At 55.0% G+C, this 141,354-nt stretch overlaps 2 protein-coding genes across 4 annotated transcripts; one reads left to right on the top strand and one right to left on the bottom strand.

Annotated features, from left to right (window-relative positions):
• The first annotated feature begins 26,868 nt into the window (after positions 1–26,868).
• Positions 26,869–35,289, top strand: LOC135884987 (COMM domain-containing protein 4-like). Of its 3 annotated transcripts, none has more exons than XM_065412606.1 (8): positions 26,869–26,953; positions 28,499–28,570; positions 29,249–29,314; positions 30,299–30,338; positions 32,244–32,363; positions 32,918–32,998; positions 33,800–33,976; positions 34,253–35,289. In XM_065412606.1, the coding sequence occupies exons 1-8, from the start codon at positions 26,951–26,953 to the stop codon at positions 34,291–34,293; spliced, it is 600 nt and encodes a 199-aa protein (XP_065268678.1). In that variant the 5' UTR covers positions 26,869–26,950; the 3' UTR covers positions 34,294–35,289. The 3 variants fall into 3 exon arrangements, with proteins under 3 accessions (XP_065268678.1, XP_065268679.1, XP_065268676.1); XM_065412607.1 differs by lacking the exon at positions 34,253–35,289 and adding an exon at positions 31,413–31,449 and having other exon boundaries at positions 33,800–33,961; XM_065412604.1 differs by lacking the exons at positions 26,869–26,953; positions 28,499–28,570; positions 29,249–29,314; positions 30,299–30,338 and having other exon boundaries at positions 32,012–32,363.
• A 38,173-nt stretch (positions 35,290–73,462) lies between these two features.
• Positions 73,463–131,638, bottom strand: SHF (Src homology 2 domain containing F). Its single transcript, XM_065412603.1, has 7 exons — positions 131,237–131,638; positions 104,174–104,303; positions 96,250–96,468; positions 92,571–92,708; positions 84,586–84,739; positions 83,318–83,437; positions 73,463–73,649 (listed from the first exon to the last, which is right to left on the bottom strand). Exons 1-7 carry the CDS (start codon positions 131,636–131,638, stop codon positions 73,463–73,465), a joined length of 1,350 nt encoding a protein of 449 aa, XP_065268675.1.
• Between the last annotated feature and the right edge of the window lie 9,716 nt (positions 131,639–141,354).

Below are 141,354 nucleotides of genomic sequence, written 5' to 3'. Positions count from 1 at the left end.
TGGAGTGTCTAACCTAGCAAGACAGGAGGGGAGGGGTGCCTGTTCTGGCAGGAGGGTGTTCTCTGTGATATCCCAGCTCATCAAGTGATGGTCTCAAGGGAAGACAAATAAAAACTGATGTACAATTTGCCTTGGAAAAGGCTGACCTGGAAAAAGAAAAGGCTGCCCACCAGCCTGGACTTAAGAGACAAAGCAAGTAAGATCCAGAAGCATGACCTGGCTGTAATGGAGTGGAAGAGGTGCACAGAGACATGTATCCTGGAGCTGGAAGTTGGGGTCCTGGTGACTGCTGCGGTGGGAACAAACCCCAAGGACTCTAGCTGGAAGCAAACCCAACCTGAGTGAAAGGGGGGGGGATTTTGCTGGCCAGCGAAAGGTCCCTCATAGCTGGTAGCTGTGAGCCTACAGCCGGATCAGGGTCTCTTTCCCTTTTGGGGGACACAGGAGTGTCTGCCCCATAGGGGAGCCCAAAACCGAATTTTAGGTATACTGCCTCCGCCATGGTCAGTGTCCAAGTCTCTGGCAGTAAGTTCAGGAGGAGGGTGTGACGTTGTGCAGTCTATATGGTTTTATAAAAACTTGATAATAAGTCAATATAATGTAACTGGGATAGTTTTAGAGAAAATACGGTAATAAGTGAATGTAACGTAACTGGGATATGCTTCATGCAAAAGGTCTCTTGTAAGGTATCATTACAAAGCTTATAATCTACTGAGTATGATCATCTGATATGTATAAATGTATCACTCTTGTATCTAAAACTAGAACTATAAAATGTAACTCTAAGGGCCTATTGTAATTATGTAAAGTGTGGGCCATTAATGATGGTTTGAAATCTTGATGACTCCCATTGTCTGCAGATGGCTGTTTACCTGTGAGTCTCCCTGTATATGTGTGTGCTGGCAAGTGAGTAATGAAGTCTTGCAGTGACATGTGATCATGTCACCTGAACTGGAATCCATCTTTAACCTGGTGCTTTTCCAGTGAGGGGGGGGGGTGGAAACCCAGAGGGACAAAGGGTTCCCGCCTTATGCAAAAGATATATAAAGGGGTGGAACAGAAGAGAGGGGAGAGAAGCCATCATGAAGAATCCCCTAGCTATCATCTGAGCTGGAACAAGAGCTGTACCAGGGGAAAGAATTGTGCCCAGGCCTGGAAGGTGTCCAGTCTGAGAAAAAGCTTACTGAAGCATCTCTGAGGGTGAGATTATCTGTATTCAGTTTGATTAGGCATAGATTTGCGCATTTTATTTTATTTTGCTTGTGACTTACTTTGTTCTGTCTGTTACTACTTTGAACCACTTAAATCCTACTGTCTGTATTTAATAAAATCACTTTTTATTTAGTAATTTACTCAGAGTATGTATTAATACCTGGGGGAGCAAACAGCTGTGCATATCTCTCTATCAGTGTTATAGAGGGCGAACAATTTATGAGTTTGCCCTGCATAAGCTTTATGCAGGGTAAAACGGATTTATCTGGGTTTAGACCCCATTGGGAGTTGGGCATCTGAGTGCTAAAGACAAGCACACTTCTATGAGCTGTTTTCAGGTAAACTTGCAGCTTTGGGGCAAGTAATTCAGACCCTGGGTCTGTGTTGGAGCCAGACTGGAGTGTCTCGCTCAGCAAGACAGGGTGCTGGAGTCCTGAGCTGGCAGGGAAAACAGAAGCAGGGGTAGTCTTTGCACATCGGGTGGCAGCTCCCAAGGGGGTTTCTGTGATCCAACCCGTCACAGCACCCTCTGTTCTCCCCCCCCTCCCCTGGCAGCAGAGATGTCTGGACAGCTCTGCAGCCACCCCATGGGGGATGGAGAGGGGATTCGTCCCCCCTGCCCGGCTTCCCACTGCCTGGGCCAGCTACTCAGACTGGGCCCTGGGCTGAGGATTTGTCTATTAATGCACCATATTGACCAAGAACCTATATGGAGGGCCCTGTTGCTACTGAAGAACTGTGCTGGGCTAAGCAAGGATCGCTGAGGAGGGCCTTAGCACGGCCATGCCATAATGGTGGCCAGGTGTCTGGCACTTTAAATGCCATGAACTCGACCACCTTCATGCCTGTGCATCCCTATAGCCCCACTGGAGCCCCACACAATCAGCTGGGATGGGGGAGTGAGTGGGGTCTGGGATGGGGGGGTGATGGTGGGGTCTGCCCCCTTCTAGCCGTGTGGCTTGGCCCATCCCTGGTTTTGTCCCCAGCCAGAGGTGTCCGCCTTGCCCACCAGAAGGAGCAGGGGGATCCGATGATTTGGCACCTCCCAGGTAGGAGCCACTTCTGGCTTTAGCCCTTGATTGCGATGTTTGGGCTGGAGCTTCGGGAGCTGGGCATGGCGGGGTGGGGAGGGGTGAGAATGGGGCAGTCTCTGTAGCAGGGACTGGGGATGAGGCGGGTGGGAGCTGGGAATTGGGTGAACCCATCACCAGGGAATGGGGGCCCCATGATGTGTGTCTTAGTGGCCATGGGGGGCCCTGGCTGGGACGTGCCAGAGCTGACCTCTGGGTTTTCCCTTCTGGTGTCTGTGCCCAGGCCCCATTAGCACGTGCCATGGAGAGCTCTCAGCAGACACTGGTCTGGGGGCCCATCCCCCAGGCGTCAGGGCTGGGTCTTTTCTCTCTAGCCAGGGGCCAGGTCTGAGAACTCTTCAGCCAACACTGGAAGCTGCTTCCGGGGCCCGAATGTCTCAGGTAGGAGCCTTGCTTGACTGCCGCTGTGTCTCCGGGGCTGCATGGGCGGGGGTTGGCTCAGTGGGTGCAGGCTTGGAAGGGGGGTGTTTCCCATGCACTGTCTTGGAAGCCCAGAAAATATTCTGTTCAGGGTTGAGCCCTGGGAATGTTTGGGCAGGTTCCTAAGGGAGGGACAAATATTCCAGCTGGTCCTCGGGGGATGGGGGATGCGGTGTGTCCCTTCCTTCTCCCACCCCTTCGGGACCTCCTCTCCCCCCTGCCCAGAGGGAGGCTCCTGGGTCTTCACATCAGCATGAGCAGGCTGGATCTGATGCCCCCCAAAAGGCTGTAGCTGGGGGAGCATCTCCCTTCTCCTTGGAACCAGAGTGTGGGTGAGGCTGGGCGCCCCCTCACCTGCAATCCCACCCCACTACCCAGGCTGTCTGGGGGAAGGGAGTTTTGCACCAAATAGCTTGGCTAGCCCAGTTGCCCCCGGGGCGACCCTTATCTCTTGTTCCCTGCAGAAGCCCCAGGGGAGCGGCCAAACCCCCAGCTCTCAGGCCAGCAGCAGAGGAAGGAGCTACTCACTCCTCAGCAATCGCGCTCTGCTTTTCCAGCGGCTGGGGGCAGGAATGGGGGAGGTCCCATAGCATTAAGGAGGAGGGGTTACACTGGTCAAGTGCGTTGGCAGGGTGGGTTGGCTCTGACCCTGGGAAAACACAAAGGAATTTGGGATTGGGGGTTTGCGTATTCCAGCCCAGTATCTCCCCGTGGTCATAGGCGCTGACTACGTGGGTGCTCCGAGGCTGGAGCACCCACGGGGAAAAGTTGGTGGGTGCTCTGCACTCACTGGCAGCCAAGCTCCCCTCACCCCCCGCCCCACCTCCTCCCCCTCCCCCTCCCCCTCGTGCGTCACGTCCCCGCTTCTCCGCCTACCTCCCAGCGCTTCCTGACGCCAAACAGCTGTTTGGTGGTGTGTAGGACTTTCCAGGAGGGAGGGGGAAGGAGGGGGGATGGGGCATGCTCAGGGGAGGAGGCGGAGAAGAGGTGGGGCAGGGGTGGGGACTTGGAGGAAGGGGATGGGAAGGGGGCGGGGACTTTGGGGAAGGGGTGGAATGGGGGCAGGATGAGGGCAGTGCAGGGGCAGGGGGGGTGTCGAGCACCCACCTGGAACAGTGGAAATCGGTGCCTATGCCCGTGGTCACTCTATTTGGGCTGGTTCTGAGCTCCGCTACCTTGGGTTACTCACTGACTTCAGTGGGGTCTCTCCTAATAGACACTGGGGGCAGAATCTGACCCAACTGATAGTGAACGCTGGGCAGTCTCCCCCCATCCACCTCTCCCCAAACGAGAAGGATGGGAGGCATTGGAGTGGTGTCACCAAGGCAGTGCGGGGCCGGGGATGCTTGGCTGGCGGTGCGGGGCCGGGGGCTGGGGCCGGGCCGGGGCCGGGGCCGGCGGTGCTCGGCCGGGTGCCGGGGGCCGGGCCGGGGGCCAGGGCCGGGGGTACGGGGGCGGGGCCAGCGGTGCTTGGCCAGGGGCCGGGGCCAGGGGTGCTCGGCCGGGGGCCGGGGCCAGGCCGGGGCCAGCGGTGCTCGGCCAGGGGCCGGGGCCAGCGGTGTGGGGCCGGGGGTGCTGGGCCGGCGGTGCGGGGTCGGGGGCCGGGGGTCAGGGCCGGCAGTGCTCGGCCGGGGGCCGGGGCCGGGGCCGGATGGGGCCGGCAGTGCTCGGCCGAGGGCTGGGGTGCCGGGGCCAGCGGTGCTCGGCCAGGGGCCAGGGCCGGGCCGGGGCTGGCGGTGCTCGGCTGGGGGCCGGGGGTGATGGGCCGGGGGCCGGGGTCGGCGGTGCTCGGCCAGGGGCCGGGGGTGATCGGCCGGGGGCCGGGGCCGGGCCGGGGTCAGCGGTGCGGGGCCGGGGCCGGCGTTGCGGGGCCGGAGGTGCTCGGCCGGAGCCGGCGGTGCGGGGCCGGCAGCCGGGGGCCGGAGCCGTGCCGGGATCGGCGGTGCTCGGGCGGGGGCCGGGCGCCGTGCCGGGGCTGCTGGTGCTTGGCCGGGGGCCGGGGCTGGGCCGGAGCCGGCGGTGCTCGGCCGGGGGCCGGGGCCGGCAGTACGGGGGCGGGGCCAGCGGTGCTCTGCCGGGGGGCGGGGCTGCTCGGCCGGGGGCTGGGGCCGGGCCGGGGCCGGGGCCAGCGGTGCTCGGCCGGGGGCCGGGGCCGGGATCGGGCCGGGGCCGGCGGTGCTCGGCCGGGTGCCGGGTGCCGGGCCGGGGCCGGCGGTGCGGGGCCGGGGGCCGGGGCTGGCGGTACGGGGACGGGGCCGGCGGTGCTCGGCCGGGGGCCGGGGCTGCTTGGCCGGGGGCCGGGGCAGGCCGGGGCTGGCGGTGCTCAGCCGGGGGCCGGGGGCCGGGGCCGGGGTTGGCGGTGCGGAGCTGGGGCCGGCGGTGCTCGGCCGGGGGCCGGGGCCGGGGATGCTTGGCCGGCGGTGCGGGGCCGGCGATGCGGGGCCGGGGGCCGGCGGTGCTCAGCCGGGGCCATGGGCCGGGGCCGTGGGCCGGGGCCGGCGGTGCGGGGCCGAGGGCCGGCGGTGCGGGGCCGGCGGTGCAGGGCCGGCGGTGTGGGACCAGGGGCCAGTGGTGCGGGGCCGGGACCGGCGGTGCAGGGACGGCGGTGCTCGGCCGGGGGCCAGGGCCGGGCCGGGGACGGCGGTGCTCGGCTGGGGGTGATCGGCGGGGGTCGGTGGTGCGGGGCCGGGGCCGGCGGTGCGGGGCCGGGGGCCATGGCCGGTGGTGCTCGGGCGGGGGCCGGGGGCCGGGGCTGGAGCCAGGCCGGGGCCGGCGATGCTCGGCCGGGGGCCGGAGGCCGGGACCGGCGGTGCTCGGCCAGGGGCCAGGGCCGGGCCGGGGCCGGCGGTGCTTGGCCGGGAGTGATCGGCCGGGGTCGGCGGTGCGGGGCTGGGGCCAGCGGTGCTCTGCCGGGGGCCGGGGCTGCTCGGCCAGGGGCCGGGGCCAGGCCAGGGCTGGCGGTGCTCGGCCGAGGTCCGGGGGCTGGGGCCGGCAGTGCTCGGCCGGGGACCAGGGGCCGGGGCTGGCGGTGCTCGGCCAGGGGCAGGGGGCCGGGGCCGGGCCGGGGCCGTCGGTGCTCGGCCGGGGGCCGGGGGCCGGGCTGGGGACAGCGGTGCTCGGCCGGGGGCTGGGGGCCGCTGGGGCCGGCGGTGCGGTGCGGGGCTGGGGGCCGGGGCCGGCGGTGCTCGGACGGGGGCTGGGGCCTGGGACTGGGGCCAGGCCGGGGCCGGCGGTGCTCGGACAGGGGCCAGGGCCGGCGGTGCTCGGCCGGGGGCCGGGGCCAGCGGTGCGGGGCCAGGGGCCGGGGGCCAGGGCCAGCAGTGCGGGGTGGGGGCCGGCGGTGCGGGGCCAGAGGTGCTCGGCCAGGGCCGGCGGTGCGGGGCCGGGGAGCTCGGCCGGGGCCAGCGGTGCGGGGCTGGGGGCCGGTGGTGCGGGGCCGGGGCCGGTGGTGCTCACCCGGGGGCCGGTGCGGGGCCGGGGGCCGGGGCCAGAGATGCTCGGCCTGGGCCGGCGGTGCGGGGCCGGGGCCGGTGGTGCTCGGCCGGGAGTGATCGGCCGGGGTCGGCGGTGCGGGGCTGGGGGCCGGGGCCGGCGGTGCTCGGACGGGGGCTGGGGCCTGGGACTGGGGCCAGGCCGGGGCCGGCGGTGCTCGGACAGGGGCCAGGGCCGGCGGTGCTCGGCCGGGGGCCGGGGCCAGCGGTGCGGGGCCAGGGGCCGGGGGCCAGGGCCAGCAGTGCGGGGTGGGGGCCGGCGGTGCGGGGCCAGAGGTGCTCGGCCAGGGCCGGCGGTGCGGGGCCGGGGAGCTCGGCCGGGGCCAGCGGTGCAGGGCTGGGGACCGGTGGTGCGGGGCCGGGGCCGGTGGTGCTCACCCGGGGGCCGGTGCGGGGCCGGGGGCCGGGGCCAGAGGTGCTCGGCCTGGGCCGGCGGTGAGGCCGGGGCCGGTGGTGCTCGGCCGGGAGTGATCGGCCGGGGTCGGCGGTGCGGGGCCGGGGGCCGGGGCAGGGCCGGGGTCGGCGGTGCTGGGTCGGGGCCGGCGTTGCAGGGCCGGGGGTGCTCGGCCGGGGCCGGCGGTGCGGAGCCAGCGGCCGGGGGCTGGGGCCGTGCCGGGATCAGCGGTGCTCGGCCGGGGGCCGGGGGCTGGGCCGGGACCGGTGGTGCGGGGCCGGGGGCCGGGGCTGGCGGTACGGGGGCAGGGCCAGCGGTGCTCTGCCGGGGGCCGGGGCTGCTCGGCCGGGGTCGGGCCAGGCCGGGTGTGACAATGCGGTTCTGGCGGAACCCAACTGAGAGTGCCAACTCAGGACAAATTGCTCAAACAGGGCAGTTACAGCCCAAGCCTGGGGTTTTTTCCACCTCTAAGGCAAACCAAACCAGCCAGACTAAGAGGACTTTGGTCTCACCCCACTGGCTAACCGCAAGTCTCACAAGCAATCTCCTTAGACACTCCAGTTTCCCAGTATTACCACCAGTGCCACTCGTTATGGGGACAAATGGTTATGAAAACCAATACCCCAGTAAAAGAAAAAGGTTCTCCTGATCCCAAAGGTCCAAGCCCCAGACCCAGGTCAATATACAAATCAGATCTTACCCACAAATCACGCTGTTGCCAATCCCTTAGAATCTAAAATCTAAAGATTTATTGATAAAAGAAAAAAGATAGCGAAGAGAGTTAGAATTGGTTAAATGGAATCAATGACATCCAGTAATGGCAAAGTTCTTGGTTCAGGCTTGCAGCAGCGATAGAATAAACTGCAGGTTCAAATTAAGTCTCTGTAATACATCCCCCGCTGGGATGGGTCCTCAGTCCTTTGTTCAAAGCTTCATCTTGTAGCAAAGTCCTTCCAGAGGTATGAAGCGGGATTGAAGACAAAATGGAGATGAGGCATCAGCCTTATATAGTCTTTTCCAGGTGTAAGAACACCTCTTTGTTCTTACTGTGGAAAATTACAGCAAAATGGAGTCTGGAGTCACATGGGCCAGTTCCTGCATACTTTGCTGAGTCAGAAGGCATATTTGCCTTCTCTCAATGGGTCCATTGTATAGCTGATGGTCCTTAATGGGCCATCAAGCAGGCTAGGCAGAGCTAATCCCAGCTTGTCTGGGATGTCACCCAGAAGCATAGCATAAATTTGCCATACAGACAATATAGAGCCAATATTCATAACTTCAACTACAAAACTGATACACACATATAGACAGCATAATCATAACCAGTAAACCATAACCCTGTCTTAGACACCCCATTTGACCCCCTTTATACAAGATTTGGGTGCCACTACAGGACCTTGGTTGCAACAATGATCTTTATGGTCCCAGTTTATGTCAATAACGTCACAGGGGGCCGGGCCGGGGCCGGCTGCGCTTGGCCAGGGGCCGGGGCCGGCGGTGCTCGGCCGGGGGCCGGGCCGGGGCCAGCGGTGCTCGGCCGGGGGCTGGGGCTGGGGCCGGGCTGAGGCCGGCGGTGCTCGGCTGGGGGCCGGGGGCCGGCGCCCCAGGGCCCGAGCCGATCCGGGCGGGAGACGCCGGGGCCAGAGCCTCTTGGCCTGGGCCGGCCGGCCGCCGGAGGGAGCCGCTCGGCCGGGGGGGGGGCCGGACTGGGCCGCGCCGTGCCCAGCCCCAGCCCCAGCTTACCTGCTGCCTCCCTGTTTCAGGAAGCAGGGGAGGGGGAGGAGCAGGGGGCGGAGCGTTCAGGGGAGGGGGCAGAGTTGGGGCGGGGACTTTGGGGAAGGGGCGGGGAAGGGGCAGAGTTGGGGCGGGGCTGGGGGCAGGGAAGGGGCAGAGTTGGGGCGGGGCCGGGGCCCCGTGGAGTGTCCTCCTTTTTTAAAATTAAAATATGGTAACTCTACCATTGTGGATCTTACATAGTCCTTCACTCTCTTGAGTTCAGAGACGTGCCTCTCATTTGATGCTGTAGGAACTGGAAGGCTCAACACAATATCTACGATAGACAGCAAAGACTGGGAACCCCTTGGTAAGTCATGGAGAACATTGCAGAATTCGGAAATTGAAGTCATTTTTTGGGTGGAATGTGTTTCTTGGCAACTTTGACTTCTGCATCCAGATGGCCAAAATCAGTGCCTGTTGACCCATAATGATCTGCAATTATTTTCACATTCTCATCATCAAGAAAATGTTCCCTCTTTGGGTCACAAGCAGTTAGTGCAGTAAGCTAAAGAAGATGTACAGTTCTTGAGCAAATGCAAAGACTTCCTGACACTGGGCAATGCTGGAACATGTGTCTGGAATGACAAGATTAAGCCTGGCAGTGCACATAAATGGCATGTGTTATCCGTTCCTGAATTTGAGTTTGTACTCCTGTTAAATGCCCATCAGCACAGAAGCTCCATCATAACCCTGGGCAACAATGTAATTAACAGCAAGCTTCAAATGCTGTAGTTCTTCAATCATCAGTTTTGAAACAGATTCAGCATTTAGATTTGGAGCTCTTTCCTGAATGATTCCTTTTGGATAGTAGCGTAAAAGAAGACACAGCTGTTCTTTTTTTGATGCATCTTTAGTTTCATCAGCAAGGACAGAAAATATTTGGCTTGCCTGACCTCTTCAACAATGCTTTCTCTCAGGGCTTCTGCAGCAGAATGGATTAAATCATTCTGGTGCTGGTCCATATCTGCTTTTTTGTCGATTCAAAAGACTGGGCTGAGTGAAAGCAACCATCTCAAGGATTTCAATAAAATGGCCTTGATTGCTAGAGTTATGCATTTCATCATGCCCCTGAAAACCAATACCCTGTCTTGCACACAGCATGGAGACCTAAGAGTCTTTCAATATACTGTCACTTTTCAGCTATGACAGCCTGATGACTGGAAACAAGTTGATCTGCAACACTTTTTGAACTGCTGACCCTAATTTTCAAGAAGTCTTGCCCTGAAATGAAAGCTGACTTATGCCAGCAACTGAGTTTTAACATATGATGAAAATCTTTTCATTTCTTAAAGCCATGCTCAGTGAATGTTCTGTTGTTGAATTGTTCTCCTGCTCCGATTGTGCTTTGACTAGCAAAGTGATGGCGTGGAAAGCTAAAAACAGAATCCTCTACAATTGAGCTTTCAGTGAAGGGGTACAAAGAAATCCAACCACACTTGAAACGCCGACCATTTGCAGAAGGATATGAATCCATCTTAGGCTGTACTGGTTGTTCCTCTTTGTGCAGTGAAATATCTATGGCTGTGGAGATGTTGTTTTTCCTGTCATGAATAGGTAAAACTCTGTTTAACACAACCTTCTACCCCTGCTGGTGAGGTCAGAGCACACAGGACATTCTTAGAGGTGTAGTTGGTGGCCACTGATGTACTGGCACAAGGATCATTATCATGAGTGGCGCATGAACCCCCCCATTCAGGGAGGCTAGCTCCCTGCCCCGCCTCTTCTGCCCGAGGCTCTGTCCCCCAGCTCTTGCCTGCTGGGACTGGAGGAGCCCTGAGCCCCCCACTGCGGCCAGAAGAGCCTCGAGCCCAGGCTGCCCGGAGGAGCACTGAGCCTTGCCTCCCCAAGCCTCCATTACGTGCCACCCATGATCATTATCCAGTCTGTTTTGTTGTGTTGACCGCAGGACAATGTTACTTAAGGAAGCATTTACACAGTTCATTTTCAAGGATGGTTCTTCATTGTCACAATTTTCATTGTCAGGGGCCTTTCTTTTTAAAAAATATTCCTCTGCTGCAGTGGTACACTGGAAAAAATAAAAATCAACTTTTAAGCATAAAAACAATATAATATAACAATAGTGTAGATTTGATTTGATTACTATATTTGTATTAAATATTTTTCAAAGGCAGCACTGAAATGCCTTTTAATGATGCAGTGAATGCTTGTGCAATTAATGAAGCAAAAAAAGTATGAAACACTATGAAGCAAAAATAAGTGTTTTTTTTAAAACCCCCTCTTTTTTATGTAGTTCAAATAAACTAGGTATTATGTTATAAAATGAAGCAGACTCTGCCTGAAGCCTGTCTGTGAGCTTCAGCCAATATTGAAGTGATGGAATAAAGAACCAGTGGAATGTGACATAAGCAACTTAAATGGGCAATTTTTAAAATTGAAGTAAAATAAAAGGCCAAAGACACACATACAGTTTTTAAAAATACTTACCAGAGAGGACGGAAAACCACATCTGAAAAGCGGAATTCTTCCAACCTCCAGCAGTGTGTGTGTACATACATTTCTGGGGGAAGTCCAGGACTGGGAGTGTGTTGGGGTCCCCCTGCAGTAGAACCAGGCTGGTGAGAGCCAAGGTGTGACTGGCAGGCTGCAGTTACACAAAAACATCTGGTGGTGACTTGCATGCTAGTGGCTGGTTGCAGGGCAAGGGCTGACACAGCTTCCCACTGCTCTGGATTGCACCCCGGTATGTTGGCTGGTTCTGGCTTTAGGCAGCCGTTCCCCACTCGGTGGCCCAGGTAAGATACTTCGGCCATCCCCACCTTGCACTTCTCAGCTTTTGTGGTCAGCCCAGCCTCCTGGAGTCGGTCCAGCACTTGTTTAACCTGGGATGATCCTCCCAGGTCTGGCTAAAGACGCAGATGTCATCAATGTACGCCATGGCAAAACTCTCCATCCCCCTCAGCAGCTGATCCACCAGGCGCTGGAAGGTAGCCGGTGCCCCCTTGAGGCCGAAAGGCAGGGTCAGGAACTCATAGAGCCCCAGAGGGGTGATAAAGGCCGATTTCAGCCTGGCATCTGCATCCAGTGGCACTTGCCAGTAGCCCTTTGTAAGATCCATAGTGGTAAGGTAGCGAGCTCCCCCCAGCTTGTCTATGAGCTCATCAGGCCTGGGCATGGGGTAAGCATCAGCTACAGTGATGGCATTAAGCTTCCGATAGTCCACACAGAACCGGATCGACCCATCCTTTTTGGGGATCAGCACCACCGGCGAGGCCCAAGGGCTGGAAGACGGCTGGATCACCCCCAAAGCCAGCATGTCATTGACCTCTCTTTCCAAGTCTTGACCAGTTTTCCCTGTGACTCGGAAGGGGGAGCATCTTATAGGCGGGTGCAATCCCGTCTGCACCCGGTGGACAGTCAGATTAGTGGGTCCTGGCTGGTTGGAAAACAGCTGTCGGTACAGATGCAGCACCCCTCTGATCTCAGCTTGCTGGGCCGGGGTTAACCGATCAGAGAGGGGAATTGTTTCCAGGGAGGAGCCAGTTCCTGTCTCAGGGAATAGATCTACTAATGGGTCATCTCCCTGCTCCTCCCAATGTCCACACACGTCTAACACCACATTCCCCCTATCATAATGGTACACCCAGTGGCAGTGTGCCCGGTTAGACAGTTCCACCACATAATTTACCTCGTTTAGTTGCTTGACAACCTTGAAAGGGCCTTCCCATGCAGCCGGTAGTTTGTTTTTTCTCACGGGGATGAGGACCATCACCTGATCCCCGGTGGCGTAGGCGCGGGCCCGCACTGTGCGATCATACCAAACCTTCTGTTTCCTCTGGGCTCTGGCCAGATTCTCCTTGGCCAGGCCCATGAGCTCAACAAGCGTTTCTCGGAAGGCCAAGACATACTCCACCACTGATTCTCCATCGGGAGTGGCCTTCCCCTCCCATTCGTCTCTCATCAGGTCCAGGGGCCCCCTTACCCTTCTTCCATATAACAGTTCAAAAGGCGAAAACCTGGTAGACTCCTGGGGCACCTCCCTGTATGCGAACAGCAACTGAGGTAAATATTTGTCCCAATCCTGCGGGTGCTGGTCCATAAAGGTTTTCAGCATCATCTTTAGAGTTCCATTGAACCTCTCCACCAGCCCATTGGACTGGGGGTGATATGCTGAGGCTCAGGTGTGCCGGACCCCACATTTCTCCCACAAGCACCAGAGCAGGGCTGACATGAAGTTGGATCCTTGGTCTGTCAAGACTTCCTTGGGGAACCCCACTCGGCTGAAAATGGTCAGCAGTGCATCTGCCACGGTGTCTGCTTCGATAGAAGACAAGGCCACTGCATCTCTCCCAGGGTCGAGCCGCAGACTCCTCCCCCCTGTAATCACTCACCAGGGGGACCCCATTCCTGCAATAGTCCTTCTCTCTCCCAGGGTCAAGCCGCAGACTCCTCCGCCCCTGGAACTGCTCGCCGCAGTCCCCAGGGGGACCCCATTACTGCAACAGTCCTTCTCGCTGGTCACACACTCCCAGGGGTTAAGTGTAGCTCCTTTGGCCCCCCGAAACCGCTCCTCTCTGAGCCTTCAGCACGCCAGGTCCTCATCAATCCCCCTCCGTTTTACTGCCATCCACGGGTGCAGTAGATCCCACCTCTGCCACCAGTTGTCACGGAGTGTGGGGGGAGTCAGGGCCCTGCATCCCCCACTTCCTGCGATTCACTGTGACTTTCAGCCAGCCAGTAAAACAGAAGGTTTATTAGATGACAGGAACACAGTCCAACACAGAGCTTGTGGGTACAGACAACAGGACCCCCTCAGTCAGGTCCATCTTGGGAGGGGGGCAGGGAGCTTAGACCCCAGCCCTGGGGCTCCCTCTGTTTCCCCAGCCAGCTCCAAACTGAAACCCCCTCCAGCAGTCTCACCCAGCCTCCCCCCGGCTCCTCCTCCAGCCTTTGTCCAGTTTCCAGGGCAGAAGGTGTCACCTGACCCCATCCCCCTCCTGGGCTCAGGTATCATCCCTCAAGTGAAGTCACACCCTGATATCCCATCACTCCTCCAGCCTTTGTTCAGTTTTCCGGGCAGAAGTTGTCACCTGGCCCCATCCCCCTCCTGGGCTCAGGTTACATGCTCAGGTATCATATCTCAAGTGAAGTCACACCCTGATATCCCATCACCATGCAGACAGTACCAGCAAAACTCCCGCACAATATCCCCAGGTCAATCCTCCCAACTCCCTACTCTGTCACAGCAAGCCCCAGATTCCTTGAACAAGGCTTGTTCCTTCAACAAAGCAGGTGACGTGAGTAGCTGGAGTAGGACCTGTGACGTTATGAGTGTAATATAATATCCCATTGAAAGGTGACAGGGCCAGAAAGAGTTAATTACCTCACAGACTGACTTGACCCATGGCCCAACTTTAAAGACTGGTTAGGAAGATATGTAAATAAATAGAGCTTTGAAATGCAAGCCTGCATTGTTAGAGATAGAAGGGTAGATGTTTGCTCAGGTCTTGTGATGTAAGCAAACAATCTTGTCTATTGCTATAGTTTTGATTCAAAGATCAAAAAAGGAGTATTAATATTTAGGAAGACACTTGAGTGAAATAGTATTATTGTCTATATGTCTCTTTGAAGGTTGTGGTAACCTGTATCTGAACTGTTTAATGGATAAATTATCCTGTGATAATTGCCATGATGTTTGGGAGAAGGGAAGGTAAGCCTATTGTTTTCTCAGGCCAAAAGGCTGCAGGAGATGTATAAAAACCCTGGGACACGATCATTCTTCATCTCAGATCTGCTTTGGGTTTCAAGAGGGGGAAACCTTAAACCACAAGGACTGAGATCCCCAGTCACTGACTGGAGTCACCCTGAATATGGACATTGGACTATAAACTATGGACTATTTCTAAAAGGACTTTTGACAACTACAAACTCATCTCTACTATGTACCTGAACCTCAAGAATTGAATTCAAGTCTGTATGTATATTGATCTTTTAACCAACACTCTATCTCTTTTCTTTTAAAATAAATTTTAGTTTAGTTAACAAGAATTGACTATAGCATGTATTTTGGGTAAGATCTAAGTTAAAATTGGACCTGGGTGTGTGGCTGATCCTTTGGGATTGGAAGAACCTTTTCTTTTATATGATGAAATAAGATTTTCAGTAATCATCATCATATCTGACATGTGTGTCTGGATGGAGGCCTGAGGCTGGGTACTTTAAGGGAACTGCATTGTTTGGACTTCTGAGTAACCAGTGAAGTAATACAGAGGCTTTTTGGGGCTGACTTGGTAAATCTAAGTATTGGAATATCTACCAGCTTTTGGGGTTTGTCTGGCCTGTTCTGTTTGCAGTTCACCCTAATTGAGTGACCTCAGATGGCTCCCACAGGCAGCATCGTCACAGGACCCCATGGAGGTGATGGTTTGTGGGCAGGTGGGGTTGGTGGGATGGGCAGCCTGGAGAGGACAAGTCTTACTCTAAGTGACTCTGCTCCTTCTCCTGGCCTAGCTGGTCTCCAGTGGAAGGCACCAGAGACATCTACAGCTGCGGTGAGACTGGGAACTGTGGATTGCTTGGAGCAGTGGTTCTCAGCCAGAGGTTCGGGGCCCCCTGGGGGCCTGCACATAGGCGCCAACTTTCTCAGCGCCGGTGGTTGCCTGCGCCCACCCCTGGCCCCGCCCCGCCTCCACCCTGGCCCCGCCCCCATTCCAACCCCATCCCCAAAGTCCCCGCCCTAAGCACTGAAAAGATTATGGTGCCCCCCCATATGTAATTCAAAATAAAAACAATACTATACCGTAAAATAAAATTTTATTTTTCGAAATGATACAAAACTTACATGTATGCAGAAATTAAAATAGCTTCTTTCTAGATTTTCTGATTGCAAAATTCTGGATAAGTTCATCAAAGTTGACTCGACAAAGCATGTCCGCTTCCATACACAATAGGGAAAGTGAATCAAGTCTGTTCTGACACATTGTTGTTCTCTGAGGGTTTTTTATTCTTTTTAGCTGAGAAAAAGAGCGTTCTGCGGAGCAGTTAGTAATCATCAATGTTAGAAAAATACGTAATGCGATCGCTACATTTGGAAATACACATTGTATTCCGTCTTTCAATATTGTGTCATGAAGATCAATGTGACTGAATTTCATTTTTCCTGTTTCATTAAACTTTGCGCGCATATAACAGTGGAACTGCCGTACTTCTCCACAGAGATTCATGTTCAAGTCAACAGGGTATGAGTCAACTAGCTTTTGGGAATCTTGTGAATATTGTTCGTCAGATAAGTCCATATCGTTTAGAAAAGAAAATCTACTTGATACTTCTTTGTACACTTCACCTCTCCTCTTCATATGAGCTTCAAGTGTATCAATTATAGCGTAGTAAGTCAATACGTGAAATTTGTCTCTAGGATTCAATGCTGTTTCTGTTGCACTGCTATCATTTGCTTGTTTTTTCCTGATTCGCTTGCGGGACTGGGCTTCTTTGTAGTTAGTATCAGGCAAGATATCTTTTGATATGTCTTCACATCTTTCAAAATCATTCCTCAACGTGTGTAAGTGGTCTGCTAATGATTGACAGAGGTCTGCACATGTTTTCAAATCCAATTCTTTTTCTTGGAAAGCTTGACTTGTGTGGTAAAAGTGTTGTAAAATGTCATTCCACATGGTCAACATGAATACAAACGCTAGTTCTTGCATCTTGTTTGCAATGTTTTCTGCCTCTCGTATAGTTTCTCCCTTTTGTGATTGGTCTTCAGCTATACTTTCTAATGCATCCACAATCTTTGAGTAGGACTCCAGAATTGCACTTGTTGCCACTGCATGTGCCTCCCAGCGAGTATTAGAAAGAGATTTCAACACACGATCATTGCCCAAATATGTTTTAAGAACTGCCCAGCGGTGAGTTGAGGCAGAGAAAAATGTATAAAGTAACTGGACTGTTGAGAAAAACCTTACTGCCATTGGACAACAATCAACAGCACTGCGGCCAACAAGATTGAGAGAGTGTGCAGCACATGGTATGAATATGGCTTATTTGTTCTGTTCTAAAAGCTTCTTCTGCATTCCTTGATAATGCCCTGACGTTGGCAGCATTGTCATAAGATTGACCTCTGCACTTTGAGAAATGTGTTTTGCAAACTTGGCACAGATAATGCAGTACTTGATTTGCCATTTCTTCACCAGTATGGCTTTTCAAATTGAGGAATGTTATAAATCATTCAACTGTTTTTCCATCTGTGGGAGACACATATCTTAGTACAATACTTAATTGATCAATATGTGAAAGATCAGGTGTAGAGTCGACAGATAAACTGAAGTACCCAGCAGTACTTATTTCATCTACAATAGCTGAACGAACTTTGTCACTCATTAGACCAATGAGTTCATCACATATTGTCTTGGATAAGTATGATGGGTTACCTTTGCCAGCATTCCCATATTTTGAGATATGGCCTGCTAAAAATGGGTCAAACTGAGCCACAAGCTCCAACAATCCCAAGAAATTTCCATTCTGCAATGATCCAAATGTGTCATTTGATCCCCGGAAAGGCAGACCACATTCAGCTAATGTTTGAATAACAGCTATAACACGCTGCAAGACATGTTGCCAGTATTCACGCTCCCCTTTAATTTGTTCTTCCAATTTTTGTGTCAATCCAAATCCCTGTCTTCGATTTAAATATGTCAACATTGAATCTCTGTGAGTAGTGCTATTTTCATGTTGTTCAACTAAAACAGTATTCTGCCAGTCACTAAATCCATCTGCAGCAAACCGGGATGTTGAAGGTTTATATACAAAAAGTTTGCAAACAAAACAGTACACAGACCCTGTTGATGGTGAATACAGTAGCCATTCTTGAGTGTATTTCTCACCATTTGCTTTCATGCCGAAATTTTGTGTGTGTGGACAATATCTTGTTTGTTTGCCATTGGTAAAAGTCCGACATGATTTCTCAAATGGCCCAGTGTGGTGTTGACAGTCATTTGGTCCACTATCTATCCAGTAAGCTACATCATCGGTACTGAAATCAACCCACATACCAGGATCTTTTCTCCTATTATTTACGGCATGAGCAGGTTCAATCTCTGACACATCCACACCTTCCAGAATAATGTCTGTTTTACCACCAGGAGTAGGATGATCAGTTACAGTCTCTGACACATCCACATATTCTGGAATGGTGTTTGTTTCACCAGTAGAAGAAGGGTCAGTCTCTGAAACACCTACAGGTTTTGGAACGATGTCTGTGCTACTGAGAGAAGATGTTGCTTCTGATGGATTCGCTTTGAAAAATGATGTCAGCTTTGGAAGATTTTGGAAAATTTCACTAGTTTTTTGTTTCTTTTCTTCCGCCAGTTTACGTTTCTGTGCTCCACTCAGTTGGTTACGTTTCATCCTGCCCCTTATCTCAGTTATCTGAACTTAAAATAAAAAACAAATTACACAACGTACACTATTTTTATGTATATATATAATATATATATAAGAAAAAAAAACGAATCAAGTACGTATAACTCAGAAGAATATATCAATAATAAAACATAAATTTATTGCAATACATGACAGCATCTGATTTCCTCGCATTTTGATCTATGTTAGTAGGACACCCCCCTGGTTTAGGTGGGGATAAGTAATAAAAAGAGAACAGAAAAATGGGGGAAGAGTGTGTAGTGGAGTGTAAGGAAGTCTCACAAAGTTCTGATTTTTCCCATGATGACTACTTCGATGCTTTTTTTGAAATATCAAATATCAAATTAAAAAAAAAAATCTCATTTTTTTTGGTGCCCCCTGCTTTGCTGGTGCCCTAAGCACGTGCTTTGTCTGCCTATTGGGTAATCCCGCCCTGCGCCTCCCTGCCCCTGTTGGATCCCTTCCCCAAATCCCCGCCCTGGCCCCGCCTCTTCCCCCAGCGCACCACGTTCCCCCTCCTCCCCCTCCCTCCCTGCCCCATGAATCAACTGTGTCACGGCAGAAGCGCTGGGAGGGAGGAGAAGCAGGAAGCGGCGGTGGGCTCGTGGAGGAGGCGGAGGCGGCAGTGAGCTGGAGCAGGGGGGCGGGGCCACGGGGAGTTGCTGGTGGGTGCTGAGCACCCACCAATTTTTTTCCGTGGGTGCTCCAGCCCCGGAGCACCCACGGAGTTGGTGCCTATGGGCCTGCAAGCAGGTTTCGGGGGTCCACCAAGCAGGGCTGGCATTAGACATGCTGGGGCCCAGGGCAGAAAGCCAAAGCCTCACCACATGGGGCTGAAGCCTGGGGCCCTGAGCCCTACCACCTGCAGCTGAAGCCTGAGAAACTTAGCTTCATGGGGTCCCCTGTGGTGTGGGGTCCCAGGCAATTGCCCTGCTTGCTACCCCCTCATGCTGACCCTGGCTTTTATATGCAGAAAACAGTTGTTGTGGCACAGATGGGCCATGGAGTTTTTATAGCATGGCGAGGGGCAGGGGGGGGAGGGGGAATCAAAGAAAAAGGTTGAGAACCCCTGGCTTGGAGGAGAGTCCAGGAGAGGCAGCCCTCTGGACAGTGGGCCAGGGAGATGCTTCCAGAGAGATGTGGCCCCCAGGTTCTGTGATCCCCACCCAACTTATGTAGGAGGGCAGGATATAACCTTTGACCTGAAGAACAGAGGCTGGCTTGGTCAAACTGACCCCCCATTTTAAGGGGTCTTCATCCCAAAGTGAGTGGGGGAGGATGTATCTAATGAAATATTAATGGGCTTTTGGTAACACTCTTGTATCCCAACACAGGTGACTCCTCAGTGAGGGTAGCAGAGGCTTGTGTTGTGGTAGGACCCCTATTCATCCTTGATGCCTAGCAAGGGTCCAAGGATCTCCTAGAAGACCAACAGGAAGCAATGCAGGCAGCATCACATGATATCTAGTGACTGACCTGCATGCACCTTGGAGAGCTTTCTGCATTGTGTTATGAATCTACTTCTCTGTTGGTGGAGGACTGGGAGCTTCCACCCACCTGGGAAAAATCCTGAAGTCTCATCCTGGGGCAGGGTGGGGGGAATTATTCATAACAGTGGGGGTTGAAGAGGGAAGTGGCACAACCAGAGTCAGGGGTTTTTCCACTGAATATCTGCCCCAGCCCATCACAGCTAGGCTGTGAAGAGCCTTGGCAGCTAGGCTGATGCGCCAAGTGGTGGTCTATGATCAACAGTTCTATAGGCGGAGTTATAAAGCAATTGCTGCCCATCTTACTAGGCAGCACCACCCCAGGGCCCTCCGTGCTGCACAAACACAACTCCCACTGCTCCAGCTGCAGCATCTGCTAATGCACGAAGCAGAGTGACCTCCCTATTGTGGGATGCGTAAGTGCCAGGGATGCGGCAGAAGTTCTCAGTTCCAGTTCGAACCCTGGCTTTCCTCTTCCAGCAGCCGTAGAGCCTGCGGTGCTGGGGGGGTTAAGCGCGGCAGCTTCTACCCCAGCTTTGGCCTGTCTTACTCTGGGACCTTTTCTTGTAGGCACAAACTGCAGCCAGTCCCTGCCCGAGCTGCCAAGTGACTCTGCCATCAGTGCAGAGTAAATGAAGAGCACTGAGCAGCCTTGAGGCGGCTGCTGCCTTCCTGAGGGGGATGTTCCCGCTAGTGAATGGGCGAGGAAGGAGGTGACCTCTTTAGCTGTATCTCAGACTCTCCCACGAGGTAGGCCGGAGGTCAGACCCGTGGGCTCTTTGGAAAACATCTTTATTCCCCTTCAGGAGCCTCCCTGGGAGAGGCAGGGTGCGCAGCAGGGAGCTGCATTTCAGAGTGGGGCTTTGTTTCCCAGGAGCACAATGTTACTACTGTTGGCGGGGGGGGGGGGGGGAGGTAGGGGGGGTGAGGAACCTTGTGTGGCGCTGCTACAGAGCTAGCTGCCTTATGATAAAGGTGAGGTCAGCAGCACCCCATGTGTTCCTGTTCCGCCCTGGAGCTGCGGCTAGGTGCTGTGCCTTTGCCCTCTTACTCAGCCCTGCTGCTGTCTGTTCCTTGTCGCTGGGGGAAGGTAGGAGTCCCCCAAACCCACTGGCCTTCATGGATTTGCGATCTGAAGGTGTCAGCTTAAATCTGCCTCTAGCTCTCCATTGAAATTACCCTGAGAGCCTCCAGCTAGGAGACACTCCAGCGCCTCTCCCCACGTAGGGTGACCAGACAGCAAATGTGAAAAATTGGGACAGGGGATGGGGGGTAATAGGAAACTATATAAGAAAAAGACCCCAAAATTGAGAATGTCCCTATAAAATCGGGACATCTGGTCACCTTAATTAGTGCTCACGAATACCATGGAGACCACAGCCCCTGCTTACCTGGGATAACTGTCCGGCTCTGTTCCTGCCCCATTGCCCATCAGAGCCCCACCACTCGGGGTGGGAGGCTCAGGGGGTGGGAGCAGGGACTCCCCAGGCCCCAGGCTCAGTCCCCTCCCCAGGCCCCTGGTCCTGGCTAAGTGGATTTGGAGAGGAGTTAGCGGGGGAGGGTCCCTCCTTTCCCACCCTGATTCTAGTAACCGACATTCCATGCTAAGCCATTTCCAGGAGCCAGGCACAAGTTAATGCTCTCGGGCTGGCATGGCAAGGTCCTGTGCATGGCTCTGCTGCTTGGGGGGCTTGGGTGTGGCATGGCTGAGCCCACCTGCTCGGAACAGTTGGTGTCCAGCTGGTGTCGTCTGAGGTCAAAAGGCCAACTCCAGCCTCCCCTGGTGAGAGTTTGGGCTGGATTTTGGTGCAGCTGGGTGTCCTTTGTCCCAGGTGGTCCTGGACCCCCAGGCTCAGCCCCAGGGCTTTTTCCTCTAGCACAGGGTGCAGGGAGAGAAGAACAGGCCCCTCCCTTCAACCATCCTTCCAGTGCTGCTCTGTGCCCAGTGGCCATTGGCTAATTACAATAGTGAACAGGTGTGGCCAAACTTTCAAGAGCTCAGAACCCAGGTGGGTTCCAGGACTGTAAGAATGGCCCCGGGGGCGGGGCACAGGGTGGGGACTCGGGTGCCAGGACTGTAAGAATGGCCCCGGGGGTAAGGCACGGGGTGGGGACGCGGGTGTCAGCGCTGTAAGCATGACCCCGGGGACAGGGCACGGGGTGGGGACTCGGGAGGCTGGGCTCAATTCCCCTCTTGGCCCCAGGCTTTCTGTGGGACCTTGGGCAAGTCATTTCCCTGATCCTGGGCCTCCATTCCCCACCCCCCACATGGGGATAGCATGTCCCTGCCTGGAGGCATGTGGGGAGGGGAGTATCCATTAGTGACTGTGAGGCACTGGGTTCCTATGGTGACAAAAGTCAGATAAGTAGGGCTGGACTTTCAGTACAGCTCAGCATCCACCTGCTCTGCTCCTAACCCAGTGAGCTGAGCTCTTCTCAGCCGCGTCCAGAGTGGGGCTGGGGAGTTCTCCAGGGAAAGGTGGCCCATGGAATGGTTTTTCTGCTGCCTCTTGTTCCATGCCCAGCTCGCTGCCTCGGGACAGCCCTGGCAGACACTGGCTTCCAGAGCAGATGTGCCCTTCCTCCAAGGGGCTCTGCTGTTGGGAGTGGGGGCCCCCGTCCCATCCCTGCCCTGCCCTGCCCTGTCCCAGGCAAGTCACTTAGTCCCAGATCCTCAAAGATATTTAGACTCCCTACTTCCATTGAATTTAAATCAAGGGAAGGCAGGAGTCAAAGTAGCTTTCAGGATCTGGACCTCAGGGCTGGTCTACACAATGTCATTAGATCAACATTCCCCACATTAGGTCGAATTTATAATGTTCTTGTCTACACTACAGAGCCCTTCCTGCCGACCAAAGGGCTTTTAAAATCGACACCTGTATTCCACCTCAATGAGAGGAGTAGCGCTAGATTCGACCTTCCCGGGTCGAATGAGGGGTAGTGTAGACACAGAACTGTGTATTTTGACTTGTTTGGCCCCCGGGAGGTGTCCCAGAGTGCTCCAATGTGTCCGCTCTGGACAGCACTTTCAACTCCACTGCACTTCAGCCAGGTAAACAGGAAAAGCCCCGGGAACTTTTGAATTTCATTTCCTGTTTGAGTAGCATGGAGAGCTCACCACCACAGCTGACCATGGCTACCCAGCATGGAGCATACAGGAGACACTGGATCTGATTGTTCTGTGGGGAGAAGAGTCTGTGCAAGCAGAGCTCCGAACCAGCAGAAGAAATGCTGACATCTATGCCAAAATCGCACAGGGCATGGGGGGAAAAGGCTACACCAGGGACACACAGCAGTGCTGTGTAAAAATAAGATAGCTCAGGCAAGCCTACCAGAAGACAAGGGAAGCGAACAGTCACTCTGGTGCTGAGGCACAGACATGCCGCTTCTATGAGCATCTGCATGCGATTCTAGGCAGGGACCCCACCAGTATCCCAACACTCTCTGTGGATACCTCCCAGGGACCCCAAGCAACCAACAACGAGGAGAACATTGTTGATGAGGAAGAAGAAGAGGAGGAGAATGCGCAGCAGGCAAGCGGAGGATCCGTTTTCCACAACAGCCAGGACCTTTTCCTAATTCTGGAGCCAATCCCCTCCCAGGACCCACTGGTGCGGGACTGTGTTGGCGAGGAAGGCACCTCTGGTGAGTGCACACTTGTAATCACATTATAGGGGTTAAATGCAATTGTGGTTGATGTTTAATATGAGGTAAACAATTGGGATACAGTGGCGGCCAGTCAGGGCCGGCTCTAGGCACCAGCAAAACAAGCTGGTGCTTGGGGCGGCACAGTTTTAGGGGCGGCATGGCCGGCGCCAGAATGCCGCCCCTAAAAATGTGCCCCGGCCGCCCTAGCTCACCTCCGCTGCCGCTCGCGCGCCGCTACTCGCCCTCCCTCCCAGGCTTGAGAGCCTGGGAGGGAGGGGGAGCAGCGGCGCCCGCGCCACGGCCACTCGGAGTCTCCCCCTCCCTCCCAGGCTCTCAAACCTGGGAGGGAGGGGGAGATCCCGAGCGGCCGCGGCGCGCGAAACAGTCGTTTCACACGCCGCTGCTCCCCCTCCTAGGCTTGAGAGCCTGGGGGGAGGAGGCAGGGCTGGGGATTTGGGGAAGGGGCAGAGTTGAGGCGGGGCCGGGGGTGGGGTAATTAAAAAACGGGGTGGGGGGGCGGCCAAAATTGTTTTTGCTTTGGGCGGCAAAAATCCTAGAGCCAGCCCTGCGGCCAGTGCAGCCATGCAAAGGGTGCTCCCCAGAAAAGCCTGTTTATGTGTCAAGAGTTTCCACACTAAAAATGTCCCCGAATGTGCCCTGACACTGCCTACCCTTTCTTGTGTGCTCACCATGCCTGCCTGCAAACCGAAATCTGCTGCCCAGCGCTCTGCCATGTGTTGTACCTTACTGGCAGGCTCTTCTTTTATAACACAAAATTTGGCCGAGTACCTCAGGGAATGTAAAAAGAACAGGAGTACTTGTGGCACCTTAGAGACTAACAAATTTATTAGAGCATAAGCTTTCGTGGGCTACAACCCACTTGAAAACCCACGAAAGCTTATGCTCTAATAAATTTGTTAGTCTCTAAGGTGCCACAAGTACTCCTGTTCTTTTTGCGGATACAGACTAACACGGCTGCTACTCTGAAATCAGGGAATGTATTTACTGCTGTGAATTGTTTCATTCATTGCAACAGTTAACCTTTTGTTTTCAACAATATATGCTTTTCCTTGCAGCTGCAACATGTTCTCTGGGTGCTTCCTCCACTCCAGCACAAAGGCTGTCCCAGATTAAAAGGTGAAAAAAGCAGACAAGGGAAGACGTTCTGTGATTTGATGCGTTCCTCCGAGACTGACAGGGCCCAGCTGAATGCATGGAGGCTTACTCTGTCGGAAAGCATGTGCACCGACCAAGAGGGCAGGAAAGCATGCAGGGAACAAGAGCGTAACATGCCAGAGGAGATGTTGCGGCTTATGGGGGAGCAAACAGACATGTTGAGGCGTTTGGTTGAGGTGCAGGAAAGGCAGCTAGACCTTAGAGTCCCGCTGCACCCAGTGATGAACTAGCTGCCCTCCTCACCAAGTTCTATATCCTCCTCTCCCAGACGTCCTAGAATGCGGGGAGGAGGGGAGGGAGAAGCTCCATTATCCCTTGAACTCAGCTCCAGGGGATGGTTCATGGAGCAGGAGGCTCTCATTCCCACAGCTTTGATTGCTAGACAGTGCAATATAAGCTATGTGTCCTTGCCCCTCCCTCCCTGTGTTATCAGGCCCTGGTTATCATTGCTATTCATTGCTGTCTCTGTTCAGTGTTTGTTAGCATAATAAAAATGCATAAATGGAGGACAAGAGGCTCTTTATTCACTGTGCACACTGTGGTTGGTGGGGGTTTAGTTTACAAGGCAGTAGATGCAAAAAAGGGGGCAGGTTGGTAAGGAACAACACACAGAACTGTCACATCAGTGTTGGATCATTCATGAAACTGGTTTTCAAAGCCTCTCAGAGACGCAGTGCGCCTCGATGGGCTCTTCTTATTGCCCTGGTGTCTGGCTGCTCATAATTGCAGCCAGGTGATCTGCCTCAACCCCCCACCCCGCCAGAAACCTTTCCCCCTTACTTTCACAGATATTATGGAGTACACAGCAAGCAGCAACAACAATAGGAATATTGCTTTCGCTGAGATCTAACCTAAAAGTAAAAGAGTCAGCACCCCTTTAAACATCCAAAGGCACATTCTACCACCATTCTGCACTTGCTCAGCCTATGGTTGAACTGCTCCTTACTGCTGTCCAGGCTGCCTGTGTACGGCTTCATGAGCTACGGGAGCAAGGAGTAGGCTGGGTCTCCAAGGATAACTGTTGGCATTTCAACATCACCAACGGTAATTTTCTGGTCTGGGAAGGAAGTTCCTTCTTGCAGCTTTCTGAAGAGACTGGAGTTCCTAAAGATGCGTGTCATGTTCCTTTCCCAACCATCCCACGTTGATGTCGGTGAAACAGCCCCTGTGATCCACTAGGACTCGCAACACCATTTAGAAGTAGCCCTTCCGGTTTATGTACTCTTTGGCAAGGTGGTCTGGTGCCAAGATAGGGATGTGTGTTCCGTCTATCGTCCCACCACAGTTAGTGGATGGCTTTGCCGCAATGGGGTTCCCTATGTCCTGCACGTTTCCCAGAGTCACTACCCTTCTTAGCAGAAGTGAATTGATTGCTCTGGCTACTTGGATCACAGCAGCCCGCATGGTAGATTTACCCACTCCAAACTGATTCCCGACTGACCAGTAGCAATCTAGTGTTGCAAGCTTCCACAGGGCTATCGCCACTTGCTTCTCAACTGTCAGAGCAGGTCTCATTTTGGTATTTCTGTGCTTCAGGGTTGGGGAAAGCAATTCACAAAGTTCCATGAAAGTGGCCTTATGCATTCGAAAGTTATGCAGCCACTGCTCCTCATCCCATACCTGCATCACAATGCAGTCCCATCAGTCTGTGCTTGTTTCCCTGGCCCAGAAGCGGCATTCCACTGTGTCAACAAGCCTGGCTGCCATTGCAAGTATGTGCGAATTGCTCCCTTCCATGGCTTCCAACACAACTATTTGCCTGGCATCACATTCTTCCGTGTGGCTGCTCCTGGCTAGACTCTGCAAATACTGCAGGACGATGTGTGAGGTGTTTGTGATGCTCACAACAACAGCGTACAGATGAGTGAGGTCCATGCTTGCTATGCTATGGCATCTGTGGCCTGAAAATGATTGTTTGCCGTTGCTTTCAAGGAGGGAGGAAGGTAGGAACCAAGTGCATCATGGGAGGCTGACGATATGTACCCAAAACACCTCATGAAAATGTTTTTGTCCCATCAGGCATTGGGAGCCTAACCCAGAATCCCAGTTGGCAGCAGGAACTGTAGGATAGCTGCCCACATTGCTCCGTGAGTCGATGCTACCCATGGTAGTGGGGATGCGCTCCGCAGATGGAATGTGCATAGTGGGGACATACACCATCGATTTTGTAAAATCGGAGGCTACAGGTCAACTTGAATAAACTCGACCTATTTTCATAGTGTAGCCAAGCCCTTAGTCTCTCTGCCTCAGTTCCTCTTCTGTGCTATGTACTTCCCTCCCTCTGAGCAGGGGTGCTTGAACAATTTGTATAGTGGGGGTGCTGAGAGCCATTGAACCAAACTGTAAACCCTGTATATATGGCAACCACTTCAAGCCAGGGTGTGTGGCTGCACCCCCAGCACCAGCATCTATGGGGCTGAGGAATATTGTGAGGACAAATACATTACGAGCATGAGATGCTCACATCCTGTGCAGCAGGGGGCCGCAGCTACCCTCGCTAGCAGGGTTAACACGCCAATGGGCATACAGTTGCTCAGTCACTGATCTCCCTTTCAGGGTAGCCCTGGGGTCAGAGGCAACCTACGGTGTTTGCTGCGCAGCGGGGAACAGAACTCCCGAGAACCAGATCTGAAGGCCTTTGCCGCCCCCTGCTGGAAGCAGAGAAGAGCTGCCGCCGGCTGAGCCTCAGTCTGTGCAATAAGCCATGGCTGAAGCGTCACTAAATCTGCGGTCAGCTGACTCGGCTCAGCGCGCGGCTGACAGGCTGCAGCGTAGGGAAGTCTGTGGTCAGCTGACTGCGCTCCGAGATCAGCTGATGGCTTCCAGCTCTGCCGTGGTTGAGGGGTCGCCTGCCAGGCGTTGCAGAGACAGCAGGAAACCATGGTGAGCGCAGGCGCTGTGCATGGCTGGGGGGTGTTAGTGCTTTGCTGGGATTTGGGGGCCTGGGGCGATGCAGAGCTGTGTCCCCGGGGCAGCAGGGACTCTGGGTAACAGCTGGAGCCATGCCTGAGGACTCCCCGTTGCTAGCCCAGTGTCACCAGCTGCCTAACACGTGCATCGGGGGGAGGGGGTGTTTGGGTTAAATATTGTGAAGAGTCTGGCTTAAAAACTGCTCCCTCCCTCCCTCGACCTGAGATCAGTGGTAGCCCGGGAAGGAGCTGGAGCAAATAGAAAGAGCTGCCCCTTTGCACAGTAGGTAATTGGCCCGGGGAACCCACAGTGGCAGCCCTTTGAGTTCTAATACCTCTCCTAGTTAAGTGTGCTCAGGATAAATGAATCTCATGCTTCAGGGTGCAGGCCAGTAGCCTGCAGGGGTCAGGAAGGAAACGCTGCCTTCCCTGCCTCACCCCCACCCCCCAAAGTACTGCATTGCAGGATGGGGCAAGTGAAAACGCCTTGTAATGCATCTTTCCTCTGAAGCAGCCAGGGCTGGGGGCAGGATGCTGGACGTGATGGGCTGTTGCTGTAGCAGCACCTGTGTTTCTAAAGCAGGGAGTAATACAGGCTTCAGCACTGGATGTGCAGGGGAACAAGTGGGCATGGAAAGGATAATTTCAGAGCCATGATAATGTTAAACACGGGGGGGGGGAATCAGCTGTCCTGCTCCCCTTGACCCAGATGTCTGCCCCCTGCTCCAAGAGGCTTATGCCTGGTTCTGTAGCCTGTGGACCTGCATACATGAGACACCAGAGACTTGTCCCCTTGCTCTCGCTGTGTAACTGCAGCGGGTATTAAAAAGCTGCTCCTGGATGCAGGCTCATGGTCTGTACCAGCGTTTGCTGGGTTAAACTGCTGAAGCTGCAGCCTAACTGGTAGCTATTAGGAACAGGAAGGGGCCATCTGCCCTGCCCCACCTTCACCCCACCCCTTCATCAGACTGATCCCTCTGGGCACACCCCAGCCCCGTCCATCTCTTTCCTTCTCCCGGGATGAGTGTCTCTCTCTCAGACTCTGGGCCCAGTTCAGCCTGGGGCCATTGAATTCAGGGCACTTGCATCCCCTCGTGCCAGGGCTGAGCTTGGCCAGCTGTGTCCAGTCGTTCTCCCCAGGAGCTTGCTCCAAAGGCTGATGACCTCCGTGCAAGGAGCCGCTGTGCCTGAGTTTGCAGGGGCGTTATACAGTGGGGACCCAGGGCCTGAGGAGGAGAGTTATTTGTACAGCTCCGGATCGACCCAGCTGCCGTCCGACTCTGCAGCAGGCTCAGCCAGAGCAGAGACCGGAGATGAGGGCAGCCAAGTACCCAGAGAGGAGAGAAATCTAGGGACGGCTCTTCTGGTGCAGTGGGGGCAGGGCAGCAATAACGGGGGGAAATGAGGGTTCCCCTGCTCTGGCAAGAAGAGCTGGGCTGCCCTGCAAAGGACACTCTGCCGCTGACGTCCCCTGGCCCAAAGGCCGCCTGCATCCTAATTGCCCCCGATCTCCTTCCAGAGGTTCCGGTTCTGTGGAGACTTGGACTGTCCCGACTGGGTCCTGGCCGAAATCAGCACCTTGGCCAAAATAGTTAAGTGGAAGCTTTCTCTTTCTCTGTTTTCTTCTGGATCTTACCCAGTGCCCGGCACCCTGGGGTCTGAGCAATTTTTGCTCTTAACCCCCCTCCCGTCCCCCCCGAGATGGTATCGGGTGCTGTGAAACCAGACGATCAGCACGAAGCCTTGGCCGTCGAGAGGGGTATCTACGGCCTGGGGGAGCAATGGGAATATCTGTGTGATGCATCCCGAGCTGAGCTCTGGGACTCGGGGTATCTGGTGAAGGGGGAGAGCTCAGGTCCCTGAGCGACCAGCATGAACTCTGTGCCTGTCTCTGGCTGACTGGGCTTCCCTAAGAGAGCGGGGAGAGGCTCGGGAGGTACGTAGAACAGGCTTTGATTGAGGGCTCGAGCAATACACTCAATGCTGCACAAGAGCTGGCTGGGGCTTTAGCCTGACCGTTGCATCCAAAACTCAGGGAGTCTCTTTGTGGAATCCAAACCATGGTGTTCCCCAAAGTGGCAGAGAAGCGAGTGGTTTAAAAACAACCCAAACCAGTGGCTGTTTGGCTGGGGCAGGGCAAGGTTGAAATGGGTCCCCCTGATGTGGCAGAGAGCGTGTGTTTTGAGGGAAGCTCAGACTCCTGCCAGGCAGTGCCCGCCGGGCCCAGCGCTGCCGGGGGTTTTTATTTTCTTGCGCTCTCTTTTTCCAGTCCTCGGTGAAGCTGAAGCTCATCTGTGGCCAGGTGCTCAAGGACCTGCAGGGAGAGGGGATTGATGTAAGTGAAGGGCGTTCTTCTCCCACGTTCAGCCCCACTGAGCAGGGATCCAGCAATCAATCGCAGAGACTCAAGTCTCCCCTTCCCCTGGCTGAGTGGTGTGGGCCATGTCGAGCTGGCCAGCCTCAGGGCAGGCAGTGCGGTGGTGGTGGTGGTGGTGGGGGAGAGGTGTATCAGAGTGGGAGTCAGGACACCTGGGTTTTATTCCCAGCTCTGCCACTGATCTTGGGCAGGGTGCCTAAAGCCTGTGTCCCTATCTGTAAAATAAGGCCAGTGACACTCCCCCATCGGGGAGATCTGCTGGTGGAAAGGGCCGTACGGCTGCTAAGTACTTACTAGTAAGTATTAGTGTCTGTTTCTCTAAGGGTCTTGTGTGGTCTGCTTCACCTCATCCACCCCTTGGCCCTGCCATCGCTAGGGGAATGGCCGGTGGTTGACAACACGGATTCCCTTGAGGTCTCCCAGCAAGGGGGTTTGGCCGCTTGGGGACATGGGGCTGAGCCATTTGTAACACCCATCGCAGACAGCAGCTGACCCGCTGTTTGGATCGTGGAGGTTCCCTGTAGGACATGCCTGGAGCACTAGTGGCCAGTGGGAACGGCCCATCCTGTACCCCCCCATTGTGAAGCAGCTTGGGCTAGTGGGAGCCAGGAACCCAGGAGTCCTAGTCCCCGATCACCCATGTGTCATGTGGCCTTGGGCAAGTTACTTAGGCTAAATCCAGCAGCTTCTAATAATTTGGGTCCCCCCTTGAGACACCTCGGCCCCGTTACTCAGAAGTGCTGAGCCCCCACCGCTCCTATTGACTCCAAGTGCACCCGAAACCAGGCGCCGCTTGTGGAAGTGTTGGCCTTACCCTGGCTATGCTTGCCCTGTGGGGGATCTGCTCAGCGAGGGCTCAGTGATCATTCTGCACCGTGCCGTGTGCTCCGGGAGCAGGCTCCCCTGGGGCTGATGGACCTGGGTGTTGCTCTTCTCTTGCAGTATGAAAAGATCCTGAAGCTAACGTCGGATGCCAAGTTTGGTGAGTGTTGTTCCTTTCCAGAGCCGTTGGGTGTCTGTAGCCTGGGCTCCTCTAGTGCTGTCCGTGAGGCCATCACGGTGGATTTGGCTCTTTGCCTCATCCACCTTCCAAGGAGCTTTGCTGGCTTCATTACTAGAACTGACATTCCTCTGTCTGTGCTTACGGCAGGGAGGCTGTGGCAAGCCGGTGGCTTTGGGATGCTAGGCCAGGCTTTGTCTGACTCTTACCTCCCCTCCGGCCCATTCCACACCCCAGTGCCCTGGCCTGAGAACATTTTACCTGCAGCGTTTATGGGTGCCGGACTCGGCTTTGTTAGCCACATTGCCTGAAAAGTGTCGCTGGCTGGGGTCACGAGTGGAGAGGCACGTCCTGAAGCAGTGAAGGCCTGAAGAGTTAATGCACAGCCATTGGAAACCAACCGCACGCTCTGCTCGTGAGCAAGCACAGGAGCCCTGCTAATCTCCCAGGGTCCTTGCCCCTGTTCTGTTTGGGGGAGATGCTGCTAATCGGCAGCCTGACGAGTTCCCCCTTCTCACCCCAAACACTGCCCTGGCTTTATATTTTTATGTGGTTCTGGGCCTTGTGTCGGGGGGGGGGGGGGGTTGTTAACACCATTTCCCGAGTGTGTGGAAGTGCCCCGGGCCTGGTGGTTGTGGTGATCAAAACTTCCCAGGCGCTGCCCAAACAGCTGAACAGCCCCCATCCCTATCCTACAGAACTTGCTGTCTTACTGTGGCGATGGGGAGGGGAGGGGAGGGGTCCCAGGAACTCAGCCAGGTTAGCGTCACAAAGAGAAGGTTAAGGGGTGACTCGATGGGAGCCTGTAAGTACCTACACGGGGAACAAACAGCTGATAATGGGCTCTTCAGTCCAGCAGACAAACGTCTAACATGAGCCGATGGCTGGAAGTTGAAGCTAGACAAACTCAGACTAGAAATAAGGTGTTTTTATAGGGTCATTAACCGATGGAACAACTGCCCAAGTGCTCTCCATCACTGGCAATTTCTAAATCCAGATCCGCTCTGGTTCAAACAGGCATTAATTCAGGGGTGCCCAATGGGCTGTGTTACACAGGTCAGACTGGACAATCGAGGCCAGATGGGACCATGATGTAAGCTGTGAAATGTCTGGTTTGGTTTTTATGAATGATCTAACCCCGGCTGAGTTGCTGTGCTGTGGCTTGGCCCTGTCCTACCGCCACTGGCCTGGTTATTGTGCAGTGTTAACCTTAGGCTTTGGCTGTACGAATGGTTAGTTTCAGCAAGCCAGGGTGTAAATCTGCCATGCGCTAGGTGGCCGGGTGCACCCTGCTCCACACCCCGAGTTCTGCAGTGCGCCTGGAAGCTGCCCTGCTTGGAAACAGTCGGGGAAAGTGCCCTAGGGAGCTGTTAGTCCGCGGCAGCAGGGTCCTCACGGACAGTGTGCAGCTGGCTAGGGCAGGGTAGCTTTACAGCCCAGCTTGCCACGAGCTACGTGTTCGCTTGGACAGGCCCTTGGCCATTATTAGTATTTGGATCCCTAGCATCAATTGATTCTAGTTACACTTATCCCTGCCTGTCCCAGGCTTGTTTAAATCCTAACCTGTTTTGAGCCCTGCCGGTTGCACTGACTCCCCCTCCCCAACACACACATAGTCCCCTGCCCATCACTGCTTCTTACCCAGGTTGGTGACAATGAGCCCAGCTCTTTCTGCCTGTTTCCCTGCTGCCCCTCGTGGCCCAGTGCGAGGTGGCGTCTGTCCGTGCACCCTCTCTAGTCTCTTGCAGATGATGAACTGCAAAGGACAGGCCACATCAAGGGCTGTTGGATCCTACGTCAATTGTATGGGTCTGTCAAAGCTGCCTCCCTGCAGGGAAGAGCCCTGCTGCCATACAGAGTCCCAAAGGTTTCTCCTCCTCTCTCCAGAGTCCGGGGATGTGAAGGCCACTATTGCCGTGCTCAGCTTCATCCTCTCCAGTGCAGCCAAACACAGCGTAGACAGCGACTCTCTGTCCAGCGAGCTGCAACAGCTGGGGCTGCCCAAAGGTAGGGGAAGTGCCAGGGGATGGGTCCCTCGGAGAGGGCTGCAGCGCACTGGGGAGCCTTGGGATCAGTAGCAGCAGCCCGACTGTCTTGTGCGACGTCAGCCAGAGGAGGGCGCTGGGGAGCGGAGCAGAGTCTGTCTACCCCATGCACTAGGCTGTAACCCTGGATAACTGTATCCTTCCACCCTTGCTCCAGCACTGTGTGGAGTTCAGTACATTGGCTATCTGGGGGAGGAGGCGATCGCTGCTGGGTTGTGTGTCCCCCGCATTCTCCCATCAGCGAGAAGTTAGAACTTGCTGTGTCAACCAGCAGGAAAGACTTCAGAGCAGTAGCTGGGCCATCTTCTGACTGAAATGCCCTATGGTACCATCGTCCCCCCGTTATCCCACGTGTGCCCCAGTGTCAGCATCCTGCTAGAGTCCCCCTGCTAAACAGGCCAGCTCAGCAGTTTGCAGCCAGGGTCCCTTCTGAGCCTGTTGGAACCAGAGTCGTGTTGTGCAGGGACCAATCTGATGCTCTTTGGTGGGTGGTTTCTTGGTCTCCTTGTTTTGTAGAACATGCCACAGGATTGTGCAGGTCCTACGAGGAGAAACAGAGCCCCCTGCAGGACAGCCTGAGGACACGCAGCCTGAGATGTAAGTGTTCTCCCTCTGGCTGTGCAAACCTGACACTGCTCCAGGCAGCGGATGGGAGATGCCCCTTCAGCAGGGGTACTGGCTGGCACCCACTGCCCCCACCCCTCTAGCTGTTCCCCTGTGTCCATGGATGGAAGTTCAATAGGACTTTCCCAGCCATTCTCCTCTGGGACTTCCTGGGAAGAACTTGCTCCTGAGGACTGGGGGATAGGATCAGAGTTTGCTGAGGGCAGATGGGTTTTCAGCAGCAACCGAGGGGATGACCAGGAGCTGGGACCAGAACCCTGTTGTCTGACCCCCTTGGGCTGTGACCTTGTCAGCCCGACAGGTTAGGATCTGGTCAGGTTAGTTCACCTCCGGGACAATCCAAGTGCAGCAGGGAGTGGTGCAGGTGATGCACTAGGTGGTGCTCTGCCTTCTGCGTTATCTTTCTTGGCCATAAAGAGAGCCCGAGCTGAGGCGGTGCTAACCGCTTGGACTCATGGGAATCTTCGCAACGAGGGGTGTTAGCTGCGTTATCCCAGCCACACCCCATCTCGGAGGGCTCCACTCCACTGATCTAAACTCCCTTGTTATTTCAACTGGAGACATTTCCTTCCTGTAATGTCTTACATTGTCACTGTGGGCCAGTAAGACAGTTGCTGTGTTGCACACACCAGAGGTGGCTGCGTTTCAGGGGTGGGTGAAGCTGCTTAATGCTTTTGAAAAATGCTTCCCAAATCCATATCGCCGGCTTGTGCATAGAGAGAGTGTTTTACACTGACAGTGCAAACCTGAGATTGGCTCTGCCTCTGTCCTCAGTGAACCGTCTGGACTCTGTGTCCTGGAGGGTGGATCACACGCTCAGCTCCAGCGAGCTCCAGCAGGTCAATGAGCCCCTTGTGCACCTGAAGTTCACCGTGCGCGACGGGGACCGAGGTGTGACGGAGCCCTTTGCCATGACCGTGTCGGCAGAGAAGTTCCGGGTCTTACTGGCAGGTGAGTAGATGACAGATGGGCAGCTTGGAATCGCTCGCCTCATCCCCGCCCTGCCAGCTGGTGCTTCCTCTCTTGTGTCCCCGCTGCTCTCCCTACTGGCCGGGGCAGAGATCGGCTGTCTCCATGTCGTGTCATTTCTCTGTTCCTGCTCACAGCGCAGAGGTTATTCTCTGCCCTGCTGTGACCGGTGAATTGGGAACTGGCTGCAGCGCCCCCTGCTGAGATCCAGGTCATTCTGCCCCCATTGTCTGTTTGCGTCTCCTCTTCCACTTTCAGAGCTGAGACAGGCCCACGCCATGATGAAAACTCTCAGCTGAGGAGCCGGGAGGATGGCAGCGAGCGTGGAAGGAGCCGGCTGATTGCGCTGCAGCTCGTCGGAGAGTCTGGTGGATGCGGTTCCTCCGCTGGGGAAGCCCCTCGCTGCACACAGCCGCAGACACCGCCTGGGCAGAGGTTGGACTGGGCTCTCCTCCCTTCTCAGACCCCTGCAGCTGAAACTGACGACTGCTCTTCCCACTCTTCCTGGCTACTGCCCCCCTCCCGCCCCCCGTCCAGCTCTCTTGCTGTGGAGCCTCCTGCCCGCCCCTCCTCCATCCTGCCCACAAGCCCTTGTGCTTCCAGGAGCCCCACCCCAGGATCTGTCCCCAGAGCAATGGTGGATGGGAGCTTGGTGGCTTCTGCATCTGCTAACGAGACCTCCACCTTGAGACCAGCTTCAGCTCGGAGTTCCCATAACAAAGGCATCCAAACCCATGGGCCGTGCCACCGTGTAACACACACGCCTCCGGAGAATACCCAGGCCTGCCGGCTGGAGGCTACTTTAACAGTGAAAGACCCTGAAATCCCCTGCCCAGCCCTTTGTTGGTGGCTCTGTTCCTGAACAGCTGCAAGGAGCTGATCTACCCTTTTGCTTCTGCCTGAATTGTCTCCTGTGACTACTCCAGGGCAGGCGCTTGGTCTCCTCTGGAGACTAGCGCGCTGCAGCCCAGCAAATGCTGCGGCTAGGCCAGCTCCATATCACCCGTTGACTGAACTCCTGCAGCAATCCAGGATGCCTGTGGCTGGGGCGACTGCCAGTCGTACATAAGAGGTTGGAAAGTTTCATCAGCCAAAGCACGATGGAGCGTTCTCTAGTCCCTTCTTGCTCCCCCGCATCCCTCCCCTTAAAAGCACTTTGCCTCTGTTCTTTCCACTTCCTTTAAAGGAGCCCCTTACCTGGGAGACAAATGCAGCTTGTCTGTCTTTCCTTCCCCCCATGCTCCTACCACCTTTTCCAGGGCAGCTCAGTGCATGGAATAAAGGATCAGCAGGAACGTGGAGTTATTTGTAATGTTTCCTATTTTGCCAGCGGGATCCAATAAAGCCACGAGGAGCGTTTTTAATTTGCATTGCTGCCTCCCTTGTCACCCCTGCACCCTCATTTCTGACACCCTCAGAGATGTGTCTTTAAATAACTGGAGTAAATCTTTCGTATTTGAAAGGGAGGGATTGATGCCACAGACAAAATTCATCATACGGGCAGGTGCTCTATAACCTATTCCCACCCCCTGCAGCTCTGTCAATGTCTCTCCATCCCACATACACCCTCCCTGCTCCTTCAGTCCTGACCTCTGCAGAAACCAGAGCCAGGGTAGGCAAAGTCCGTAAACTATTTGCTCACCCCAGCCTTGTCTTGTAACAACCCTGGCTAGTCCAGCCCTTGCCCCAGGCACAGCTCTGGTAACAGCCATCGAGGGACCAGTTGGGTTTTGCTAACTTCATTTAAGTTGTGCTCAGTTTACATTGTCCCCTGCCACTGGTGCCTATTGTGCTAACCCCCTTTCCCGGCTATAGCTCAGGGCTCTGGTTTACAGGAACTTCACAGCTTGGGGATGATGCAGTTGCTCCTTTAGCGCAAAGCCAGCATAGCCCAAAGGCGGTGAAGTGGGAAACCATTTTAACTGCAGACTTTGAACTACATTTGGTAAATTGTTGCTGAACGGCAGCCCAGGGCAGCCCTGTATTGTTAAGAACAAGGCCGTGTTCCATTAATTGAAAGGCAATACAATTAAAATGGTACAAGAAATAGTTTAGTTTCTAAGGCCAAACGTGGTATCCGTTTGTAACATTTTCTTCTTGGGGGGAGGGGAGAAAGCCATTTTGTTACTTTTAATCCTCATTTTCTTGTCTTGACTTACACTTCTGCCCCTTCCATCATCTCTTGGTGGTTGGTTTGTCCATCACAAGCAACATGGTCTGGGAAGGTAAACCAGAGTGGGGGAGCTTTGGATTCTATTCCTGGCTTTGCCACTGATTCTGTATTCTCAGGCAAATAACTTTGCCTCTCTGTGCATCAGTTTTCCCATCTGCAATTGTGGGAGACTAGCACTGCCAACCCCAAGTGTTCACATACCATGAATCAGTCCCCCAAAACCATGAGATTGGCTCAAAAATAATAAACCTTGGTGTTTTATTTTATTTTTATTTTATTTTATTTTTTTGCTTTTTGAGCCTTTAGGGTTCCTGTTTTTGATTATTATCTCAGTAACCATGATGGTTAGAAATTTACTTTGTCAGTTTTTTTTTTTTTTTAATGAAAGCTGTGAATCACATGATTCCAGGAGCTGGGGCTTTAAGAAGGTATCATCAGAGCTGGCAACACTGAGTTTGAGGTAGTGTGGCCTCCCTCTGACCCAGAAGGGGAGGAACCACCCTCTGTGTCCAGGTGGGCGGAGCCAGACCCATCTCACCACTCTCATCAGAAGTGGATAGGCAGGACAGGAAGTATATAAGGCGAAGCATCCAGCTCAATTGCGGGGGGAGACAGATGCATACTGCTCTCTCCAGGTTGCTGACTTCGCTGCACAGCCAAGAAATGCCCTGCTCCTGGAGGAACCTGTGTCCACAGGGGAGCTGTTGGGACTGCTGCTGGCCACCTACCGCAGGGGAGATGGAGGACAGCCACTGATCCAGAAGGGAGGGTAGGAAGTAGCCCAGGGGCAGCCAACTCCAGTCTGGCTGTAGTGCTGCCTGAAACATGGCCAGTGTGTTGCAGCGGATTCCCCACTGTGCCAGTGGCGGAACACTCCGCCACTGTTAGGTCCCTGGGCTAGGACCTGGTGGAGTCGGATGGGCCCAGGTCCGCCTACCCACTGCCACCCCACCCCGGGGTGGCAGCCTCCCCACTGTAGGCCAGGTGGCCAGTGTTAGCCTACCATCCGCCAAAGCTAGGACACTAGACTATTCACTGCTCTGCCCTGCCTTAGGGCTGGAGTCTTAGACAGTTTGGTGCCCTGCCCTGTTTGAGGGCCTGGGCCTCTGTTGCTCTTCCCTGGCCTGAGGGCTGGAGCTTATAGATTCCCTGTTTGCTCTGCCCTTGCCTGATGGCTGGTGCCTATAGACTGGCTGGGGTTTCGCCCATTAAGGCGATCATGACACTTATGCCTGCGCTGCTAATTCCCCTGAGACTAGGCAGTGATCCCATGACGTAGTGAGGCGGGGTGGCCTGCCTCTGACCCAGAAGGGGAGGGATGACCGCAGCCCCACTACAGGGACTAATGCTTACTCCCCTTGGAAAAGTGCTTTGAGCTGTTTGGCTGAAAGGTGCTACAGAAATGCAATATAAACTAACCCATCTCGGCCTCTCTGTTCATCTCAGTGGGATTAGCTCAGCGTGTGGAACAGCAGTCTGTGTCCCTGTTTTAGCAAAGGAGAAGAGTTGCTGTCAGACTATGTCAGCGGTGGGAGATAGTTTAAAACCAGCCCAGCTTCTGAATGTCCAACATCCGCATTATTTTACACCAAGTAAAAGGGGGAGGGCGTGGGTGTGGCAAGGTCTCTTCTGTTTAGGATTTATGGGGGACCCCACCTGCATTTCTGGATTGTTCTGCAAAGAAAACACCTTTTCCCCTCCCCTTAGTTAATCATGCAGTGCATAGGGGAAACTGAGGCACACACACTATACATACAAAATATTCTGGAAAAAAAACCACTTTGTCACACTCATTACATGACCCAAACCTGTAAAAATTTGGTCACCTGGCTGTCTATTAGTTGCAACGACTGGCTGTGGTTGGTTTGAAGCATTGGTTGTCTTCTTGTTCTGCATCTGCCAGCTGTAGAGTTTGCTGTGTTGATGGTTTGTTTTCTTTTTGAAGAACAAACTATAGATGTCAACAGTTTCTGCTGAACTCTCCACTGTTGGTCTCGATCACATATGATCTGGGAGATGAATTCTTTTTCTTTACAACAGCTGGAGTTGTCCATCCTATTCCAACACAAACACGGTCACCAGGTTCTATATCCGGCAGTTCTCTAAGTGATGATGTCTGTTGTAAAAGTGCAACATCTTTTAGCCTTTTTATCTGATTTGGTTACTTTCTCCATGTCTGGCCACTTTGGAGACTGGAAAATAACCTAAGTCAGTTCATTAGTTCTGAGTTGTCTTCCCATCAGAAATTGTGCTGGACTAGACCCGTTAGGTGTTATTGGTGTTGATCAGTAGTTCAGAAGAACAAGGAATGGATCTTCCTGCTGTAGGATTTTCTTGGCTGTATGTACAGCTCTCTCAGCCTCTCTATTCACTTATGGGTAATGTGGGCTGCTAGTAATATGGTCAAAATCATATTTCATTTGGAATTACACCTCTACCCCGATATAACGCCGTCCTCGGGAGACAAAAAATCTCACCGCGTTATATCGAACTTGCTTTGGCCCTAGGGGTGGCTCCAGGCACCAGCGCACCAAGCGCGTGCCTGGGGCGGCAAGCCGCGGGGGGTGGCCTGCCGGTCACCATGAGGGCGGCAGTCAGGCAAAACACATACAGCTGCCCCTGTTTGGCCCCCCCCCGTTCCTTGTTCCCTGACTGCCCCCTCCAGAGACCCCTGTCCCTAATCACCCTCAGGACCCCACCCCCTACCCAACCCCCCTGCTCCCTGTCCCCTGACTGCTCTGACCCCTATCCACACCCCCTGGCCCTTGAGAGGCACTCACCGGCAGCGGCGGGAAGCGGAGCAATGTGGCCCCAGCCCGCTCCACTCCGCCACCTCCTAGCCACGGCACTCCACTTCCGCTGCCGGTGAGTGCGGGGAGGTTGGGGAAAGGACGTCCCCCCGCACTCACCTGCGGCGGGAAGCAGAGCGACACGGCCCCAGCCTGCTCTGCTTTCCTTGCCCCGGCCCCAGCCGTGTCGCTGGGGGGGGTGTGTTGGGGAAAGGTCCCGCACTCACCTGCGGCAGGAAGCGGATCGCCGCGGCTGGGAGCTGGTGGAGTGGAGTGGGCTGGGGCTGGGCTGCTCCGCTTCCGCGGGGGGGATCCCTTCCCCCAAGTCCCCTCCCCCGAGCGACATGGCCGGGGCGAGGGAAGCGGAGCAGGCTGCTCCCGGTCCCCCGCTAATCCCCCGGGCCACTCTGGGACTGCGGGGCCCCCAAAATTGCCCCCCCCCCCACAGCTCCTGCCTCCTAGACCCTGGGGGGGGGGAGCTCCTGATCGCCCCCGAGACCCTCTGCCCCTTATCCAACCCCTTAGCCCCGGCCCGGCACCCTTAACACGCTGCTCAGAGCAGCGTGTCAGAGCTTTACCACCTTGTATGCGAATCCGCCTTATATTGGGTCGTGTTATATCGGGGTAGAGGTATACTTAAATTCTGCTGCAGGGAATTGTGGTCTGTTGTCTGTCATTAGTAGTTCCGGAAGTGAGCAAAAGTGCATTTCAGTGTCTCGATTACACTGCAACATGGTATGTCCTTCATGGGTGAGGTTTAGGATTTCTCCTCTCATTTCATTTGGAATTACAATACAATCGCCTTGAGTCATGTATCCATTTGACTCGCTTAATCGTCCATGTACTGCAAAGCAGTCTCTTCTCGCTTCCGTAGTGTTCTTTAGATACTTGGGCCAGCTGGCCTTCATGTAACTTAGAACTTCTTGTAGTTGCGTGTCGGTCAGGGTTGCCTGTTGTAGCTGGTGGTGTCTCTTTTCTGACACTGGTCTGTATGCATTTACATCAGTGTTCTCAACCAGGGGTACGCATACCCCTAAGGGTGTACAGAGGTCTTCCGGGTACATCAACTTATCTAGATATTTGCCTAGTTTTACAACAGGCTGCAGAAAAAGCACCAGTGAAGTCAGTACAAACTAAAATTCATACAGACAATTACTTGTTTATATTGCTCTATCTACTGTACACTGAAATGTAAGTACAATATTTATATTCCAATTGATTTATTTTAGAATTATACAGTAAAAATGAGAAAGGAAGCAATTTCAGTAATAGTGTGCTGTGACACTTTTGTATTTTTATGTCTGATTTTGTAAGCAAGTAGTTTTTAAGTGAGGTGAAACTTGGGGGCACGCAAGACAAATCAGACTCCTGAGAGGGAAACAGTAATCTGGAGAGGTTGAGAGCCACTGATCTACAGTATCCATGTACATCTTTACGTCATCTTTGAGCTCATGTGTAGCTGAGTGTGATTGGGCTCATGGCAGAGTGCCTGCTACCACCAGATTTTTTCCCCAGAAACATATTTAGCAGTGGGGTTAAATTGCATTAATTTTCTCAATAGACATGGGGCTGCACTGTGGGGGGGGGGCCTTGTGGGGGCTACAGTCACCCCAAAATTTGCCTTAGGCATTCCCCATAGTCACCTCTCCCAGCTGCTGGAGGTGGTGCTGCCTTCGGAGCTGAGCGCCCAGCCAGCAGCCACCGCTCTCTGGCTGCCCAGCTCTGAAGGGTTAATGGGAGCTGTTTCGGGAGCAGTGATACTTCCTGGGGTTACTATACCTCCAGAAGATGGGGTGTTCGGCTCTCTCCTCTCTGTTGTTCTCAGGAGGCGGATTCTGTGCTCCCTCAGGGAGTCCCTCTTCTTCCTGTAAAACATCCTGTTAGTCAGTGTTCTCAGAGCAGGTCCAAAGGCCAGTGCAGAAGAGAAGGGAAGATTTACCATGGAGTCGAAAGCCGTGTTCTCCAAGCCCTTCTCCAGGTCACCAAGTGAAATTCTGACATCCTCCATATCTAGATGTGCTCCCGCTACAACACAAACTTAGGAATTAGCTGGATGGCCCCGCAACAGTGCATCTTGTGAAGGAACGATGCCATGAGCACCATCTGGTTCGTGACCTGGGAGGCAATAGCCATTTGCTTCCTGAGAGTGGGGAAACCCTGAGCTGCTTCCTTGTTTTGGACCCAAGGGACAGAAGCCCAGAGCTCAAAGATTTAAGGCCAGAAGGTACCATTTTGATCATCTAGTCTGACCTGTATAGCACAGGCCAGAAAACTTCCTGAAAAAATTCCTAGATCAATCTTTTAGAAAAACATCCCATCTTGAGTTAAAAATTGTCAGTGATAGAGAATCCACCACGACCCTTGGTAAGTTGTTCCAATGGTTAATGACTCTCACTGTTAAAATGTAGGCCTTATTTCAGTCTGAATTTGTCTAGCTTCAGCTTCCAGCCGTTGGCTCATGTTAGACCTTTGTCTGCTGGATTGAAGAGCTGATTATTAAATATCAAGGGTCATTGTGCATTCTCCATCACTGGCAATTTTTAAATCAAGACTGGACTTTTTCTAAAAGCTTTGCTCTAGGAATTATTTTGAGGAAGTTCTTTGGCGTGTGTTACCAGGGCCAGCTTTAGCAGGTGCGGGGCCCCACGCCGGGACGCGAATTGTCTCGCGCCCCCCCCGCCCCGACTCTGCCCCCTCCCTGCCCCATTGGATCCCTCCCCAAATCCCCACCCTGGCCCTGCCCCCAGCCCCGCCACCTCCCTGCCCCATTGGATCCCTCCCCAAATCCCCGCCCTGGCCCCGCGTCTTCCCCAAGCATGCCGCATTCCTCCTTCTCCCCCCTCCCTCCCAGGCTTGCGCTGATCAGCTGTATGGTGGCGCAAGTGCTGGAGGGAGGGGGGAGAAGCAGGACGCGGCTTTTTTTTTTTTTTTTTTTTTTTCCCGCTCCGCCGGCAGCCCTGGACGTTGCAAGGCCCTCTTAGGCGCGGGGCCCCATTCTGGGGAATCGGCCGAATCGGCTTAAAGCCGGCCCTGTGTGTTACACAGGAGATCAGACTAGATCAGTGGTCCCCAAACTGTGTGTGCGCCCCGCTAGGGTGTCATGGAGGAATGTTTGCGGGGGTGCACAGTGGGGCCAAGGCCAGCCCCCATGGGGGGCAGGGAGGGAGCGCCACACTTCCAACCTTGCTCCACGCTCAGACCAGCTCCAACCCTCAACCCTGTTCAGCCCCCAGTCCTGCTCCGCCTTCAGGCCACATCTGCCTCCAGCTCCACTCTACCCCCTGCTCTGCCCCCAGCCCAGCTCTGCCCTCATTCCCTCTCTGCCCTCAGCCCAGCTCCGCCTCTAGCCCCAGCTCCTCCCCCATCCCCAGTTCTACCCCCAGCTCCGCTGCTGAGGAAGCCTTGGCTGTGCAGTATTGGAGGAGGAGCGCAAACAGATGCTGTTACTGGTGGGGGGGCTGACAGGAAAAGTTTGCACACCACTGGACCAGATGATTACAACGGTCCCTTGTGGTCTTGGAATCTATGAAATGGCAAAAGCTAGAAACCCTGCTGACTAATGCACATGTGCACTCACTTACACTTCGCCTATGGATTTGTTAATGGCTGGTGACTCTGTCCACTGGGCTTCCCAGAGCCCTGCCAGACACAATGTGTGCAGCCCCTGACAGGCTGCTAAGTGCCTTTATCCCCACTGCATAGAACAGCATGACAAAGGGACTGTCCCAGGGTCATACAGGGGGAAAAACAGGAATAGAGCCAGATCTCTGACCTCAGCTCTTTACCTTTTCCTGCAGGCTGTCCCAATGCCACCATGCACAGAAGATGCAGCCTCGCCTACCCCACTACTCAATGACACCTTCTGAATTTGAGTGAATGAGATTCCAAAGCGGTGGCGTCAATATGGAATGAGACACCAGATAGTTCAGAAAATTTGGGTTCTTCCTGAAGTTTATCAGTCCTGTTTGTCCTGAAAAACCTCAAGTTCATCCAAAATTCCTTTCAAATGTAGGCGAACCCAGAGAATGGCACATTCTGTACTGTCAACCTAACCCGTAAGAGTCCACTAAATTCAAACCAAGCCCTGTCCTCACAACACCACCACCAACCCAGAGCCTCCACATCCTCTGTCCCCTGCCCTGGTACTGACCTTTCCTATTGCCCCTTCAGCCTGGCCATCTGCTGTAATCCTCATGTTTCCCATTCCCTTCCCTTCTCTCTCCCATTTTCCTCCCCGTCCCTCTAGCAGAGCTGGAGCCCTGCCCCACGACCCTCAGGTCCTGGTGGCCCCATTCACCATTGGCTCCAGCCCCATGCAGACCCTGTTAGCGACTGACTCACCACAGACACCTGGTCCTTCTTGTGAGGGTTGAATACCGATTCCCTGGCTCTCTTGTGCTCACAGAAATCTTCCCATTTCTTTGTGCCACAGGCTGGCAAGGGAGCAGGTTATCAATTAACAGAAAAGTCCAAGGAATTGGACTCCGTCTTCCCAGGTAATCAGGTACCATACATGTCTGCGCCTTCCTGAACGCTCCTCCAGCTAAACTCCTAATGACTTTGGTTAACAGTAAACACAGGAAGATAAAGCTCAGACCCAAGAATCTTAGTGGGTAGCCCTGTCCCTTCCACCTTGCCCTGTGAAACACCATTGTTAGTAAATATTAACCCTCTTAGTCCCCTTTTCCTTTTTGTATGTTAAATTCATTCACGTAGTAATAATTCTCAAAAAAATCTTTATGGAGCTGAGCTGTATCTAATTATCCTCAGCATCTTCAGGTCCGTGGGACTCCAGGTGTCCAGGGAAAAGACACCTTCAAGCTACTTAAAAAGTCTACAGAAGTATGTAATAAACAAACTGGGTGATTGATAAGGGATAATTGTTATCAGATGTTATCAGATGAAATAATGACCCATTGAAAGATGTTTCTAACTCATTAAAAACCATCAGTTTCTACAGTGTTAGAAACCAGATTAGAGATTCCTTTTTACTCGTCAATCAGGCAAACTGAACACCATAAAATAAATTCCATAAGTAATGTCAAAAACAGAACACATGATGAAATTAATCACAGGAAACAATTTTCTCTCCAAAAAGGAGTTTCTCTGTGTCACACTCTATAAAAGACAAAAGGCGTGAAAATTAGGTTGGGGAGTAAAAACTGGTAGAGACACAGAGGCCAGCTCTTTACCTGACACCAAGGGTGGTAATGTATCTATTCCTTCTGTATAGTGCTGTACTGATCTCTGATTGACAATCTTTGATTAAATAATTCCACTGGAGCCTATTTGCCAGACTTGAATCGTTATTAAATGCAAACATGCAACACCGCCCTGACCCTGCTGATTCAGCCCTGTCTATCTATCCCTGTGGGATGCTTTCTCAGAACCAGGAGCCACAGTCTTACCCTTCTGCCTCAGCCAGAGACAGTTTTGCTGGAGCTTAAACAGCCTGTCAACTCCCTGCCACACCAGTCTGTCCACCTCCTCAGTACACACCTCGAGACTCTGCCAGTCTGAACTTTGCCTTGCAGGTAACAGTCAGTGCATCCCAGTTCCCAACCCCCCTGGAAGAGCATTCCTCTGCAGCATCCAGCCCCCTCACTGGATGCCCACAAAAATACCAAGTCCACTGTCTCCAAAGAGACAGTGCAGACACCAGCCTATCAGTTCAGCTGAAGACCCACACATTACTTCAATACGCAGCACTGAGATAATTTTATGGCAAAACCAAAAATCAGTTTATTAATCAAGAACAGAGCTGGAAGTGATTCTAAGCAAGGATAATAGAAACAGGAAGTGGCCACAAATAAAACAAAAATAAAACCTGCTTTCCAGTATCTAAAACTTAGTAAATGACAATCCTGATCTCAGACACTGTCTCACCTGCAGTTAGTTCTCAGTGTCCCTAACCCACATGGCTGAGGGATCCACCTTTCACAGATTCTAGGAGCCCTGGTCCCTTTGTCCCTTAAGTGATGGGTAACTAAGGGATTCTCGCCCCTGCTTCTTATAGTCCAGTAATATAATGAAAAAATATATTTTGAAGTGCATCCCCAAATAAGGTTTTTCTCCCCTGCTGTTTGTGCTTCAGGAAGCTGATGCCATGTTGTTTGTTCGTCCTCCTGATACCTTGTTCTTCTGTTGACCTAAAATGCAAAGGAGCGAAGACAGATTCTGTTACTGGGGCGGGGTGGGGGGGGGGGTGTGACTGGAAAAGTTTGCACACCGCTGGACCAGATGATTACAATGATCCCTTGTGGCCTTCGAATCTATGAAATGGCAAAAGCTAGCAACCCTGCTGACTAATGCGCATGTGCACTCACTTACACTTCGCCTGTGGATTCGTGAATGGCTGGTGACTCTGTCCACTGGGCTGCCCAGAGCCCTGCCAGACACAATGTGTGCAGCCCCTGACAGGCTGCTAAGTGCCTTTATCCCCACTGCATAGAACAGCATGACAAAGGGACTGTCCCAGGGTCATACAGGGGGGAAAAACAGGAATAGAGCCAGATCTCTGACCCCAGCTCTTTGCCTTTTCCTGCAGGCTGTCCCAATGCCACCATGCACAGAAGATGCAGCCTCGCCTACCCCACTGCTCAATGACACCTTCTGAATTTGAGTGAATGAGATTCCAAAGCGGTGGCGTCAATATGGAATGAGACACCAGATAATTCAGAAAATTTGGGTTCTTCCCGAAGTTTATCAGTCCTGTTTGTCCTGAAAAACCTCAAGTTCATCCAAAATTCCTTTCAAACGTAGGCAAACCCAGAGAATGGCACATTCTGTACTATCAACCTAACCCATAAGAGTCCACTAAATTCAAACCAAGCCCTGTCCTCACAACACCACCACCAACCCAGAGCCTCCACATCCTCTGTCCCCTGCCCTGGTACTGACCTTTCCTATTGCCCCTTCAGCCTGGCCATCTGCTGTAATCCTCATGTTTCCCATTCCCTTCCCTTCTCTCTCCCATTTTCCTCCCCGTCCCTCTAGCAGAGCTGGAGCCCTGCCCCACGACCCTCAGGTCCTGGTGGCCCCATTCACCATTGGCTCCAGCCCCATGCAGACCCTGTTAGCGACTGACTCACCACAGACACCTGGTCCTTCTTGTGAGGGTTGAATATTCATCACAGCACCAGAGCGATGGTTTTACTTCCTTGCCTTCTGGTACGCCTGCCTCAGGTCTTTTATCTTCGCATGGCACTGATGTGTGTCCAACATGCCATGAGAAGTCTGACCGTAGGTATCTAAGTCCCTGTGGCTGGAGCAGAGCTGGACTGCACAGCCTCCTCCCCCCACAGTGCCAGCAGATCCAATAACTCAGGCGTACTCCAAGCAGGAGAGCATTTGCTGCATGGAGTCACCATGGTCAGCTGGGAAGATGCAATGTGAACTGTCTACACGGAGCAAACAGGAAGTGGAATTTCAAAAATCACCCTGGTAAAACTGGCTATTGTACGACCATTCTTTTTTAGAAGGCTAGTTATTCCTCAGTTAGTGAACTCCACCAAGTATTCGTGTTTGGCCCGTGCTCTTACTCCCTCTGTTTGGGTGGCTTCCAGATAATGCTGCACATGGCTCTGGGGCCAGCGGCCAGCCCAGGACTGACAAAGATACAAGACAAAGTACGTTCCCAGCAGAACTAATCCAATTACGGAACAAACTTCCTGCCTTCATTATTCAGGCTTGCAACATGCTTCTTTCCCTGACACCGCTCATTCATTATGAGAAGCTTAACTGGGGAATAGAAAGTATATAATGACTGAGCCACGTTCCACTCTCTGTAGGTACTCCTACAACTACATTGAGTTGGGCCAAATAAGAACACAGAGAGAATTGCGTTAAAGGAAGACACACAAACCCAGAGGCGGGTTTACCATGAAACAAACAGTGTGGTGGCCCAGGGCCCCCAATGACAGGGGGGCCCCCAAAATGCAGGACAAATCTCATCTGACACCCTGCCCCCGAGTCCCGGGCGGCGGCGCAGCAGGGCTCAGGCAGGCAGGCTGCATTCTATGGCCGGTGGCCTCACACCGCTCCCAGAAGCGGCCAGCTGCTGGCACATCTCTGCGTGCCCCTGGCAGGGGGGAGGTGCCTCTGCACGCTGCCCCCACCCCAGGCAATGCACAGAGTCCTGCTGTCCCCCTTCCACAAGGGCTAAAGCGGCTCCCTACCCATGCTGCCTGCCTCCCTCTGCGCTGCGCCGCTCCCAGAAGCAGCCGGCATGTCCCTGCGGCCCCTGGGGAGGGTGTCTCCACGCGTTGCCCCCGCCCTGAGTGCCGACTCCGCAGCTCCCATTGGCCGGGAACTGCGGCCAATGCGAGCTGCGGGGGCGGCACCTGCGTGCAGCAGCATGCAGAGATCCCCTGGCCCGCCCTCGCCTAGGAGCCACCGCCAGAGGGGTGTGCCAGTCACTTTGGGAGCCGTGCCACCCAAGGTAAGCGCCGCCCCCCGACCCCTCCTGCACCCCAACCCCCTGCCCCAGCACAGAGCCCACACCCAAACTTCCTCCCAGAGCCCGCACCCCTCACTCTCCCACACCCCAGCCCAGAGCCCGCAACCTGCACCCAAACTTCCTCCCAGAGCCCGACCCCCGCACCCCCTCCTGCACCCCAACCCTCTGCCCCAGCACAGAGCCCACACCCAAACTTCCTCCCAGAGCCCACACCCCTCACTCTCCCACACCCCAGCCCAGAGCCCGCAACCTGCACCCAAACTTCCTCCCAGAGCCCGACTCCTGCACCCCCTCCTGCACCCCAACCCCCTGCCCCAATCAAGGTACCTCACTTTATTTTCATTTACTTCTTATTACTTATAATATAGGAGGAGGATGAAGAAAAAAAGAATGAAAAACGGGCGGTGGGGGATATAAGAGAGAATGTTCTTTTTCTTGGCTGGGTCCCGAGGGGGGCCCCCCAAAAATGAAGCTGTGCACAGGCCCCACTAACTCTAAATCCGCCACTGCACAAACCCCAACCCAGATGTTGAACCCTTTAGAACCCATTTTGATGAGTTCTGATTGCTGCAACCCCCCCCCCCCTCCCCCTAGTTCATTCCCTTCTTTACAGAAATCTATCGGTTATGGTGGTCTTGGTTTGATCAGACCTGAAGAAGACCCAAGCTGATGAAGAGCTCTGGGTAAGCTTGAAAGCTTGTTTCTCTCTCACCAACAGAAGTTAGTCCAACAAAAGATTTTTACTTCACCCACCTTGTCCCTCGGGTGATCCTTGTCAGTTTCAGAGCTAACCAGGCCAGATGAGGGGTGATGCATTCTGCTCATGTTTGTGCCTGTGAAATTTGAATAGAGCAGCCAGGCAGTCCCTAGGAGAGAGGGCCAGCCCTGGGCACCCCATCCCAGTTAGCATCCATCGAAGAAGCTAGTTTGAAGAACGGGAGCTGAGGCTCAGAGAAGGGACAAACTGTGTCTGGTTGGCTTGGGAAGGAAGGAGGGAGATGTGGAGATGAGACCTCAAGCCTAGGAAAAGAATGTGAAGTGTGCGGCGTAGCCAAGTCACGCCAGGCCTCCAAACTGTTACTGACTGCAGTGGGGTTTGTTAAAGGAGACAGCTGCTGTCTGGACCACAAATGGAGCGCAGGGAGGGGGGCTGGCCCAGCACATTAAAGACTAAACCACTGAAGCAAAAAAAAAAAAAAAAAAAAAACACCCTAAGAAAAGCCCCATTCTCTGTGCTTGTTTCCAGCGAGCCCCACTGCGCAGACCTCCATAGAGCATCTGTCTCTAATTAATGCCCAGTCCCTCTGTCTTCAATCAGGAGAACCGTATGTTTCAGGAACAGACAAGAAATGGAGCTGAGCGAGGCTCAGCAGCTTGTGCAGGTTGCAGTGCATTAGGGTCGCAGTCCTTGAAAGGGTCGTAGGGAACTTCCCATGCGCTTATGTGATGGCTGGATCTGCAGAGCAGCGTGTAGGGGGAGAGGAACTAGAAAGAGGGGCTGATTTTTTCTACCTTCCTTTCTGTGTGTGACTCCACATGTGCACAGCGGCAGCTGCATCATGCCACAGGTGCCTGCAACCGGGCCTTTGTGCGCACATCACCTGATGGAATCACTTCTCACCGCTAATGCACTATGCATCCCTGCAGTCTGTTCCGCAGGCCTGTGCCCAGGAGACGGAGACCCTGTCCCTGAGACGAGGTCTTTGCCACTGATCCATGCCAGCATCACTCTATCATAGCAGTACGGCCCATAGCAATGAACTGACTCTGGCTAACTACTAGATCTCTACGTGCAGCCGTTAACATGGGATCATCCATTAGTGGGGGGTTGCTAGTGGGGTCACACAGGGCTCCCGTCTCACTTTAATATCACAGCACTGTGCCGACTTTAGGGTAAGACTACAATGAAGTGTATTAACCAAGAGCAGAGGTTGAAGTGACACTGAGCTGAGAGAATAGGTTCCAAGTGAAACAAAAAGAAAACCTGCTTTCTAATGTCTAAAACTTGAGAGGAGAATGTTCTTTTTCTTGGCTGGGTCCCGAGAGGGAGCCCCAAAAATGAAGCTGCGCACGGGGCCCCACTAACTCTAAACCCACCACTGCTCATCCCTCTGTTAGCGTGGTCCAGGCAGACAGGTAAGTCCACATTCCTTGGGCTAAGGCAGCCTTGTTTATCAGCCGCCCCCACGAGCTATATTAGGAACCTATTTCCAGCACACGTACCTACCGCTTTATGCACCATCCGTACACAGTGCACACAATGCTATTCATGGCCAGCATGTCACCAGTTTTCATGTTACCTTACCAGACCCAGTCTGGCTAAATAGTCTGACAGTGTGCTGGGCGTAGGGAGTTTGTCAGCCATGCTGAGATTTATCGGTACCTAGCAGTACGCTCTTTGCCAACTGGAATAAAGGGGCTCTTACCAGGCACACACCCAGGGGGTGCAGAAGGGTGATAAAGCCTGCTCCTGGAGCAGAGCAGGAGATGGATTTGTGTCACATGACTGTCTGGGGTGATCTGAATGGGGCATTCAGGGCTGGCTAAAACCAACCATATCAATGGAGCATTTGGAAAGACAATGGGGGGCCCCAATGACTGAACAACTGCCAATGGGAAGTTCCTGAAATGGGGACACGTGAACTCAGCAGAGCTCTGCAGCAGGAAATGGCCCAACAGAAGACAGAAGCAAGGATAAGAACTAGCCTCGCACGGGACATCTACAGTGCAAAAAGCCACACCACGGCAGTGAGCATCAGAGCCCCGGGGGAAGCCATTGACAGAGAGCAAACCCCGCTCTCATCCCCCATTTTCCTGTCCCCCAGGAAGGGGCGTCTGGTTCTGAAATTTGGAGGAACACTGCTGGGGGAGGGGGGCAGGGGACTAACAGTTCAGCCCCTGGCAAAACGCTGGCAGACTGCAAGACGTGAGGTCTCCTGCTGTTTGCCAGCAGCCTGTGACAATAACCCCTCCACCTGGCAGAGGGAATACAGCCAGGGCCGGCTCCAGGCACCAGCTTACCAAGCAGGTGCTTGGGGCAGCCACTCCGGAGAGGGGTGGCACGTCCAGCTGTTCGGTGGCAATTTGGCGGACGGTCCCTCACTCCTGCTCGGAGCGAAGGACCTCCTGGCGAATTGCCGCCGTAGATCACGATCGCGGCTTTTGTTTGTTTGTTTGTTTGGCTGCTTGGGGCGGCCAAAACCCTGGAGCCGGCCCTGAATGCAGCAAATCAAAACTAGGAGGGCCCCAGCACTAGAAGCAGCGCAGGACTGGGCCTGAGCGTGTTGTCCCAGGTGTGAAGCACTCACCAAAGTGCTCTTGGGAAAGTGCTGTGTTCCCGCCCTGCCCTGCTCTGTTCAGAGTTCAGGGCTGTGACCGGGGTCCTAGTGGGGGCCAGCTGAGGTCACTCAATTAGGGTGAACTGCAAAGAATGGGGCAGACAATCCCCAAAAAGCTGGTGGATATTCCAATACTTAGATTCACCAAACCAGCACAAACAGCTTCTTTATTACCTCACTCGTTACTCAGAAGTCCAAACAACACAGTTCCCTTAAAGTGATCCAGCCTCAGGCCCCCATCCAGGTACTCACGTCAAATATGATGAAAATTTCTGTAAATCTTATTTCATCATATAAAAGAAAAGGTTCTCCCAATCCTGAAGGATCGGACACAGTACCTCCCAGGTTACTGAATGTTTCACAGCTTACCCAAATACACGCTACAGCCAATTCTTATTAACTAAACTAAAATGTATTAAAAAACAAAAGCGAGAGAGTCTGGTTAAAAGCTCAATATACATACAGACAAGAGTTCAGTTCATTGAGGTTCAGATTCATAGCAGGGATGGTGAGCTTCGTAGTTGCAAAGAGTTCCTTTAGAATTCAGTTCATAGGTCATAGTCCAATGTCCAAATCTCGTATTCAGGGTGTCCCAGCATAACTGGGACCTCAGTCTTGCGACTCAAACTTCCCCTGAGGAAGTCTAAGCAGATCTGAGATGACAGAATCAGGACCCAAGGATCTTTTATACAATTTCATGTCCTCTTTGACAAGTTGGGATTTCTGTGGGGAACAAAAGGGAATTAGGATGACTTTGAAGGACATCCATCACCGGTACTTAGCTATACGAATTAACATACGGCCATTTGCTTTTTCCTCCACCATTCATAGTACATTTCAAAGAGAGATGAATACCGAGATATCCCATGTTTACAATTCATTTAAATGCTATCAGAATACAGCATAGACAGGGACTATTGATTACATCGTGGACCCTATTCATACATATGTAAATACACAAAAACACAAACATTATCTCCCTACATGTCTTTTGAGGGTTATTTATTCTGGAGGATGTTTAACCCTTTCTAGCCATGCGTCACAAAGGGCTTTGTGTAAAATAGCATCGTTTAGTTTTCCTTAATCTATAGGCCAGATTCTCAATGGCATAAATCAGCGCAGCTCGATTGGCACCTAATTCTAAAGCAGCAAATACACAATTGCAAACATAAACCCTCCCCCCGAAACAAACACTGAACAATTCTAACTCAGAAGCTGTCGCCTAAAATGGTCCTTAAATGTTCTGAGAAATCTCGGAGGAGCGCTGAGATGAAATGATGCGCATGCCAGAGGGAGATGCAAATTAATTCCTACTTTCCATTTGGCTTGAGATGCCGCTTAATCCTGTAGCCTCAGCCCCTCATTATACATGGCATGTAGTAAATGAAACAGCTAGAAAAAAACCAGAAAGAATAAACAAAGCAGAGCTGGGAAAACTTTGGCCTTTTGCATTCAGATGAATCAGAGTTTGGGGTGTGCATGGCAAGTGCTAGTAGGACTAGTCAGTTACATCAAACATAACCGTATCAACTTCCTGTAACCAAAAAGTATGCATAGGACTGTCCCGTCTATGTCATTACAGCCCTTTGGCCTGCATGCACTTGCTCTCAGAATAAATGCTGGACAATGGACCATTTGGGGGGAGCATGCTTCGTATAACTGCTATGAGTGTACAAGAGATCCCGCCCGTTCTCCCAAAAAATGAACCTTCCATCCCTGTCCCATGTAACATGGCAAAAGACACATGGACTGGTTATTGTTCTAACAGGAAGCAGACCAATTACCTGCAATTGCTGGAGCCGTGTGAATGGCTGCTGTCGGGATAGGCAGTGCTGTCGCAAGATGTTACCCAGAGCTGCTGCCTTTTGTTATCAGACAGGACCTGTACTCTGGGTGAGCACTGCATGCAGGGAACTCAGTACACCTCTACCCCAATATAACGCTGTCCTCGGGAGCCAAAAAATCTTACTGCGTTATAGGTGAAACCACGTTATATCGAACTTGCTTTGATCCACCGGAGTGCGCAGCCCCGCCCCCCCGGAGCACTGCTTTACCGCGTTATATCCGAATTCGGGTTATATCGGGTCGCGTTATATTGGGGTAGAGGTGTACTTGCAGGCCCCAACTCAGCAACGGATTGGAACGGGTGCTTCATTTTAAGCACATACTTACACTTTGCTGAGCGGGGCCAGTTGTAAGCACATGGCTAATGCTCAGTGCATGCACAAGTGCTTTGCTGAATCAGAGCCTTAATGCTGGCCCATCACTGCCATGCGCAAAGCAGGAGTGAAGTGTGCAGCACTCTGCCTCATCAGTATCCTGCGGTACTCCCCATGTGAATGCCGCTAAGCTGCCGGTACAGCACAGACCCTGACTTTTATTTTTCCTGGTGGGTGCTCCATCCCTGCTCCCCCGTAGCCTCCTCCCCACTCTGCCCCCTCCCCTGAGGCCCACCTTCGCTCCACCTCTTCCCGCCCCTGCTCAGACCCCTCCCCTAAGGCCCCCCGCCCACCCACACTTGCTGCTCTCCGCCCTCCCTCCAGTGCCTCCCACCAGCCGCTGAACAGCTGATCAGCCCCGCCGTACAGCTATGGCCGGTGGGTGCTGAGCACTTCCTATTTTTTTTCCATGGGTGCTTAAGCCATGAAGTACCCACAGAGTCGGCACTTATGCTGTACAGCATCTTCCCATCCATCTGCACTCCTGCTGCTAGAGCCAACAGTTCTTGTAATGAATTTAGTTCTCTGTGACAGCTGCCGCTCTGCTCTGCACCTTTTCTTTAACTGGCCTCGTCCACATGATTTATTTCAGGCCAGCTGTTATTTGCATTTCTATGTTACTCATTGTTGGGATACATATATTATATATATATATATATATATATATACATAATCCATGTAATATGTTATAGGCCTAGTGTGGATGAAATGTGCTTGACGTGAGTTGCATGTTGACAACCGAAGCAAGAATTTGAGGTTTTAAGCGGTCAAGAGCTGTTTGTGAAAAATAACTTTGTTATGAGAAAGATGGAGAAATACCAGATAAGGAAATAACATTGGTGGCTTTGCCATGACAATGTACCTGTTGCAATGTATTTCCTGCAGTTATAAACAAGAACTTGGGAAAGAGGAACACCTTGGGCCTGGGACTGTTTCTAAACATCTTGGGTTTTGGCAGTTTGCCCAGAACTGTCTCTTTGAACTTGCCCAGACAACTGATGAGGTGAGGGAGTGAATTATAAAAGATATCTGATACACTTGCAATTTGGAGTCCTTCGTGGATCCAGAGCCCTGTTTGGATTAAGATGTGGTAATGCTGGTTCCCCGCATCTTGTGATCGGACTGAACGTTGACCGGCCATCGGGACTTCAATTCTGATCTTCAGACTCTGGTGTAGTCTGCTTGGGTTCTGAATGTGGAGTGAGTGGTTTATTTCATAAGCAATAAAGAGTATTTGTGGATTATATACTGTGACAGACCCAGACCAGTGGGGTACAGGAGTCTGGTAGAGGGCAAATATACTGGTCACTGGATGAGTAGTTTTCTGTTCCCTGAGTGACCAGAGCAGCGGCTGCACTAGAGTAATCAGAAACCTGCTAGAACCAGTTAAGGCAGGCAGGCTAATTAGGACACCTGGAGCCAATTAAGAAGAAGCTGCTAGAGTCAATTAAGGCAGGCTAATCAGGGCACCTGGGTTTTAAAAAGCTCACTTCAGTTTGTGGTGGGAGTGTGAGGAGCTGGGAGCAAGAGGCACAAGGAGCTGAGAGTGAGAGGGTGTGCTGCTGGGGGACTGAGGAGCACAAGTGTTATCAGACACCAGGAGGAAGGTCCTGTGGTGAGAATAAGGAAGGTGTTTGGAGGAGGCCATGGGGAAGTAGCCCAGGGAGTTGTAGCTGTCATGCAGCTGTTACAGGAGGCACTATAGACAGCTGCAGTCCACAGGGCCCTGGGCTGGAACCTGGAGTAGAGAGTGGGCCCGGGTTCCCCCCAGACCTCCCAATTGACCTGGACTGTGGGTTCTTCCAGAGGGGAAGGTCTCTGGGCTGTTCCCCAACCCACATGGTGAATCTCTGAGGCAAGAAAATCCGCCAATAAGCGCAGGACCCACCAAGATAGAATAGGAACTTTGTCACAATACCAACACTGTGCCCAGTATCTGCCTGCTCCCCTATCTCGTAGGGAGACTCCTGCTGTGGCTCTAACACCATGATGGTTATTTGCAATCATGGCCTCATTTTTCTGTGCTGTGTTGATAAGATACAAAGATATTTGCCACTTCAGGCTAATTTGAGGAGAGCGAATCAGGGCCGCCACTTTGCTCAGCTGCCATTAACTCAGGAGTAAACTCAAATCTCCTGGAGAGATCACACTGAAGGTGACACCGTCGGGGCCGGATTAACTTTTTGTGGGCCCAGTGCCAAACATATTTGTGGGCCCCCATTGGGGAAATAGGGCATGTGATGGGGGGCGGTCCACAGAGCGAGCGGCCAGTTGGGGGCAATGAGGCACAGCGCAGCGGGAGTGGCCCCACTCAGCCCAGCACAAGGGCACTGTTTACAAACCCACAACTGTTAGATGCACACTGGCCCACCCAACCCTGTGCTGCCAGCATGCCCCTTCCACACTGCCCCCCTGCCCCATGCCCTGCCCTTGCCCAGAGACTTCCCCCACAGATCCCTACGCCCAGTGCTCCCTCACCCAGAGACCTCCCCCACAGATCCCAATGCCCCCGGACCTGCTATGCCCAGCACCCCCTGCCCAGAGACCCCTTCTGCTAACCTCCCACCACAACTGCACAGCATCCTGCACACCATACCCCCTGCCCAGCTCCCGCACCCACAGATCCCCTACTGTCCAGCACCCCCTTCACAGTCCCACCATCACAGCTGTACAGCGCCCATATTCCTGAGGGAATTCTGCATCAAATTCTGTGCATAATATTTTAAAATGCTGCAATTTTTTTTTAATAAATAAATGTGGAAGCTCCACCATGGCAGTGGGGAGCACAGGCCACTGGCTGCATGGAGGTGGGAGAATACCCTGCAGCCTCCCCCACCCCCCTGGGACAGGGACTTGGCAGTGAGGCTGAACCTGACCCTGACACAGCACAAGGTCAGGGTTAGGGAAACACCCTAGGGCCCTGCCCCTTTTGCACCAGGCACACCAGATGTGGGCAGGGAGGCTCAGCCCGGCAGCAGGATCCAAGTGCAGAGGGACTTAGTGTGGGGGGATCCAGATGGGGATAAGAGGGTTCTGTGTGGGGCAGTCTGGGTGCAGGCAGCTCAGTGGGGGATGTGGATGCACAGGGAGGTTCCAGGTGCAGAGGCAATGGGAGTCTGCAGGGGGGACCAAGCAGTAGCGTAGCTAGCGGGGTGCAGGGGAAGCAGCCGCTTCCCCTCAGCAAATTTGCCAAAAGCGGCGCCTTTCCAAAGGCAGCCGCCGGCCGGAGGAGCAAGGGGGGAGCGCAGGCTGGCCGCCCGCAGCGCGGCCGGCAGCCATGGGGGGCAGCAGGCGTGTGCACGCGGCCGGAGGAGCAGGGGTGCGCAGCATGCGGCCGGAGGAGCAGGGGAGCGCAGGCTGGCCGCCTGCAGCACGGCCGGAGGAGCGAGGGGGGAGCGCAGGCTGGCCGCCCGCAGCGCAGCCGGCAGCCATGGGGGGGCGGCGGGCACGCGCGGCCGGAGGAGTGGGGGGGTGCTGCATGCGGCCTGGCCCCGCAGCCACGGCTGGAGGAGTGAGGGGGGGTGCAGGCTGGCAGCCCGCAGCACGGCCGGCAGCCATGGGGGGGCGGTGGGCGCGCGCGCGGTTGGAGGAGCAGGGGGGCGCAGCATGCGGCCCGGCCCCGCAGCCACGGCCGGAGGAGGGGGGGGGGGGCGCAGGCTGGCCGCCCGCAGCACGGCCAGAGGAGCGAGGGGGGGGCGCAGGCTGGCCGCTGGCAGCCATGGGGGCGGGGCGCCGGGCGCGTGGCCGGAGGAGCAGGGGGGGTGCAGCATGGCGGCCGGAGGAGTGGGGGGGAGGGGCGGTCAGCAGTGCGGCCGGAGGAGCCAGCCAAGAGGGGGGGGCATGGAGCGGCCAGAGGAGGAGCCAAGGGGGGGCGTGGCCAGAGGAGGAGCCAAGGGGGGGCACCTTTTTTAGGTTTGCTCCCCCTCCTCTTAAAAGCTGGCTACGCCACTGGAACCAAGTGGTTGGAGCTCAGCGGGGGCCGGGGGGCCGGAGGGTGTTTGGGTGCAGGGGAGGTGGGGTTCATTTGGGTGGGGGTCTAGGTGTAGGTGGTTGTGGCTCAGTGGGGAGGGTGTCTGGGGGGGCTCATCGGGGTGGTACAGATGCAGGGGAAGTGGGGCTTGTCAGGGTGAGGGTTCGATGGGCCTGCTTAACAGGGGAGCCCCAGCTTCTGCCAAGGGGATCCGCATGCTGGGCTCCAGCTTCCCCCCCCCCCGTCCCTGCTTCCCTCATCCCCTTCTCTTCCCCATCCCATGCCCCTCCCCCACTGTTCCATCTCCTCCCCATCCCACCCCCTTCTTTCCCCCTTGCCCTCGCTTCCCCCATCCCATGCCCTTTCCCCACTGCTCCATCTCCTCCCCACCCCCTTCCTTCTCGCCTGCCTCTTCCCCCCATCCCCTTCTCTTCCCCATCCCATGCCCCTTCCCCACCACTCCATCTCCTCCCCTTCCTTCCCCCTGCCTCTTCCCCCCTGCCCCCGCTTTCCCCATCCCCTTCTCTTCCCCATCCCATGCCCCTTCCCCACCGCTCTATCTCCTCCACAGGCTTGAGGGGCAGGGGAGAAACCACCCCCCAGCACGAGCCGGCGGAGCGGAGCGGGTTGGGGCCGGATCGCTCCACTTCCTGCCTGGTGATTGCAGGGTGGGCCCGACCCCGCATGCGCGGAGTGGCGGACAGTGGAGTGACCCGGCCCCAGCCCACTCCACTCTGCCCCCCAGCACTCACCAGCAGCGCAGCTGGGAGCTGGCGGAGCGGGCTGGGGTCGGGTCGCTCCACTTCCCGCTGCCCGGTGAGTGCAGGGCGGGCCTGACCCCTGCTGCAGTCCCCCAGGAGGGTAGCTCAGGGGAGGGGGCTTGGGTGGGAAGAGGCGGGGCGGTGGCGGAGCAGGAGCAGGGGCAGGGGATCGGGCTGGCCGGGGCCCCTTCTGACTCTGGGTCCGGCACCATGGTAAACCCGGTACTGCCCCCTCCCCCTTCCAGGACTGGGACTATACATTTGCCACTGAAAACTGAGCTGGACTTTCTTAAATGCTGTTGGACTAATGCACTGATGCTCCATTCACCAGCTATAGAGTGCCAGCTGCAGCCTCCTACACAGCTTGGACATGATCTGCTAGACAGGAGTGGTGCAAAGGCCAAGTCACGCTGGTGGGTAAGCTGGCAACACAAAGGGCTATGCCAACATGACTGGCAGCACAGCACATCTTGTGATGCAGAGTGGCCGCATGCTCTTGTGGTTTAGGCACAGGGGAGGAATCAGGAAATTGGGCTTCTGGTTCTGATTTGGATCTAGTTCAAAATGTGTCCTTTGTATTTAGACCCCAAAGAAGCTTGTGCCAGCTGCTCAGAGAATGTTTTCCTGGGTTGACCATTGGATGGGGCTACTGGACAAGCAGCCTGGAGAATGTGACCCAAGCCACACCTCCGTGCCACAGATCTGCGGTATCTCAAGAACTGCTGAGGGAGGGCTAAGCCAACAACTGCTATGTTAGGCATTCCATAGAGAGGGTTTAATTCATGCTGGATGGGCTGAGTGACTCACCAGGGCCCTGCACTGGATTTGCCAGAGGACTTGGCCAGGAGTTGCTTCAAAGGGGAATTGGGAAGAGCTGTGCCCTAGAAAAACTAAAGATAAAGGTCAAGAACTTCATCTTTGGGGGATTGACAGGGAAGGCTGATGCTCCTGGGTTTCTGAGGCCGATCACCCTGCCAGTGAGCGACTGGCCAGTCCAGCCTCTGACCACACTGTGTCTCACACTGAACCAATGTGCTTGTTAACTAAAAGCACAGAGCCAACAGTCTTTGACTAGCTTCTTCCCTGCAAGAGCTACTTCACTGTGCATGTGCAGAATTCATGCCCCCCTGCAGATTTTTTTCTCAGTAGAAAATGCATTGACAGAGAGATTCTGCAGTTACACCTTTCACCCACCAGAGGCTGCTGTGGCACCCGAACAGAGGGCAGCCGGGGCCGGAGCAGCCAGCCACAGAGAGGGGCGGGAAGAGGAGAGGCTGCGTTCCTCATAGCGCCCTGCCCCAGGGCCAGGTGAGGAGGAATGGGATATGGGACAGATGGACAGAGCAGGGCACATGGCGCTGCTGGGAGATCACATAGACGGGGTTCAGAAGGGTGAGTGCGGGAAGACAGCCTGGGGCAGGGGTCACAGGAGCTAGTGGGGTGACAGCATTGAGCTGGGGCAAAATGGGAGTGGGGGTGCAGGGCCCATGGGGATGGGGGAGGGAGGGGTGCTGGGACACATGGGGATGGGGAGGAGGGGTGGCTGAGTGGGGTGTAGGGACACATGGGGGGTGCAGGGACACATGGGGACAGGGGCAGATGTGCCTGACTGAATGGGAGAGACTAGGGGTCAGCCAGGGTCTGCATGGGGGAAGCACCCCAACTCCCTAACAATTCCCCCCCCCAAACCCTGTTCCATACTTCTCCCACCCACACTCAGCAACCCTCCAGGTTCATGCCCAGGCTCCTTCCCAGCAAGCACTTCCCTCTCCCTCAGCTCCTCCATTACCCTGGACTCCCCCACGCCTTTGCTCTGCTTCTGAGGGGTGTGGGAAATCCTGTTCTGTATTGTAGGTTAAATGAATTATTACTCAAAGCTCTGTATTAATAGGCCTTGTACGGAATCTATTTGTCAAAGAACATTTCCTAAATCTGTTTTGTTGTCTGTATTGTTACAGACATACTTGCTGACAGGTATTTTGAAATAAATTACCAAAATAATTGAAACTGGCATGATTATACTGTGTTATTTTGACAAATAAAATATGCAGAATTTTAAAATATTGAGCATAGAATTTTAATTTTTTTGGCGCAGAATTCCCCCAGGAACAATGAGCAGAAGAGGTCACAACACACACCTCCATCCCCGCCGCCCTTCTCTTTCCCCAAATACACACTCAGCCTGACAGATGCCAGGCATGGAAAACGTCAGTTCAACCATTAAAAGTTTGGCAAAGTTACAAGTAACTGAAACCAAGGTCTTATATGGGATGCAGCGGGCAACCGTCCCTCCAGGCATGCTGCCAGCCTGACCTGAGGCCAATGAAAATCCACAAGAACAAAGAATGCCAACAGCTATCACAGTGCCAGGCCTTTGCATTGGAACGACACTAGGGGGCACCCCTTGGCCAGGGTTTAGGGGATGAGCACAGAGCAAATGACTAATCCGTTCTAATGACACAAGGACATTAATAATCATTAGCCTGAATCTGCTCTGATGTGGAGGGTTCGGACCCTGCTGCCTGGAGCCTGGGGCTGATGATGCAGCTCAAGATGCATCCCTGGTGCCTGGTCAATAAAACTTCTTCCAAATCATGTGAAGTGCAGGAAGCTGTGTCAAAAGGACCCTGGCTCCAGAGATCCTGATGCAGGGATAGGATTTATTTCTGGCCTGCTGCACTGCAGGCTGCTCCGGGCAGTGCAAGTGGCAGAGTCTGAAAAGCCAGTGCATTGGCAATCAGATTTCTGTGGGATTGATGTCTGCTCCAACCCTATTACCTACTGATCAGTTACCCCTCCAGAAACCCCCTTCCACCATCTCCAACCCATCCCTTACCCCTCTACCCCTGAGATCCTATCCCACATCCAACCCATCCCTTACCCCTCTGCCCCCCAGGCCCCCATCCCATGTCCAACCCATCCCTTACTCCTTTTCTCCGAGACCCCCACCCCCATGTCCAACCCATCCCTTACCCCTCTGCCCCCCAGACTCCCATCCCATGTCCAACCCATCCCTTACTCCTTTTTCTCGAGACCCCAACGTCCAACCCATCCCTTACCCCTCTGCCCCCAGACTCCCATCCCATGTCCAACCCCAGGGCTGCCCGGGGGGGGGGGCAAGTGGGGCAATTTGCCCTGGGCCCCACAGGGGCCCCCACAAGAATATAGTATTCTATAGAATTGCAACTTTTTTTTATGGAAGGGGCCCCTGAAATTGTTTTGCCCCAGGCCCCTTGAATCCTCTGGGCAGCCCTGTCCAACCCATCCCTTACCCCTCTGCCCCCCCAGACCCATGCCCCCACATCCAACCCATCCCTTACCCCTCTGCCCCCAGACCTCCACCCCCATGTCCATCCCATTCCTATCCCTCTGCCCCCAGACTCCTGCTCTCATGTCCAACCCATCCCTTACCCTTCTGTCCCCAGATCCCTGCTCCCACATCCAACCCATCCTTTACCCCTCTGTCCCCCCAGACCCCTGCCCCCATGTCCAACCCATTCTTTACCCCTCTGCCCCCCCCAGACCCCTGCCCCACATCCAACCCATCCTTTACCCCTCTGCCCCCCAGACTCCTGCCCCAACGTCCAACCCATCCCTTACCCCTCTGCCCCCAGACCTCCACCCCATGTCCATCCCATCAGTTACCCCTCTGCCCCTAGACCTCGCCCCCATGTCCAACCCATCCCTTACCCCTCTGCCCTCAGAATCCACCCCCACCTGCAACTCATCTCTTACCCCGCTGTTCTCAGACCCCTGCCCCCACAACCAACCCATGCGTTACCCCTCAGTCTCCCCAGACCCACCCCCCACATCCAATCCACACCTTACCCTTCTGCACCCCAGACCCCTGCCCGCATGTCCAACCCATCCCTTATTCTCTGCCCTCCCAGGCCCTGACCCCACGTTCAACCCATCCCTTATCCCTCTGTCCCCAGACCCCTACCCACGTCCAACCCATCCCTCACCCCTCTGTCCCTCCAGACCCCCGTGCCCATGTCCATCCCATCCCTTACCCCTTTCCCCCCAAGCCCTCGCCCTGCATGTCCAACCCATCAGAGTTGGGAGGCTGGGAACAGTTATATTAACAAACATACAAGTATCACAGCAGAATTGCTAGTGCGGTGTTCCTGGCAGCCAGCAGCAGCGCAGAAGGAAGGGTGGCAATGGGGCGCTAAGTCTCCTGTGAAAAGCGAAACTGACAAAGTTTCTTCAGGCTGTCTCAGTATTAAACACTAACTGTTTTAACCAGTAACTTTTCTGCTTATAACAATCATTGGATAAAAATGTGTTTGTCTTAATTTAAAATTGGTGAGAAATGATTCCGTCATTTTAAACAATCGGGTTATACATTTAAATATAAAAAATGTGGTTTTGATTTATAACCAGGGTCGCACTCAGAGGCTTGCTGCGTGAAAGGGGTCGCCAATACAATACGTTTGAGCACCACTGTTCTAAGCGCATGACACACAGCTTGCCACCTGAAATGGGGTGATCCAGACCATTGAACACAACACTGCATTGGATTAAACAGTAAAAGAAGTTTTTTCATAAAAGAAAGGATTTTAAGTGAGTACAAGGAATGAGGCCTAAAAGTCCAAAATGGTTACAAGAAAAATAAAGATTCAACACTTCCCAGTGCCTAACTTAACAAACGTGAAGTCCTTAGCACTTCTTTCCAACATCACTATGGCCCACACTTTTTAGGCCAGGGCCCCTCCACCAAAGTCCAAGAGCTGTTTCTTTTGTCTTCGGTGCAAAGAGGGAGGTGGCGTGTTTGCCCTTCTGCTTGGCCAGATCCTCTTCCAGCCTACACAGCCCTTCCTGCCTCGTCCCAGTCACAGCGCCTCCTCTGCTTGACCATGACCGTTCCTGCAGCCCTATCTGCCTTGGCCCCCTATCCTGACACCTGTCTAAGAGGGACAGTGCGGCAGGATCCCAGCAGCACGATCTGGGTTCCGCCTGCCATATCTGTTGTCACAGAGTCACAGGGTCTGGTCTATGCCCCAGCCTGTCACCAGTCTCCTGTGAGTGACCCCTCTAGTACGCCAGGCCCTATAGACCCACATGGTTCCACCAGGGCAGGCTGGTGGCCTCCAAGACTGGGCCTTCAGCACCAGCGTTCCCTGCCTCTCCATGGCTCCCTGCAGCGAATCCAGCCAAGCCAGACCGCTGCGGGAGGCATGTACGGTCCCCCTTCGGAGGGTGATAGACTCTCAGTGTTTACAGCAACACAGGAAGATTTTGCAAAACATGGGAACCATTTATCAGTCACCTGGCTACAGAATCTGATGGGCCTTGGGTTAGCACAGAGAGGCAGAAGTTAAGCCACAGTCCAGCCTGGTCAAACCAGTGCCATGATGGGCCATCCAAGCTGCGATGGACTCCAGTTCTTGCTCGCGCTCGCTGTTCCCCCTTTGTCTGGACACCCTTGTTGGGGGCTGAAATCCCTGGGGTATGGCTGTGCGAGCCCCAATGAGCACTGCTCCCTGCCATTCTGGGATATTTAACTGATGGGAACTGCCACCCTGGTGCATGAAGAGCCAGGCCAGGCACCCCAGGAGCAGCGCCAGGGTTTTTGCCGCCCTAGGCGGCAGCGCTCCTCCTCAGAGCATTTGGTGGTGGCGGTCCTTCCGCTCCGCGTCTTTGGGGCGCTTCGGCAGCGGGTCCCGGAGCAAGTGAAGGACCCGCCGCCGAAGCGCCCCGAAGACGTGGAGCGGAAGGACCCCCACCACCGAATTGCCGCCCCCCAAATCCTGCCGCCCTAGGCGATCGCCTAGGGTCGCCTACTGGAAGCGCTGGCCCTGAGGCACCCCGTCCTGTTCAGAACACGCACATCCAGAACAGGAACAGATGAGAAACCTCAGCAGTTCCATAATGGCCCTGAGCGGGCATGAGGCAGACATGCTGTGTCCAAGGAGGGTGTATGTCCCAGTCTCCACTGCTATAAAACTCTAGCCACAGCAATGCAGTGGCTAAGGAATTCAAGGAGATGGAGAAGCAATTTCCAGCATATTTGTCACTCCTGCTGAGCCCAACCTGCTGCACCGCAGAAATCTCCCCATACCCTTCCCTCTGACACCCTGTCTGTAATATGGGGAAAGTGTAAGTGGGGGGAAGAGCACAAATAGAGACACACTTTTTGGATGAGAGCCCACAGCTGATTGGCCCAATTTTGCACGCACAGCACTTTGCGACCCTGCACACTCTGTCCTGGCCTTGCTTGCACAGGTAGGAGCTCGTTGGACCCAGGGTGCTGGCTGGCTGGCTCCCAGTCTGCAGTGTTCTTTGCATGTGAAAATGCAAGGACTGTGCAAACACAAAACTCTGCATGCTCAGACACGCCGGCACGGGTGGGGCTGGGAAACTGGGCCAAAGTGTGGCAGGCTAGAGACACTGAATGAGTAGGTCATGCGAGCAGGAGCTGTTATTGGTGAGCACCGAGGAGTTTAAAGATACTCAGTGGAAACTGACTAATGCCCTTGTCCCCACAGCAGCCCCACAGGCCACTCCCCCGATCACCTGCCAAGAGAAGGACCCCTGAGTTCCTTCCTCTTCGCTTCCCCGTCCCTCTCCAGGGAGCCAGAGCCATCATGTACGAGAGAGGAATTTAATAGCCAAAGTACAGCAAGTTCAGAGTTAAGGTTGCCCTGCATGGGCAGCGCATGCTGGAAGCTCCCCCGGCGCCCATACTGTGGCCCCGCCCCCACTCAGCCTCTTCCCCCCTGAGGCCCTGCCCAGAGTCCACCCCCCGCTTCACCCCAGGCCACACTCACACTTAGCCCCCTCGCCCTCTCGCCACATCCCTCCTCTCCTCCAACCCCTCCCCCAAGACCCCCCCACCCGCTGCTTGCTGAGTTGCTCCAACCCCCACCTCTGAGACCCCCCCCACCTGCCGCTAACCGCATCCCTCCCCCCCTACACTCCCCCGAGCCCCCGAGTGAAGAAGAGGATGGACTCGGCAAGCGGTGGGGGCCTCAGCAGAGGTGTGGAGCAGGGATGGGAATAGGTGGAGCTTGGGGGGGCCATGGGGGAAAGCGTGAGGGGGCCTTGGGGTGGAGCGCAGGTGGGGCCACCACAGCCCAGGCGTCCGTGCTCTTGACACTCTCAAAAGCAGTGGGGCGGCAGCTGTGCCGCAGGGGAGGCTTAGCCTCCCCTGGCCTATTATACCTGCTATGTTGCCATAGCAATGTGAACCGTGTCTCTTGCATGGCCCTGCTCCAACGGGGGCTCCTTACCCAACCCTGGACTCTGTCACCTACTCCTAGGTGATGACTCTGTTTGCTAAAGGGGGGTTAACTCTCCAGGCCCGCAGAGCCATGGCAGCAGCTGTCCAGGGAGTGTGGGAAGGCTCAGTCAGCACTCAGTGCACAGAGAGGGAATGCTGGGTGTATGTGTTGCTTAGTCATGAAAGCAGCCAACACCCTTCCTCAGCAGGATCGGCTGGAACATCGTCCCGTCCCCCCCCAGGAACAATCCAGGGACTCGCTCAGACTGCAGGGGAGAAACAGGCCAGGCCAAGTGCATCCCCCGCAATTCACTGCACTTCACCAGGGACCAAGAATGCTTTGAATCAGCCCTGGGGCCCAAACAGCACTGGGAGCATGAAAAAGACCTGTGCCAACCCCAGCTGTTGGGGGGTAAGAGCTGCCCAGTCCAAGCGGCGCATCCCTGTGTGCCCACATGCTGCGCCCCAGGCTGAGTATCTTCACGGCCACAGTGCCACCTCTCTGTGAAACTTTGTAGTGAAGTTGACGGGACAGCCAAGCCTGTGGGAGTTTGGCTGGGCTCCAGCTCAGCTCCCTTTGAGCTCAGAGCCATACGGTCCTGTGAGACCCTTCGGGCTGGATGCAAGCAGCTCGCCTCACACCGGTGACCAGGAGCAGCTGCAGCGTGATTCTGGGGGCACATGCAGAAAGGCCAGGCCGGCCATCGAGGAGCTCGGAGAACTTTGACTCAGAGGGCTCCCCACTCATTAGAAGAATCCCCATGATGAAGCACGTCCTTTTGGTAGCCGCAGGGAAGAAGCAGGCAGGCTGGGGCTCGTTGGCTGTCAGGGAGGGTTTGCTACTCATCTGAAGGGTCATGGCAGATGTGGGGTCTTTCTTTGCAGATTGATGCACTAACCAATGTGGACCCCAATGCCCCCCGACCCCATCCCCAGAAGAAGCCGCGGAGCTACAGGGGAAGCCCCAGTGCCCCCAACCCCGTCCCCAGAAGAAGCCGCGGGGCTACAGGGGAAGCCCTTGTGCCCGACCCTGCTCTCCAGCAGAAGCACTGGGGATGGCGGGGGAAGCCCCAGCACCCAGACCTCCGCTGTGGCCTCAGGGCTGGGGGATCTTTCACTACCTGCTGTGGCCTCAGGGCCGGGGAGCTCTCACGCAGTGCTGCAGCCTGGGGCTATGGGTGGGAGGGGGTGGGAAGGAGACAGAGCTTCTATGGTCTTAAGCCCACAGTGGGGGGGCAGAATGGGGAGACACTGTGTGGAACAGGGGCAGAAAGGGGTGGTGCTGTGGGAGGGGCCCCCCACTTGCTCTGGCCCAGGGCCATAGGAAACCGTAATCCTCCTCTGCACGTGGCTGAGACTGGGAGCTGCCCCAGGGGGGCAGAAGGGCCCTGGTGCCACCCAAGGGCTGCTCTGAGAGTTGTTACACACTGGGGTTCCTGCTGGTCCCCTGGCCCCATAGCAGGTCCTAGCACAAACCCTGCTGCACTTGACTTCTGTGCAGCCTCCGGAATGCTATGGCAGCTCCCGTGGCTCAGACTGCGCCTGGCTGGGTGGGCAGAAGCCATTACCCTGGAACCCCAAGGGATTTTTGCCCCAAAGCGTGTGTCTGTCTGTGCTCCCTCAAGGAAGTGGGGGGCTGTTATATCAGCCTGCAGGCACCCAGGGTGGAGCCCTAGGCTGACCATCTTGCACTGCAAAGACCCATCACCACCTGATGAATGAGTTTACTGTTCCCCCCAGAACCCTCTGGGATTCCTTCTTCCCTGCTCCTTGCTCAGTGTCTGCAGCTCTGGTCAGTTTAGTGTCCTCCCAAATCTCTACCCAGCACTCAGAGCCCTCACACACACACCGTGCCAAGCCCGTGGCCCACTTCATGTCCATGCACGGCAGCTGGACTGCGCAGAGTGATTCATCCACACGCTTTTGTGTTGGGCTCCTCGGCTCTCTGCCATCAGAGCAGCTTCCGTTCCTGGGAGGGTGTGAGGCCTGGGGCGGGGAGGTTGACTCATCCCAGAGGCAGTGGGGTCAGCCTCTCTTCCCTGCAATTGCAGCAAACCCACCCGCTAGCTGCTGCCTTGATTGTAGAGATCATGGAGTGGTCCCCCTTATGTCATTCCCAAAGCCAGATCCCATCCCATGCATGCACTAGTACCCAATGCAACACTCAGGGCTGAAGCCACAGGGGACACCCAGAGATTCATGGATGGCTCATGGCCCACTCCTCCTTGTGCCTCCCTGCCCACCCAAATCCAAGATCCTGCCCTCTGGATCAGCAGCGCGAGCTCTGGCCGCAAGCCACCAAGTCATTCTCATGCTCAGGGGTCAGCGTGTTCAGCTAGGACAGGGGTAGGAAACCTATGGCATGCGTGCCAAAGGCGGCACATGAGCTGATTTTCAGTGGCACTCACACTGCCCAGGTCCTGGCCACCGGTCCGGGGGGCTCTGCATTTTCATTTAATTTTAAATGAAGCTTCTTAAACATTTTAAAAACCTTATTTACTTTACATACAACAATAGTTTAGTTATACATTATAGACTTATAGAAAGAGACCTTCTAAAAAGGTTAAAATGTATGACTGGCACGCGAAACCTTACATTAGAGTGAATAAATGAAGACTCGGCACACCACTTCTGAAAGGTTGCCGACCCCTGAGCTAGGAGGTGGGCGGTAGGAGACCCAGGTTCAAATCTGCTAGTCTTCACCGGGGGGATTATACCTGCAGCTCCACACGTGAGGTAAGTGCTCTAACCATGGGGCTAACGGCTCCCAAGGAGGCCACTACCTGGCAGATCATGTCCTTGAGGCCCAAACTATGCAGCAAATTTGCCAACAGTTTGAGGTCAGCCACAGCTGCATTTTTCAGTGACTAATTATTTTTCTGAAAAAGTGTTGCCCAGCTGTAGCGTGGCCCCTGCTGGCACACTCCCTGCGCCTCTCCCTGCAGTTTGGGTGCATTCACCAACCCATGCCCCGCCAATGCCACAGCTATGGCAGGGACAGTGCACCCTGGCAGCTGGAATCTGCTGCCCTTTAAGAGCCATCTGATTTTTCACTCTTTATCCCACCCATGGTTTGTTATTGTAAGGTTGCTGATGATCTCTAAGCTGCACATACAGGTTTGTTATTGTAGGGTTGCTGAGGAGCCCTGGGCTGTGCACGCTGGTTTGTTATCATAGGGTTGCTGAGCGCTGAGGTTTTGCCGATTTCATTTTACAAGAAGACTAGAAGCGTGTGCTGAGGGCAAACGCTATGTTAACGAAGGACAATGTGGGAGAATGGGCAGGCTGCCCTTTGAGCTGGCAGTGTCTCCAGCTGGGCGTTTTGTGAGCACAGTGTCCAGCCTCCAGACAGCACCTGAGACCAGCACCTGCCATGCAGCTCCAGGGACTGGCTTGGCCAAAACTCTGCGCTCTGGGGCTGGCTCTGATGGCTCAGCCTCTCTTGAATGGCCTGGCTGGTGACCCTTATGCTGCTGGGACACCTGGCACCAGCTGGCCCCCAGGGAAGGCCAGGACAGTAGCATAGCTCACCCAGTATCAGCTGGTAAATCCAGGTGCTGGTGTCAGGAGCAATATTTGCATATTGGTCCAGGCAATAGCTTGTGTCCCAACAGCGCCATCTGTTGGGGTCCCCTGCACCGACACCGTCAGACTCCCACCAGAGACCAAAGGGAACCACCAGTCACCACAGCTGGGGTATTCTGTGGCCTGGCCCATGGCCCTGCACACCCAGGGTATGTCTACACTGCAGTTCAAAACTTGTGGCTGGCCTGTGCCAGCTGACTCAGGCTCAGGCTAAGGGTCTGGTTCATTGCAGTGTAGACGTTCAGGCCCAGGTTCTAGGATCCTGTGAGGTGGGAGGGTCCCAGAGCTCGGCCTGCAGCCCAAGTGGGAACATCTACATGGCAATTAAACAGCTTCTTAGCCTGGGCCAGCCATGTGTATCTAACCCCAGGCAGCTCAGCAAAATTTGCTGGGGGGTCCTGCAGCTGCCTGGCCCAGTGTGTGCGTGTGTGGCAGGAGTGGGGGTCAGCAAGTCAGTGACTGACTTGCCCAGATGGTGGAGGGAGTGTCAGTAACTGACTGACCCTGATTGGGGGGAGAATCAGGGACTGACTAGCCTATGTTGGCAGGGGGAGGGGGGAAATCAGGGACTAACTGGCCCATGTTGGTGGTGGTGGTGGTGGTGGGGGGAATCAGAGATAACTGGCCCAGGTTGGGGGGTGGGGGTAAGGGACTGACTGGCCAAGGAGTTTGCATTTCTGTCCCAGTGTCCTGCCTCCTGCCCCATGTGCTGGGCACCCAGACTGGGGCTGTGCAAGGGTCATTGGGGGCTGAGACTGCCGCTTGTATTTCTGCTTGTCTTCCCCCATGGCACTCTCACTGGAGCAGGACTCTGCACATGGGACATGGAGCAGAACTCCGCCACGCAGTGCGCTTGACATGGACACTTACCCTGCTCACCCACTACAGCCCGTTCCCAGGCAGAACAACTGCAGCTGCCTCGCCCCGTGTCCCTACCAGATTTCTGAGCACGGATGAGGTTGGCTGCTTCCTCACGTGGCTGTTGCTATGCTGCCTGTATTCTCTAATGCCCGTATGGCCCCACAACGCATGGTCGCGGGTGGGGGCTCGCGAACATTGCCTGGGATTCTCTGCCATTTTCTTTCCTAGATACCAAGGCCAGAAAGCTCAGGGTGACCATCTAGGCATGCCCAGCACAAGCCAGAGACTCTTCCCAGGGATTCCTACATCCCCCTCAAGTGCTAAAAAGAGGCCCAGTCTTCACTGAGCGACCCCACGTGATGGAGACTCCCAGTGTCCCTAGGGGAGCTGCTCCAGTGCTAAATTCCCCTCCCTGTTCAACATTTGGGCCTTGTTTCCTGTTCAAGTCCATCAAGCTTCACCTCCCAGCCGCTGGCCCTCACTCTGGCTCTGGCCGCGAGATTAAAGAGCCCTCAGCTGCTAGAAAGCTTCCCCCCGCTCCCCATGTGGGTACATGTCTCTGCTGAGCTAACCAGCTGGCGCTCCATTAGTCCCTCACTGTCCAATCTGGTTTCCCACCACCTCTCAGTCCCATGGCTCCCTCAGCAATTTGTCCCGGTGCTCTTTGAAGTGCCGCATGGAGCTGCATGAAGGTCAGCATCAAAACGTTCTTCGTCAAAGCCAACTTTCTGTTTCAACCAAACTTTCTCAGGGCCGGGATGGAATTTGTGGGCAAAACCTTAGAGATACACCCCAGACGAGCCAACAGCTCTGTCTGATTTGGAGTAAGGCCTTCAACCTGGGGTTCCCATGTCCCAGGCAAGTACTGGGCTGCAGAATCATTTGCTGCCTTTTGCTTGTGGCCAATGACTATAGAGTGATTTACACAGGGAACAGCTTCAACAAGAAAGATTTGGCTCTATAGCCCGGTGGTGCATGGGGTATGGAAGATGCAGGTTTAAATCCCTACTCTGCCTGATTCAGAGGAGTTCACGGGGCTATTGGCCATGCTGGGGTAGTTTGCTGTGACAAATTCTGATGCAGAACAAAACCTCAATGTTTTTTGTGAAGCAGCAGTCTTATTTTCCAAGCAGCCCTTCCCAGTACGGGTCTCCCTAACCCCTTGGTTGGAGGGCACACCAGCTCCCTGCTCTTGTTCAGCATTCCCTTGTTAGTGCAGCCAGCTCTCCCGTGCAGCGGGAGCTCATGTTCAGCTGTTTGCAACAATGGCTCTTTTCCATTGTCCCTGGTGTCTGGGCTACAGGCCCCCATTCTGCAGGGATGGCGGGCGTTCCTAGATGGATGACCTTGCATTTGGCTCTCTTGAGACACATTTGTGTCCAGCTTGCTGGGCTCAGTAGAACTGGCCAGTTCTTGCTGTTATTTACCACCTAACTAACCTCGGCGTCAGCTGCACCCTTTGTCAGCAATGAGTTGGTGTTTCGATGAAGATATTAAATAGCACTGGACTGAGAACACACCACCAGAAACACCCCAGCTGACAATTCCCCATTGACCATGTTTGGGGATCTCTCAGCTTACTCCAGGTAACATGGGCTACAATGTTTGGAGCCAGCTGCTTCCACAGGCAGTTGTGCATGCTCGGTCCCACAAACTTTAATTGCTCCTGGACAGTAAGTGCAGAAGGACACAGGCCCTGTGGGAGGCCAGGTGACGAGGGACCAGCTGTCCCTATGGGCTCATGGTGATGGAGGTGGGTGTGCCCCTGGTCCTCTGCCTGGTCCTTGCACAGTAGCTAGATGAATGCTCGTGTTCAGAAACAATCATCAGCTTTGCTGCCTGCTGTACCAGTGATGAGCAAGCTGCCCATCTTGACTGTGTATCTATCGGAGCCCGGTCCATCAGCCAGACAGCTTCATTGCCATTCACCAGCTTCCTATGCAGACAGCCACTAGCCGAGTCGGGTGGGGAGGAAGAGCCTGGAGAGCACTGTGGGGGCTAACTCATTGCCCTGTGGGGGGTGGCTGCAGGATTGGGGTGGGGTGGGCAGAGAACCCCCTGCCCCAGCACAGGGCTCTGGCAGGGGACGGGTCAGTACCAGACAGCCCCCCCCCAGATCCCTGCACTGCCCATGACTTTGCATGCAGTCGAGCTTGCAGTGGTGAGGAGACTGGCATCAATCAGTGCAACAGTCAGGAGACCCCTGATGTGCCCAGCACGGGATCTGCCAGCCCAGGACTGCCCTGCCCATGAGACAGGCCAGAAACCCCCTTGCATCTCCCAGACCCAGAGGCTGCAGTGGAGTGGGGTCCCTCCAGAGTTCACCCCTATCTGTCCCTAGCCACCCCCATCTGTGCCATCTTGACCCTGGCTGGATGTGGGGTGGGAGGCCCATCTTGAGGGGGATCTGGGGGGCACAGTGCTGCAAAGGATGGGGGAGTGGGACCCTTGGGCCAGCAGATGCAAGGAGGTGTCAGTCATTGCAAAGGGTGGGCTCAGCCCCCCAACCTCCAGCCCCGAGAACCCGCCAGGGGCTGCGTCTGCAGAGGTCAGGCTGATGCGGTCAGGTGCTTCCATAGCAGCTTGGGCCCTATCTCCCCAGGCCAGGCTGGGCACACACCAGGGCAAATCCTGCACCAGATGCACATACCTTTTGGTCTGCCCCATGCTTGGGGGTTGCTCCTCAGCATGGACCTGGCTGGAGCCTGGCTCATCCCAAGCTTGGAGTTTGCTCCTGCTCAAGCCCCACTGAGGACAGGCTGCAAGGTGTCCAGGCCGTCTCCTGTCCAGAGTTGGGTCTCCTGGCCAGCAGCCCTTGGCTCCTCTCCATCCCCACAGCTGGAACAGCTGGAGGAGCATGGCCCTCGGTCCTGGGAGGGAGGACCCTCGATGCTACGGGGCCAAGTGTGCACTGATGGTGAGACAGGCCTGAGCACTGGCCCTGTGACCCAGGCCTTGCCACCCTCCAAAGGGAAGGGCCGGGAGCCTCCCACTTGGGCAGGTGACGCTGCAGGAATAAATCCTCCCCCCCCTCTCCCCAGCCCCAAACTGGGGGAACAGACTGCCACACAATGTCAGGGGGGAGGGGCGGGCTGTGTCCCTCAGGGGAGGGGCAGTAACCTTCTCACAGGTGTCCCCTCCCAGCCCAGCTCCCCGGGAAGCCCCATCATTTGAGACCCCATGAGCTGTAGCTGCACAGGTGGACGCGAGCACTGCGTCTCACAGGGAGGGTGGCTGGCAGCTTTGCATGACTTTATTGGGTGCTGGTACGGCACACTCAGTGTGTACATTTGGCCAAGGAGGGTGGCGGATTGTCCCGGGCCCATGGACCCAGTTCTGCAGTGAGCTGTGCCAGCCGGCCACCTGTCCTGTTCCACAGACCAGTCCTCCTCCAACAACCTCTTCCATGGTGAAACAGTCTCACAGTGGCAGCCCAGCGGGCTCGATCCGGCTCTCAGGAGCAGGCCCAACACCCCCCACCCTTGCTCTTATTCCTGCTGTGGAAAAAAGTGTTAGGAATTCTCTGTGATATCTGAGGGAGGTCAAGGCATACACAGCGGGCACATCCCCTCAGCTCCTTCACACTCACCGTAGGCAGGCCAGCGCTGCCAGGGGCCTCAGCACCTCCGGAAAGGGGCCACTTACCTGCCTTAGCAATAAATTATCTCCCAATTCCCCCCTTGGTCCCTGGGACTCCACCAAAGCCCAGGCCCCTGTTCTTTTCCAGCCCTGGCAACAGGAACCGTGGGAGCCACCTGGGCCAGGCCTGCAGGCAGGAGGAGACCGGCGAGGGGGTGGTGGACACAGTGGTAGTCGGACCTGGCCCTTTCCATGGGGAATGTACACAAGCTGGTCCCAGAGAAGGGGCGCATCCCCTAGGGTTTGGGAAGCGCCATACCGTGTTGGCAAGAAGCCAGAGTGCAGCTAGTGGTCCGGCCACTCCCAGCACCGGGCCCAGAGCCAGCTGTACCAATGAGTCTGTACTTTGGCCAGCTGTCCGGAGCCCTTCCTTGGCTCTGCCTGGGAGAGCTGCACGCATGCCAGGCCCAAGCTGGGTGCTCCCTGGGCACCTCCCTGCTGCACAGCAGGCTATAGGGTTCGGATAGCCACTGGGTAGAGCAGGGACATGTGCTCAGCCCCCTTGATGGGCAACTTGTGGCTGGTGTAGTGGTGGATGATCTTGGGCACACTGTCAAATAGGGGGCTGTTCTGGCCCAGCACGTATTTGTTCTCCTGGGTGCGGGAGAGTTTCATGTGCATGAAACCCTGGCTGCTCCTGTGGGGAGAAAGAGACAAAGCCAGGATTAGAGCAGTGCAGTGCCACCCCCCTGCTCTGCCCACACCAGCACAGCATGCCCTCCACACAGCTCACTAGTGCCACCTGGCCCTGCCCCCCAGCATGGGACCGTAGTGCAAGGGGGTGCCGGGGCACTCAGCATCAGGGGGCTGCTGAGCTCCACTCACCAGGCTGCATCAGCCCTGGCTGGCTGCTACACCTGCAGCCCCCACGCAGCACTAAACTAACGCAGAAAACAAACATCCCAGTTATCGGGAGCTCCTGCTTGCTGGCCCCCTGCAGCAGGGTCCTGGGTCCAAGGGCCACTCCTCATTTGTGCCAGGCCTGCCGAGCAGCCGTCTGAGCCGAGGGTGCCTTAGTATACCAATGACACCAAACAGGACTTTTGGGTTCAGGCAGAATCTGCACAGCCTGGCAGCCAGGCAGCCTCAGCAGGTGCTGGGGAGCAGGGCTTTGCCAGGAACACAGAGCTAGCAGCACTTTGGAAAGTGGCCAATTCCCTTGTCTGGATCCCCGGGGGGAATCTAAGCCCTCCCGGCACCTTCCCACAACCCTCTGCTCCCTCCCCACTGTTGGTGATTGGATTACAGTAGCTCCCAGAGGCCCCACTGAGGACCAGGCCCTGGGCACTGGCCAGACACCACTCCCTGCCGTGAGAAGGGCTCTGCAGGCCCACGGGCAGTTGTATGGCCCAGCGGCAGAACCGCTGGGTCCTGACTTGCTGTGGGACAGCATGCTGACGGGCACATGCTCTCTTAGCATTCAGGGAGCTCTCTGCGAGCTCTGTCACCTGCTGCCCATGACCCCCCCAGTAGGAGTGGGGAGCGCGCAGCCTGTCACTGCCAGCCTGAGGCCCGCATGCCAGGAACACCTTGCCCGTTCTGGGCAGGGGCTTCTTCTCTTTGGGCCTCAGCCTGACCCAGAAAGCAGGTCCTGTCACGTCTCCGCTTCTTGCCTAGGCCTGTGCAAAATCCCATTAGCCTCCCTCAGGAGCAGCGAGGGCCCAGCGCCGGCTGAGCCGCGTGGGAAGATAATGCCACAGCCGCTGATTCCAAGTGACAGGCTAATGGCCCTGTTGCTATTAATTTGTGTCTCCGAGGAGCGCCATAGCCTGTCTGCAGCGTCTGGAATGCACATTACCGCAAAATATTGATAGCTTACGAGCAGCCTCAGCGGCTAGGCTGAGCCATCTCCAGCTCTGCGCTGCGGCCAGTCCCCTCCCCCATGCCGCCGGCACGCAGCAGCTGCGACTCAACCGGAGGCCGTGCCCGCGATGGATTGATGGCTGCATTAGTGGAATGGGTTTCAAATCCATTTGCAAGCTCAGGAGCTGAGCCATTGCGGGGTGGGGGCTGCGCTGCTGCAGTGACTGAGCTGAGGTGGGTGGCTCCCAGGGAGGGGAGGCAGGAGAGGCCTGAGGTGAAGCCCAGCTCCGTTCCATGCACTGCACCAGCTGGGGCTGCACCAGTCCTGCAGGAAGCACTAATGCCCAGCCCCTACTCTGCCTGCCTGTGGATCATTACAGCACTCCAGGCACTGACTGCCTGTCCACATTCGCTGTGCCTCCAGTTGATGCTGGCTGCTCTCTGCCCAGCTCCAGTCAGCCTGGGGGCTGCTCTGAGCTGTGCCAGCGAGGCATGGCCCCTAGGGACTGTGTGCCAGCTGGGGACTGCCGCAGTCCTTTGTGGGCAGGGGTTGTGAGGAGGGAGGTGGAGAAGCAGAGCCTGCCAGCTGGGGACTCACCCACGGTGCAGGGCAGAGCAGAGCCACTCTCCCTAGCCAGGTTCTTAGACCATGCAAAGCATTATGGGAGCTGTCTGGGCACTACTGGGAAACCCAGCCCCATGCACCTGGCAAGCCACTCTCCTGCAAACCGTTGGTGCTGTGGCGGGGCAGTGGGAGTGCAGCAGGAGCCCTGTGTGAACACACCGAGCATACCCAGCAGCAGCCCAGCAGTGCGGTGGAAGGTGCTAAGTCCCAGCCCTCACCCCCCAGCTCTGCTCGAGAACTGTGCAGGGGATGCTCAGTTTGCAAAGGGGTATCTTGCCCCTCTCCTGCAACTCACAACAGCTGCAGCTTCCAACCAATGTTGCTCAGAGCCGAGCCTGGACAACAGCAGCCTGAAAGGCGAGTATGGGAACTTTACCCGCGATGGAGCCCAAAGCACAGCCGTAACTGCAGAATCGCTGGTGCTCCCTAGAGGAGCCGGCAGCAGCAATCCCTGCCCTAATAGCTCCTCATAGCCAGGAGCCCCCCCAACCGGGAAACTGACCCCGGCGCAGCAGAGTGACTTGTGCCAGGTCACATGGCTCCAAAGGGCAGGTTCTCAGCCGCCCACCCTCCCTCCAGAGCTGACCTTCCTCTTCCCTCGGAGGCTCCCAGAGGCAGACAACAAAACCCACTTGTAGGGGTGAAACGACTCTCATCTGAGGAGCCCAGCTCCAGCCCGGGTGTATGGGGGAGACTCCTACTAACACCTACGGCAGCTGGAGCTGATTTGCGGATTCCTAGATGTTAAGGCCAGAAGTGACCATTGTAACCAACCAGAGACTGTCCCCAGCGAGCCCTGCATCCAGCCCAGAATGTCTGGCTCAGCAAAGACATAACCCCAACCACCCTCTGCCCATGCCTGGATCCCTGCTGGCAAACACGGTGCAGAGGGTCCCCAGGACATGGGCAGGCAGCGATGCCAATGCCTACCTCTGGCACAGGGTACCTGTGTGTGTGTGAACATGGGCTCCTGCTAACCACACGGGTTATTCCAAATGGCTCATACAAACTGCCTGCTTAATTCCTGATGGAGGAGATTGGGGAACAGAAGGCAATGGATTAGCCCTGCAGGCAGCCATCCCACACAATGACTACCAGATACCTCCGTGGGGACTGACAAAGGGAGCAAAGAGCAGGGCTACGGCACTGGCTGCTGAGCAGGGGGAGCATTCCTGGTGAGCCCCTGCATGGGGTCACATGGAGGAATGCCCCAGGGGTCAGGGCTAGAATCCATGGCATTCAATTGGTCACAAGAGCAACTTCCCATCTCTCCCACTGCCAGCAGACCCTCCCTAGCCCCACTGCCCCTCACCAGGCTCTGCAGCGACTCACTGCTCAGCTAGGGGCCCGCTCAGCCAGCCTGCCATTGACCCCAGAGCCAGAGGGGAGAAGGAAATCCAAGCACTGAATGCCCCAGGGCTCCAGGCAAGAGTCAGGCCAGAGGAGAGGAGTGGTGCAGCCTGGAAAGCAGGCGGCCAGGGAGTCCATGACCTCGATCCTGCCCAGGGCTGAGCACTGGGGTCTCTATACAGCCGTAGACACTCCAGGCAGGAGGAAAGGGATTTCACTGGCCAGGTAGGGAGCCACAGCCAGATGTTGAAGGGTAACACATCCAGGGCACATGCTGGGGACCACTTCTGATGCTCAGGGCACTGAGCTAGAGGAAGAGGCACCCAGCCCCGCAGTGACGTGCCTGTGTTGACCGGACCACATGGGCGTTCAGGCAGAGATCCCGCTGCAGAGATCCCAAAGGAGGCCTGCTGGGAGGAGCTACATGGGGCCTGCCCGGCGATAGGGCAGCTGGGTGCCCCAGGTGGCTCAAGATTCAGCAATTCCAAGGCCAGCGAGCACCACTGTGACCATCTTAGCCGAGCCCTGCCCCGAATCCATTCTTGGAGCAGATCTGGGCCCCTCTCTAGGGTAATGTCCCACACTTGGTCACCGTCCAGTCCCAAGCTGTCCAGACAGGCCCAGTGCGAGGAGGAGCTGAAGTAGCAGCAATGCTCCAGGGAAGCCCAAGGGATCGGTGGCACGTTACCAGGCCGTTTTCCCACCCCACCAGTGAGAAAAGCCCTGGGCTCAGCGCTGCTGGGTTCAGAACAGGAGCCGCTGGCAGCACGCACAGGGCAGTGAGATGGCTGGAGCCCTGCTCCCCCTCCAATGAACAGCTCTGGGACAAGTGTTAGCAACACAGAGCTGCTCGCTGCCAGCAGGCACGCCACGGCCCTGCTGCTGCCAGTCACACTGACTCACCAATGCAAGCAGATCAGAAAGACACCAGAGTCCTCCTGGCATGTGGGCTCACTGTGGCCAGCTCCGATGCTCCAAGCAGCTGAGCAGGGAGGGAGTGACCTGGAGTTCAACCCCTCTGGGGGGCTGCTTCCCCTGCCTGGCCCCGCAACAACCAGAACAGAACAACGCAGCTTGGAAGAGTGGCTTTATTCTGCACCCCGGCCTGCATGATGGCACCATCCCACAGCATTGGATGGGGCTGGGCAGGGCTGCAGCCTTCCTCACGCTAACCAGCTCCGCTCCCACCCCAATTCACTCCCCCCTCGCAGGACCCGGGGAGCTGCGCTGCCCCATGCAAACACCAGAGGTAGCCCCCTGCATCATCTGATTGGCTTCAGGCTCAGGAGGCCACAACTGGCACTGGCAGGGCTTTCGTGGCTGCCTGTGCTCGGTGCCATTTGCTCATACTCAGGCCCTGTGTCCCTCCATTCAGCAGGAGCTGGGAGTTTCCCCTGACTCGGGGCACTGAGACTGTATCAGAAGCAGGCAATCTCACAGGAGCTGGCAGCACTAGCCCTGCAGCGTACTGCAATGGCGCAGTGCATGGGGCCCAACGCAGGGAGATGGACATTGCATGTGGAGCCCCTCGCCTCACACACGAGGCCCCCTAGCTCTGTCATGCTTCAATCGCCACACTGGCCCCACCTGCCCTGCAGGGCTCATACAGTCATAGATTCTAAGGCCAAAAAGAACCATTGTGATCATCTAGTCTGACCTCCTGTACCACACAGGCCAGAGACCAGCCCCAAAATAATTCCTAGAGCAGAGTTTTGAGAACAGCCAGTCTTGACTGAAAAATTGCCAGTGATGGAAAATCCACCACAACCCTCAATAAGTTGTTCCAGTGGTTAATGACTCTCGCTGTTAAAAATTTACACCTTATTTCCAGTCTGAATTTGTCTAACCAACTTCCAGCCATTGGATGGTGTTAGACCTTTCTCTGCTAGATCGAACTATCCATTATTAAATATTTGTTCCCCACGTAGGTACTTATAGACTGTAATCAAGTCACCCCTTAACCTTCTCTTTGTTAAGATAAACAGATTGAGATCCTTGCATCTATCACTAGAAGGCAGGTTTTCTAATCCTTTAATTATTCTCATGTTTCTTCTCTGAACCCCTCTCCAATTTATCAACAACCTTCTTGAATTGTGGGCATCAGAATGCACGCAGGATGCCAGCAGTGATCACACCAGTGCCAAATACAGAGGTAAAATAGCTTCTCAACTCTTACTCAAGGTTCCCAGCTTTGTACATCCCAGGATCGCATTGGATCTTTTGGCCACAGCGTCGCACTGGGAGCTCATGTCCTGCTGATTATCCACCACACCCCCCAGATCTTTTTCAGAGTCACTGCTTCCAAGAATAGACTCCTCCACCCTGTAAGTATGGCCTGCATTCTTTGTTCCTAGATGTATCCATTTACATTTAGCTGTATTAAAACACATAATTTGCTGATGCCCAGTTTAACAAGCAATGTAAATCACTCTGTATCAGTGACCTGTCCTCTTCATTATTTACCATTCCCCCAATTTTTGTCTGCAAACTTTATCGGTGAAGATTTTGTGTGTTCTTCCAGGTCATTGATAACTATGTTAAACAGCATAGGGCCAAGAACTGATCCCTGTGGTACCCCACTGTAAACACATCTGCTCAATGATAATTCCCCATTTACAGTTACATTTTGAGACCTATCAGTTAGCCAGTTTTTAATCCATTGAACATGTGCCATGTTAATTTTATATCACTCTAGTTTTTAAATCAAAATGTTATGTGGCAACAAGTCATATGTCTCACGGAAGTCTAAATATATAATGTCAACATTAATATCTTTATCAACCAAACTTGTAATCTCATCAAACAAAGACATCAAGTTAATTTGACAGGATCTATTTTCCATAAACCCATATTGATCTGCATTAATTACATTACCCTTCTTTATTTCATTATTTATCGAGTCCCGTATCAGTCGCACCATTATCTTGTCCAGGATCAATTCAGACTCACAGACCTGTAATTACCTGGGTCATCCTGTTTACCCTTTTTAATAATTGACACAACATGAGCTTACTGCCCTATGCTCCAAGACTTATTGCAAATCAACATTAAAGGTTCAGCAACCTCCTGAATCGGCTCTTTTCAAACTCTTGGCTACAAGGTATCTGGACCTACTGATTTAAAAATGTCTTACTTTAGTAGCTGCTGTTTAACATCCTCCAGAGATACTAGTGGAATGGAAAGAGTATTCTCACCACCACATGATGAGACTATATCATGTTTTTTCCCCAGATACAGAACATAAATATTTATTGAACACCTCAGCCTTTTCTGCATTATTATTGATAATTCTACCATTTCCATTTAGTAATGGACCAGTACCATTATCAGGATTCTTTTCCTTCCAAATATTGTTTTAAAACAACCTCTTTCTTATTGTCCTTAACTCTTCTGGCCATAGATTTTTCCTTGTGTCTCTTGGCTTCCCTTATCAATTTTCTATAATTCCTAACTTCTGATTTATATTCATTACGATCAGCTACTCCTTTCTTCCATTTTTTTTTATATAGGCAGCTGTAAAAATATTTTTTATTTTACAATAAAACCAGGTTGGTTTTTTAACCAGTTCAGCCTTCTTTCCTCAATTGTGAGATTGTGGCTTTTGGAGCATCTAGTCAGGTGTTTTTAAATGATTCCCAATTATCAGTCAGATTTTTCTGATTAAATTCTTCCTCCCAGCTGATTTGGCTCATAATTGTTTTCAGCTCTGTGAAACTGACCCTATTAAAGCACCAAAGTATATATATCACTGATCTGGACTTTATTTTGCTTGCACATTATAAACGTGATCAAGTCACGATCATTTACACCTAAGCTACCATTAAGTCTTAGTTCTGTGATCAATTTCTCTTGAATTGTCAAGATGAGGTTTAATACAGAATTCCCCCGTGTTGGCTGTAACACTTTCTGAGTTAAGAAATTGTCATCTATAATGTTTCGAAATTCCAAGGATGTTTTAGTATTGGGACCATGAAAACTCCAGTATTCGTCACTCAAATTGAAGTCCCCCATGATCACCAAGTGTTATTCCTACACATTGTAGACAGGTGCATAAGGAGCCGGTCCTCCTGTTCTCTAGTGTGATTTGATGGTCTGTAGCAGACACTAACTAATATCGCATCCTGTGCTTTATCTGTTAGGACATTGATTCATAAGCATTTAAGATCATTTTCTTCCAAGTTATCAGTGACTCGGAAACAGATAAAGCCATTTTTGACAGAGTGCCCCTCTCCCTCCCCTTTTGCCCACTTGAGCCGTCTTGTATAGGTTATAACCATTGATTTTTAACATTCCAATTGTGTGACTCATCCCACCAGGTCTCAGTAATACCAACTAAAATCAAAGTTATGCTCATAAATGAGCAATTCCAATGTCTCTTGTTTGTTTGCTCTTTGGTAGAGTGGTCCAGCGCCGCTCTGTTCTCTCGGCCGTCCACCCGGCAGAACTCTCAGTCCCGCTGCTTTCCCTGGCACGAGGCACAGCAGCCAAGGGTCAGGGGAGGCAGGTTGTGGAGCCAGAGCTACTTTGCATGGTGCCATGGGGTTGCGAAAGCACCTGCTGTACTAGATGGGGAGTGAGGCTGGGCAGGGAGCCCTCCCCAAGGGAGCCAGCACTGGGTGCTTCAGATCGCTCTGCCCAGACTCCATCATGGCTGGTGGCACCAGAGACCCCAATCCAAGCAGCAAAGCCATCCCACAGGCAGGGATGCTGGGGTGGACTGATGATAGAGAGTCACTTCTGGAAGCACCCCCCGCAGTCTCCTGTGAGGCCAAGGAGTGCAACAGACCATGTGCTGGCCACTCTGCCCTGGGCTGCATGCAAAGGAGGGAACTGAGCACTTCCGAGATGTGCTGTTAAAATACCACAGCCAGCTGTCATAAGAGTGGCCATACTGGGTCAGACCAATGGTCCATCCAGCTCAGTGCCCTGTCTTCTGACAGTGGCCAATGCCAGGTGCCCCAGAGGGAATGAACAGAACAGGTAATCATCAAATGATCCATCCCCTGTTCCCATTCCCAGCATCCAGCAGTCACCTAGTGCATGGTTTTGTATCCCTGATCATCTAGGCTAATAGCCATTGATGGACCTAGCCTCTATGAACTTACTGAGTTCTTTTTTGAATCCAGTAATAGTTTTGGCTTCACAACATGCCCTAGCAATGAGGTCCACAGGGTGAGTGTGCATTGTGTGAAGAAGTACTTCCTTTTTTTGTTTTAACCCTGCTGCCTATTAATTTCATTGGGTGACCCCTGGTTTGTGTGTTATGTGAAGGGGTAAATAACACTTCCTCATGCACTTTCTCCACCCCATTCACGGAGTGCGTGCTGCATGTGACAGGCCCAGTCACAAGGGAACTCAGCAAGCCCCATAAGACAGTGGCTGTGCGGGCAGATCCAGGGAGCTGTTTTGGCCCTGGGCTATCTTGTAGGAGGCGCTGCCCAGACCCCAACGCTGTTAGAGTGGAAATAAGGGGTAAATTTTTAACAGTGAGAATAATTAACCATCGGAACAACTTACCAAGGGGTGTGGTGGATTCTCCATCACTTTCAACTTTTCAGTCAAGACTGGATGTTTTTCTAAAAGCCACCTGGCATGGCTCCCTCTCCACCCAGCACAGCGCTGAGCTCACTGCCCTAGAGGACGCCTAAAGGGGTGGGGTGTTATAACTGAAAGGCCTGAGGAAGGCGGGGGAGGGATGCCTGGGATGGTTAAAAAAGCTGTCTATGCGTGCACATCGATGTATCTATGCGTGTGTGTGCATGCGTGTCCGTGCGTGTCTCCATGTGGAAGTACATGTCAATAATAACAATACACGCTCATTCGTTCGTGCCTCCTGCTTTACTGAGCGTGTTGTTCTCTGCTCCCTCCCTACTCTTTTCACCCATACCACCATCTGTTCTGGGGCTTCTTTCACTCCCCAGAACAGCAGCACTCCCAACCTAGAATGCAGTGTCCCGGGGTGTGTGCATGTGTGTAACGAAGTGGGAATGTTCTTAATGTCTTCTCTGAATACTGTGTGCATGCCTCAGTTTCCCCTATGTGTTACTCAAGTGTTTAGGTGGTGGGATGAGTGTGTGTGATCATTGCAGCGACCCCCAGAGGGCAGGTGTGACTGCTGGCTTGCCTGAGACACTAGGTGCCGCTGGTGGTATCCGTACAGAAAGGCCCATCCTGCAGGCCTGAAGCAGCAACTCTCCTGGGAGCTCACTGAGCCATGTGCTGACAGCACTGCTCTCATGTGCCTCCACATACCCAACCATTCTGAGACAGCGCCGCCCTGGGGACAGCTGCCAGCAAAGGGCAAGGACAACATCACGGGAAAGGGAAACAGCCTGGCTTCCCCTCCCCTCCCCTCCCGCAGCCCCATGCCTGCTGCTTCCCCGCACAGGGGACAGACACAGCTTGGTACACACAGCAGCAGCCTGGCCAGCCACTGGTCCTGCAGTCCCCCATCCCCCACCCGTGCCCTGCTCCAGAACTTCCAGTGGGGGAAGGCCCTGCCTGATGGCCTGGCCAAGCACACTCACTTGAGGGAGAGAGAGAAGTCATTCTTGCTGGTCTCGCTGTTGCGCACCAGGTAACTGGCCTCCTTGCACAGCCTCAGCAGGGTCTCAGCATCCGTCCGGCTGATCGCCCCATGGTACCAGCTGTCAGGGGAGAGAGAGGCTGGCTCAGGGGCACTGCCCAGGCACGGAGGGATGCGGTGATGACAGGCAAGCCAAAGCCACAGCAAGGAGCAGGAACAATTTGCTGCAGAACACTGGGGTTCTCTGCGTGGATCTTGCAGCAGCAATATCAGTGAGTGCCCTGGTGGGTTCTTACGCATGCTGATGCCCAGGGCCTGTGTAGTGAGCTGCGCAAGGGAGAGGAGAGCTGGGGGGCAGCGGACTGGGAAAGGCTGGGGACAGTGCCGCAGAGCTCCAGGAAGGATGGATGGGTGGCTGGCAGCACGACTCTCTAGTCTCACAACAGGCTGAGGGAGGCAGAAGGGAAGGATGCATGGAAGGGGACAGGCTGTGAAGAGGGGTGGAGGGGAGTGCTGTGGTTCCCAGGAATAGAGAAGAACATGGAGTGGGGCTGGGCATGAAAGGAAGTGAAGGAGCTATGGAAAGACGTGGGGGGGAAGCAGGGCAGGGTGGTGGGAAATGGGGCATGGCGGCGGGAGGTGGGGGGAGCAGGGCACGGCGGCGGGATGTGGGGCGGAAACGGGGCAGGGCGGAGGGATGCGGGATGCGGGCTGGGGAGTGGGGCAGGGCGGCGGGAGTCGGGGGGAGCAGGGCAGGATGGCAGGAGGTGGCGGGGGACTAGGGCAGGATGGCGGGAGGGAGCAGGGCAGGACGGTGGGAGGTGGTGGGGGAGCAGAGCAGGGCAGCGGGACACGTGGGGGGAGCAGGGCAGGAAGGAAGCAGGACAGGATGGCAGGGGGCAGGGAGGAAGTATGGCAGGGCAGCAGGGTTGGGGGGAGCAGGGCAGGGTGGCGGGACAAAGGAGCAGGGCAGGCTTGCGGGAAGCAGGGGGGAAGCAGGTCAGGGTGGCAGGACGCAGGGGGGAGCAGGGCAGGGCGGCGGGAGGAAGCATGGCAGGGCGGCTGGACACAGGGGGCAGGGAAGGTTAGGGAGCATGGCGGGAAGGCCACTGTTAGGGTTCCCTTGTGCTCAGTCATGGTCCCGTGGCCTGGGGAGCTAGGGGCCAGCATGACGGATTAATGGCTTGGCCACTGCCCAGAGGCCAGGCCCACAGGAGCAGCAGGGCCGGTTGGGGTGCTGGTGGCATCCCTGCCCGGTACAGGACTCACCACTGGCTCTCCAGAGGCAGGGTGGGGTTGATCCTCTCCCCGAGGGCCGGGCTGGGCTCTGTCTTGGGGTTCCCACTCACGTGTCTGTTCGCAGTTCGGGTCTTCTCCTCCCTGCTGGGTGACGAGTGGCCATGCCCTGGCCCCTCACAATGGCCTGGCAGAGACAGACGCAGGGTCAAAGGGCAGCTGGCACACCCAGGGTGCTGCTCCCCTCCTGCGTCCTGCTGCCCTGCCCAGCTTCCCCCCCACATCCCGCCGCCCTGCCCTGCTTCCCCACAGTGCCATTCTGGGGCACTGAGCCAGCCTGCCAGTCCTGGCTCACAGGCCCCAGTAGGGACAGCGTTGCTGGGCGTCCCCTGCACACCGAGTGCTGCACCGGGCCTGGGGGTATGAACCCCCACACAGGCCCTGGGGCACATGTATGCCAGTCCCCATGGAGATGTGCTGCAGAGGGTTCTGTCTGGGGAGGAGGCACATGCTGCCATTATCAGCCTCCCTGCAGGCACAGGGGAGACGCAGGCCCTGCACAGTACACCACCGAGAGGGTGCAGTGCAGCTGTCCCCCGTGCCAGGCCAGGCGTGCCCTTGCTCTAGTTTCACACTGCTGTCTGCAGCAGCGCCTGCACCCACATTGCAGTTTGCAAAAAGCCTAAGTTCCAAATGTATTTTCTTTCTTTTTTGTTTTTAATAAAATTTACCTAAGAGGTTTGTGCACATGTTGTTTAATTAGCTGGTGGCAACACCTGATTTCCTTTATTTTCTTTCTCAGCTTTTCCCCAGAGGAGGGGTGAAAGGGCTTGAGGGTACCCCACAGGAAGGAATTCCCAAGTGCGCCTTCCTGGGTTCTAAAAGGGTTTTTTTGCACTTGGGTGGTGGCAGCATCTACCCATCCAAGGTCAGAGAGAAGCTGTAACCTTGGGAGTTTAATACAAGCCTGGAGTGGCCAGTATTAATTTTTAGAATTCTTGCGGGCTCCCACCTTCTGCACTCGAAGTGCCAGAGTAGGGAATCAGCCTTGACAGCTCCCCCAACACAGTTCAATTACACAGCCCCCTCCAGCTGCACTCACCGCCCACGGCTCATCCTCCCCACAGCCCCCTCTGGCCACACTCACCCCACACAGCCCCCTCGAACTGCACTCACCCCCCACACCTCCCTCCAGCCACGCTCAACATCACAGCTCAGCCTGTCCCTCCCCCGGCCACCCCGCTCCATGGCCCCCTCCGGCCTCGCTCCCCCCCCACGGCCCCCTCCAGCCACGCTCACCCCCCACGGCCCCCTCCAGCCACGTACACCCCCCCCCACAGCTCATGCCCCCCACAGCCCCCTCCAGCAGCGCTCACTGGGCCTGTGTTTTTGCAGCAGTGAAGCTGCAAGTGAAAATCACAACCACAGACCGAAGCTGCATTTTCTCTCTTTGCTGTTCTTTTCTCTCCCCCTTTGTGTGTGTTTCTCTTGTTCTGTCTTCTAGGAAGCAGGATCAGACTTTAACCACAGCAGCAATGACAGCTCTAGCCCAGCTCAACTAACTTCTTCTCCGTCCCCAAAAAGACAGTTATTACCAGCTTTGATACCATCTAAGAGACTGCGAGACACGGGGGTTTCTCGCTAAAAACTCTCTCCAGTGACAGGGAACAAGGGATGCTAAAATAAAAGCCTGATTTAATATTGAGAGAGAGAAGACGGGGAGGTAATACCTTTTACTGGATCAACTTCTGCTGGTGAAAGAGACACGCTTCCAAGGTACACAGAGCTCTTCTTCAGAAGTTGGTCCAATCAAAGATATTATCTTTACATTTCAAAGGCTTTAACTGTTTTTCCTTCTTTTTTGTCTCTTTAATAAAAGGATAAAAAGGATTTTTAATGGTGCTTTTGCTGTGGTATGAAGTAGGCTGAGGTCTCTTTATCTCCAAGCCCTGAACTTTGTTTGATGCTGTTTAATGCTGGACAGTGACTGGGTTAATACCTTTGCCCCATATATTCCAGCTAAATCAGTGGTTCCCAACCCACGGGCTGCTTGTGGCCCAATCAGCACACAGCTGCGGCCTATGTGACATCCTCGGGGCCATACACGTAGTGTATATATATATATATATATATATATATATATATATATATATATATATATATATATATATATATATATATATATATATATATATAGTGTGGCTGTGGCCCACGTAACACACAGAGAGCTGTGTATGCGGCCCACAATGGTAAACAGGTTGAGAACCACTGATTTAAATCAATACAACAGGTCCCCCTGGAGACCCTACCAAAACTCATGGGGTTTGTATCCTATGCCCATCTGGGAGCCTGTGACCCACAACTCTCTGGGGAGCGCCCATTGCTCCCTCTGCTGCAAGCCAGAGGATGAGTAGGAGGGAGGGGAGGGCAGGGCAGAGCCATGTGCAGTGGGATGGGTATGTCCAAGGGGGTGGGACATGCTCTGAGTCCCCCTCTGCACTGCAATGGCAGTGAGGATCTCAGCTCCAGGCACTCCCAGGAGCCCCTGCTGCCTGCTCCTCACTGGCAGCCAGAGCTGCTGGGAGCGTCCCAGTAGCTTATGGGCCTTGGGTTATGATATGCTTGGGAGGAGGGAGGACCTGTCCCGTGGCCTGCTCCCAGCAAGATCATTTTTTCCTCTAGCCTTGCCACATGCAACTTTGCCCCTCCCAATGCCCCCACAAAGATCATTTCCCAGCCCGTCGCTTTGACCGTGTCATCCCCATCTTTGCATCCCTCCACAGGATGCCCCGTCTCTATCGCATGAAAAATAAGCTACTGGTCTTCACTTTCAAGGCCCTGCACGACCTAACCCACCCACCTGTAGCTCTCACTCTCTAGCAAGATGTCAGCTCCCGCATCCATGATGCCAGGCTCCATCGCACCACTTGTTACATTTTCACACAAGCGGCTTGGTGCCCCTCTTTCTTTGGAGTTTGTGATTTACACCCACGTGTTCACACCAATATAATGATCTTTGCACACAGTAGCATTTGAAAACTCATCATTTCCTGGTCAGCGTCACCCCAATAAAATGTGTGTGGCAACATTGTATGTGATGTTCTAAGATTCCCCTGTGTGATCAAAACTCACGCAGCACCAAACTGGTCACGCAGGCCTGTCTTGGCCCAAGGAGTGTGTGTTTGCCTTAATTTGCATTTAAACAGAGGCACCAAGCAGGAAGGGAAAACAAAGGAAGCTCAAAACAGGTGAAAAAGAAACAGCAGGGAACATCCTTCCACACCGACTCTTTGTCTCCTAGTGCCCAGCTGGAAATGTTTTTCAAGAGAGGGACTGAATCTATAAAAAGATGGGGGCTAGCACCCCAAGAGACCCTCCCGCTCCCTGCCCATTGCATTCTCTGCATCTGAGAAGACAAAAGGAAACAGCCATTGGACTTGGAGGCAGGTGGTTTCTGACCTAAAGAGTTTGGTCAGTAACCTTGATGGAAGCATGTGGTGAGAAATTTTGCCTGAATTTAATATAGCTTGTTAAGTTAGGGCCTAGGAAGCATTTTATCTTTATTTTTCTTGTAACCATTTCTGATTGTTGTGCCTCATACTTGTCCTCACTTAAAATATCTCTCTTTGTAGTTAACAAACTTGTTTTACTGTTTTATCTAACCCAGTGTGTTTAAACTGAAGTGTCTGGGTAACTCTATTTAAAATAATAAACTGGTATATTATTCCCTTAAACAGACTTGAAATATGTGTACCGTCCAGCAGAAGACTGGGCAATAAAAGACATACATTTCTGGGGGGAAATCCAGGTCTGGGGGTGTACTGTGTTGCAATTACACACAGACACTCAGGGTGTGGCTTGCACGCTGAAAGGCTGTTTGTGAGTGGCCCAGGTGGAAGCCACTTCAGCAAGGCATTTCAAGGCACCCCAGGGTGCAGGGCAGGGGTGACACAGACTCCCACTAGTCTGGCTGTCAGAGTAGCTCCCCATAAACATCCCCTCCTGAAAACTCTCCTTTGTCATGATGCCTACAAAAAACTAGACAACAGGCAGGCCATGGTGTGCTGAGCTCACTGCCCATCATGCTGCCTAATACACTGTTTCCTTGTGCTCCCTCATTGGTCTGTTGGTATCCAAAGTAAGATATAAGTGGGAAAAAGGGGGAAATGAAACCCATATCAATTAGAATTCAGCAACGGCAGAAAATTAATAATTGAAGCTAAGGGCATTAGGGAAAAATCCATGGCTGGCAGGGGTAAGGACAATAAGTTTTTAAACTATACTAGCAACAATGAAATCCTAGCACTGGTACGGGCCCATTGTTAGCTAGATATGGGAACATTCTTTATAATGAGACAGAAAAGGCAGAAGCGTTCAAGAAATATTGCTGCTCTCTCTATTTGGAAAGAAGCAGAATGACCAAATACTTTCTAGTCCATTAGTAACCAAGGAGGATGTTAGATAATATCTATGTAGTCCTGCCTTGAGTGCAGGGGACTGGATTAGAAGACCTCTTGATGTCCCTTCCAGTTCTATGATTCTACTAGGGATAAACATTATTAAATTAGCAGGTCTGGATCACTTGAACCGCAGAGTTCCAAAACAGCTGATTGAGAGGATCTCTGGCCAGCTGATGTTAATTTTTAATAAATTTTGGAATACTGGGGAAATTCCAGAAAACTAGAAGAGTGCTAATGTTGTGCCAATATTCAAAAATGGCAAGCAGGATGAGCCAGGTTACTATGGAATGGTTAATACTGCCAAATGAAAGTTATATATCAAAGAACAATGAGTGCAGGCCATGCCTACAGAATGGGGGACTACATCCTAGAAAGCAGTGATCCTGGAAAGGATTTAGGGGTCATAGTGGACAATAACTGAACGTGAGCTCCAAGTGTGATGCTGTGGCAAAAAGAGCTAATGAGATCCTGGGATGTATAAACAGGGGAGTAGTGAGCAGGAGTAGGGCAGTGATTTTTACCTCTGTACGCAGCATTAGTGAGACAGACACTGGAATACAGCATCCAGTTCTAGTGCCCACATTTGAAAAAGGATTTTGAAAAACTGGAGAGAGTACAGAAAAGAGCCACAAAAGTAATGAAGGATGGAGAAAATGCTGTTCAAGGAGAGACTTAAAGATCCCAATCTTCTTATCAAAAAGAAGATTGAGAGGTGACTTGATTATGGTGTATAAGTACCTTCCTGGGGAGAAAAGACTGGATACTAAAGGGCTCTAGAATCTAGCAGACAAAGGCAGAACAAGAACCAATGGCTGGAAGCTACCAGACCAATTCAGAGCAGAAATCAGGCACAGATTGCTAACAGGAGAGTGAGTAGCCACTGGAACAAACTAGCACAGGAATGTTGGCATCTGTCTCTTGAGGCCTCCAGATCTGGTCTGGGGCCTCTGGGAGATGGTTTAGCCCAACACAAGTTATGGGGTTCAATACAGGGGGAAATGTACTGGCTGGTGTTACATAGCAGGTCAGTCTAGCTATCGAATGGTCCCTTCTGGCCTTAAACGCTATGAATCCACAAATCTGTCATCTCCTGTCTTAGTCTGTAACTGTGCGGTGTAGGGACCATTTTTTCCTACTTTCACAGCTTCTCAGGCTGGCGGGGACCTTAGATCGTCGAGTCTGATCTGCTGTATAACACACAGGAAGTTACCCCTGCACTGAGCCCAAGAACTATAGTTAGATCAAAACATTTCAGTCCTCAGGAGACTAAACGGTTGTGAGCCACAGGCAGAGAACAGGAGTGCTGAGGCGAAACAGTGTCTGAGGCCCCTGCAATGGTAGGGAATTGATTAGGTGGGATATGCTCAGATGATGCTACGCCCCATGCTGCAGAGGAGGGCAAAACCCCTCCAAAGTCTCTGCCAATCTGACCTGGGGGAAAATTCCTTCCTGACCCCTAATCTGATCACCCTGAGCATGTGAGCAAGACCCGCTGCCCATGCATCTAAGAAAGTGCCACCTCAGAATGCTGGTCCACCCCATCCTGTGCCCCAGCTCCAGCTGTGGCCAATCTCTGGTGCTTCAGAGGAAAGTGAAATAAAATTCAGAATACATGGAGCCAATTGTGCATGTGGGGAAAATATTCCTTCCTGACCCCTGGTAGCGACTGGCTGAAACCCTGAAGCATGAGACTGGGTTACAGCATATAGCACAATGGGGTCTTAGCCCGTGACTGGCACTCGTGGGCACTAGGGCAACACAAATCAGAATAACAACTTTTCCCTGCCAGCACAATGCCCCTTGTGGGGGGAACAGCTGCTGTTCTGCACCCACTGCCCCATGCAGCCCAGAGCCAGCTTTTTGCCTACATTTCTGACAGCCCCACTGGGCATCTGCGAGAGGCAGGAATGAGCTTAGAGCCACCCCAGAAATTGGCCTGTTAGTGGACATTATTTCCTCACAGGATGATTCTTGCTCCCCTCTCCTCCTGAGGGTTCATTATCGTTACCCAGCAGCACAGCAGTGTTGCACAGGTGCCCTATTGATCACCTAGCCATGACAAGATTCCCCTTTGTACTCTCCTGACACACTGGTCCTGGCAGCCCCACCAGTGGCACAGAGCCACAGGGAGCGGGACTGCTCACAGGATCAGCCTCCTCCACCACCACTCGGAGTGGGGCTTGGGAAGCCTGCTCCATCAGTGCCATCCTCCAGCGCAGCACGGCAGATTCCCCACACCCCCCTGCAGGAACTAACCCCCACTTCCTACCTTTCTTCTGGGGAATTGGACAAACACTGCCCCTGTCCACACTGCCAAGCGTGACCAGGGTTCACTCTGCACCAGCCCGACTAATTCATGGCAGGGCCCTTCAGCCACGCTCAAGCTGTCCTAATCCATCTCCACTGCCATGCCCTCTGTTCCCAGCACAGCTACCAGAACAGTGCATTCTGGGGGATTCGGACAGGGCCCCAGCAGGCCAAGGAAGCAGCTTGGTTTGATCAGTGTCAGTGCCGGCTGCCTGTCTCAGACCAGAGCGCTGGGCACGTCCAGGGGCGTTTGGGGCACGTCTTGCTGCAGCAGCAGGTGCTCCCAGCATGCTGGGTTATGAGCACTACAGCCGGCGTTGGACGCTGCCCGGCTTGCAGAGTCCCAGGTAGTGGGACTGTGAGGCTCAGTCCCAGCCCTGATCCTCCCATTGCAGCAGGGCGGCCCACCTGGGGAGGACGGCTCTGGCACCTTTCTGTACCAGACCTTCCTTTGGTCTCTCCCTCCTTCCTGGCACAGGCTCAGCAGCGCCAGGCACAACGGGGTTGCCCCTCATTGGCTGGGGGCATCAGAGTTACCCAGTCAGTAGGACAGCCAGGCCTGTCTGCCCTGAACACGGGCCAGAGCCCCAGGGGCCCTCCCCAGCGCGTACACACCCAGCTGTCACAATGACCCTGCCCCTCCCCCGGGCGCTGTGTCCACCTGGCCGTGATCCCGCCCCTCCCCCGGGCGCTGCGTCCCCCTGGCCGGGATCCCGCCCCTCCCCCGGGCGCTGCGTCCCCCTAGCCGTGCCTCTGCCCCTCCCCCGGGCGCTGCGTCCCCCTGGCTGTGACCCTCCCCCAGGCGCTGTGTCTCCCGCCCACATACCATCTTCTTTCTGGGTCTCATGTTCACCCTGACGCCACTCAGGTCTGGTTTGGGGTCTGGGACTGCACTATGCACCCAGCATTATGGGCACCGTGCATCTGGCTTCCTGGGGGTTGTGGTCTGTGCCAGGCAGCATGGGGCCACTCTCTGTGCTGCAGTGTGCGCCCCTGTCAGGCACTGTCCCCCCCATCCCCCGCAGCGTGTGGTCGCTGCCGAGCAGTAACTCAGCCTCCATATCCGGCTCTTGCTGGCACCATTAAGGACGTCCTGCGAATGGGTGTGTGTGGGGGGGGGGGAACCCACACAGCTGCCCATGTGGGGCAGGGCCCATGCGCTGCACTGGCTGGAGCTTCCCAGCCACCCCCCTTCCCCCCACCCCTGGTTGTGGGAGTGCGTGGCCCTGGGCACCGTTGAGGGCGACCCACCGTTGGTGTCTTCATGGCTGTGCTGGGGCTGGCCGGGGTGCACAGGGGCGTGGGCCTCGCTGTCGGGGGGGCTTGCACCGCTGTCAAGCTGTCCCACGGGGGGAGGCCATGGCAAGTCTTTGATCACTTTGATCTCAACTGGACAGAGGAAGCAGAGAGAGAGAGAGAGAGAGAGAAAGAGCACGCATGAGCTGGCTGGAGTTGTCCTGGCACCCAGGGTCCAGAGGAGGTGGGCAAGAAGTGGTGTGGGGAGAGAGGAGGGTTGGGGGAGACAGCCACATGGCCATTCTGAGTCCTCACATGCCCTGCCCCACACTTGGCTTCCAGCTCCTCTCTTCAGGCTGGCACTCCCAGGCTGGTCAAGGCTGCAAACCAGTGTGCAGGGCATGCCCAGATGGAGCAGGGTGGAGTCACAATGGGAGTCACGGGAGATACCTGGATCTTCCTGCTGCGCCGAGGGGCCGGGGCCCGTGCAGTCGCTAGGGCGGCGCTACACACACCTGAGAGTCCTCAGCAAACTGCCCTGCTGCACCCACAGCCTGGCAGCAGCTGCCCCGTTACAGACCAGGGCAGGGGGGCTGCCCAGGCAAGGGAAGAGTAAGGGACAGATCGTTGGCGTCCCAGTACACCACACATCTGGCTCTCGCAGCACTGTGGATCCTGGGCAGGAGCGTCTGGCCACCCAGACTCAGTGTCCCTGGCTGAGCCCCCCATCCACCTGGGCTCTTGCCAGAGAGCAGGGGACACCCAGACCCTAAATCCCATTCTGGACAGACGCATCGCCCCCTGCGCTGCACCCACCCCTCCCAATCACCTCATCTTCCATGGCAGCCTTGTGGCCTCTTCCGGAGCTCAGCACAGACTCCCACAAGCCCACCCCTCCTCCCACCTGGCTGGCGCCCATCCGCATTCCTACCATGCTCCCTCTGCTAGGGCCCTGCCCCCTCCACAGCTCAGCAGCTCCCAACGCAGCCAGCCCCTGGAGCACTCCTGTCTGCCCCTCCCGCCTGCAGCCCAGGCTGGCCACTGGCCCCTAACTCCGTGCTGGGGAGGCAGGGGTAGGGTGACCAGATAGCAAGTGTAAAAAATCGGGACAAGGGGTGGGGGGTAATAGGTGCCTATATAAGAAAAAGCCCCCAAAATCGGGACTGTCCCTATAAAATCGGGACATCTGGTCACCCTAGGCGGGGGGCACCTGACTCCCTGGGCTCCCTCCCCTTGGCCAGTACTGCCCAATTCCATCTCAGCACCTCTTGAATCCTATCTCAGAGCATGGCCATGTCCCCCTCTCCTCAATCTCCCGGCTGGCCTCCCCTCTTCCCAGGTTCTTCCTACCCCAGCGCTCCCAGATGGCCAAGGGGGATTGTGCTGTGGTGCTCACGGTTGGTGCATGGCTGCTGTGGGCCAGCAGAGTGGGCAGCAGGATTGGCGGCACCCCAGCCCCAAATGGTGCCCCCCCTCCGGGGACAGTGCAGTGGCCCAGGAAATGTGGCCATGCCCATGGGATGGCTCGGGGTTAGTGCCGAGCCCTCAGCTCCTCGGGGGTGCAGAGCCTGGTGCTAAGGGAGTGAGCACAGAGCAAGCATTATCACACACACTGAGCTCAACTGAGCGAGCAGAGCCCCGGGGGATGTGCCACAGCAGCTACTGCATAGTACGGGACCAATCCCCTCCTGCCACCCCAGGCTGCTGTTACAATGTGCCATGCCAGCCCCAAATCGCTCCTCCAGATAATCAGGGACAGCAGCAAGCCAGCCCATGCCCAGGATGCCAGCCCCTGCACAGCCTGGGCACAGGGGAAACTGCCCCACCCCTTCTACTGACATCTCTGCAGGGGGTTTTCCTTGGGGGGCACTGTCCAGGACACTGGGGCATGGGTGTACAGGCAAGTGGGGCCCAGCTCCCTCCTGCCCCTGGGTCGACAGGACTGCGGGGAGCGGTGGAGGGCACTCGCCCAGCCCCTTGGCTGCAACTGGCATGAGGAGCAAGGGACATAGAGGCCCCATCCAGCTCCACTGCCATGGCCGGCTGGTCGGAAGGGAGAGGCCCCATGTCCCCCGCCCCAACACGGTGCACAGGGAGAGGTGCTTGCAAAGCCAGGCAGGAAGCGCCTGATTTGGGGTGTTTGATTGGGCAGGACAAGCACTAGGTTATATTCTCAATAGGGGGCCAGCCTTCCCCTCCCCCTACTTGTGGGACTCAACCCCCTGTGCCCCTCTTAACAATACCTATAACAAAGCACCTGCCTGAGGAGTGAGATCCTTGCCTTGACAGCATGTTAACTCTGGTGCCTAACAATGGCCACTCAGACACTGCCTGTGGGATGCTTCACTGCTGGCCACATGATGCCAGGATTGATTCATTAAGCACTAGCACCAGCTCGGTGAGGTTGGGCCCTGCCCCACGGACGCATGCTGCCTGATGGAAAGATGGCGAGACAGGGCTTTGAGACCACCCCGGCAGAGCTGGGGGGTAGAGGGAGAGCCCAGAGCTGTGACAGCAGAGGGCTATGGGCTGGGATTGCTGGGCACCAGCAGAGCAGATTCCCACCCCAAGCAGGAGCCAGGAGCTCCAGGGCAGGGCATGCAGCTGTTCTGCCCATGCTATGGGGAGTGGGACGGGTGCAGGCCCAGTGCCAAGGGGAGGGCGTCGCCCCACTGCCTCACCAAGGCCTGGTGAAAGAGTGGGTGTCTGCCAGGGAGACAGGCTGTGTGGACCCAGAGAGAAGGGGATGGGGTTTTCAGGCAAACCCTGGGAAGCTGGGGAGTTTCCAGCAAAGCCGAGTGCAAGAATCAGTGTGGCTGGTGCTGAGCCCAAACCCTGGCTCATGCCCGATGCCGCTGGCACCCCGCGGCAGAGAAGGGTGCCCAGGCCCATGCAGCCTTGGTCCCCACTCACTCACACGCCCTGGCACAGCTGCAGCTAAGATAAGAGCCGGGCAATTAGTGAGCGCTGCTGGGGGAGCCGGGCGCTAATGCGCTGCATGGTTTTCCCCATTAGCCAGCCCAAATGCAATCAATCCCCAGCAGGGAGATAAATGGGGGGGGGGGGGAGCTGGGACTCCCAAACCAAAGGCCCAGAGACAGCCCAGGGCAGCGGCTCCAGGGCAGGGAAGCCCAGGAGGGGGAACTGTGGCGGTCCTGCCCTTGGGGCAGTAGCACTATGCAGGGAAGAAGGGAACAATAACATGGCAGCCAGCAGGGCCCAAGGGATCTGCCACCTGCCCCCGCACCAGGGGCTGAAACTCTGGGGTCCATGATCAGCCAGGCGGAACATGCAGGAGTTGGTTCCCAGGGAGGCCCAGAGCAGACAGGCAGCTTCACCACGGAGACTGCCAAAAAGTTTCCTTGCCAGGGCCCAAGTCCAGGATTCCCATGCGAGTGGCACGGATGCCCATGCCCCACCGCTGGAGGGCTCAGAGCCTCACCAGGAAGCCTGGACACTGAGTCAGGCAGCAGAAGGCAATGAGTGTGCATGTGAGCCCAGGGGCAGGGCAGGCTAGGCTGGAACTGCCCCATGCCACACAGATGGGGAGGCCACGGGGAGCCCCTAGGGATGGGGTTCCTGGAGCATGAGACCCAGGGGGGTACTGGCAGGGTGAGGCCTTTCCAGTGTAGGGCCCCTGCCCCGCCCAGGGCAGCTAAGCCCCATGCCAGGGCCCTGCCCCTGCCACCCTCACCTGCAAAGGCCTTGGAGATGCGCTCCTTCTTCCACTCCCAGGGCTGGTCGTACTCCTCGGGTGGGCGCTCATCATCCTGGGGCAGCCGAGACTCCCGGGGCCGGGCAAAGGATGGGCGCTCGCTGTCTGGGGGTAGCCCATTGGGCACCGGCTCATAGGGTGTGTCGTACAGGGGCAGCGGCTGGCCAGGGGCCTCGAGGGAGCCCTTCAGGCGGATCTCTGGCAGGAGGGAGAAAGGAGAACACCATGAGCTCCTTTCCAAGCCCTGACCATGTCACTGAAGGGCTGAGTGCCCCGCCCCGCATGGCACAGGGCTCTACCACCGGCTGCAGTCACAGCTTGCCAAGCCCCCTCCACGCTGGGCCAGGGCTGACACCTGCAGTGCCAGGGTTGGGGCTGGAGACAGAGACAGAGACCCAGATGGCATGAGAGGCACTCTGGGGCGTTGGAGACATTTCGCTAAACAAGACCGAGTCTCAGAACCTGCCAGCACATAAGGGAGTTACCTGTGACGTGCCTGGGTGCCTGAATGTCCCTGTGACCCACATCCCAGCTCCTGATCCCAGAGTTCCCATGCCCCAACCCTGCTTCCCATAATCCCCAGCGTGCAAGGCAAAGAACCCTGCACACACCGTCCAGAGAAGCCAGGAACCGTAGAGAGGAATGACTGGCCCTGGAAGAAGATTCAGGGTTTTTTCCCCATAGATTCTAAGGCCAGAAGGGACCATTGTGATCATCTAGTCTGACCTCCTATATAGCACAGGCCAGAGACCTGCCCCATCATAGTTCCTAGGGCAGATCTCGTAGAAGAACATCCAGTCTCGATTGAAAAATTGACAATGATGGAGAATCTACCACGACCCTTGGTTAATGATTCTCACTGATAAAAATTTACACCTTATTTTCATTCTGAACTTGTCTAGCTTCAACTTCCAGCCATTGGATGGTGTTAGACCTTTCTCTGCTAGATTGAAGAGCCCACTATTAAATATTTGTTCCCCATGTAGGTACTTATAGACTGTGATCAAGTCACCCCTTAACCGTCTCTTGGCTAAGCTAATCAGATTGAGCTCCTTCCATCTATCACCACAAGGCAGGTTTCTAATCCTGTAATCATTCTCCCGGCTCTTCTCTAACCCCTCTCCAATTTATCAACATCCTTGAATTGTGGGCACAAGAACTAGACACAGGATCCCAGCAGTGATTTTATGTTTTCTTCCAGGTTATTGATAACGATGATAAATAGTGTAGGGCCAAGGACCAATCCCCTACTAGAAACACACCCAACTGATGATGATTCCCCGTTTACAGTTACATTTTCAGACCTATCAGTTGGCCAGCTTTTAATTAAATTCAATGTGTGCAATGTTATTTTATAGCTTTCTAATCCAAAGGTGGTGTGGTGTCAAGTCAAACGCCTTACGGCAGTCTAAGCATGTTAACGTCAACACCGGCACCTTCATCAACCAAACTAATGATCTTATCAAAAAAAGATATCAAGTTAGTGTGACAGGGATCTATTACCCAGCGAGCAATCCCCTGGGGATGCCCAGCCTTCACCAGTGTCAGTGAATCGACACCTGGCTTTCCAGGCGGAAGCATGGGACAGCCCTGGTGTCACTCTGTGCAGAATGACACGTTCATGTCAGACCGTGCCGCCCATCTGTGGCGCTGGGAACAGGGCCAGGGGCACAGCTCAAGCTTCAGGTCTCCCCACGGCGCAGGGCAAACGCTGGCTACCAGGGATTTGAAATACACTTGTGGCCCCTGCCCCTTGGCTCTAGTGCTCTCTCTGAGCTCAGAGGTGGCACGTGCACCCACTATGGAGCGTGGGCAGCCGCGGGGCGGGCAGGCATAGCCGTGCCAAGCAAAGTGCACTTCTGCTTTCCCCTACCCCGTGCCAGGCCCAGGAGCGGCTGCAGGTTCAAACAGGGAGGCAATTCTGGACCTGTCAACAAAGCTACAAGGTCCCAGACTCCAGAGCAAAGGTCCCCGTGTAGATGCCCCAGGGCATCTGGGGCACAGTGACCCAGGGGCAAACAGTGCCAAGCAGGCCCCCAGCCCAGGCTGCTCAGCACAGTGCCAAGGGGCAGAGCTCTGCCAGGGAGGAGGAGAGGGGCCTATGTCCCCAGTGCGCTTGCAGATGCCAGAGTGAGTTCACCCCAGTGGAACCAGGAGTGTGTCTGGGCTGCAGGAGACAGGCTGGGTAGGGGCAGCAGGCGAGAAAAGGCCTGTGCATACAGGTGAGAGGGACCAAATGAACACAGAGCAGCTGTCTCCATCTCCAGCCAGCCAGCGCCCCGAATACAGCTCCCTCCCCCCGTTCGCCACCGAGCACTGCGGGCAAAGGCAACAGTCGAGTTTGCCCCACGTCACCAGGCAGCGCTGACTGACCACGTTAGCCAAAGCATCCCCAATAAAAATCGCTGACAACGTTGCCCTGATTTATTAAGTTAGTAGTAATTTGTCTTATGAATTAAAGTAGTAAATGAGATAGATTTGTTTCAAAATCATGATGCTCCGTTACAGGGCTGCTTGTTAGAAAATTATTCAACAGTCTCTGTGCTGTTTCCTCTAATTGCTTAGTAGACGGATATATAGTTGTTCTTTGTAGGAGTGAGGTATGCAAGGATGTGAGTAAATAAGAGAGGCCAGCTGAGCAAATGGGCCTAATCGCAAGAAGAAGGGAGTGAGAACATAAGACGTCAGTCGCGGCGTATTGCCGTATCCCCTTTTTAAAAAGATTCCGTGTGCTTCTTATAAGCATAACAACCAGGGCTGCGTGTGGAACGGGGGTCTCCCTCATTGCAGCACAATCCTGGTACATCACAGTGCAGCGTATCAGTCCATGGGGCCCTGGGACGAAGTGGGAATGTTCTTAATGTTTTCTCTGAATACTATGTGTGCCTCAGTTTCCCCTATGTATTACTCAAGTATCTGTGGTGGGATAAGGGTGTGTGATCGTTGCAGAGACCCCGAGAGGGCAGGTGTGCTTGCTGACTGGCTGCCTGGGCACAGAGAATGGCCAACACTCTGTATCCCAGCAACTGATGGCCGGGCCCCCTCCTCTGCAAGGAGCCAGCCGAAGGTGTTGGAGAACAAAAAGACCAGGTGACCTAGTTGCCCTGGAAAGAGACAAAGGCTGGAGGCAGGGAAGCTGGGCATGACTGAGGTTGGGCTGGGGGAAACTGGTCAGTCTCCTGGTTTGGGACTGGGGGGGGGCGAGCCCAGGGCTCTGGGCCCCCCCAAGATGGACTTTACTGAATGTTTCTGATTTCTGTGCTAACAAGATCTGTTCTACGCTATGTTCCCGTTGACTAATAAACCTTCTGTTTTACAACACTGGCTGAGAGTCACTGCTGACTGTGACATTGGGATGCAGGTAGGGTGATCGGGTGTCTGGTTTTCGACCGGAACACCCGGTCGAAAAGGGACCCTGGCGGCTCCAAACAGCACCTCCCACTGGGCTGTTAAGAGTCCGGTTGGCGGTGCTGTGGCGCTAAGGCAGGCTAGTCCCTACCTCTGGCTTTGGCTCCGCGCTGCAACCCGGATGTGGCCAGCAGGTCCAGCTCGTAGGTGGGGGAGCCACAAGGCTGTCCCCGCCCCGAGCACTGGCTCTGCACTCCCATTGGCCAGTTCCTGGAGCAGGGAAGGCAGCGAAGCAGTGAACAATCCCAGCAAATGGCAAAGAGGGCAGAAGACCAGAGGAAAGAGATCACGGGGCCAGACAGGCACGAGCGACAGATGGACGCGGGACCAAGGTGGAGGGCCAGGCAGGGGCGAACAGAGATGTGCCAGAAAGGACACTGGACGTGACCCAGACAGACCCGTTTGCTGGAGGACACAGGGCTCTCTGATCTGGCCCCAGCCCCCCAAACAAGCCAGGTAAACAAAGCACAGCGGGTACCAGGCACCCCGGTCACTCCCACAACCACACGAGGCAGACAGAGCCCCCCCATCCAACGCCACAAGGACAATTACAACCCAAACACCCCCATGTTGCTGCTCTGAAGACTGCACGCTCCCAGCCATTGGCTGAACAGAGCAAATTCTCTTCCTCCTTTTTGCCAGAGCATCAGGCTACATCTACACTACAGGGGGGGGTCGATTTACGATACGCAAATTCAGCTACGCGAATAGCGTAGCTGAATTCGACGTATCGCAGCCGACTTACCCCGCTGTGAGGACGGCGGCAAAATTGACCTCCGCGGCTTCCCGTCGACGGCTCTTACTCCCACCTTCGCTGGTGGAGTAAGAGCGTCGATTCGGGGATCGATTGTCGCGTCCTGACGGGACGCGATAAATCGATCCCCGAGAGGTCGATTTCTACCCGCCGATTCAGGCGGGTAGTGTAGACCAGGCCTCAGTCACGCCAACGGCGCAGGAGGCGTCACGAGAGCACCAGGAGAGCGCTGGTTCTCTGCACGGCACTGGGCCTTGTTTGGATCTGACCCAGTGAAATAGTTGACTACGCTGCTCTTCCAGCCTGCAGCCACATGGATCCACTCAAGAGGTGCCCACGCCGCCTGAACCTCAAGGGCGATCTGCGCAAACGAGATCACTCGAGAAACCCTAGTCGCTGCCTGTATTGGCACACGGTCCCATTTACTGAAAAACAAGGGCCGATGCTTTGGAAACAGAGAGCGCGAACAGATGGCGCTTCCCTGGAGGAACATATGCTGGGGTGCTTGCCAAGAAGAGAATTTCCCCTCCAGGTCCCATCCTTGAACCCCCGCTGCATCTCGCCGGCACTAGCACAAAACAATTTCCCCTCCCAGGAGCAGTTCAAACGTTCCCAATCTGTGTGGGGCTAGGAAGCCACCTGACTGCAGTGCAGCGAGGAGGGCTGGAATACACACTGACGCGCAGGCCCAGCATGCTATGAGCACCGTCCATAGGGGGTCACGCACTCACTGGCCTCTCCTGAACCCTGCTTTCAAACTATAAGCCTCCCTGACCCTAGTTCCCAGGGGTCTGGCGGCCCGTCTTCTGGCTGTTCAGAAGGAGCAGGAGGGTCCATCCACCTCCAACCCCAGCCAGCAGTGGCCCGTGCCTGTGGGACTCAGGGTCAAACTACCATCATTCCTCCTGCTGTACCTCATCCTTCAGTCTCGGCTGAGCACCCGTCCCTCGCCAGTCCGAAGGGGATGCTGCCACTGCCAGCGGGGCAGCATTGGGAGGGACACACCCAGCACCAGTCACACAAGGCAGATCTCTCGGAGGTCTCCAGCTGTGACGAGACACCTCCACCTTCCTTTCAGGCTTCCCGACACCTCTCCCTCGCCAGCAATTCTGCAGCTCTGCAGGTCCCTTCACGGCGCCTTCTCCTGGCCACATGAGGGGCCCTAACCCGGGGAAGCGACCACAGCTGGAACCATGACACCATTAACGTCCATGGGAATGTCCATTGCCCTTTTTCATGGCATGAAGTAGGTGAGTTTCTGAGATCCTGGCATCAGGGGCCAAATGCATGTTAATGACCCTGCCCAGGCGACCAGCCACGCCTGGTAGGACATGGACCAACACCCCTTTCTGTAGATGAACTCGAAAGCCTGGAGGGGGAGAAAATAACAGGCATCTGGGTCCCAGCAATGGCCCCGTGTGACACTTGTCAGAGTTACCTCAGATCTGAGGTGAACTGCTACCATCTACTCACAGCAGGAGGGAGCCCGTCTGTGCCCCCACAAGGAAACTCTCCCCAGCCAATGGCTGCAGGCAACACAGGCACTTCACTCCAGGCTCTGTGAGCCGCCCTCTTTCTCTCTGCAGGCTAGCAATGTACACCCCCCTGCTCTGTTACACTCGCATGGCCAGTCCCCCTTCTTCTGGGCGCCCGCAAGGTACACTGACCCGCTGCCTCCACAGAAGCAGCGCACCCCACTTCATCAGCTTCCGCTCAGTTCAACATCTCCTCAGCATGAGGCACTCAGACATCTCTCTAGTGACTTTGCTTAAGAGAGTTCGAAGTGCAGATTCAAAATAAAGGGGAGGAAAAGATCTGGACAAATCAGGCTCCAAGTAAAAGAAAAACATAAGACGCAAACTAGCGCCTCCTCTTATTAACAAGTTCCTTTCCTGTCTGCTCCGGGATTTCTCAGCCCAACCAGTTCTAAACAGCTCGTGTCTGTGAGGAGGCTGGGAGCCAGCGCTCCTGAGATGGCTCTCGCTGGCAGAGTCACCTCAGTGGATAACGCCTTGTGCTCTTTGTCTCCTCTTACACAGTGAGAGACCGGTGTCCTTTCGACCCGGGGTCGATGGGGGAGATATTCTACGTTACCTAGCTCTAAAATTGTTGCAGCTTTCGGCAGAGACCCCACCCAGCCCCTTCAGTGACACACTGAAAACACGGCTAGATCCAGGGGTAATATACCCGCCTGGGCAGGTCTGTGTCACTCCCCTACACATGTTGGGAACCCCAAGAGCTCACAGCTGCCACCCTCCTGTGCACTGCTTGGGCAGCAGCCCACGCTCCCTGCTAGCAGCACCGATACCTGTTTCACCAACATCAAAGCAGTTGGCTACTGACCGGGAGCAACTAGGAGCTGGGGCTTCGTCACGGTAACAGCCATGCGCATCCCCTCAGAGGAGGACCCTTGTGTTGATACCTGGAGCTGCAGCTCTGGCGGGCGGGGGCGGGGACAGCACAGCCATGCAGGGCAGTGGCTTTCTGCAGCCCCTGCCGCTCATCCCAGCTGTGCCCCATGAACTTCCCCCACCCACCCCTGCTGCTCATCCCGGCTCTGCCCCATGAGCCCCCGCAGCTGCCCATCTCGGCTCTGCCCCATGAGCCCCCACAGCTGCCCCTGCTGCTCATCCCGGCTCTGCCCCATAATCCCCCCACCCGCCCCTGCTGCTCATCCCAGCTCTGCCCCATAATCCCCCCACCCGCCCCTGCTGCTCATCCCAGCTCTGCCCCATGAGCCCCCTGAGCTGCCCCTGCTGCTCATCCCAGCTCTGCCCCATGAGCCCCCCACCCGCCCCGCTGCTCATCCCAGCTCTGCCCCGTGAGCCCCCCACCCGCCCCTGCTGCTCATCCCAGCTCTGCCCCGTGAGCCCCCCACCCGCCCCTGCTGCTCATCCCAGCCCTGCCCCATAATCCCACCACCTGCCCCTGCTGCTCATCCCGGTTCTGCCCCATGAACACCTCCCACCTGCCTCTGCTGCTCATCCCAGTTCTGCTCCATGAGCCTGCCAAGCCAGTACTTGCTTGTCGCCCAGGCCAAGAAACATTGCTCCATCAACTGCAGCTGGTCTAGGAATACATCAAGGAGCATCTGCCTAGGTGCATGTGTCTCCCCTGGGGGTAGCTGTCTGGGGTGGCACCGTCATGGTGATCGACAATCCCACCCAACGGCACCCAGCTGCAGGATTGGCAGGGGTCAGTATCCCAGCGCCCAGCAGAGACTCCTGTGTGCTGCTTGCAGCTGTTTGAACATGGCCTGGGCTCCTGGGAACCAGATGAATGATGGGATGCAGCAGGAGGAACAATGGGAGTTTGTCTCAGAGTCTCACACAGCGCCAGCAGGCACCCCCCAACGTGTGAAAACCACCCAGAACGCACAGAGCCTGGAAGCAGCACTTTGCCTCTTCCCCCCCCGACTCCGAGTGCCCTGTGCCCGTACCAAATCAGCACCGCACTGCATGGACACAGCAGTCCCTGTGCGGAGTGGCTGAGCAGGGCATGCCTGGCAGCACGGGCTCTGCCCATCGGGCTAGCTATAGCCGTGGTAGGAAAGCCGTGCGCCAGACCAGGGCAGCTCCCCCTGCAGCGAGGGCCAAAGTCTATGCAATGCCAAGGACCCTTCTCCCCTGCAGCCCAGCACAGGCCCTTGTCCCAGGCTGCATGAAGAGAGGTCAGCAGGGACAGCCTGGAGCCAGCGAAGCTCAGCAGCCCCACTCCCGTGGTACAAAACACTGCCCTTACCGGCCATCATCTTCTGGGCCTCGTAGGGCTCCATGTACCCATCGTTTTCTGCCACCTTCTCCTGCCCCGGCTGGCCACTGGCTGCTTGCTTGGCATCGAAGGGATCCGCATAGTCCTCGAGGACAATCACCTGCCAGCAGGGAGAAGACGAGAAGGGTTAGAGACCTGGACCCCGCAACAGCCAGCCCCCTCTGCCTAGCATGGACACTGCCCAAGGAGTGGGTAAACTCCTCAGGCTGGGTAAACTCTCTACGCCTGCACAGGTCACAGAGAGAGCGGCGAGCCCCAATAAATATGCTCATGGGCCATTGGCCAGAGAGCTGCTGAAATGTCCGAGTCAGTTCCTGGCAGATGGACAGCTGCCCTCTCCTGCTCCGTTCCAGCTGCCTGGCATTTCTCTGCTGAAGGTCGCAACCTGCCCCTGCCTCTCAGGCCCACAGGGTCTCCCGCCCGCCATGGGAACCAAGCAGGGTGGGGGCGGGGCAGTGCGTGTGTGCAGTGTAGGATGAGAGTGGTTCATACCAGCCCTGCTGACGGTACATGGGATCAGGCAGCTAGCCGCCGGGGAGGGTCCCTGGGGAGGGGGAGGGACAGGGGCTGGCCTCTAAATGATCAGTGTCCAGCAGAGCTCCCCACTCCCTACAGTATCTCAGTGCCCACGGGGGGATGGGAGCATGGAAAAGCCTTGGAACATCCTGTCCCCTCTCCATCCCCGCAAATCCAGGGAACTTCTACCCAAGGGCTTGGGTCACTCCCACTGGTTCCGCCGCCCCAGTGCTAGTGATGTGGGGAGCTCTGCTGGAGAGAGGCCCTGGCTCACACCACTAGCCACGATCCTGGCCCCAGGGAAGTCACTGGCCAAATGCCCAGGATGTCCCTAAGCCCTGCTTGGAGCAGACTGAACCTCTGTCCAGCATGGAGTGAGCTGCTAAATGAAAGGGGGTAGGGGGCCTGGGCAGGTCTGCATGGCCTGGAGAATGGCCAGCAAAGTGCTCAGCGCACCAGGGAGCTAACGGGTCATGGATCAGGAACTGCCGAGAGCACAGGCACATTCGTGGGCAGAATACGCCTATCACCCACTGATCTGGGCAAATGGGGCACTCCCACCTGTGTCTGGCTCTGGGCCAGGAGCCAGGCTGGCTCCATGAACCAAGCGGCAGGGCAGATCGGGACACCTTGCAGCCAGACTGCATTCCCAGAGGCCACAGCCGTGGGAACTATCCAGCCTTTGTCCCCCAGCAATCGGGCTTGGAGACCAAACAGATGAAGGCACTTTTATTCATCAGATGCTCACTGATGACACAACTGTCAATCACACAGCACCAGCACTGGGCTTTCCCGAGCACACTCACTACAGCACTTACCTGCCTGGGGGTGCGCAAAGCTGGGTTACTGACTGACCTACCACAGGGGCTGCAGCACCAGGAGCTGGGCAAGTTGCTTCCCAGCGACTACCCAGAGTTATGTGCAAGTCTGGAAAGATACGTGTGCACGCACACCTTGCCGCTGCCTCACAACAGACACAACGCACTGTCCTCCTGCACACACTGGGGGGCAGGCAGCTCCACATCAAGAGTACTGCAAACACCAGTTAGGAGAGGTGGCACGTCAACAATGCTCTCACTGGGTATTTTCTAGGGCTCCCTCCAGACCAGCTTTGAATATCCCAGCATTTGCACCACTTTGGGACAAGTAGGTATGAATTGGCCTCATGACAAAGGCAGCAGAGCCCGTGAATGTGTTTTTATTTGCATCCCTGGGCAGCAAGAAGGTGGGAGATGTGGGAGCTCCCAGACCCGGAGTTCTGGATAACACAGCCCAGAGAGCCCACAAGGGGTAGGGAGGGTATTCAGAAAGACAGTCCGAGAGTTTTATCTGCAACAGAAGAGATGGCGGGACACCCAAGAACCAAATTACAGGGACAGAGCCAAAGAACCAGACAGACAGAGCCTTGTCAAAGGGCACTCCTAGCAGCACCTGAAGGGCAAGAACAGGTAAGAGATAGGGGAATTACAAGGGGGTTAACTGGGACTAATGGGATGGATTTGAAGCTGGGAACCTTTAGGCTAATTAGCAAGGGGCGCTCTGTGCAAGGAGGCTGCAGACAAACTGCTCTAGGCAAGTAATGGAAGCCCCATGGCTTGGGATCCTTAAACTCAGACAAGCCAGTGTGCTGTGAGGCCGGATTCTGCCCTGGGCTCTGGCCAACTCAGGCATCGCCTGCTACTCGGAGCAGGCCCCACCGCACTAGCCCCTCAGGCAGCTGTGGAACATGGCAGCTGCCACTTGTCGCCTGCACAACAAAACCAACAGCTGCCAAGCCCAGGCAGAAATGAGGGCGTGGGGGCCACAAGCCTTGCTCCTAGACGCAGAGACGGGGGAAGACGCTATCTTAGTGTGAGGGAGGGGACAGGAGCCTGAGCCCCAGCATTATTCCTGGCAGGGGCTGAAAGCCCTGGCTGTCCCCTCCCCTCTCCTCAGGGTGAGGCTCTTGCAGAGCTCCGCTGAACACTGCACCTGAAGGGAGGGCTGCTGCACAGCGCCGTCAGAGGAATCCCTGCCTGAGCCTCGGCACATACAGCCTGGGTTGGGGCAGGGGAATCCCAGGCTGAACGAGGGGCTGCAGACATGCCATTCTGCTCCAGCCACTGCAGGCCCCCATCTCCTTCTCCCCACGGGCTGGCAGAACCCGCCGCCCAGCGCACACAAGACAGGATCCCGACCTGCCAAGGTCTGTCTGCAAACTGCTGCACAGAGCAACAGGCCCACTGGGAACTCCCCCCACCACAGAGGCCTTTGCCAAGAGACAGAACTGGAGGGGGGGCCTATGGGGTGGAGGGCAGGGCCCAGGCCCAGGCCCTGTGCCCAAAGACCACAGGGGCAGGCACAGCCAAGAAGCGAGTTGGAGCAGCCCTGGATGGGAAGGCACATTCGTCCCCTTAGCCCCTGCACCAGGCTCAGCACCTGCACATGGGGCCTGAGCAGCAGCCACACCCCCTTAGGCTATAGCCTCAGCAGGTATGGCTGAGCCCAGGGCAGAATCCGATATCTGTGGCACATCCAGACTGGCACTGATAATGGTGTTAGGCAACTCAGCTACACCCCTCCGCCAAACTCTAGCCTAGCCAGACTGAAGCCAAGCCCTGACAATGAACTGGGCTGGGCTGTGGAATCACCCCCACCACCCCCACCGCCACCCAGGAAAGGGTGGAAGCCCCCACCCATGTCCCCAGCACAGGAGACCTGCAGTGACACACTGTAAGGCCCAGGCCTGCCCAGGACCCAGGGAAGGTGCGTGAGGTGGGAGCTGATGGGTCTATTCCAACTCTGGATCTTCAGCCCGCATCTGCCCTGGAAGCCAGCCAGTGCCCCCAGACATGGCACGCAATCTCCCCTCCTCAGACACCTGACACTGGGATCTCCCATCGTCCCAGGCAGAGGCTGGCTACAGGGGTCACACCAGTCCACGCACGATGCTGCACTGGCTTGCTCCAGGAGGCACGTGGCCGCTTTGGGAGACACCCTGGATCTGCCCATAGGACCAGGATTCACGATGGCTCAGGCAAGGCCATGCCCCTCCAGGGGGGTCTAACACAGGATCCTCAGATGTGGGCTGAGCACAGGCCAGGGCTCTGTGCTCGAAGTCCGGTTTCCTGCAGAGCCTTCCTTCAGTTAGAAGCCCACGCTCAGCACTGTCAGGACCCTGCCCCCTCCCTTTTGTCCCATGACTGGATGCCTCTGAAGACCCCAACAAAAAGTGACCAGCCCCAGGGCCAAAAGGCCACACACTCCCGAGCCCAGATGGCCCCAACATCAGTCTGAAACCCCGCCCTGTCTCAAACCTGCCTCATCTTCCCACACCATGAATAGGACTCGTCCTCCCACTTGAGATGATCGAACCCCATTGCCTCCCACCTCGGGGACTGTGCCGCCATCTTCCCAGCTTCCCTGACTCCTCCATTGTCCCCTGCGAGCTGTGCAGAGTGCAGGGTAGTATCTGACCTGCCTTGCCACCTCCACTGGCCCTCCGAGCATGATGCGCTTCATTTCCACTTCTCATCTTCATCTCCAGGTGCAGCACGCACTGGATCTCCTGTGGTATCGGCTCTGCGCGGTCATCCCAGCCCCACAGCACTCACTGGATCTCCTGCGGTATCTGCACTAAGCAGTCACCCCTGCCCTCTGTGCGCAGTGTCATATTTGTTTCAGCATTTCCACTTCAGACAGTTCTCTCCCTAGGGACCAATGTTGCATTCAGAGGATGCATGTGGATGAGGCCCCTGGGTGCCGCAGCGCCATCCCACGGTCACTTGCTGTGTGACACAGGCCTGGGCTAGTCACAGAGTCACGTGCATTCATTATAATCTGTTTAAAACAAACCCTTTTCCTCCTTCCTGTCCTGTGAACCGAGCAACAATAGCCAGAGCCTAGGAACACAGCAGGAAAGTGAGCAGGGCCCCACGGATGGGAATACCTCCCATGCTGTCCATTCTGAGCCCTGCAGCTCCTACCCTACCCGCAAAGGGCCCCCAGCTCACCATGGGATTCACCCGCCCCAGAGCGCACCGGGACATTTGCATTAGTGCAGGAAATGCGTTTTCTGTCAGTGCAGGAATGTGTACATGCACACATGTTCTGTCAGTGATGTGGCAAAACACAACAAAAAGGAGACTGACAATTAACTATTATTATTATAAACAATATCTTACATTTCTCTAGTGTTTTCCCTGCCAGACGATCCTAAAGCCCTTTACAGAGAACAGTCAGGAATCATTCTACTCACAGCTATGATTGCTGCAATGCTGCCATCCCTGGGGAGGAGCACAGCCGCTCTTTAGCAGCACACAACACCTCTGAATAATCGGCCACACGTACATCAGAATGGAAGCTTGCGGCTCAGCCGCATGGCCACAAGTGGTCGGATGGAGCTGCAGCAGCGACAGGCTCTGGATCTAGAGCATCCGTGACTCACTCTGTCTCTATCCAGAGAAGCAAACATTGGCAGGAACAGCCCCCATTCTTTGTTGGTGGCGATTTCACTTCAGAACTCTTGAGTGAATACCATCTGGTCCTGGTGACTTATCACTGTTTAATTTATCAATTTGTTCCAAAACCTCCTCTAATCACACCTCAATCTGGGGCAGTTCCTCAGATTTGTCACTGTGACGATGCGGTTCTGGCGGAACCCAACTGAGAGTGCCAACTCAGGACAAATTGCTCAAACAGGGCAGTTACAGTCCAAGGCTGGGGTTTTTTCCACCTCTAAGGCAAACCAAACCAGCCAGACTAAGAAGACTTCGGTCTCACCCCACTGGCTAACCGCAAGTCTCACAAGCAATCTCCTTAGATACTCCAGTTTCCCAGTATTACCACCAGTGCCACTCGTTATGGGGACAAATGGTTATGAAAACCAAGACCCCGGTAAAAGAAAAAGGTTCTCCTGATCCCAAAGGACCAAGCCCCAGACCCAGGTCAATATACAAATCAGATCTTACCCACAAATCACGCTGTTGCCAATCCTTTAGAATCTAAAATCTAAAGGTTTATTCATAAAAGGAAAAAGATAGAGATGAGAGTTAGAATTGGTTAAATGGAATCAATTACATACAGTAATGGCAAAATTCTTGGTTCAGGCTTGCAGCAGCGATAGAATAAACTGCAGGTTCCAATCAAGTCTCTGGAATACATCCCCCGCTGGGATGGGTCCTCAGTCCTTTGTTCAAAGCTTCAGCTTGTAGCAAAGTTCCTCCAGAGGTGTGAAGCAGGATTGAAGACCCAATGGAGATGAGGCATCAGCCTTATATAGTCTTTTCCAGGTGTAAGAACACCCCTTTGTTCTTACTGTGGAAAATTACAGCAAAATGGAGTCTGGAGTCACATGGGCCAGTCCCTGCATACTTTGCTGAGTCTCAAGGCATATTTGCCTTTTCTCAATGAGTCCATTGTATAGCTGATGGTTCTTAATGGGCCATCAAGCAGGCTAGGCAGAGCTAACACCAGCTTGTCTGGGATGTCACCCAGAAGCATAGCATAAGTTTGCAATACAGACAGTATAGAGCCAATATTCATAACTTCAACTATAACACTGATACACACATATAGACAGCATAATTATAACCAGTAATCCATAACCTTGTCTTAGACACCCCATTTGACCCCCTTTATACAAGATTTGGGTGCCACTACAGGACCTTGGTTGCAACAATGATCTATATGGTCCCAGATTATATCAATAACGTCACAGTCACCTAAAAAGAATGGCTCAGGTGTGGGAATCTCCCTCAGATCCTCTGCAGTGAAGAATTGCCACTTTTAGGTCTGTTATTGAGTGCCCAGGGAGACTGAAGTATTCTCCTACTGGTTTTTTAATGTTATAATTCCTGATGTCAGATTTGTGTCCATTTATTCTTTTGCGCAGAGTCTGTCTGGTTTGGCCAATGTACATGGCAGAGGGGCATTGCTGGCACATGATGGCATATATCACATTGGTAGATGTGCAGGTGAACGAGCCCCTGGTGGTGTGGCTGATGTGGTTAGGTCCTATGATGCTGTCCCTTGAATAGATATGTGGACAGAGTTGGCATGAGGGTTTGTTGCAGGATTTGGTTCCTGGGTTCCACATCCATGCAAACTAGTCTGCAGCAACGCCAGACCTCACCTTGCTTTCAGATCTCCAGCTCCGACCCTGGCCTGACTCTGACCCTAAGTCTTGCCTATTGATCCTGGCTCTAGCAATTACCTGCTTGCTGACTGTCACCTCGTGATGGCCTTCGACTTGCGGACACCAGCTCAGCTGTGCCTACTAGGCCAGACTGCCTACGCCCCAGTCCCTTACACGAGCAAAGCCAGGGAGTGGGGCGTGAGCAAGCATCCAGCGGAGGGATGCTTCGTGTCAGCATCAGGGTCACAGCACTTTGGAGCAACAGCAGAGACAGCATGAGAGTAAAGAGGGTTGCAGGTGCCCAGCAGGGCAGGTGCCTATAGCCTTCAACGCTAGTGGAGGGGTGAGTCAAAGGCAGAGCAATCCTCACACCCGCCACTGCAGGGCGCCTCCTGCCTATGCCCATGTGGCTCCATTTGCCCTGGGCAGTGCCTGCACAAGGCAGGCTGTGAACCCCAGATGCAGCAAGGGTCCCTGGGGCAGGGGCACCACAGCAGCTGCTCCACTGGGGAGCCTGAAGCTAGGCCAAGCAGGCAGGGCCAGGCCAGGAGGGAGGGGGCAGGCTGAGTGCCTAAGGAGCTGAGGCTGATCTCAAAGCTGCCCCCCTGCCTCAAGGCAAATACCCTGCCTGGCACAGGCTACCCGGGTGCCAGAAGGTGGAAGTGACTGACCCCCAAGCCCTGCAGCACTCCAAGAGCCTGACTGGAAACAAAGCAGTAGGGGCAGTACTTACCATGGAGCCTGACACAGCCTCTCCCCCATGGAGGGAGCTGGACTGACCAGGTGGAGCCACCCAGCAGTCCTCAGGAGCGGAAGGGGCTCCACCTGCCTGGGGGCGGCTGCCTTGGGAGCCACCCCATGCTCAGACACAAGCACTTCCTAGCCTCCTTTGTGCCTAGCCCATCACCGGCTCCCCCAGTGACGGAGACAAGCAGACACAGCTACCAAGGCCAGTCAGTCAGTTCTGGGGCTGAGAGCAACTTTGCTAGGAGGAGAGGGAGAGGGGAAGGGTAAATCTCCAGCGGCCTGCACCTCCTGGCTCTGAGCACACAGGGCCCTCTGCAGGGGGAATAAAAATCAATGATTTAAAGAAAATAATTTTTTTTTAAATCAGATTTTTTTATTTTCTCATTTAAATGCTAATAATTTTTTCTTTTGAAAAATAAACCTGTTTAAAATGAAATCAGAATTTAATACAAAATATGATTCGGCCTGAACTTCTTATAACCTCTTAAAACGTGTAATTAAAAAAAAAAAAACGAATCCATGAGCCTCTATGAAAACACTGAGTTGAAAGCTGCTTTTCTATATAAAGAAAGAATCAGGGGGAAACACCTCACTTTTGAGGTCAAGCTTCATAAATAGGGCGCATAGGTCAGCCTACATAACTTTGCAGCCTGTCTCATTTTCAAGAGATTTTGGTGAGACTAGGAAATTTAAGCTCCAGTCACTTTCACTCTGGCATATTTGAACATTTTCCCAGACTGACCTCAATTAATCAGTTTAATTCACTGACTACAGTTAACCCCTCTGTTTCATAAATCATTTAGTTGTAAATGTGAAACATGTTTTGATAAGAGAAGTCGATGTATCCAAAACTCTGAAGATTGTTTTACTTAAAAATACATTTTATATGCTGTTGTGTGTTTAATTAAATTCCAGTTACCATGCTAACGCAGCTAGATGTGATATCATGAGCAAAAAGTTCACTATCTAGTAAATAAGCAATATACCATTTCCCATTTCCCAACATACTAAAAATTAACTAAAAAAGTTAAGAAGAATGAAAATATGAAGCTATATAATTGCTTAAATAAATGTATATAGTTATAGTGTACTCTCCTAGGTAGTAAAAAGCTGTACCAAATCTAGCGTAAAGGCTCTATTTCGCTGTAAGTCAACACATTTCGATAGTTATAGCAACCAATGAGCATGCACCGTTCTTTAGAAAATAACTTTATACAAGTAACTGACGCACAAATGGAAATGATGATTTAAATCAATCCAGTCTGGCCCTCAGCCAGCAAGCTGAGCTAGCTCTCCAAGAACAGCCAGCCTCTGGCTTGCATCAGGAGGCAGGAAATTTGCTATCATTGTTCTCTGGCAGCTCAAAGCCATCCTAGGAACAAGGAGCGTACGGCACTTCCTAGCACAGCGCCTGCCCAGCCACGCTCTATTTACAGCCATTTCCTAAACGCAGGGCTCCCAGCTGGCTAACCAGCACAAAGCTGAGCACAGCCCACAGAGCTGAGCAGCACGCAGCTCAAAGCAATATGGGGAAGAAACCCATGGCTCAGCTTGCCACTAAGAAGAGACCGGATTTACCACAGCTGCTGGGCCCTGGGACCATAGCCACAGTCTCACCACGATCAGCGCTGGAGTAGGGCCCACAGTCAGCTTATGGGGGCAGGGCAGGAATGGGCCGTAGGGCTCATTCCCCAGCCAGGCTAGAAATTGCTAGAGTCAAGCAGCTTCCAGCCACTGCACAGGAAGCACCATGGGTACTCAGCAGTGCCTAGAACCCAGGGCTGTGGGAACTGTGCCCAGACAGAGGAGCCTGCGTGTCCCTGCCTCATCTGCTCCACAGACAAGGGGTGGCCTGAGATGGTGCTGGTTCTTTCGCAGTCAGCAGGACAAAGCCCAGTGCTGGTCAGACCTTGTCTCCTGGAGGCCAAAGCCCAAATCACTAGCACAATGAGGTGGGGAGACCTGCCAGCCACACAGGATGTGTGAGCATGGATCCTTAAAGAACACGCAGAGGCTGATCCACCCTCTCACCATTAGGGGTCAGTGAGACAAGCATGGGGGCAGGTTACCCCACATCTGGTGCACTCCCTCTGCAGTTGCTGGCGCAGGCCACTGAGCTAGATGGACCTCGGGTCGGATCCAGTCTGGCAATTCCTGTAGCCCTAGAAACGGGGCTGAGTAACAGGGGTGGGGAGTTATATCTTATAAACATGCATCCCGTTCACATCAGATGTGCAAATACACAGAGACCCAGACACAATCCCCCTCCCTCTGTTACACACACACACACACACACACACACACACACACACACACACACGAGATGTCTAACCGTGCTGTAATCACACATCCCGACTGCAATGTGCACACGCACACGCTCTCACAGGCAGGTATATGTGTGGACATGAACAAACATACAGACATGCGCACGCCATACAGGTGGGCATGGACAAACACAGACACGCCCAGAAGCAAGCGTTTACACACAACCCTCACTCTGCCTGTGCTCCTAGAGAGTGAATCTTCCTTGATAAGCCTTCTGGAGGAAGCACAGGGCTGGGGTTTCCCAGCGCCCTTGGGGCTCTGAGAGCACAGACATTGCATTTGCTTTGTGGGAGATGCTCAGGCTGTCTGGCTCACCCAGGCCACAGCGGCATCTCAGAACTCTTTATGGTGGCAGTAAAGTTACAGCCAATAAGGCAGCTTCCTAGCAGGGAGAGGAGCCACATCTGTTTTCTTGAAAGTTCAAAGCCTTTCCTTTCATGTTAGCAATAAATTGTCACGATGAGCTGGGCTGCGTGAAAGCCAGTAAGGCAGGTCAGGGGCTTAGCTGTGAGCAGGGTGGGGGAGGGGATGCAGTGTCTAGGCAGGCAGGCTCCATGCCCACCTAAAAGCAGTAAGGTTCAGAACCCCCATCTCCTCAGGGATGTCCTGGACAGCTGCTCTGAACAGGCCCGCCAGCCTCAAACCCATCATGAGCATCGAGTGTCACTGGCAAATGCAAACCACAGCAGAGACTCAGAGGTACACAGATTCAAAGGCCAGAATTACTCTCCCTGTTAAAAATTTACACCGTATTTCCAGTCCAAATTAGTCTAGTTTTAACTTCCAGCCATTGGATGGTGTTAGACCTTTTCCCTACTAGACTGAAGGGCCCACTCATAAATATTTGTTCCCCGTGGAGGTACTTATAGACTGTGATCAAGTTACCCCTTAACCTTCTCTTTTTAAACTAAATAGATTGAGCTCCTAGAGTCTATCACTAGAAGGCAGGTTTTCTAATACACTAATCATAGTCATGGCTCTTCTCTGAACCCTCTCCAATTTATCAACACCCTTCTTGAATTGTGGGCACCAAAACCGGACTCAGCATTCCGGCAGCAGTCCCACCAGTGCCAAATACAGAGGTAAAATAACTACACTTCTCCACTTCGAGATTCCCCTGTTTATACATCCCAGGTTGCATTAGTTCTTTTGACCGCAAGGTCACACTGGGAGCTCATGTTCAGCTGATTCTCCACCACGACCCCCAAGTCTGTTTCATCCTGTAAGTATGACCAACATTCTTTGTTGCTAGATGTATCCATTTACATTTAGCTGTATTAAAACGCACATTGGTTGCTTGTGCCCAGTTTACCAAGCAATCCAGATCGCTCTGAATCAGAGACCTGTCCCCTTCATTATTTACCACTCCCCCAGTTTTTGTGTCATCTGCAAACTTTATCAGTGTTTTCTTCCAGGTCACTGATAAAAATGTTAAATAGCACAGGACCAAGAACCAATCCCTGTGGGATCCCGCCAGAAACACACAGGTTTGATGACAATTCCCTATTTCCAGTTATGTTTTGAACCCTATTCGTTAGCCAGTTTTTAATCCATTTAATGTGTACCATGTTAATTTGATATCGTTCTAGCTTTTTTAATTAGAATGTCATGTGGGACCAAGTCAAACACCTCACAGAAGTCTCAATCTATTACGTCAACACTGTTATCTTTATCAACCAAATCTCATTAAAAAAAAAGATATTGAGTTAGTTTGACAGGATTTATTTTCCATAAACCCATGTTGATTTGCATTAATTACATCACCCTCCTTTATTTCATCATTAATCGAGTCCCTACCGCACCATTAACTTGCCCAGGAGCAGCGTCAGGCTGATAGGCCAACAGTTACCTGGGTCACCCTGTTTACCCTATTAAACCCCTGGCACAACATCAGCTTTCTTGCAGGCCCCCATCTTGTGCTTTATCTGTCAGGGCATTGATCCATGCACATTCAAGATCGTTTTCTTTCCAGTTATCACTGACTTGGAAACGGTGATGCCATTTTTGACACAGAGTGCCACTCCCCCTCCCCTTTTGCCCACTTGATCCTTCATAAATAGGTTATAACCATTGATTTTACCATTCCAATTGTGCGAATCACCCTGCCAGGTTTCAGCAATACCAGCTTGATTGAATTTATGCTCATAAATGAGCAATTCCAATTGCTCTTGTTTGTTACCCAGGCTCCTGGCATTGGTGTACACACAATTCAAGAATTTCCTCTCTTCGTGTCCTTTGGTTCCTTAATTAATTTTGTTCTCAACATCTCGATTTTGTGCTGAGTGCCCATTTCTTCCCTCTCTTACCCTCTCCTTTTGCTATTAGTTTAACCCACACCTGACTACTCTAGCCAGCCTGTCCCCGAGGAGATTGGTCCCCTTTCTACCGAGGTGGAGGCCATCCAGCCTATACAGCCCCCTTCCCCTAGAAGGTGGATCAATTCCCACAGAACTAAAGTTCTCCACCCTGCACCACTCACCGGGCCAGAGGTTCACTTCCAGAATCTTCAGACACGGCAAATGTGGCATGATATGCCCCATTCCCCCAGAACCTCAACAGCAGGGAGACACAAATATAAGAGGAAAGACCGTGGCTTCCTCACCCCCTTCAAGGGCACACTCCAGCCCTTCCACTTCATCCCCAACTGATAGCCAAAGGCTATCCGGATCCCACCTTCTGCACACTGTCGCTCCAACGTAAAGTTGTAGCAGTGCCCTCAGCAGCAGGAGAAAGAATTACATCCCCACCGCATGGACTGTGGGGCAGTCGGTCAATATCATTGACACGACAGCACACAAGGTCACTGAGGAGGTTAAGTGTGACCAGAGGAGTGGCCGTCTAACACTTTCACTGTAAACACTCCTCAGGCAGTATTTTTGAAGACCTCTGATGCCTCCATGGCTTGCACCAGGGCTGTGAAATTCAGCAGAGGGATAGCCCTGGGGTCAGGGAGGTGCCATTTACTGAGCCCATCTAAATCCAAGCAGATTGGGCTGAGTTACCAGCTGCTGAAAATAACCATTTCTCATCTGCACTGTGCTCGCTATAGCTTGGACATGGAGCTCAGTGACTGTGTGCGCCAAAACTCCTGGGCTCTATTAACCCTGCACACACACACGCGCACACCTGTGCGCACACACTGTTACTGAGCTGCACAGAGCACCTCCAGAGCGCTTCACAACCCTAATAATTGAGCAAAGAGTTCATACCCCACTGAGCAGTTACCAAGCTGGGAACAGAGTCCAGGAGTCTAACACGGCAGCCCTACTCTCTGCGGCTTAGCCACCCTGTGTCTCAGACACATCTGCCAAATCTAAGTGTGGGGCTATGCTGCCTGTAAAGGAGGGCTACTTGTGCAGATGTAATCCAGTCAATGTGTTGTGCATCTTCTCAGAGTGGCTGATCCACAGAGGATAACAGACTACTCCTGCGGCCAGCTACTGGAGTTAGTGCTGTATCTCCAGTGGTAAGAAGTCTATGCTGAAGGTCCAGAAGGACCAGCCTTACTGATGGGAGCAGGAATTTCAGCTGCAACAGAAACTGGTTTGGTTTTGGGGAGGATTTTTTTTAAACTAGGAAATTACACACAAAATCTATGTTAAAAAGTTATTTAAATTTCAAAGCTGAGCATTCGCAGTTAGGAAATGCCAGAATGTAGGTTGCCCATTGAACATTAATTCAAAAGCCTTGCTTGCATGCATTATGACAGCCTCTAATTACATGATCACAGACTATTCTTTGCAGAGGCCCCCTGCCTCATTCACTACGCAGGCTGGAGCTGCTGTGGGGATGAATCAGGGCTGTGTCGTGAAGGAGGCTGTGTCCTGTAGGACCCCTGCCACGTCTGTTGCAGAAGTTGGAAGGCGTGTAGTGAACAAAGTGCGGGATTGAAGATGAGAAAGGATGGCCTCATGGCTGTGGCAGATGAATGCTAATGAGAACTGGATCCCATCCCAGCCTCTGCCACAGAGCTCCTGTGTGACGCTGGGCAAGTCACTTGCACCAAACTTTTCACGGGTGATCAATAGTTGTGTGCAGGAGCAGCAGAAGGGCCCTAAAAGTGGGGGGCCACTGGCACTCGAACTGTGGCCCCACCCCCCACACCACCCCTTCCCGAGGCCCCGCCCTTGCACTGCCCTGAGGCCCCGCTTGTGTGCTACCCCTTCTCCCTAAGCCCCCACCCTAGCATCACCCCTTCCCCCGAGGCCCTGCGCCCATGCCACCTCTCCCCAAGACCCTTCCCCCCACTCACTCCTCTCTGCCCCCTCCCCTGCGTCGCTCGCTCTTATGGCCGGTAAAAGTGTGGCGGGGGCATGGCCCCCTGTTCTGGTGCCCCTGGTTGTGTGTGCCTCATTTATGGGCATCCAACTCAAGTCACCTGGGGGGGTCTGCCGGAACGAGCACAGAGCCTGGAATCAGGAGGCCCCAAGTTCGAATCCTGCCTCTCACTGGCCTATGCCGTGGCCTCACGCACTTGACTTTGCCTATTTGTCCGCACCCCCTCTGTCAAATGAAGATGGCCCTTCCTCACCTGCCTCTGAGGATGAGGGTTAATTAGCCTCTGTCTGTATAGGGTGTGGAACTGCTCACTGCTCTGACACACCAGGCCCTCAATGCCACCTGTTGGGTACTCAGTCACTGAGTGTAGTGAAATGTAGTGAAAACATGCACCTGAATCTCCATCTGCAAGTGTCCCGTCTGGAGGAACCCAAACCCACCCCCCTCCGTGCACACGCGCGTGCCCACACACACACACACACACACACAGGGGTGTTGAGAAGTTACCTCCATTAACACCTGAGCTGCTCCGATCCTGCACAGATGAGCAGCAACCCAGAGAAGCCCAGGAGACAATGGATGACAATCCCCCATTCTATGCGGGGTTTGCAGGGGGGTGCAGTACACAAAACAGGGGCCTCACGTCACATGTCAAGGATCCAAAGAAATCCTGAGCTTCAGCCCCATTCCCTGAGCCCCACGCATCCTGTGTGCTGGATGAGGCAAGGGTCCCGCCCGTTACAGACCATATCACAACTCTGACACACAAGGGGGTCAAAGTAAGGTTGTCTGGACAACTGCAAAACTGGCATTTTCCCTAGGGCTTCATGCCCTGCAGGGTGTTCTTTCCTGCATGCAGCACTGCTGGCATGTAAGACATCATGCAGACACGAAGAACCGGAGTGGGGCTGTCACTCCACTGACCAGCCGCACAGGAGGGCAGAGGTCCAGATAGCTCGGCTCCCAAGTGGCAGCCGCACTCGACTGCCTCCTGTTACTGGTACGTGGTGGCATGCTGCTCAGCTCCTGTTGGTGCTGGGACGCTGTCTTGGCCCGAGAAGCTCCCATGATTCGGAGCATGCTGCAGAGGCTCTGCAGGAGCTTGCAAAAGCCCAGCCCTTCCCCAGCACATGGTTCCTCTCTGAGCCCAGCCCTGCCACTATTCGGGAAGCGTGCTCAGAGCTGGCCCGGTCACGGCGCTCCTGGGCTGAGAGACAGGGCTGGCCCCGGGTCAGCTGTCTGCAGCCATGCCAGGACAGTTATCCAGCGGTGGGGACGTGGGCGCTGCTCAAAACCGCACAAGGGAGACGTGATTCCCTCACCCCAATCTGGTTCCCAGCCAAGCGGGGAGAGCACCGGACTCTGGGCGGTGCACAGGATTTGCCCCTCCCTTATGTAGACAGGACCAAGAAGGTGATGCCCGATCTCCACAGAGCCCCCTTGGGTCTCAGGCTTGTCGACACTGGAACGTTCATTGGGATTAAGGCCGGGGGTGGGCTTAAAGCACACTGGCTCTTCCAGGACAGCCCCACATGCAGACAAGCCCGCAGGGTCCCACGGGATCTGTAGCTGGGCTCTTATGTCATTAGGTGCTTTTGAAACAACACTCAGTCTGTGTTATGGTGTATAAATGTGTGCGCGCTCAGCTCCGTTAGCACAACGGGCAGCCTCATCTTGCTCGGGTACTTACGTTCACTGTGTGCAAGAACAAACCAAACCAGACAGAGAGACGAGACTGAACATTAAATGTGTATTTCGCACATACACACCCTGACACAAATGCACAGGCTCACACTACCACACACACACACACACCAGGCCTGTGCACATGACAACGCACACATCTCGTCACCCCAACACACACAAGCAGACTGGTTTGTGCACTATTTTTGTCAATACCTGGGAATTGAACTAGGAACCTCCAGAGCTGCTACAACTTGAGATGGAGAACTGGTCTCCTTAGCTGGGGCTTTAATAACTCACATCCTGTGCGGATCGGCACCGAGCAAGACATGGACCATGCGTTCACCGGGAGTTACAGGCACAATCCAACCAAACACACAGATGCATATATACTGTAGCACCCTAATGTGCACACACACACACACACACCACATTCAACACACATCATACTTGTACGCACACCACAGTGCACTTACCAACACACACACACACACACACACCAGGGTTGTGCACACACCCCAACATACAAACTTATGCAAACACTCAAATAAAAGAATCTCATTAATTGTGAGCAAGTGGCTTGTGTGAAAGTCTGGCCTGCAGAGGGGATACGGAGGGGTGGGCTGGAAGAGCGCCAGCGTGCAGTGGCTGTAGAGCATGCAGGGGCGCACGGGGCTGCAGCTGTCTTGAGTAGGGGGGCTTTGTGTCCTAGCAGCAGAGGTCAGAGGTAAGGTTGCCTGTAGAATCTGAACTACAAATGTCCTAACTGCCGGCTCTCTGCAGAACTACTGCTACTTCCAAAGGTCCGTGCCAGTTCCCTGATAGACAGTCATCCACTTGGTGCCCAGTCCAGGCAGCCCTGGATACAGCCACCCTTCGCACGGAAAGCAGGATTTTGTTTTAAGGACGCTGGCCAGGAGGGTGGGCAGTCAGACTTGTAATGTCAGAGGATTAGCACACAGCATTAACCACTGAGCAACTCCCAGAGGTTTAGATCCCTGGGGAATGGGCAAGAGCACCCTTGGCTCTTCAGAACCGTCTCTGACACTTCCCTTTTGGGGCTGACATTTGTTACTGTCAGCCTTAGCCCAAAGGGGAACCGCAGAGGCAAGTCGGAAGAGAAGCCGCTGAGCTTTTCAGAGCTGGGGAAACGCAAGCCCAAGCTGCTGTCTGCTCCGAAGGCCATGTCTCTAGCAGCGGTCCCCCTGGAGCAGCTAGTGTTCCTGCGTGTGCTGTACAATCACGTAGTGTACACACGCTCAGGGAGCCGTAGGAACTGCAGCTTTTCACTTTGGGGGCAGGAAAAGCTCAGCTGTGAAGGAGGCCGGAGGCCGGCTTTTCCACGCAACGCGGCTTCTAGAGCAGAAGGGTGCAGGGGAGCATTGCCCTGGTACCATCACCACAAGCCAACAGAGCTTGGGTCACAGGTGGGGCTCAGCTATTGGCTGATGAAGTCGCATGAGCCTATCAGTTAAAATGAAGCTGCCCACAGAAGCAGGTAAGGGTACAATGGGAGTACTGGCCTGGCAGGTCCCTATGACTGGGCCTGGGTCTTCCCTGGGCGGGTCCTACACAGCACACTGTTGTCATCTCTGCATACCCAGCCACAAGGGTCCCTGCACAGCTGGGCCTTGCCCCAGCTGCTCACCTGTGGCACCCACGGGCCCAGGGCAGTGCAAGAGAGACAGACCAGACAACCAGAGGCCCTTGTCCCCCTCCCTCTCTGCATGGCTCCAGGACCAATCCTGGCCCCTCTGCTAGGGGCTGAGCTCAGCAAGGTGACCAGGGCAAATCCAGCCAGCCAAGATCCCCAGAAGGGGCAGAAAGGGAGCAGCACTGTAGTGAGCTCAGCTCCAAGCCAAGAACAGAGGGGGACATGTGCCCAGCCCCCCAGCACCAGAGCCCTAGTGCAGACAAGGCTCCAGCAGCCATCAGAGCGCTCTCTAAGCCTGTTCAGCACCAGTCTGCACAACGCAGTGTGAGAGACGTCAGCCCCTTGTCTACAAGAACGTTCCCACCTTCGCTACCTCCAGGGAGCTGCCCCCAGGGGAGTCCCCTCAGAAATAGGTCTAGTGGAGACAAAACTGGGAGGGCCCTACTCCCCGAGGGCAGGCATCCCCAGTGCTCGGGGTGGGGGGGAGTGGTTTCAAGACATAGCTTCTCCCACAGAGCCACCAGACCACAAGCCATCAAGGGAAACAGAATAGCCCAATGCTAGGAGAAGGAGTCAGGACTCCTGGTGCTATCCCCACTTGTGCCAGCGACTCACCGTGTGACCCTGGATGCAGCACTTCACTCCTTTGTGCCTCAGTTTCCTCATCTGTATAAAGGGGCCCATGACACTGGCCCCACAGCACGAAGAGAACACAGGAATGCTTGCAATGCACTTTGAGATCCTCAGAGGGGCGAGGCTAAAGACAAGCAGGATAAACCTGCCCCTGCAGACAGCAACCTGCCGCACCACTCCCAGAACCTTTCTCTTGTGTGCCCCCCACTGGCAGCATCACGCCATGGGCCAGAGGATACCCAGGATCCTCCTGACATGCCCAGCACCACCACAGACATCTCCTTGCGAAGAGTGCCCTCCCCCAGCACCAGGCAGAGTCGTTCCCTGTGGGCAGCACTAAGGAGCCAAGCTGCTATTCACAGCCTACCAGGGCAGCTGCTGTCAGCAGCCCAGCAAGCACCCCAGGAAGCCAGCATCCCAAAGGCCGCATGAAGCCAACATCTCAAAGGCTGAGAGCGAGGGTGTTTCTGAGAGAAATCTCCACCCCTGTTACTGGAGCAGGGCCGAGCCAGGCCCCCTGCTCCCCCTCCCCACTGCATGGAAGGTGTCTCTGGCAGGCCATGCAGAGCTGAGGGAGGGTGAGGTCCTGCTTCAAGCTGCAGAGCAGGAGGCAGCCTGTAAAGCCCGCCCTGCAGCTCAGAGGACAGGCTGCATCCCACACAAGCACAGAGTCCGACCGGTAATTCTGCATTATGCAGGGAGGCGAGGCGGCTCGCCTGGGGGCAGGAAACTGCACCCAGCTTACCAGGCAGAGTGGGCGAGCTATCGCATTCCCCGGAAAAGCGCATGCTGGGCACAGAGAGGCTGCCAGGCTGGTGCCCTCTACCCACAGACCTCCTGAAGGCCCAAGTAGCCTCTCCATAACCACTGCCAACTACACACCTTCCAGCCGAAGGTCTGCCACCTCCAGCACTGGGGGTGCCAGCCCTGCCTGCAGAAATAACCCCCTGGCCCCATGCACATCCTGAGCAGTAACTTTTCCAGTGCTTAATTTGTGCCAGGGCTGAGCCCCGGCACCTCTGGGCTTGACAGTTCGGAGCCCTGGCACCTCTGGGCTTGCTGCATCAGTTATCAATGTAAAAAAACTGCTTGAGCCCTGGCACCTCTTTCATTACAAATTAAGCGCTGCCTGACCCCAAGGGTTGATGGGCATAGCTGTTGCTATTGCACATGCATGCCATCACTAGTGACACACAGCGTGACTCACTAGCTAGTGACACACTGCACTCCTGAGATGTTCTGTCCCTCCCCGCCCAGCACTTCCTGCTCAAGGCCCCTAGGGTGGCACAGTGCGCCCTATGCAGTCACAGCAGAGCCAGTGCTGCCAAAGTGCTCTCAACAACCTGCCCAAGGCGCAGCTCCCAGACCACTTGAGCCTCTTCCTGCAGCCCCAGCACTGCAAGCGGCTGCATTGGCCATGCTCAGCCAGGCCTCTCAGCCCCACTCCCGCCTGCTGCTTGTGATTATCGCTCCCCACACGCAGCCCAGCTTCCTCCTCAGGTCCCTTCCTGTCCTCCCTGCTCAGCAGGCCTGTGAATTTCATTAGCGAGCAGCTCACTCTGTCGGCTCCTTAACGAAGATGTTAAACAAACCCCGAGTGAGCTCCAAGCGACCCCTGCAGCAGCTCGCCAAGCAAATGCCACGCATTGCCATTAGCACTGTGCTAGCTTCACCCCACCTCTGCTGAGCCCTCATCTGCACTCGCAGGCCAGCTGATCAGACTCCATCTGCCAGAGCAGCTCTTCTCAGCCTGCTCCTGTTCCCTCTCCCTCACCTCTGAGCCAAAGTCCTGGAGCAGGACATAGCACGGACCGTCCAGGGCACCAAGAAACACTTCCATCAGCAGACAAGGAGGATGGCCCAGTGATTAATGCACTGCCCTGGGACACAGGAGCCTTGAGTTCAGTTCACAGCTCTGCCACAGACATCCTGTATGATCTTGAGCAAGTCACTTAGTCTCTCTAGGTCTTAGTTCCCATCTCTGAAATAGGGACTCCAGCCTTGGGAGGCAGGGTGGGGCTATACACAGGTGAATGCATAAAGACTGTGAGCAGCTCAGACACTTTGAGAACGTGGGCCAGATAAATACCTTCCAGAAACAGAAAGCCCAGAGCCTTCACTGCATCAATTCCAAGACAGACCCCGCCCCACCCCCACCCAGGATTACAGTCACACTGATCTGAGCCTGCCTGCTGAACAGAGGGCAAAGCCCTATCAGTCCAGGGAGAAGCCGAGATGAGGCACGTGGCCACAGGCTCCATGCCAAGGCCCCATTCCCTGCTGGTTTCCCATTTCCCTTACTCCTGCTGATCTGCCTGGTGTCTCATCCAGCTTTACAGCCTCTCCCTGCAGAGAAGAGAGTCGGGGGTCAGAGCAGTGGCGTAGCCAGGTCCTAAGTGCAGGGGGAGCAAACATAAAAAAGGCGCCCCCCCCCTTGGCTCCTCCTCTGGCCACGCCCCCCTTGGCTCCTCCTCCGGCCGCTCCGCACACACGCCCGGCTCCTCCAGCCGCGCCGCGCCACCCCCTCCCCCCGGCTCCTCCAGCCATGCTGCAGCCATGCTTCCCCCCCCCCCCCGGCTCAGAAGGGCTCAGTCTGGGGGGAGGGGGCCGGGTGCGGTCTGTCCCCGTGACTCGGGCAGGGAGCTTCCTTCCAGCTCATCTCCTCCTGGGCTGGGAGCAAGTGCTGGGCTCGCCGTCCCTCCTCCCCAGCAGGGGCTCAGGCAGAGCAGGCTGGCGGTGAGGGCTAGCTGGGGCTGGCCGCCCCCCCCGGCGGAGCAGGAGGCACAGCCTTTGGGGAGGCCGGAGGGCTCCTCATGGCGGAGGTGGGGGGAGAGCCGCACGGCTCCGGCCCCATTCTGGGAACCGGGGCCGCCGCCCTGGGGCCCGGGCCGGAGCCGCTGGGGCCGGGAGTGCTCGGCCAGCGCCGCTCGGCCAGAGCCGGGACTGGGCCGGAGCTAGCGCCCCGGGGCCCGAGCCGAGCCGGACCAGAGCCGCTGGGGCTGGGACCGGCGCGCTTGGTCGGAACCGGGGCCGGCGCCCCGGGGTCCAAGCCGAGCCGGACCGGAGCCGCTGGGGCTGGAGCCGCCGGAGCCGCCGGGGCCAGGGATGCTCAGCCGGCGCTGCTCGGCCAGGGCCGGGATCGGGCCGGTGCGCTCAGCCTGGAGCCGCAGGGGCCGGGGCCAGCGCCCCGGGGCCCGAGCTGGGCTGGAGTCGCCGGGGCCGGCGGTGCTCGGCCGGCACGGCTTGGACAGGGCCGGGACCGGGCTGGTGCGCTCGGCCGGAACCGGGGCTGGCGCCCCGGGGCCTGAGCCAGGCCGGAGCCGCTGGGGCCAGGGCCGGCGCGCTCGGCCGGGGCCGGCACCCCGGGCCCGAGCCGAGCCGTGGTCGCTGGGGCCGGCCAGGGCCGGAGCCGGAGCCGCTCGGCCAGGGCCGGAGGGAGCCGCTCAGCCAGGGCCGGACTGGGCTGTGCCGCGCCTTCCCGGAGCCCTCCTCCTCGCGTCCCCCCCGCCCCAGCTTACCTGCTGCTGCCGGCCTGCCCCTGCTTGTTTTCAGACTTCCCACGAACATCTGATTCAGGGGAGGGGAGGAGGGGGAAGTGAGCTAGGGGAGGGGTGGACAGCTGCGGGGCTCTTTTAGGCGCGGCCGGCCCTGCTCAGGTGCCGCTTTTGAAAAATGTGATGAGGGGAAGCGGCTGCTTCCCCTGCACCCCACTAGCTACGCTACTGGGTCAGAGCCCTGGGCAGTGGGCTCAGTTGTGCAGGGGATCGAACTACACCAAAGCATGTTCCGTCGTCTTGCCTTGGTGAGCAGCTGCCATACTGGACAGGTACCCAAGTGACCAAGCCCAGTGAGGGGGTCTGGAGCAACCCTGTGGGGGGATTCCTGTGACTGGTAACACTGTGCTCCAGAGAGTAGGATTCGGGCAGGACCCCTCGTCCCAAAGACATGAAGGAATCTCTCATTTCTCCTCAGCCCTAAGTACAGGTCCTAATTCCCAGCCCTCATCTGCAGACAGGGTACAGCAGTGAAAGAGCCGGTGGGGGTGCTGCGATCCATCAGAGTGGATGGGGCAGCACTGATGCTGTGGGGGCGCATCACCTTAACTCTACAGCTTCCCAGTCTCTGAAATCCGGGTACTGTTTTCCTGCATTCCTAACCCCTTCTAGCTCCCGTGACCGACTCTGGCCCAGGAGTCACACCGAGAACACATCTCAAACAGGACTTCTATTTAGAAATGTTCTTCTGGGGCTTCTGACACAATATGCAATGACCCACGAGAGTCCCGTAGTGCCAGCACTAGCCGTGCGTTTCAATACCAGGAGTCGCACACAGAGAGGGACGGGAGGCTCTGGTTAATAAGAGCTTGTGATTGTACAGAAGAGGGTCAAGGTTTCTCCGGGCTCCCAGGCTAGAGCACCTTCCTGGTGTTTGGTAGAGGAAGACTGGTCTTGCTGGCACTCACAGAGCTCTTTGTGGCTACAAACCCCATCTGGCCCTGCAGAGTCAACAGCTTTTCACTGTTTAGGTCTTGGAGCTGGTTCTTGGTGTCTGGCACTGCATCTCAGCAAAGACAACACCTTCCCTAGGCACTGCCTTCTGCCGCCCTACGTGGCCCCAAGAAAACAGCACAGGCAGCTGTAATTTAGAAAACAGATCTGGGGGGAGGGAAGGGGGCTATGCTGCATTTCAGGACCCCCTTGACCAAACAACCCCAATTCACACGGCTCTCTGTCCCAGCCCTCGGGCTGCCACACCAGCTTGCTAACTGAAGCTGACGTGCAACGTCGGATCGGAGTGGGGAGAAAATTGGGCTTTCAGCAGAAACATTGCTGCCTCCTTTCCTGCGGTGTCGCCACTGCTCCTGCTTAATAAACGAAATCCCGTCCTTCCCAGGCTGGTTCATTTTCATTCATGCATGCAGGAGACTTTTCCACTACAATCTTCCAGCTGGTTTCTGGGTTTATCTACCCAGGAAATGTAGACAAATGGACCTTGTCCTAGAATATCGCCAGAGACTCCCCTCTCACCCCCACAAGCAGGGGAACCCTACATTCTGCAGCAAGACTCCGCAGCGTTCTGGGGCACCAGGCCAGGGAGCCTGTGGCAGGTTCATTTAAATCAAAATGTCAGGTTTTAATTAAATAGGAAGGTGAATAATGCAATCAGCAGAGCACCCCCTCATGTTATTTGGATATTAAATCGAATGCTTCTTACCCTGTGGCTCCCCACCCTCCAAACACACACACACACTGCACAACCTAACTACACTGCAGCAATTGTTATGGGGTAACCAGGGAGAAAGTTTAGCTGAATGTTTCTGCTACAATGACCAGCACTGAAACAGTTAATAATGTTGACAATTAATTTGTCATCTTTAGGATAGAGACTTAAACTATCAAGAGGCATGAGGCGGCTCCCCCATCTCAGAGCGATTGTGTCAGGCTCTCTGCAAAGTCAGGCAGATGTTACTGAACACGTAGTACTCAGGGCACCTTGTCAAGATTATCTTCACAACCAGGACTAAAAAGGGTTAGTTTATTAAAAAGAAAGCTCAGATTCGGGAGCACAAACTGATACCTGCAGTCCGAGCAACACTGCAGCCATGCTGTCATGTAATACAGTCCTGCATGCGCTGGCCTTCGAGCACAGCAGCAGTCTGAAACACCTCTGATCATTCACTCTGACTTCCTGCATCGAGAGGCCAGACAACCTCACCCAGTGAACCCTGTATCAAGCTCAACAGCTGGTGGGTGAGCAACTGTGGATCTTTTAGCGAGAGACACCCAAACCTGCTGTAAATCAAGCAATCAAGAATCCACCACAACCCTGCTCCCATGGTTAATTGCACTCACCACTAAAAATATGCACTGTATTTTCAGTTTGACATTGTCTAGCTTCAACTCCCAGCTTCTCTCTGCCTCTGGCTGCTAGATTAAAGAGCCCTCTGCTAGTGAAAGTCTCCTCCCCACACAGGTGCTTATAGACCATGAGTTAATCGTCTCTTATCCTTCTCTTTGAAAAGACAGACTGTGCTTTACTCTCGCATTATAAGGCGGATATCCTTTGCTGAACGCTCTCCAATTTTTCAACTTTCTTTGTGAAGTGTAGCCCCCAGAACCAGGATCCAGTAACGGTCTCACTAGTGCCATATACAGAGGCGATCTCTTCTCGGTATTCTGTTAAAAAAATCCACCCCTCTCCCCACAGATTCACATGGGGAGCTCATGTTCAGTTGATTATCTACAATGACCCCTAAGTCTTTTCCAGTATCCCTGCTTTCCAGGATATAGTCCCCTATCCTGTTGGTATGGCCTGCACTCCTTCGTCCTAGAAGCACGATCTTGCATTTGGCTGGATTATAATGCATGCCATTTGACTGCACCCTGCTTTACTAAGCGATCCAGATGGCTCTGTAGGGACTGTCATTTACCACCCAACCAATCTTTGTGTCTCTGCAAACTTCCCCAGCAGATAATTGATAAAGAAATTGAACAGCCCTGGGCCAAGAACAGACCCCTGCAGTGCCCCACAAGAAACATCCCACTCATTGCTGATTGTTCATTAACAACCAATTAGCGAGATCTATCAATTAGCCAGTTTTAGTCCATTTAAGATACACCCTCTGGATTTTGTAGAGTGCTTTTTAATCCAAATGGCATGTGGTGCTAAACCCAAGCATGTTATTACATCAACACAGTTACCTCTATCAACCATACTTGTCATCCTGTCAAAGGGAGATATCAAGTTCATTTGACAAAAGCTGTCTCCCGTGAAGCTGTGCTGATTGGCTTTAGTTCCGTTTACTGGCGGAGATCCCGTGTCAGCGGTTCCACGGCGTAGCCCAAGACTGGTGGCAGGCTGTCCCAGCTTCCTGGCCCATTTACCCTTCTTAAATACTGGCATTGACTGTGGCCAATCTCAGCAAGTCTCCTCCTGCATCCTCCCAGGGGTTTGAGGTTCTCTCTTCCCCACCCAGCCTCTCTGCTCCCTCCCATGTTACCCCAAGAGTTATTCCGTTGCTCCTGCTGAGCCCCATGGTGCAGAGCAGGGACAAAATGATGGAAGTCTCGTCTCCCTGTGCACAGGCAGTCCCTGCAAGATCAGAAATAGATGAGGCTGCCCTCCGGGCAACGGCAACACACTGCTGGGGAGCATATGTAGAAGGAGGCAGAGTAAAGAGGGCGGGATAGTGGCGATGTCCTGCCTAATTCCAATCCCTGAGGAACTGGCACAAATGCCATAAAGTACAACACAGGACAAACTCCCCAACAATGTAGAGAATGAAGCTGTCCATCGCTTCGCGCCCGACACCCTGCCTGGACAGAGCACTAACGCACCCACCTGGTCAGGATCAAACAGCCCCACCGCACCAGCAGATGGGGCATGACACAGACGAAAGGGGGGAGCTCTTATGCTACCAAGCATAGATTAAAGGAAAACCAAAGTGTGACAGGCCGCTTGGCTCGCTGCACGGGATAATGCTGACAGAGCTAACCGTGCAGCGCTGAGCCTGCTGTAGGGTGTAAACCAGCACTCGGGCAGGGACAGTGCCTGTCTTTGCACTGAGTGCACTGCTGGGAACAAACAAGAATACAGTGGGGATGGGAAAGGGGACCAGCACATGCAAAATCTGGGCTTCGTCTGCCACTGCGCTAAGCCCGGGGGCCATGGGCCCAAGGCACTCGTATTTCATCCAGCACACTTGCACTTCTGGGGAATCTACCTGTTTAAGGCAAGGAGGTGGTGGAGGCTGCCAGAGACACCTCTGCCTCACACAGGGAGCTGCTGTTGACATTTGAGTGGCATGTTCTTGCTGTCAGGACAATGGATGGAAGGCGTGACATTTACAACCCTAGCTCACACATAATGCTGTGAGCTATTTCGGCACAAGTACAGCTCTTAATGAGATCTCAGACAATGGGAGGCAGCATCCCTCTGTGGAAAGGCAGCTCTCAGATTGCCAAAAGGAACCCCACTTGGCCAGGAGAAGCCTCTCTGCCAGGGCAACAGCCCTCAGCTCAGCAGCTGAAAGAGACAAAGCCATGCCCCCTCCACCACCTTCCTGTACTCCAGGTTGCGCTCAGCAGCATATAGCAGGCACAGGGGGCTCTGGCAGCTCCAAGTCCCTCTCACAGCGGGCCCACGCGAAAACAGGCCTGGCCCCAAAGAAAATGAAGAGGTGTGACTGGTCAGTGACTCTGGAGTTAAGCCGATAAGGAGGGGCTGTTGCAGTCCCTTCTCAGACCCACCTCCCTGGGCAGACCCGTGCATCACTTCCAACCGCCAAGCCCACATGTCATCAAGCAATGACTCACTCTGAGCTCCTATCTGCAAAACCCCTCTGTGCAAGATCAGCTCCAGGCTGCGGTATCGAGTAGCCATTAATGGCTTACCCATGTGTGGCACCTATCCCACTCTGCCCCTGCCAGAACAGACCTGTGTCCCTGGCTCCAGTGCGGGCACATAGATGCTGGAACTAGGGGTGTAGCCACACCCCCTGGCTTGAAGTGGTTTCCAGCATATACAGGGTTTACAGTTTGGTTCAATGGCTCTTAGCACCCCCACTAGACAAACTTCTCCAGCGCCCCTGGGTGGGCATGCTGGGAGCACCTGGCAGGTCGGTGGAGCTCCTGGGTCTTTGCTTGAGAGCTGCTCTGCCTGGCGAGCAAAGGGTTAAGCAATCCTGCCGCTGTTGCAGTCTCTGACGGGAGGCGGCCAAGTTAGTGGAGGGTCCCCGCCGCCCGGCCGTGGCGGAGCAGGAGCGCAGTAAACAAACGCGCAGAGCAACATGTGGCCTAGCCCGTGCCCCCAGCTCGGCCTCCTTCCCACAGCTCCCCTCGGCCGCGCACTGCAGCGGGGTCACCCTGGGGCGCTCGCTCGCTCAGGCCGGGTCCCGGCCGCAGGGACTCTCCGCCCCTGGGCAGGGCGCCGCGAGGGGCTCGCTCCCCGGGCACCGCAGGCTGGCTGCGGGAAGCCACGGGCGCCGCGCCCCCACGACCCGGGCCCCTAGCCGGGGGCTCCGAGCCAGCGAGCCCCGCTCCCGCACTCAGCGACGATCCTGGGCAGGGCGCGGGGCTCTCACCTGCTCCGGGGCGGGCTCCTCGGGCGCCTTCTCCGCCGCGTCCACCTTGATGAGCCGGTGTTTGGGCGAGCCGTAGCGGGCGTCGGGCGCGAGCCCCCCCGGGCCAGCCCCCGTGTAGGGGTCCTCGAAGTCCCGGTCCCGCTGCAGCTTGTAGGCGGCCAGGATGTCGGGCTGGGCCGCCGCCGGGCAGAGCGGAGCGGCGGGGGCGCCCCCCGGCGGCGGGGGCGGCTGGGGCAGGCCCGCCCGGTAGTCGGGCTTGGGCGGCGCGGGCGGAGCGGGCTTGGCGCTGCGGAAGCCCAGGTGCTCCCGGAGCCAGCGGGCCATGCTGCCCACGCACTGCGGGGCCCCCCCGGGCCCGGGCCCGGCGCGCTCCGAGCCGGCAGCGGCTCCGCTCAGCAGCATCGGGACGGGCGGACTGAGAGCGCCGAGGCGGCGGCGGCGGAGCCCGGAGCTCGGCGCCGGGCGGGGGGGGGGGGGGGGGGGGAAGAGCGGGGGAGGCGGCCAAGGGAGGCGGCCAGTGCCACCTGCCGGAGCCGTGGCGCCTGCTGCACCGACCTGCGCTGCGCCCCGGTAGCCCGCACAGTCCTTCCTGCGTCCCCGGGCGCCCCCGGCTCCTGCGCCCCCCAGTGCCTCCTGCACGCTCCTCTGCTGCACCCTTAACACCCCCCGGTACTTCCCTGCATGCTATACTGTACCCCCAGGTTCACCTGTGCCCTACACTGGTCCCTGCATGCCATACACCCCAATGGACTCTCCTGCCCCCCTCCCCACATCACACCTTATCTATACAACTCTCATCTCTCACACTACCACCTCTGACCTATAACCCTCCTGTCCCTATGTACCCTACTGTGCCCCATCCTTGCATCCTCCAACACCCGGCTTCTTGTGCCCCCCTACATGCTCTGAACCCAAATACTACTCTGCGTGCCCCCTGCCTGAATCCATATACACTAGGCACTCTGGCACCCCCTCCACATCTCCCCTCAACCCAAAGCACCCCCATCTAAACAATGATTGGTCCAGCCCCAGCACAAGGGCCACAGAGGGCCAAGGACAGTGCTAGGGGGTGGGGTGCAATCACCCACAGTGTTAGAAATACTCCCTCTGCTGCAACACCCCTCCCACTGTGTGCCCCATGCAGGGCAGCTGGAGCTGCCATCTAAGGGTCCTGGTTCTGGCTGGGCCACTCCTCTGTCCCCTGCCCCTGAGGTGGTCACTGTTACTCCAGGTGCTTTTGCCTTGGGGAGCTGGCAGGGCTGGTGACTCAGACAAGACATGACGCTGTTCCCTAATCCTTGGGAAAACACCTGACTTCACTCACCAGCGTGTTGGGTAGGGACCAAGAATGTAGATCTCTGAATCACATGCCCAGTTTGCACTTGGAAGGGCTTCTGTAACTGCTCCAGTGATGCCTACCTGAGTCTGCCAACAGCCTAGCAAGTGCTGCCCTAGTCACCTTGATGGGTGTTCATTCTGAAACCTAACGATGGAGACGTCAACCGAGTTAACTAGCAGTTCGCTGCTGAACACTACAGCAGAACACGCTTCTCCCACAACCCCAAACAGCCTCCCCAGGGCCGCCCCCTGTACCACGCTGCACCTCAATGCACAAATCTGCAACACATTGAAAATGTGGGAGCAGCATCAAAATAATTGGCCTGAAGATCAGATTACACCAGGGAGGTCTCACTGACTGCATCAGTCACCTGCATATTTAGTTCGACCATAACTTGCAGCTGTGGACTTGCCCAAATCTGCATGCCGTTTGCCGCACGGGAGCACCGCAGAATATAGACTCCAGGGGTCCCACCGCAGAAGTCACATTGGCCACAGAGTACAGGGGCCCTGTCTCTCCTTCAGTTCTAGAATGCAGGAATCCTGGAGCATGCATACACACGCACACACAATAGCTAACTGCTTTGAAATGGGTTCTGTGGCCACATGCCAAGGCACACAGTCTTGCGGTGGGGCTCTGCGGAGGCACTGGCTTGCAGCAGAACTCCCTTGGGTGCGCCTCTCTGGAGAGCTGCCTTAAAGTGCTTCTCGAGATGCAATTGAAAATCAGTTTGATTTGATGGCATCCTTCTGGTATCTGTGCACAGCACAAGAATACCATTGTTTGCCACCAATGGCACATGGTGTCTTCCCACAAGGGAGACCCAGAACTGAAACAGCAGATGTTGCAGAAGAGTAGAAATATGGGGCATCAGCAGCATTTTAGGGTTGCAGGGGGACTGTGGGGGAGGTTTGAGGGGCATTGGCAGAGCTGAGGGGGAGCCCAGGGCTGGAATAGCAGAGCGGAATGTGGGTCTGGCTTGAGGAGCACTGGCAGAGCTGGATGGATGGGAGCCCAGGGCTGGAGTAGCAGGGCAGGCAATACATACAGTGCAGAGATTAAGACAATTGGCTCAGGAGTGAGGAGCTGCTATTACAAACCCACAAGGGAAACTGGAACTCATCCTTTGAGTTTAGTAAGTCCCCTTCCCTGGTCACTGTCCCAGTGTGGGAGCTGGACTCAGTAGAGCTATTCCTGGATAGTTTGCACAGCCAGAGCCCCCGATTCTCAGGAGAGGGGCTCCCAGCTTGAGTTGGAATCATACTGGGGGTGGCTAGTCCCTCCCGCCAGCTGTGACACAGCAGCTACATTTCTATTTTTAGCGTGCCAGCTGGATCAAAGCTAGTGGGTAGATCTACTTGAGGTGGAAATTACACCTCCACCTCGAAGCGTAATCACACTGGCCTGGTCTGCACTAGAAAATTAAATCGCTTAACTATGTCACTCGGGGTGTGAAAAATCCACACCCCTGAGTGAATTAAACCGACCTAAACCCTTGTGTAGACAGCGCTAGTCAACAGAAGAGTTCTTCCATCCACCTAGCTACGGCCTCTCAGTGAAGTGCCTTACCTATGCCAATGGGAGAACCCCTCCTGTCAGCCTAGATACTGTCTACACTGAAGCACTGCAGCATTTCAAGAGTAATTAGCCCACCCTGAGACAGACCCAAGAGGTGCAAGGAAACCCCATGTGCAGGTGACACTGTCACACTGCCACCTTGTGGCCAATTTCACTCAGCCCAGAGAGACTTGATTGGCTGCAAAGCAAGCTAGACAAGTGCTGCCAAAGCAAGAGACCCTCTGTCAGCCCGCTACCCCCATTTGGTCATTTGCTGCCCTTAGAGGCTGATCCCCTGTCCAGGTGTCACTGACCCCTAATGCAACACCACATGCCAAGGCTGGGTGCAGCTTTTCCTACTCACTCTTTACTGAGACATCTTGCAGTGCCTTGTGTTGGGATGCAGTCTCTGTCTCAGTGGCCCTGCCTGCGCAATGGCTCCTCTGGGCCCACACTGCACTTTGTGTCTCCCGCTCCCACCTCTGGGCGATGGCCCCTGAGTCTGTATCTGGTGAGTGCCAGCCTCAGGTCCGCCCATCACTGGGGCAAGGTCTCTGCATGACAGCTCTGGGTAGTGACATGGTGCCGGTCACTGCTTTGGATTTGTCCCGATTGACTCCTGCGTGGATGGCTGAGGTGCTGGCCTGGCCTGGCAAGCGCTGTTTGGTGTTGCTTGCATCCTGGTTGGTTGGGGGCTGTGGGACCCAGGGAGCGATCAGCGCTGACACAGGGATGGGTCATGTTTCTAGCTGGACTCAGTTTCTGATCCCCTGGGGGGAACTTTGCGGTGGAGGGGATGCGTGCAGCTCTGGCTGAGATGGTCCCAGGAGCCAGGGGAGTTGACATGGCAAACCTCCCCCCCCCCCCAAATCACCCTACTCCCAAATTCCCTCTCTGCTTTGCTTTTCCCTCCCTCTTTCCCAGCTGTGTATCTGAGCCTATGGGGAGGGGTGACTGGGTATCTGAGCCCCTGTGAGGAGTCCGAGGGGCCCCATGGTGGTCACCTTTTGCTGGGGAGGGTGACTGTTGGCACCAAGCAGTAGGCATCACTGCTCAGTGAGACTAGGGGAGCTGGGATCAGTGTGGGGTTGATAACAGGATAGCCTGGATTCTGATGCCCTCCCCACCTGACTAGGATACTCAGGGACACAATTCCCAATGCCAGGGCAGTACAATTTCACCAGAAGGGGGAGGTGCTGCAGGCAGCGGTTCATTCCCCTGAAGGGGGCTCAGCTCTCAGGCATCTGGGATACGCTGCAGTAGCTCCCACTAACAGACTTGGCTGGAGGGAGACAGTCTCCACACCAGGCTCAGAGCAAAAGGGAGTCAGGCAGGGCCTGTGGGGCGAGGCGGAGGGGCATGGGCCGGGTAATCAAGGGCTAGAAGGAGGCTGCCTGTGCTCCCTGCCCGACTGAGGAGCACTAATGCCCCAGTCAAGAGGGAGGGGCCAGGCTGCACTGACTGCAGAACCTACTTCCATCCTCTGCCAGGTCCAGGTATCCTTATCTGCACCAGCCCCAGCCCAGGCAGAGGGCAGCTCAGTGCAGAGACTTTCCCCTGGGACCTGCCACTTACCACCCAGCCCTGCATGGTTATGGTCAGGGACTGTGCTTATGCATTGACGAAGCTAGCACCTCCACCCCCTGAGCAGAGAGAGGGGCCCTGGCTCACTGGCTCTGGCGGCTCCACGTGGGCACAGCCTGCTCCGGCACGGGAGCTGGTGTGTGGGCATGAGCCAGGGGAAGGCAGTGGGGGGGGGGGCAGACTTTATGACCTTTCAAGGTCCGTTCCAGCCCTCCATTTCCATGAATCTATGATTCTAGATGCTGAGAGGACACACACATTCCAATGCCAGCAGTGGGGGTGCAAACAGAAAACCACGCTCCAGGCAGTTGGGGAGCCCTGTCCCCCAGGCTCAGCACCCCAGGAGAGGTAAGACTACAAAGGTCTCTGGAGCTTGGGTGGGAGGGAGGAAGGTGGGAGCAAGGTTTTGCAGGGTCGCAGGAGGCATGTATGTGGGCGAGGGAGCACTCCTGCCCTCCTGTTATGGCACCTCCCTCTCATCTTCCCATGCTCACATCATCCCCATCCCTTGAGAGACAGGCATTGTTCAGCACATGGCCGAGGATGCTGCCTGGCTCACACGGGGCAAACCCACTGCAGTGTGCACTAGCTGGGCCTCCCCAGAGCAATCGCAGCAAAAGGTAGGGACACACTTGACATTTTGATTTTAAAAACTAGAATATAAAATTAACAGCACACATTGAATGGGTTAAAAACTGGCTAACTGATAGGTCTCAACATGTAATGGGGAATTGTTATCTAATGGGTCTGTTCCTAGTGGCCCTATGCAACTTAACATCTTTATCAATGACTTGGAAGAAAACATAAAATCATCACCGATAAAGTTTGTAGAGGACACAAAAATTGGGGCAGTGGTAACTAGAGAAGAGGACAGGATCTGGATCACTTGGTAAATTGGGCACAAGCAAACAATATGCATTTTAACATAGCCAAATGTCAATGTAGGCCATACTTACAGGATGAGGGACTCTATCCTGGGAAGCAGTGACTCAAAAAGATTAAGGGGGTGTGGTGGATAAACAGCTGAACATGAGCTCCCAGTGTGATGCTGTTGTCAGAAGAGCTAATGTGATCCTGGGATGCATAAACAGAGGAATCTTGAGTAGGAGTAAAGAGGTTATTTTACTTCCATATTTTCTCTGGTCTAACAGCTGCTGGAATAGGGTGTCCAGGTCTAGTGCCCACAATTCAAGAAGTATGTTAACAAATTGGAGAAGGTTCAGAGAAGAGCCATGGGAATGATTAAAGGATTTGAAATCCTGCCTTGTAGTGGTAGATTCAAGGAGCTCAGTCCATTTTGCTTAACACAGAGAAGGTAAAGGGGTGTCTTGATCACAGTGTAAGTACCCACATGGGGAACAAATATTTAATAGTGGGCTCTTCAATCTAGCAGACAAAGGTCTAACTCCATCCAATGGGTGGAAGTTGAAGCTAGACAAATTCAGACTCAAAATAAGGTGTACATTTTTTAACAGTGAGAGTCATTAACAATTGGAGCAACTTACTGAGAGTAGTGGTGGAGTCTCTATCACTGACAATTTTTCAATCAAGACTGGATGTTTTTCTCAGAGATCTGCTCTAGGAATTATTTGGGGGCAGGTCTCTGGCCTGTGTTATACAGGAGGTTAGACTAGATGATCACAATAGTCCCTCCTGGCCTTAGAATCTGTGACTCTATGCCCATGGCTGAGGAATTCTGCATGGGCACACTGTCCCCCAGGGCCATATCGGCTTTCCCTGGGCTCTGCCGCTTCATCTCTCATTCAGAATTCTACTGCTTGCTTCCCCTCCCAGCAAGACAGACCTACTGCACACACACTGTCCCTCTAACAGCATGGCACACACCTCCCACGAGCATCCCTTCTCATCACGTGTATCTGCAGTCTTTAAACCAGTCCTGGCCCTGGTCTCAGGCCATATCCCCAGGGCTTCATCCCAGGAGGCGATGGTTTCACCCTTAGTCAGTTCTGGCCCCAGCTCAGCCTCCTGACAGTTCAGTTCCTTTCGGGGAGGGGGGGGGGGGGAAGCTTACCACTGTCCAGTTGTAGGCCCTTCCCCCAATAGCCTATGGGGGGGAGTGGGGGAAAGAAATCTAGGCCTGCCCACTCCTCTGGGTCCCAGCCCAGGGATCCTAATAATAAGCAGCTGTGCACGACCCATGTCCCCTTAGCAAAACTGCCTTCAGTTCCCTGGGCAGCTTCCCCATAGGCTCAGCCTTCACTGGTGCCTTACCTTTAACTCAGGGCTCTTCTAAGCTCAGGCCCAGCAGCCAGCCAGGTACTCCCTCTTCACTCCCCTAGTCCCTACTAGCACTGAGCTGTCCGTTGTGCTGCAGGTCCCTTTAGCCAGCCAGGAGCACCACCTGCACTACTCTAGCTCCAGCAAGAAACTGATCTCATGCTGGCCCTGCAGCTCCTTTGTATAGGGCCCTCCTGGGCCCTGATTGGCTGCTCCCTGCAGCCTTTCTGATTAGCTGCTTCCCCTGCAGCCACTCGAGGCTGCCTGGAGGACTTCCCCTTTGCTCTTTTCTGGGGCAGGGTAAGGCAGCCCCCCCCTCCAGGAGGGGTCTCTGGACCTAGTCCACCCCATCACACCCACCCACAAAACCACTAAGCTACTGCCTGCTTCACCAGCCAGCCAGCCACCCAATCCATCTCTCTCTCACACACACACACCCCATATCTTTCCAAGAACTAAAGGGTGCCCTGACGTGGGCCTGATGAATGAGGGTTATAAATAATGACACACAAGAAAGTGTAGATAGCACCAGGGGGCCTCGATGCTGTACTGGAGTGACCAGCCTGCCAGGGCTCTGGACATGTGGGAGTTGGACAGGGCAGGGAAGGCCCCAGTCTTGCTGGAGGAAAATGCATGTGTCCCCATTCTCCACAGTGACCAAACCAGAGTGGTGCATCCCAGGTGGCGGCTTGAGAAGGTGCGATCTAGCCATCTCCTTTGGAAGGGGATGGAGTCCCTCTGGCTGCAGAGGGACAGAAGGGACATGGGAGTGTTGGACCAAACTGGCACAATGGGCCAGGCCAGGGGTGCCAGCCCAACCTCCTGACTCAGACAGCATCCTCCATAGGGCTAAGTATGCCATAGCCTGCTGTGGGGACAGAAAAGGGGGAAGGGGAAGGGGCGCTCTTGCCAGCTCACAGCTGCCACCACTGTCCTCAGGGAGTGGGCACACCCCATGGCTTGGCCACTCTCAGCACTGCTGTCAGTCAGGTGGGGGGGTCCCCTCATTTGGCCTTTGAGAACATTGGGGTGCTCTTGCCTCATTGCTTTCTTCTACCTCTGCCCCATGGTCAGGCTTGGCTGCCTCCTGCCTACTCTGCTCCTCCCCCACCTCAGGGCCAGAATGAGAGTATGGTGCTTCTGGTGGGATCCCTCCAGGTTAATCCACCCCACTAGTGGGAGCCCAGTGACTCCTGGCCCTGCCTCCTGGTGACTGTGACTATGATCTCCTTCCCCCACCCTGTTCTCTGGCTTGGGGTCAAAGTGGCACAGCCTGAGCATGTTCCAGTGGACAACCGTCTCTTGCTTAGCGGCAGCCTCTGCTCGGATCCTGCATACCAGCCATTTGGGGTAGGGAATCCCACAGACTGTGTGTGGTTTGAGGCCTCAGGCTGCACCCAGTTTGGAGCATCTCTGCTGCTTGAATAGGGCCTGATCCCCCAGTGTCTATGGCCTGGCTCCAGCACATCTGTCATAACTCTGTTTCTGTCTGTTTCGGGCTTGGCCCATGTTAGTGGCTAAGATCTGGTCTGGCTCACAAAGGCATTGGTGATGCTCATGGACCCATTCTGGGGCCCCTGGACTCTGGTTCCCTGCAGTCCCCAGTTAGATGCCCAAGGTGATGTCTATCAGCAGCCAGCCTTGCTTGCTGAATCTCAGGAAGTAGCGGCTGTATTTAGTGGTGGTGTGCACCATACATGTAGGTCAGCTCCAGCAGATAGGAAGGCCTGTATCTCTGCTGCATCTCTGACAGGGTCGTCGGCCCCGCTACACAGTGTCTGGTTGGCTTGCTCATTGCCTTGTGGGTGGTAGGTTGTTGTCCATAGCTTGGGCCTGCTGTGCAGACAGCACAATTCTTTGAACATCTGTGACTCGAAGGGCGTGCCTTGGTCTGTGGGGCAGCCGAAGGACTGGACAAAGTCATGCCAGAAGGCTTCTGTAGTTGCTCTGGCTGTGATCTCCCTGAGGGGTGCAGTGACCTGCTTGTCCTGACCTGAAATTTTTCCTATTTTCCTTCTTTCCTCCTTCTCACTTCCCAGTCCCCTACTTTTATTTTCCTCTTCTTTTATTTTACCACCTCACCTTAGGGTTACCATACGTCCGGTTTTTCCCGGACATGTCCGGCTTTTCGGCAATCAAACCCCCGTCCGGGGGGAATTGCCAAAAAGCCGAACATGTCCGGGAAAAATACCGGCCGGGCACTTCCTCTCCCGTGGCTGCTCTGCTCCTCCCCTGACAGACTTCGGCTCTGTTTAAGAGCCAAGCTGCCCGAGCCAGCGCTACCGGCTTCGGGCAGCCCCCGTGCCTCCGGACCCCAGCCGCCGGCCGGGCACTTCTCCTCCCCTGCTCCAGCTGCTCTGCTCCTCCCCTGACTCAGACTTCGGCTCTGTTTAAGAGCCAAGCTGCCCGAGCCAGCGCTACCGGCTTCGGGCAGCCCCCTTGCCTCCGGACCCTGCGCCGCCGGAGCAGAGCAGCTGGAGCCCGGGAAGGGAAGTGCCCGGCCGGCGGCTCGGGGTCCGGAGGCACGGGGGCTGCCCGAAGCCGGTAGCGCTGGCTCGGGCAGCTTGGCTCTTAAACAGAGCCGAAGTCTGAGTCCGGGGAGGAGCAGAGCAGCTGGAGCCCGGGAGGGGAAGTGCCCGGCCGGGGGCGCAGGGTCCGGAGGCATAGGGGCTGCCCGAAGCCCGAGCGCTACTGGCTTCATGGTTTGCCGGGCAGCCTCCAGACCCTGCGCCCCCGGCTGGGCGCTTCCCCTCCCGGGCTCCAGTTGCGCTGGGGAAGCGCCGGCCGGGGGCGCAGGGTCTGGAGGCTGCCCGGCAAACCATAAAGCCGGTAGCGCTCGGGCAGCCCTTTTCGCGTGGCTGGGAGGGAGGAGGGGGAGTTAGGGCGGGGACTTTGGGGAAGGGGCGGGGAAAGGGCGGAGTTGGGGCAGGGCCGGGTGTGGGAAAGGGGCGGGGCCAGGGCCCGTGGAGTGTCCTCTTTTTTTATTTTTTAAATATGGTAACCCTACCTCACCTCCTGCCCAGGCTCCCGTTCCCCTGCTAGCTCAGCATCTCGATTCTTCTTCTCAAACAGCTTTTTCCAGCTGCCCCTTCGAGTGGATTCCAAGTGCCCCCAGCTCGAGCTGCCCTCTCCTTGGCCATCTCTCTCCCCAGGAGAGCATTCTGTGCTGCTGCATCACAGCTGCAGCAGGTACTACTGCCAGGGTCAGGGTTGCTACAGCTGACTGCCCCATCCTGGATCTCTAGGCCCGGCCTTTCCCTGTCACTGACTGCCCCATCCTGGATCTCTAGGCCCGGCCTTTCCCTGTCACTGACTGCCCCATCCTGGATCTCTAGGCCCGGCCTTTCCCTGTCACTGACTGCCCCATCCTGGATCTCTAGGCCCGGCCTTTCCCTGTCAC

This window comes from Emys orbicularis, chromosome 10 (genome assembly GCF_028017835.1).
Source record: "Emys orbicularis isolate rEmyOrb1 chromosome 10, rEmyOrb1.hap1, whole genome shotgun sequence".
Lineage (NCBI taxonomy): Eukaryota > Metazoa > Chordata > Testudines > Emydidae > Emys > Emys orbicularis.
This window is presented reverse-complemented; position numbering and strand designations above follow the sequence as displayed.

Bases quoted from the DNA above. Each gene is read 5' to 3' on its own strand.
- LOC135884987 (XM_065412604.1), top strand. From the start codon at position 32,012: ATGAGCCCAGCTCTTTCTGCCTGTTTCCCTGCTGCCCCTCGTGGCCCA. The intron at 32,999-33,799 runs GTAAGTGTTCTC...CTCTGTCCTCAG, and splicing joins GAGGACACGCAGCCTGAGAT to TGAACCGTCTGGACTCTGTG. The intron at 33,977-34,252 runs GTGAGTAGATGA...TTCCACTTTCAG, and splicing joins GTTCCGGGTCTTACTGGCAG to AGCTGAGACAGGCCCACGCC.
- SHF (XM_065412603.1), bottom strand. From the start codon at position 131,638: ATGCTGCTGAGCGGAGCCGCTGCCGGCTCGGAGCGCGCCGGGCCCGGG. The intron at 104,304-131,236 runs GTGAGAGCCCCG...CCCTGCTGGCAG, and splicing joins AGGAGCCCGCCCCGGAGCAG to GTGATTGTCCTCGAGGACTA. The intron at 96,469-104,173 runs GTAAGGGCAGTG...CCCTCCTGCCAG, and splicing joins GGCCCAGAAGATGATGGCCG to AGATCCGCCTGAAGGGCTCC.